This window comes from Silene latifolia, chromosome 5, assembly GCF_048544455.1.
Source record: "Silene latifolia isolate original U9 population chromosome 5, ASM4854445v1, whole genome shotgun sequence".
Classification (NCBI taxonomy): Eukaryota; Viridiplantae; Streptophyta; class Magnoliopsida; order Caryophyllales; family Caryophyllaceae; genus Silene; species Silene latifolia.
Window position 1 is genome coordinate 941631 of NC_133530.1, and position 142158 is coordinate 1083788.

General features: G+C 38.9%; 7 protein-coding genes, 1 long non-coding RNA gene, 1 other non-coding gene and 1 pseudogene across 16 annotated transcripts; 5 read left to right on the forward strand and 5 right to left on the reverse strand.

Moving 5' to 3' along the window:
- Nucleotides 1-1048: 1048 nt before the first annotated feature.
- Nucleotides 1049-4422, forward strand: LOC141655768 (cytochrome P450 CYP72A219-like). The gene is made up of 5 exons (XM_074462826.1): nucleotides 1049-1441; nucleotides 1688-1905; nucleotides 2308-2552; nucleotides 2650-3019; nucleotides 3797-4422. Exons 1-5 carry the CDS (start codon nucleotides 1162-1164, stop codon nucleotides 4226-4228), a joined length of 1545 nt encoding a protein of 514 aa, XP_074318927.1. The 5' UTR covers nucleotides 1049-1161; the 3' UTR covers nucleotides 4229-4422.
- A 2338-nt stretch (nucleotides 4423-6760) lies between these two features.
- Nucleotides 6761-16581, forward strand: LOC141657923 (cytochrome P450 CYP72A219-like; annotated as a pseudogene).
- LOC141656288 (mitochondrial ATP-independent inner membrane protease subunit 1a-like) lies at nucleotides 16438-28407 on the reverse strand. Of its 3 annotated transcripts, XR_012548457.1 has the most exons (6): nucleotides 28197-28378; nucleotides 27706-27921; nucleotides 25071-25181; nucleotides 24520-24599; nucleotides 19666-19709; nucleotides 19168-19461 (listed from the first exon to the last, which is right to left on the reverse strand). XR_012548457.1 is itself a non-coding variant. In XM_074463124.1 (5 exons), exons 1-4 carry the CDS (start codon nucleotides 28308-28310, stop codon nucleotides 24561-24563), a joined length of 480 nt encoding a protein of 159 aa, XP_074319225.1. In that variant the 5' UTR covers nucleotides 28311-28378; the 3' UTR covers nucleotides 16438-16559; nucleotides 24520-24560. The 3 variants fall into 3 exon arrangements, 2 of the variants coding, with proteins under 2 accessions (XP_074319225.1, XP_074319224.1); XM_074463124.1 differs by lacking the exons at nucleotides 19168-19461; nucleotides 19666-19709 and adding an exon at nucleotides 16438-16559; XM_074463123.1 differs by lacking the exons at nucleotides 19168-19461; nucleotides 19666-19709 and having other exon boundaries at nucleotides 24240-24599; nucleotides 28197-28407.
- Nucleotides 28408-30471: 2064 nt separating this feature from the next.
- LOC141656289 (solanesyl diphosphate synthase 1, chloroplastic-like) lies at nucleotides 30472-35022 on the forward strand. The gene is made up of 6 exons (XM_074463125.1): nucleotides 30472-31082; nucleotides 31259-31383; nucleotides 33050-33177; nucleotides 33268-33371; nucleotides 33937-34064; nucleotides 34275-35022. The coding sequence occupies exons 1-6, from the start codon at nucleotides 30884-30886 to the stop codon at nucleotides 34821-34823; spliced, it is 1233 nt and encodes a 410-aa protein (XP_074319226.1). The 5' UTR covers nucleotides 30472-30883; the 3' UTR covers nucleotides 34824-35022.
- A 97-nt stretch (nucleotides 35023-35119) lies between these two features.
- LOC141656290 (major pollen allergen Ole e 10) lies at nucleotides 35120-36637 on the reverse strand. Of its 2 annotated transcripts, none has more exons than XM_074463126.1 (4): nucleotides 36389-36637; nucleotides 35866-35894; nucleotides 35378-35615; nucleotides 35120-35295 (listed from the first exon to the last, which is right to left on the reverse strand). In XM_074463126.1, the coding sequence occupies exons 1-4, from the start codon at nucleotides 36441-36443 to the stop codon at nucleotides 35270-35272; spliced, it is 348 nt and encodes a 115-aa protein (XP_074319227.1). In that variant the 5' UTR covers nucleotides 36444-36637; the 3' UTR covers nucleotides 35120-35269. The 2 variants fall into 2 exon arrangements, with proteins under 2 accessions (XP_074319227.1, XP_074319228.1); XM_074463127.1 differs by having other exon boundaries at nucleotides 35126-35295; nucleotides 35378-35612; nucleotides 36389-36625.
- Nucleotides 36638-37276: 639 nt separating this feature from the next.
- On the reverse strand, nucleotides 37277-60083 carry LOC141656291 (uncharacterized). Of its 2 annotated transcripts, none has more exons than XM_074463128.1 (6): nucleotides 59954-60083; nucleotides 38522-38656; nucleotides 38300-38415; nucleotides 38090-38133; nucleotides 37904-37981; nucleotides 37277-37803 (listed from the first exon to the last, which is right to left on the reverse strand). In XM_074463128.1, the coding sequence occupies exons 1-6, from the start codon at nucleotides 59967-59969 to the stop codon at nucleotides 37734-37736; spliced, it is 459 nt and encodes a 152-aa protein (XP_074319229.1). In that variant the 5' UTR covers nucleotides 59970-60083; the 3' UTR covers nucleotides 37277-37733. The 2 variants fall into 2 exon arrangements, with proteins under 2 accessions (XP_074319229.1, XP_074319230.1); XM_074463129.1 differs by having other exon boundaries at nucleotides 59949-60083.
- Nucleotides 54377-56837, reverse strand: LOC141656293 (uncharacterized). Its single transcript, XR_012548460.1, has 3 exons — nucleotides 56676-56837; nucleotides 56471-56578; nucleotides 54377-54692 (listed from the first exon to the last, which is right to left on the reverse strand). It is a non-coding gene; the product is annotated as an uncharacterized LOC141656293 (long non-coding RNA).
- Nucleotides 58571-71935, forward strand: LOC141656292 (uncharacterized). 3 transcript variants are annotated; one of them, XR_012548459.1, is made up of 6 exons: nucleotides 58571-58683; nucleotides 61209-62233; nucleotides 62491-62696; nucleotides 69699-69830; nucleotides 70746-70902; nucleotides 71311-71935. XR_012548459.1 is itself a non-coding variant. In XM_074463130.1 (4 exons), the coding sequence occupies exons 1-4, from the start codon at nucleotides 58653-58655 to the stop codon at nucleotides 71355-71357; spliced, it is 441 nt and encodes a 146-aa protein (XP_074319231.1). In that variant the 5' UTR covers nucleotides 58571-58652; the 3' UTR covers nucleotides 71358-71933. The 3 variants fall into 3 exon arrangements, 1 of the variants encoding a protein (XP_074319231.1); XR_012548458.1 differs by lacking the exon at nucleotides 69699-69830; XM_074463130.1 differs by lacking the exons at nucleotides 61209-62233; nucleotides 69699-69830 and having other exon boundaries at nucleotides 71311-71933.
- A 51940-nt stretch (nucleotides 71936-123875) lies between these two features.
- On the forward strand, nucleotides 123876-131508 carry LOC141656306 (mitogen-activated protein kinase 18-like). Of its 2 annotated transcripts, none has more exons than XM_074463146.1 (10): nucleotides 123876-124498; nucleotides 126441-126849; nucleotides 127259-127386; nucleotides 127528-127587; nucleotides 128846-128995; nucleotides 129089-129244; nucleotides 129671-129882; nucleotides 129999-130100; nucleotides 130307-130455; nucleotides 130821-131508. In XM_074463146.1, the coding sequence occupies exons 1-10, from the start codon at nucleotides 124475-124477 to the stop codon at nucleotides 131213-131215; spliced, it is 1785 nt and encodes a 594-aa protein (XP_074319247.1). In that variant the 5' UTR covers nucleotides 123876-124474; the 3' UTR covers nucleotides 131216-131508. The 2 variants fall into 2 exon arrangements, with proteins under 2 accessions (XP_074319247.1, XP_074319249.1); XM_074463148.1 differs by having other exon boundaries at nucleotides 123906-125690; nucleotides 125735-126849.
- Nucleotides 131509-136693: 5185 nt separating this feature from the next.
- On the reverse strand, nucleotides 136694-136800 carry LOC141658104 (small nucleolar RNA R71). Its single transcript, XR_012549010.1, has one exon. It is a non-coding gene; the product is annotated as a small nucleolar RNA R71 (small nucleolar RNA).
- Nucleotides 136801-142158: the final 5358 nt, after the last annotated feature.

Sequence of the window (142158 nt, forward strand, 5' to 3'; positions counted from 1 at the left end):
CTCTATCATGTTCGAATTCCGCTCCCTTCTGTAGTTTCGTAGTGGTTTGTCTTCAAGAAACAGTATCCGGCCTTATGATTTCAGCACCTCGTATAGAAAACATACGAGTACGTACTACAACTCTACACCCTAGTACTCTACAAAATAGAAACATACATGCAATTCATCCAACTAATTCATTAACCTCCAAAATATACATACTGCCACGTTAGATTAAAACGTTATCCTTATGATTTAAAGGCATCTAGGCTAGTATTCTCGTATCTAAACTCGAAACTTTTAATTAGATTATTAAAGCGTGTCTGTGCTGACTCACCCAACTTATATATATAACGATGGGTAATCTTACAACTATATATGAAAGTTGGATTTATCGATCATAAAACGGTCTTACTGAAAAACGTAGGGATGATGGAACTTGTAAATTATTAGTAACGTGTAATAATGTATGACCTACTCGATCAATTGTTGTCCTTTGATTTTGACACAAATTAAAGACCAATGAAAAAGGAGAGAGCCAATAACTAAATCACAAGTAGAACAAATTGAATATAAATGATCAAATTACTCATCAAGTTCATTTCTTAAAATAAAAAGGATAACAATTGACTAAGATACTCCAAAATGGAAAGGACAACAAATAACCAGGACAGAAATAGTAAGTCAAAAGCACAAAAACACAAAAGACTTGACTTTTTGTTCAAGGAAATCTTCTTGAAAAGACGAATGTCAAATCGTCAATGTCGTAGCCCTACAGGAATGAACATACAGAAAAGGCTAAATATATATTATGAATTTTAATTTGTCTGTAGCTAGAGAAGAATTTCATTTTCTATTGTTCTTGTAAGACGACTTGGAGGTCAAGTATACGAAATTTAAACATCAAGGAATTGTAAGGTAAATCCTACTAAAAAATTACATGGAGGCTAAGTATAGTAAATTTAAACCATAATGGTGTACGTCACTCATGTTGTCACTTAACCAATTAAATGGAATAGTCACCCCAACCAATAGATGTATATAATACATCCCCTTCCATTCTACATTTACTTACATTCGCTCTATTAATTCCTTACATATCTTCCTAAACTACTATAAGCAAGCGAGCTACTCTACTTATTAGTATCATCGTCATAAGAATAAGAATAAGAATAATTAAGAATGGAAATAACGTTATCGTCAATTGTGATATCATTGGCTTGTGTTTTGGTGGTGACATTGACATGTAGTGTCTTAAAATGGGTATGGTTTAATCCCAAGAGATGGGAAAGGATTCTTAGACAACAAGGATTTCAAGGAAACCCTTACAGACTCTTGTATGGAGACTCTAACGATAAAGCTCGGATGACTATGGAAGCTAGATCTAAACCCATGTCTGATTTATCTAATGATCATCTTCCTCGTACCCAACCTTTCTACCACCATACCGTAAAAAACTATGGTATATTTGTTATAAACCCTAGTACTTTTTTTTTTCATATTCAAATTGTTTAGTTTAATTTATGCACATGCACAACTTATTAGTTCACGTTTGTTTTTCTACGTGTGACCTAAGGAAACACAATAAGAAGGTATAAAGAATGATTTACTACTCGTATATTTATTCATTAATTATGGTAATTGTACATCTGATGATATATTAATTTGTACATTAATTATGTGGAATATATGTCTTAATTAATTGCAGGTAAAAGATGTTTTATGTGGAATGGTCCAATACCAATGGTGAACATTTGGGAACCAGAAGCAATGAGGGAAGTATTTACTAAATTAAATGAATTTCAGAAGCCACAAGTAAACCCAATTCTGAAGGTGGTGGCCACTGGTTTAGTTCTATTAGAAGGTGATATGTGGGCTAAACATAGGAAGCTACTTAATCCAGCTTTTCACATGGAGAAGTTGAAGGTCTTTTTCATTCTTAATCCTTTAACTGATCACGCGTCTTAACTAAGATGACTCTCACGCCCGATTAAAATAGAGCTGAATATAAAATAAGGTTTTGAGATGTCTTAAGTTAAGACGGTCAGTATAGTTTCACATCGTAAGTGGGAGTGGAGCTAGAAGGGCAAGCAGGAGCACTCACCCCTTCTGGCGTAGGAAAATTTTGAAGTTTTTAGTTAAAATTTTTATTATCATAAAAATTATCGTATACTATTACCTTTTGCCGCTGATGACTTTCAATAATCCTAGCTATGCCGTATAGGGTTGAGGCCCAACTATTATCATGTTGATGAACCATCTCAACCAAAATCTTAAAATAATGATTGCTTAACGACTAAAATATGGGTAATGATTATGTTGATGCAGTTCATGCTTCCAGCGTTTAATGCAAGCACAAGTGAGATGATCAATACATGGGAGGAAATGGTGTCGGAGAGTGGTTCATGCGAGGTAGACGTATGGCCACATCTTCATAAGTTATCCGCGGATGTCATTTCTCGAGCTGCTTTCGGAAGTAGCTATGAAGAAGGCAGCAGAATTTTTGAACTTATCACTGAGCAGCTTAAATTGGCGGTACCAATTATTAATCATGTCTATATCCCTGGATGGAGGTTAGTGAATGTGAATATATCCATGCATTATTATTAGAATACGGATTCGTTTTTCTAATGTCTGCCCTAAGAAAAATCGTCATTGTATTATATGTAGGTATGTGCCAACAAAGGTAAATAAGAGAATAATGCAGCTTGATAAGGAAATCAAGTCTTTGTTGAAGGAGATAATTAAGAAGAGGGAGACGGCAATAAAAGCAGGAGCAAAGCCCAAGGACGACTTATTGGGCGTACTATTGGATTCGAATGCTAACAAAAACCATAAGCTTGCGATTAGTCTCGAAGAAGTGATCGATGAGTGCAAGGTCTTCTACTTAGCCGGTCAAGAGACCACTTCGACTTTGCTTGTTTGGACGTTGATTTTGTTGGGTAAGCATCAAGATTGGCAACACCGAGCTCGAGAAGAGGTCTTGAACGCGTTTGGGGACAAAGCTCCTGATTTTCATGGATTAAACCAACTTAAAACGGTATGTATGCCACATTACTAACTTTCTTGATCAATCCAAGTCGAGCTAACATGACTAGAATTGAGTTTTAAGTACCTAACTAAAAAAATCTTTCGCGTACCTCTCAACTTTTTCATTTTTTAAGATGTATCCCTCTTTTCGTGCAAAAAAAAAAACTTTGACCATCAATAACTCTTGGTTACAAGTTCAGAATACGATAAAGTTTTTTTTTCAAATTAAACGTCTTTAAGAGGTCTTCAGTTTGAAAAAATAATTCACCGACGTCTCAACTCGTAGTCGAGAATTATGGTCGGCCAAAGTTTATTTATTAAAAAAGTTTTGACCAACCATAACTACAGGCTACGAGTTCAAAAAGCAGTGATTTTTTTTTTTTCAAATTCAAGGCCTTGACGAGATAATTGGTTTGAAAAAAAAATACTCCCTCCGTCCCGGTTAATTGTTGTTCTTTCGTTTTGGCACAAAGACCAAAGAAGAGGAGATGACCAATAACTAAATGACAAGTGGAACAAATTGAATGAGAATGAACAAATTACTCATCAAGTTCATTCTTAAAATAGAAAAGATAACAAATGACTGAGATACCCAAATATGGAAAAGAACGACAAATGACCGGGACAGAGAAAGTATCATTTTCTGAACTCATAACATATAATTATTACCGGTCGAAGTTTTTTAGTGAAAAACGAGGCGTACGACATAGAAAACAAAAAAATTCAGAGTTACACAAAAGAATATACCAAATGTTAAATATGACATGAAAGTTATTTATGTTGATAGGTGAACATGATACTACAAGAGGTATTGAGGCTATATCCACCACCAACAGAGGCAAATCGGACAGTTTGCAAAGACATGAAAGTCGGAGACATGTTTTTACCAGCAGGTGTTCTAGTTCACATGTCACTGCTCCATGTTCAACAAGACGAATCCATATGGGGTTCCGATGCTAAAGAATTCAAACCAGATAGATTTAGCCAGGGCATGTCTAAGGCTACAAACGGAAAAATGTCATTTTTCGCATTTGGTTGGGGTCCTAGAATTTGCATAGGATCAAATTTCGCCATGACAGAAGCAAGATTGGCCTTAGTCCTGATTCTACAGCGTTTCTCTTTCGAGATTTCGCCGTCTTATGCTCATGCCCCTGCTGCCATTTCCACACTTAAGCCTCAATTTGGTGCTCCTATTATCTTGAAACGATTGAGTCATTAAGTTTGAGATTTATTATCTCGTACGTATTTAATAAAATTAATTAAACTGATTTTGTTATCAAAGTCCTAATAAACATTGTATTATGTACGATCTGTATTAAACAAATAAGCACAAATGCGCATGATGTTTGCAAATTAGTGGGAATAAATACCAGAATAATCTTTATTCTATGTTAAAATAAATTTATTTCGGTTAAATCAGGTTGATGACTCATTTGTTTACAAATTTTATTCTTTGTAGGGGATATCTTAATCAAAGAAAAATAAATGATTTAAAGGCATCTAGCCTTGTACTTTCGTATCTAAACTCAAAACCTTTAATTAGATTATTAAAGCGGGTCCGTGCTGACTCATCCAAGTTCCAACTTATATAGCGATGACTCATCCAACTTATATAGCGATGGCCGATGGGTATATCTTACAACTATATATGAAAGTTGGGTCTTACTCAAAAACGTATGGATGATGGTACTTATAAATTAAATTATTTGTGACGAAATGTATGACCTACTCGTGTCAATTTAGGAATTAGATTTTTCTTCTAGGAACACATAAAAGTCCGCATCAATAGTGATAATATATGACTCAAAATATAGTTTATGTTTGTTGCCCCACACGGGGCGTCTGGTAACAAACAGAGGATCAGGCACCGTAAAAAAATGAGACCCTAAATATAAATGTACAAGTGTATTATATTTCGATGTTTATACTGAAGTTTATCAATAAAAGTTATAAATTCAGCGTTCAAAATCAAAGGCCCAGTTCTTCCGCCCGTGATTACAGGAGAAAAAGGATTATACATCGGATGTATTACATCAGACCCCATATAAATTTGAGTTTCTGTGTATTTTTTTCGAGCTTTATAAAGTTTAAAAGTTACATGTTAGTTTTTGGGACATGCTAAATCCCGCACACAGTTTTACTCAATCCCGCACATTTTTGCGTCCTATTCCGAATCTACCCTTCTCATTTCTCACCCCCACAAACAAAGAGAAACAAATCAAAACCCCCAACAAATAAAAAAATCCCTAATAAGTACCCCAATGGATCACCAGGCCGGGTGCCCCCGGAAACTGACTGGTGATGGAAAGAGGGAAACGGGAGTCGGTGACAGAAGGTATATCGACGGCCGTCTTCGGCGATCAACGGCCATGATATGCATTGATAATTAACGTGTTCATCAAACGTAGTGCCCATGATTTATTAAAACGTAGTGCTGAAACCTAAGCACCCTCCAATTGATCGACGATGGTCTTCAGCAAAGCAACGTAGTGCCGCTCGTTTAATTTTCTTTAGTTGATTATGGGCATTGATAATTAATGTGTTCATCGATAATTTGGTCAATTAATTTTTTTTTTACGACAATAATTAAACCCTAATTGTGATTTTTTTTAGAAACATTCAATCAATTAAAAGATGTATATTAACAAAATCGTTGATTAAACAACGAAATTACTTACATGTGCGTGAATTAAGGTCCATAATTATTGAACTATTAATGAATTGATTAAGTTTTGAGAGGGAGATGAGGTGAAAAACTTTTTTTAATATTTTTTAAGATGAAGGGTAGGATTGGAATAAAGTGGTAAAGTGTGCGGGATTTAGTAAAACTGTGTGCGGGATTTAGCAATTACGTAGTTTTTTGACGTCAAAACTCAATTTTTTCTGAGCTTATAGGTAATATTTTTGAGTTATATTGTAATTTTTTTAGTTTTATGTTTAGAAGAATGAACTCAAAAACTTTCTAATAAAACTCATAATTTTTAAAATAAAACTCAAAAACTTTATGTAAATACTGAAAAACTATACCATCTGATGTAATACATTAGATATAATCCACTTACTGTGATTACAGGGGGTCTTAGACACCCTGGCCCTACATGCATGATTTTTCTTCAAAATGCAATAATGCATGTGTAGTAGTAAGTAAGTCACAACTCACAAGCACAAAAACACAAAGACTTGACTTTTTGTTCAAGGAAATCTTCATCAAAAGATGAATGTCAATATCATATATCTAGCCCTACATAAATGAACATACAGAAATGCTAAATTATGTATTTGTGAATTATCGGTTCGTCTGTCATAAGCTTGTGACCTTTTATAGTCCCCCTTCCACTTGTCCTCCCACTTATTTTCCCACTTATTCTTTGTGTATTGTGAGAGGTCACAAGTTTATGACGGAATAGTGCTTCACATAGGGTGTCGCCGGGTGGCGCCGAGATTGGGTGCCACCCTCTCACATGTTTTTATTATTATTGGGGTCCCCACTTATTGTGAGGGACGCCAAAATTGGATGTCACCCGGTGACGCCAACTCATTTTCCTAAATGGAATAGTCACCCGATACATGTATGCATGGTAATTGTCTAGACTTGAAAATAATGGTTCGCCACTTGTCATCAAATGTTATATATAAATACATATATATACTTACATTATTCACTCTATTAATTCTTTATGTATTTTCCTAAACTATAATAAGCTACTCTACTTAGTATCATTGTCATACGAATAAGAATATAAGAATAATAATGGAAGCGTTATCGCCAGCATTAATATCGCCAATTGTGATATCATTGGCTTGTATTTTGGTGGTGACATTATCATGGAGTGTGTTGAAATGGGTATGGTTTAATCCCAAGAGATTCGAGAGAATTCTTAGAGAACAAGGATTTCAAGGAAACCCTTACAGATTCTTGTATGGAGACTCCAAAGATAAAGCTCGGATGACTATGGAAGCTAGATCTAAACCCATGTCTGATTTATCGAATGATCATCTTCCTCGTACCCAATCTTTCTACCACCACATCGTGAACAATTATGGTATCTATATATGTTATTACTACTTATTTCTTCATATCCAAAATGTCTAATTTAATTTAATTATTATGTCAACATGTATGCAGGTATGCACAAGGTTTTTTTTTTTTTTTTTTTTTTTTTTTTTTTTTTGATGACGAGGGGGTTGAATCCCCCGGGCCCATGCATTCCCGCACCACCACATGGACCATGTAAGCCACCCCCTTCGGGGGCTGCAGTGGCCAAGTGATCATCGCCCCAGCTGGTAGTCGAACCCGGGACCTCTCAACTCCTGCATTTCTGCAAGCTTTAAGGTTTAACCCGGCTACTACTGAACTAACACCACTTGATTCAGGGGCGGATTTAGGCCCGATTTACTAGGGCTATAGCCCTAGATGTTTCTGAAAAAAAGAATAATTAGGTATTCATGTAATAGAGTTTCAGAAAAACTCATTTGGTCTGGTGGCTTAGCTATTACTTTCCACACAATTCACCTGTGTTCAATTCTCTCCCATTATACAATTTTTGGTATACCATTTATTCTCCATTTAGTTTCTCTTTTCTTTTGGCCCATGTGTGAGGCAAGGAATGTCTCAAATGTTCATCCTTAGTTCACGTAATAGATTAATAGATGAATCTGGGACATTACATGCATTCTCAAATCGTCATGAAATTTTTAATCGTCATGCATTTTCATCTATTCACCTTCTCGGCCTCGAACAATGAGTCCGAATACGAGGCGGTGATAACCGGAGTCGAGCTAGCTAGGGCTGCCGGAGCAGAACACATTGTGTTAAAAACTGACTCGCTATTGGTCACCAACCAAATCAGAGGAGAGTATGAGGCTCGGGACGACGGAATGGTAAGGTACCTAGAGAGGGTAAAAGCCGACGTAGCAAAATTAAAATCTTTCCAGATCCAGTGTGTCCCCAGATCCGAGAACAACCGGGCCGACGCGCTCTCCAAACTGGCCAGCTCAACTATCAAGAATGTCAGCCGAACCGTGCTGGTAGACATCAGGAACGCGAAAAGCATCACTGAGACCGTCGGCATGGTGGGTAACATAGAGACCGAGACAACGTGGATGACTCCGATAATGAGATACAAACTTACGGGTGAGTTGTTGGGAGGGCCGCAATCCCTCGGCCAAAATAAAAAGGATCGCCGCCAGGTACCTGTTGTTCGAAGGAGAACGTACGGAAGATCCGTAATAAGACCACTCTTGAAGTGTGTCGGTCCGCCGACGCAGAGCCGAGCATCTTGTAAATCCACGAAGGCATCGTGGACATCACATGGGGGCAAGAACACTAGCCCACAAAGCTCTCCGAGCTGGCTACTCGGCCCACCATGCTTCAAGATTCCGAACGAAGACCAAGAAGTGCACGAATCGTCAAATGCACGCCCGGTGATACACGCTCCCTCCCGGGGACCTACAACCGGTGCTTAGTCCCCTTCCCTTCGCACAATGGGGGATGGACATGCTAGGGCCATTCCCAACGGCCTCCGGGGGAAGGAAGTTCTTAATCGTCGCCGTTGACTACTTCACCAAATGGGTTGAGGCCGTAGCAGTACCAGCGAAGACCACAGCCGCCGTCGAAAGGTAATGGGAAAACGTTATAACCCGCTTCGGATTACCCCAAGTTATGGTATTCGACCACGGCCGCGAGTTTTGGAGCGACCTGATAATGAACTGGTTAGAGGAGCTTGGCATCAAGTTTGCGTATTCCTCCGTCTGCCACCCGCAGAGTAACGGGCAGGCGGAGGCGCCAACAAAACCATCCTCAACGGTTTGAAAAAGACGGTTGAAGATCTTAAGGGAAGGTGGGCCGATGAGCTACCGGCGTCCGTGGTCCCTTCGAACCACGAGAGAAAGAAGCAACAGGATACACCCCCTTCCATCTAGTCTACGGCTCCGAAGCGGTCTTACCGATCGAAGCGACGGTGCCGACCTTCCGAACGGCCACTTTTGACCCAGCTGAAAACGAGGAAGGCCTTAGAGCTTCCCTCGACCTGGTCGAAGAAAGCCGAGACACGGCACGCCTCAACTTGGCCGTATATCGAGCCAGGATGAAGAGAGCCTACAACCGAAGAGTCCACAAAAGGGACTTAAAAGTAGGAGACCTAGTCCTAAGGAAGTCGGCCGCCACCAACAAAGGAAATATTCATGGCAAACGACGGCCAACCGGGAAGGTCCCTACAAAGTGATCGAAGAAATAAGGCCGGGTACATACCGGCCGAGACATGGGAGGTGTGCCTCGATGAGCCATTGGAACACCGATAACTTGAGAAAATACTTTGTATAGCGGCGGAGGTGTCCGAACACATTGTGGACACCCCAACGCACGATCATGACAAGCAAATGAATCACCAAAGTTCTCCATCAAAGTGTCTGTCCCCTCAACGATTTGCCATTAGACGGAAACTCGAAGGGAAGAAACGCTATCGATGCCGCAACCCCGATTACCTCGGCCAAAACCGAGAGCGACGGGGAACACGTCGGCCGATACGCTAAAAAGAAACGTATACTCAGTGCAATTGAGACGCCAATCTAGCGGTCAATATGCCTACACGATTGCGATTGCTATCGGCCGCAACCCCGATTACCTCGGCCAAAACCGAGAGCGACGGGGAACACGTCGGCCGATACGCTAAAAAGAAACGTATACTCAGTGCAATTGAGACGCCAATCTAGCGGTCAATATGCCACACGATTGCGATTGCTATCGGCCGCAACCCCGATTACCTCGGCCGAAACCGAGAGCGACGGGGAACACGTCGGCCGATACGCTAAAAAAGAAACGTATACTCGGTGCAATTGAGACGCCAATCTAGCGGTCAATATGCCTACACATTCGCGATTGCTATCGGCCGCAACCCCGATTACCTCGGCCGAAACCGAGAGCGACGGGGAACACGTCGGCCGATACGCTAAAAAGAAACGTATACTCAGTGCAATTGAGACGCCAATCTAGCGGTCAATATGCCTACACGATTGCGATTGCTATCGAAGCCGCAACCCCGATTACCTCGGCCAAAACCGAGAGCGACGGGGAACACGTCGGCCGATACGCTAAAAAGAAACGTATACTCAGTGCAATTGAGACGCCAATCTAGCGGTCAATATGCCTACACAGTTGCGATTGCTATCGAAGCCGCAACCCCGATTACCTCGGCCGAAACCGAGAGCGACGGGGAACACGTCGGCCGATACGCTAAAAAGAAACGTATACACAGTGCAATTGAGACGCCAATCTAGCGGTCAACATGTCTACACGGTTAAGACATACATTCAAATCGCCTCAGTCAATGACACAAGAAGGCAAATAAAGGATCGTAATCAGAGTCCCGGCCAAGCCGAGGACCAAAAAGATAAAACCTTGTTAAAATGACTGCAAGAAGAGTACAAACGACGGCCGTCCCCATAAGGATTGCCTAAACTCTACCTACCAGAGCTTTACAAAAAGCAAGGAAACAGGAAAACAAAAGGTACAGACTTGGAAATTGAAGCGCCAAAAGGATGGCAGGGAGAGAAGGCTCAATAATTGGCCCCCGAACAGCTAAAGCTATCCGAGATGCCGGGTGAGTCCGGTGACGACCGCCCGTCTCCCTATGCTCGATGCTCCCCTGCGTCGCAAGAGCCACAAAGCATCATCGGTGGCGGCTTTGTTGAAGGCCGAGCACCTTCAAGCGACTTGACCTCTCATCCTCCTTCACTTTCGCATCATAAGCCGCCTTGGCCTCGGCCTATCCGAGCCGCCTTCGCCGCCTCAGCCTTCTCCGTAGCCGCGGTCTCCTCAGCCTCAGCCATTTCATCCAAAAGAGTATCAAATTTATCCCATGGAAAGGAGCCCTCGGGGACGAGTCTTCTTATCGCCTCCCTGGTCGCCTCCTCGGCCCGGTCCCGGAACTGGACGCACATTTTAGGAAGGACCTCATCCTGAAGCATCTCAATATCCTTCTCCTTCTGAGCAAGGATAGCCTGCGTGCCCCCGAGCACCCTCGCTTGCTTTCGAAACCGATCCTCCCACTCGTCCCTCTTGGCAACCACGAGTCGTAGGCGCCCTTGTACTGTCCCGTTCCTCCATCATCTTGGCCGTGGCGCCATCAAGATCCTCAACTTTGGCCCTCTCGGCCCTCGGCAGCTTCTCGCCTTCCTCCGCACGCCCCTCGGAAAGACGGAGATCCAGCTTAGCCTTCCGGCTTCCCCCCTCGCAGCAAGAAGATCAAACTTGAGCTTTGCAATCAGCGGCCCAGATTGGGCCGTGGCCTTTTCTTGCTCCATGATGAGGGAAGCGGCTTGACGGTTCCATCTCCCCAACTTCTTGTATATTTCCTCACCCTCCGCCACGAGTTCGGTAGGGGTAAGCTTCTGGGGTGAGGAGTCCACGGTGACATTTCGGTCACCCACCTTCTCAGACGCCTTCTCAGGCTGCTTCCCTGCTTGCCGTTCAGTGAGGACGGCGGCCTCCGACGATGGAACTGCAAAAAAATCACAGAGGGCATCCATGTCACCGTGCATTGCCACGTCAGAAAGCCTATCGTCAGGAACGCCCAACGAGCCGGCTAAATCCGAACCACAAGTTAAATCCGTACCAGTTCGAACCCTCTTAGCTGAAGGGCTGGTGGAAGCAGGCCCTTCCACGGCAACGGCGGAAGCAGACGGTGGATCTTTCCTCTTCTTCGGAGAAGGGGCCTTAGCAACGGTCACCTCTCCCTCAGAAATGTTGATCACCTCCACACGGTCCTTCGCGACCACGGGGGTCGGAGAGGGAGTTGCCACTGATGCAGCCGCCGACTTGGACGCCGCCTTCTTTGATCTTTCTCAAAGACGTTGCCAAGAACCCGTGCTTGAGCCGTCTCCGGATCCAACGCCTTTGTCTGTCTTTCCATGACTTCGTTAGGAGACAGTCGGCGATCACGTGCTTCAGCCGTAGGATGGCGGATGAGAACCTTTCCGTCCTTATCAAGCCCAAGCCTCTCCAAGTCCTTCTCTGACAGGTCCTGACCAAATCGATCTGCAAAGAACCAAACAAGAGTTATATGAAAGAAGTAATAAAGCTCCAAACAGGAGCATAACAAGTAAAGGTGGGCCTCACACCGACCCTACTCACCACGGCCGAGGGCCGCATGATGAGGCCGACGCGGCAGAGCATCTCGTCTGAAGAAAAACTGAGTCGGGGGCAGCCATCCCTCCTCAGCATCAAATAGCTGCATTGCCCGCTTCTCATCCGCCGTAAGGGGGACAAAAGAAGCGTCCATCTTAACCTTGCTACCCCGGGAGACGTGTTTCTCATACTCTTCCCGGGTCTCACACCGCAAATGAACGGGGCCCTGGAAAGACCTCGGCAACGGGTAGTCCTCCGGCACCTGGACGTACACCCATCGCCCGACCAATCTTTGCGGGAAGTAAGTTTGTTTACGGAGACATATCCAGGCTCCGTCCCGGACGCCGTACCACCCCACCTTTCGGGAGATCGACGGCCGAAGACTATGAAGTCGGCGGAATAGGTTGACCGTAGGGACCTCCCCTTTAAAAAGGCAGAGCCACACAAAGCCGATTATCGTCCTCATGGCCAACGGATGTAGTTGGGCCACGGCAAGGTTCATAGCTTTGATGATGGCCACAACATGCTCGTTTAAAGGAAACCGGAGCCCGTACTCCAAATGCTTAAGGTACACGCCGATATGGCCCGGGGGAGGGCAACAGACCACTCGACCCTCCTCCGGGATAACAATTTTATATCCCTCACCGAAGAAGAAATGATCTCCGAACAGGGTCCCTCCGGAACTACTAGCGAATTTATTCGTCCAAACACGGTCGAGGCGGTCGTGTGCAGGCCTCGCCATGACTCGAAGCAGTCATCCTCCCACCATCGACGGAGCCCCATCACCGTGATCAACATCAACATCATCCTCATCCTCCAACTCCCCCAGGAGGGGCAGGTCATCTACGGGAGAAGGAGGCCTAGGACCCCCTAACCTTAGCGGGATGGCCTCTAAAATCTCCTCCTCGTCAAGACGCGACGGGGAACCCCCCGGCGCGGAAGTGCTAGCCCCGGCATCGATGCGGATACATGTTCACAACAAATTACTAGCAAAGAAAAGAAAAATTCGTTTGTTTACCTTCAAAGGAAAAAGTGCTAGCCGGATCAAAAACTCTGAAGATTGGAAGAAAAAAGAAGCCCTTCAGTTTAGCAAGACGAAAATTTTGAAGAAAATTTGAGAAAATGAAATTAGTGACCAAAATCACGAAAAAACTGCCCTATTTATAGGGAAAAAGCCCACAACGAAGGGCCAATCAGAGCACAGCCCATGAAGCAACAGCCAATCAACGAGCAAACACGTGTCGAGCATGCAACCACGGAATGTCAATCATCGCAACAGTTAAACGTCAATCAATGCAACAGTGACCAAGCGTCTTCAACACGCCCGTTCACATCCCTTCAACTATTCATTTTCCTCAACAAATTCCTAGGTATCTGGTCTCCGCCGGCCACCTGATCAACCAAGCTAGGAAGCACGGCCGGGGCAATCAAAATCAACCCAAGCACTCTCGGCCTTGGTCACGGCCAGCGTCATTTTCTTTTCCACATCGAGTGCCCTTTACGCATCCATGTGGAGGGGGGATATGGTATACGACACGGCCTAGCAAGAGCCACGCCGATGCACAAGAAGAAGCCGATGCAGAAAATTTCTAAAAATTACTTGTGCAGAATACATGCTCAACGTACATCGGAGCCCATACCACGGCATAGACTACGCTGGGGGCAAATTGATGGGGCATATTCTGCACCGCTGACCAAGTCAACACACTGAGCAAGGTCAAAGATATCCACAAAGAAGTCAACGACTTAGATAGCCTAGCCGATGCATCCCATCTACCGCCACCGGGTCTCGGCGTGACAACCTGCCGGTAGGGACACACATCCGCGTACTCATATCCAAGACCCCTCGGCGGCGAGTCAACATTGTCCGCCGGCCTGCCATAGGTCCCTCGGCCGAGGGGTAGATCAGTCTTTCCACCTGCTAGCCACTTGGCCACTTGGCCACTACGTGACAAAAGGTGAAAGTCTATAAATACTCCTCAACCTTCATTGAGGAAAGGATCAAACTATTATAACCTAAATACACTATTCATCTGGTAATATCTCCCTTATCTCTCTACAATATATACCTAGCCAAGTTACACAGCTTGATCCTTTAAGTTTACTGACTTGAGCGTCGGAGTGAGTACGCTTGGCACACAGCCAAGCCCTCAGTTCGTTCATTGTTGCAGGGGAGGCCGCGAGGGACGATAGAAGCAAGAAGGATCCAACTCAAGACATTATTCAACAAGCCACGGGTGGTAACTAATCACTGCTCTGGAATTACACCCGGAACAGATGGATTTGGGTCTTACTTTTTTTTTTTTATAAAACCGTATGTCTATTTCATGGTCTTTTATAGGTAGGAAGTTTAATAAAGTTGCTCATGGACTCGCCCATGACGTCGTGATGCCGGCTAGGAAGTAGAAAGTGGTTATCGAGTCTTAACAACTTCTTATATATGGAGTGTCTGAAATGAGGAATAAAGAAAATTTGCTACTCATAAAAAACACCGGCTTAAATTTTTTTAAATTTAGCCCTAGGTAATTGTAATTCCTGGTTTCGCCCCTGACTTGATTTGTATGCACGAGTTAGATCAATTTAATCTTAGTGATTTAATTCATAGTACAATGTTACGCTCTCAATGTTATTATCAATAGTTTACATTTATTTTCAGACGATATTTCACATATTTCTACTCGCGAAATTCTCCTTAAAAAATATATATATATATATATATATATATATATATATATATATATATATATATATATATATAGGTAAAAGATGTTTTATGTGGAATGGTCCAATACCAATGGTGAACATTTCGGAACCAGAAGCAATTCGGGAAATATTTACTAAAATAAATGAATTTCAGAAGCCACAAATAAACCCAATTCTGAAGGTGGTGGGTACTGGTTTAGTTCTATTAGAAGGTGATATGTGGGCTAAACATAGGAAGCTACTTAATCCAGCTTTTCACATGGAGAAGTTAAAGGTCCTTTTCATTCTTAATCTGTTTTTGCAAATTCTCATTTAAGACAGTGTTAGTTTATTTATTTATTTATTTATTTTTGGCAGCAGACGGTGTTAATTTAAAATGAGTAAAATGTCGCCATTTTATAACAAAGGTTGATCAGTTAATAATAAAATATTATAATTAAAACCGTCACTTAATAACAATAAACTGGTGGTAATTTTATATCAGGAAATGTTCACATTTTACCTGTTTTAATTTCAAACGATTATGTTGATGCAGTTCATGCTTCCTGCGTTTAGTGCTAGCACAAGTGAGATGATCAATACATGGGAGGAAATGGTGTCGGAGAATGGTTCATGCGAGGTAGAGGCATGGTCACATCTCCACAAGTTATCTGCGGATGTTATTTCTCGAGCTGCTTTCGGAAGTAGCTATGAAGAAGGCAGAAGAATTTTTGAACTTATCACTGAGCAACTTAAAGTGGCTATTCCAATTCTTAATCATGTCTATATTCCTGGATGGAGGTTAGTAAATACATCGATTATTAGAACACTGGTTTTTATAACGTGTGCCCAAAGAAAACCGTTATTGTATGTAGGTATGTACCAACAAAGACAAATAGGAGAATAATCCAACTTCATAGGGAAATCAAGTCTTTGTTGAAGGAGATAATTAAGAAGAGGGAGACGGCATTAAAAGCAGGAGGAAAGCCTAGGGACGACTTATTGGGCGTACTATTGGATCGAATGCTAACAAAAACCATAAGCTTGCGATTAGCCTCGAAGAAGTGATCGATGAGTGCAAGCTCTTCTACTTAGCCGGTCAAGAGACCACTTCTTCTTTGCTTGTTTGGACGCTTATTTTGTTGGGTAAGCATCAAGATTGGCAACAACGAGCTCGTGATGAAGTCTTGAACACGTTTGGTGACAAGATTCCTGATTTCAAGGATTAAACCAGCTTAAAACGGTATGTATGGCACATTACTAACTTTCTAGATTCGACTTGTAAATGCGCAACTAAAAAAATCCAAAATATGAGATAAAACTTATGTTGGTAGGTAAACATGATACTACAAGAGGTATTGAGGCTATACCCACCACCAACAGAGACAAATCGGACAGTTTGCAAAGACATCAAAGTCGGAGACATATTTTTACCAGCAGGAGTTCTAGTTCACATGTCACTGCTCCGTGTACAACACGACAAATCCATATGGGGTTCCGATGCTAAGGAATTCAAACCAGATAGATTTAGTCAGGGCATGTCAAAGGCTACAAACGGAAAGATGTCATTTTTCGCATTTGGTTGGGGTCCTAGAATTTGCATAGGATCAAATTTCGCCATGACTGAAGCAAGATTGGCCTTAGTCCTGATTCTACAGCGTTTCTCTTTCGAGATTTCGCCGTCTTATGTTCATGCCCCTGCTACCTTGGTTACCCTCCGGCCTCAGTTTGGTGCTCCTATTATCTTGAAACGATTGAGTCATTAAGTTTGAGATTTAGTATCTCGTAATATTTAATAAGATTAATTAAAATGATTTTGTTATCAAAGTCCTAATAAACATAACATTGTATTATGTACTCCGTATTCAACAAATAAGTGCAACTCTTTTTTCTGTAAAAACTCGAATAAACAATCACAAATAAATAACGAAATAATCTTTATTCTATCTTTAAATAGACTTATTTCGGTTAAACCGGGTTGACTCATTTGTTTACAAACTAGTTGGTTGCCCTCGACCTAACGGTCGCGGTATCCGATTACGTTAATTTGATCTTTATCTCCGAGATTAAAGTTGTAATTGTCTAATATTTAGATTGACTTATGTTGACTTTAGCATATTGCCTATTTAAAAGAAATAAAATTATTTTAAGTTAATATTGAATTTTAGCTTAATTTAATTATATTTGTCCCGTTTAATAGAATCCGGATCGATCCATATTGCAAATTGGGTTATTTAGGCTCTAAAGCAAATAATATGATTAATTGGGCCCAAAAAATTCACTTGACAAGAGAACAGAAATTACCTGAAAGGAAAGACAGAGGAGATAAACAAAGAATGCAGAACAGAAATAGAGCAACAATATGCAGCCTGCATAAATTATTGCAGCTTCTTCTAACTAAAACCATATTTACTTACAGTACTGTAGCATACATTTATGGCTAATTGTTGAATACTAAATATAGACAACAATTACCGGAAACTCCGGGCATGGTTATCAAGGTGAGTGAAGTTTTTATACGGATTTAGAGTGAACGATCGAAACAATTTGGGGCAATGAATGACTTTGGCGATTGAGAAGAGGGAATGATGGAAGTGTAGAGGGAAAGGGAAAGTGTGAGCAGGAGGAAAAGAGAAAGGAAGAAATGTGAAGGATGTGTGTTGTGGGCGGCTGAGATTAGAGGAAGTAAAGGATGGACGGCTAGGATAAATCACTATTGCTAAGCACTGTTCATTGGAGATACTATTCCTAAGCTACAGTAATCGAACTTCTTACATTTTAAAGGAGAAGGATTGTAGGGAATATCTTAATCAAAGAAAAATAAATGATATACGGCAAATAATGTAGGGCAGTATTATCTGGACTTGATCATAAAAAGGATCAACCATGAACAAAAGTTGAGACTGCCCCCTAATGTAACATTAATTAAATATAGGCCGGGTGAAATAGAGCACTCGTATGATAAATTTATCGAGAACCCATTGGATCGGCCAATTAATTAAACGGAACGATAATCTTACATAAATAAAACTCAATAATAAGAAAACACAAAATCCTACTGCTACTCGAGACAGCAGCGGGAAAAAAAACACAAAAACTCAAATAAGAAGGTTGTGTGAGAAATGTCCAAGGTCAATCGACTCTGGAAATAAAGAAGGTTAAAAACAGAGAAAAGGGAGACGAGAGGAAGGGAATGATATATGCCGGCAACGGAACAGAAGCGCCATGATTCATGAAAGAGAGGCAGCTCTGTTCTCTCAAAGGCAATCTGTTTAAACCTAGTTTCCTTGGAATACTTATATAGAACTCATCATCTGCTAAATATGGGCTTTCTCCTCCAATTTATAGCCCAATTGCAGCTCAACTAGCTTTCTTGTTAGATTTTGAGTTCAGGTCATTTTCAGTCACGGGTTATTCTTCGATAACCCATATCAAATTCAAATTTAATGAATGTTGACAAGTAAAAGAAAAACTAGTTTTGAAACCCGTGAAAAATCACGGGTCCTATACAATTTCCTTTTTTTATTAATACTACTTGTATAAAATATATTTTGATTTGAAAACATTACAAACGATAAAATAGGATGTAAATAATGAGATTGAACATACTAACACGGTAATATAAACAATAATAATAATAATAATATCAGATTAGTGGGGAATAGAGGCATTGTATTTGTCGTTAAAATGTGGGTCTTTGTAAAAGATACAAAAAAAAATCTAATCATGAGTAACTCTTCTTCTCCTCTATTAACAACCTAGTAAATTAATGGGATTTAGGCATTTAATAGAGAGTTTTTTTTAATGTATATGTTGAACGGATGACGCTGCTCATTGCTCTGATGATTCATGATTTATGTTAACTCGTAAATTCAGTAATGATTTGCATTCTCAATTCATCATACTCTAATTAAATAGTCTAATTACATGTATATAGACATAAGTTGTTTATATAGAAATCAATGATTAATACTTACTTATACATGGAGAATTTATGTATTATGTAACTTCAAAATATTGGTGCTCCGGAGATTGAGGAGTTTCTTAACCGTCAATTTACCAACGGCGGTCAAGTTTTTCTCCTTCAATAGCTAAAAAAAAATAGCCTAACAAAGTGAATGAAGTAAGACTAATATAGTAATTGAATACGTGTGTCTCTATTTCAAATTTAATTATCATTTGATGGTTTTTTTTTCTCTTGTAAGAATTATTCGTCAATGTTGTGTCGATACTATCACTACAACTAAAAGGCCAAGAATAACTAATAGGCTAAAACCTTAGCATAATTATTGGAACAAAAATAGATAGCTAATATCAATTAAAATGAACGACATAAAAATACATCCTCAACATGGTGATTACTCCATTCAAGAGCTTCATATTTGATCATCCATATGAACACATCCTCCAACATCAACTATCGTGTTAACTAATATTGAACTAATATCTGAAATAAAAAAAATTGATAATTCTTAAATTGTGTTCTGTACTCACCGATTGTCATGTATTAATAATTAAAATAGGAAAATCTCCCAAAAAAAGAAATTCCAAGAAAAAAAAATGAGAAACATCATGCTACTTCTTAAAAAATCCACATATTTGTCGACTGTCATTTGCACGTATTGATCTCTAAGTATGTCATGCTCCTGAAAATTCAATCAATTGTACAAATTAGTATTATGCCAAAATCAATTGTACATGAAATACAAAATTGTATAAGATATACCGAGTATATGTAAAATATTATCAAATGAGTTTTGTATTAATAATTAAAATAGGAAAATCTCCCAAAAAAAATTCCAAGGAAAAAAAATGAGAAACATCATCCTCTTAAAAAAAAATCCACATACTTGTCGATTGTCATTTGCACGTATTGATCTCCAAGTATGTCATGCTGCTGAAAATTCAATCAATTGTACAAATTAGTATTATGCTAAAATCAACTGTACACGAAATACAAAATTGCATAAGATATACCGAGTATATTTAAAATATTATCAAATGAGTTTGACCAATATAGTAAAATCTTATCATGGAAAAGAGAACATGAGAAAAAACGAATTAGTTGTAGGTTGATAAAAAATTATAATAAAAATGCATGTCTATTGTTGTGCTCATGGAATAAACATTATCATCTCAAGAAAAAAAAGTATTATAGTAATTGAGAAGTCATAATATCATCAAAAGTTTAAGGTAAACTAAAAATATGAATCATTATAAAGAAACTTGGGAAATGAGTTATGGAGAAAGAAGATGAAAAGTATGGTTAAATGCTTGTGGTGAATTGAATAAAGTATTGAAGTGGAAGAAGATAAAAAGTTGATGTCTTCTTTAATTTTTTCTAATATTGTAATTGTAAGAATAAATATTAGGGGACATAAAAGAAAATAATTATGATGATGAGACTTGTAATATGACTTCTTGAAATCATGTTGTTATATCACATGTCATTTAAAAATGTACTCAACGTTAGTCTTTTTGTAACACCCCGCACTTTCTTAATATTTTTAAATAAACTTTTAAGTAATTTTTATTAAATAATTATTATTTAAAGCTTATTTTCATAAAATATCGTCTTAGCCGTGTAACGGTAATAATAGTGTAGATTTTTAATAATATTATTCTCCGTCTCGAGTTATAGTAGACTTGGGACGAAAATTCTAGTGGATACCGACTCATTTTGAGTTATTGGGCTTAACTTGACTCATGGGTCTTTTCTCTCCTCTTTCCTCTACACTAACCCCCAACTAAACCCTCACAACTTCATCTCCCTCATTCTAATTTCTGAAATTTCCCCAACAACCACTCCACCATTGTTAAACCCTTTGCTCTCAACCCTAGAATCACCATAATTCACTCAATTCTTCACCAATCTCGTTCCTTTTCGCGCCATTCTCTTCCTTTTCTCATTTCCCTTCTTTCTAAGGGAGAATTTGGACAACCCGGAGGAGGATAGCTACATCATTGACGAGTCTTTAGAAGATTGAAGTGCAAAAAGGTAACGGTGATGGGTTACTCGACTTTTATGTTAAAATTGTGTGGTTTTATGTAGTTATAATCTCATATGAATGTTAAAAGTTGTATCTTTCGTGATTGGTGCTAATTTGGATGTTGAATATCATGCTTGATTGCAATTCTCACATGTTTGGATGAAAATCTCATGCTACATCTCTTGAATCCGAAATTACCCATTCACATGCTCAAATATGTTGTTTTTCCGAGTTAGAATCATGCTAGGATACGTAAACAATTGATGGGAAACGATTTTTGTTGGTTTCAAATGGTTTGGAAGTGTTTTGCATGGAATCCGCGTGTTTGTAGTCCCAGCCGGGTGACCGGCAAGATGGGTGATGGCAGATCTCTGGTCTCTGCCCATCGACCTACTGGGAGATCCTCGTAAATTTTGAGCACATTTTAGAAAGCATGTAGTCCCAGTAGGGTGGCAGTGGCCTACTAACCTACTGGGAGTACATCTGAAGGTTTTAGGTGATTTTGAGTTTTGGCGTATTCAGTAGGGTGTGACCACTGGGAGCGCATCAAGGTTTTATGTGTTTTTGAAATTTGGCCGTATTCCGTAGGGGGGATCGGCAATGGTCCATGTGACCCGGTGGGAGTGCATTGTAAGTTTTATTTAAATTTTGATTTTGGCATGTTGTCCCGATCGGGCCGGCCGGTACACCACCCTACCGGGAGTCCCCTGTTTGTTCTATTTCACTTGCGACTTCTAATAATGATTGAGCTATGCATGCATCTTCTTTCCTATCGATAATTGGTTACTTTAAGACTCATTAATGTTATGATCATGCATAATGGTTATGGTTCTTGTTCGGACCCGAGTGTGACGTTTTACATTGTGAGACTACTCGACATTCCCTATTTATTGCCCTCGGACATTGGGTCACGGTTAGGTGCCATTGTTTCCGAGTTGGGCTATTTTTCCTTCCGCCTTTTTCGGACCGGGGGTCACGGTTAGGTGACAAGGTTCCGCTTGAGGTTACTCGACTTTCGGGCACGGTTAGGTGTACCATATTTCGAGTCTTGGATACGATTTGGTATCGTTTATCGAATCGGGTGTCGTCCATCCCGAGAGTCTGGCCAGGTTTAGACTAGGACCGTATTATGATCGTCGTCCTACCAAGAGGTTGGAGTCTAGAGGGTTGTCTTGTTTGAGTCTATACTTTGTAATTGTCTTACATTTGAGTCGGGTTGATATGTGACAGTGTGACCTAATAATTCTTCTCTCATTTGTGCTTTACCATTCCTATTTTCTTATGCCCACTAATCATGATTTTCGTAATGCCGTAAGTATTTACTCTCATGCTTGTTTATTTAATTAAATTCCTAATTACTTGTATTTTGACATATTGTGGCTGGGAGAACCCTGAGTTACTCCCCACTGACTGTGGCTTTCATATTTATTATGAATGACAAGTTTGTGATGAAGCTTAAGTGGGGAAGACCGTGTGAGCTAGCGAGTTCTTACCTCGGACCTTATTTAGTTATCACATAATAGACTCACCTACTTTTCGAATCTATGTTAATTCGTGGGATATCTTTTCCCCAATAAATAGACTTGTATTGTAAACTTAAAGCTAACTATCTAAACTTATTTATCGTGTTGGTGATACCTCGCGTTGGACTTCATTAGAAGTCTTAAAAGTTTTAAAAATCTCGTGTTTCCGCCACGATTTACTAGTTATATTTAGTTGCCTCAACGAGGGGTGTCACACTTTTTATACTATTTATTATATAGATTTTAAAGAAATAAATAAATGTATACTTTAATTTTATGAGCTGTGTTAATATGAAAAAATTTAACCGATTCACTAACATCTATGTTCTCTTCCAAAATTTTCAATTAAAATGTGAAATATAATTGTAAATTATGAAACTTTTATGTGAATTTTGGTAAGTTACATCTTTTTTTGGTTTTTTTAGCTTATCAAATCATAAATATATACATTTAATTTAAGAATATTAATGATGTCTTTTGATTTTCTTTATTTTTATGTTATACAATATGTAAAGACATTTTTTTAAGGACTTTAAGTAATCATTTATTTTTTTTATAAGAATTATATCAAATAACCAATAATCTAATAATAATTAATAAATAATTAAATAATCAATAAAAATTAATAGAAATTAATGGGGTATAAAATACTAAATGTTAATGCCATGTGAAATTAAATTAAATGCTTTAATCTAACATGTTAACTATATTGTATAGATATACTTAAGTATTTACAGAATTTGTTTGTAAATTACTTAAATTATATAAATATTTTCTTATCCATGTATTTTATATTTTCCAAAACCTTACCCTTTACGTGAAATAATTTTATGAACTAAATACACGGTATTATTACCCTTTTAAAATTCTATTATTAGTGTTTAATTTCACTTAAGTATTTACAGAATTTGTTTATAAATTACTTAAATTAAATAAATATTTTATTTTCCATATATTTTATATTTTCCTAAGAAAATATTTTATATGATCTTTAATACTCAATTGTCGATTAAGTAGTTCCGTAAAACATCTTCTATATACAAAAAAGTTATAGTAACAACAATAGTGAATTAATGTCTTTAAAAAAAAAAGTAATGAATTAGTGATAATACAATTTTTTTTTTCAACTTCATTTATTCATCTTCGTTCTTAATTTCTTATGTATTCAGTTTTTTTTTTTTTTATTTCGAATACATATAATACTACTCCATATGAAATATTTTGAAATTATCAACTTATAATTAATGCGTATTTTTTTATTGTAGTTTTTTTTTTTAGTTATTAAATTTAAAGCTAATGGAATATGGATGGATTTTTAAAGGAAATAAGTATTTTAAATTAATGCAATATAATAATTAATTGGATAATCCATGTCATATTAGTTTGCCAAGTCACATTGTTACGTGGCTTTTTTTCATCCCATGTGGCATTGTCTACGTGGCATTTTTAGGCTAGCCTTTTAATAGTATTGTATAGATTAGTGTTTTATCTATTAGTCTTCATAGTTAACTTACATATAAAATGTTCATATAAATGTATGAAGAAATTTCTTTTGTAAAGTTTACGCAGTATTAAGGCTCCACAATTTCTTTTTGAGATCACCAACTCTAGTAGCTTACAGAAGTGCATATCGACCAAGCTAGTCTTTTTTAAGACGGTTTTACAAAACTGGTGTGTATATTCTTGATCTATTTAAGTGAGAAAGTATATCTGGTTATTTCGGTTGTAGAATATACTTGTGTAAGGCCGCCTCACACAAGTATTTGTTGAAATATAGCATTGTATGGGTAAATTAAAATAGCGTTGTATTAGTGACAATTGAAGCGAAGATTTACGCTCATGGCTATTAAAGTAAGGTTGAAAAATTATTCAACAGTTTGTAAACTTCACTATACCCATCATAGAAAAATCTGACCACAAAACTGATTAACAGGATTGAATAAAATTACTTTCAGGGTTAAACAGATGCAAATAAGTTCATATCAACATCACACTCGTTTTCTGAGGCGTTCCATCCTTCGGTAATAGTCAATCAAAAATGTTTCAGGTATGTAAATTAGAGCAAGGAATTCAGATGATTAGCAGTTGTTGAAGTGTGAAGAACACGTCGCAAAAGGTATCGTGGTTCACAGTTTCACACGGCCATGGTTGCTCCAAAAAAATGCTAACAATTACGAGAGCATTGTTTTACCTCAAGTTAGAACCTGACCTTCACTGTCCGGCATCCACGCATCATGGCCCTAATGTACCAAACTCCGCAAGCGGCCATATCTGTCGAGATCAGACTAGTTAAAGCCTTAAAGGTATTGTCTTTGGTATTAAAGACTTTAGTCAAACACAGAAAGTACGAGCCATCATGAATGGAATAGCAGTAAAACAGCAAGACAAATATAGCTGGTTGACGCTCTCATCACCCAATGGATATAACCACATCCAATCAAATTAACAGGTGCAGTAAAGGCTTGCAATATACGGAGTATTTTGTCAAAATCTACGAGTATTTTATTTATTTTTGGTTCAAATGAGCGCACTATGTCGCCGATGAGAATCGAACCCCCAACTTCATGGTTGGGGTAAGAGAGCTCTTACCACTTGAGCTACTCTTGTACTCTTGCCAAAATCTACTATGGCATCACAGACCATCATTAAGTGATGAGGCAGCTGCAAATACATACTGTAAAGTACGGAGTACATAACAAGGGGACTCGCAGCATCAACAAGGCGCCACATGAACAAACATACCCGGCACAATGCTTTGCCTAGGATAAGACCATAAGGAACTGCACCGAAGTGTCGTGAATCGTTTGATGCATATATGTTGTCTCCTTGTATCCAAACATGCCCTTTAGGTACCTGTTCAAAGTAAAATTTGAACCAGTCTAACATGAACCTAATATAATTGCACATCAAGAAAGCAAATAACAAATTTTTTGAAATGATTCACTCATCAAACTTACAATCGGAGGCCCCCTCCTCAAACCTTCAGTAATTTTGCATGATGAATATATCACCCATGACCACAAATAAGTTTTAAAAGGCAAAAAGTTGGTATAGGGAAAGTTAAGCTTTTTCTAAATAAATTACAGAGTATTTAACTTTCAAGAGTTTCAACCAAGATTGCATTGAAGTTTACATGTTTCAAGTCCTCCCTTTCCCTACATTCCCTCTTGTCAAACATTACGCCCGTACGAGCATTAATTGGTTGAGATTTGTATCATCCTCGACAGATCTACGTATGCACAGCTCATATCTAATAATGTTAAAGTCACGCTAGTTTGGCCTGAATATTCATCTTTATATCATCTTACTTATTACCATCTCACTAATTAATTGGCCCTCTCTTATAAGCATGATTCCCGACCATTGACTATACCCAGTTTGACACTTCATTTGTGTCAACCACCTATCTATGAGACTGACTATGCTAATGTTGAACTCCATACTGTTCTTTAAAACTATTACACACCATTATTTCCAATCACAATTCACAGATCCAACTATGATAGTGGTGGTTTTAAATGAAGAGCATAGACCAAAAAATGCACATCTCACAAGTGAAAGAGAGGGAAACTTAGGCCTACGACTCATAAAGTCTGTTAGCTATGTAAGTACAAAGTAATTAAACATCAGTTGCATAGTAATCGACTAATTGCAGATTTTTCATTCACCTACCAATGTGACACACTAAGAAAACTCCATTTTCAAGCATTATCAGAAATTCATACAACTAAACATCCCAACCAAGTTTTTTTTTTTAATCCTTATTGGTTTACTGGTGCAAAACGTCCTCACCCAATCATCAATCCCCTTTTACATGAAGACCCCTTGTTAAAATACCCCAAGAGCACCTCACCACCTTCAGACATATCTCTGCTATGTCTCCCAAAGTCCTTATGCATATGGGTTGTAGCCTCCTTAAGGTCCAAGATGCCCAAAGGCCATAGATATCATTATTTAGTGGTTAAGAAGGAATTATTGTCGACATTAGGCCCCAGGTTCGAATTCCCTTCCCCCTTATAGTTTAATGGCCTTGTATCTCTCTCCCTTAACGCCAAAAAAAGGTCCTAGATCTAATTCCCCAAGACCAGGTTATTTTATCTTCAAGAGACTCTATCATTGGATTAAGGCATAATCACTCCAATAATTGGGAACAACCACCCCTTTATAGAAGACAGATCCCACAATTCTACAAAATATTTATTCAAGCATAGAGTCATACATGCATTTCCATAGTAACTAATCAAACTAAAAGTATTTCTCTTAATGATGCATGAGACTAACCCTTTGTTATATAATAGGGGACAGAGGGGATGCAAAGGAGATCATTTTCCTTCCAAATCATTCCAATGTCGAAGGTGGTTACAATTGGGGTTGGCTGCAGCAAAAGGAAACCCTCTATTTCTCTACTTTTCCCTCCATTTCCCTACAAGACGGGTTGCTAAAAAAGCAAATAAAATCCCCCACTCCCTCTTTTTCCCTCCCTTCTCTTCCCAACAAATCCTTCCATCCAAAATAGGCCTAAAGTGTGAGTCTTTCAACAAACAGACTACAAAATCATCTTTTTATGGTAAACTCACGTAGCCTAACAGCTAGGTCATTCCATCAAAGGCTCAAAAACGGTCAAACAATGATTACCATAACAACCACCTGAGTAATAACATGTTGTTTACTGCATCCATTCCCAGAGGCACATCCATTTGAATCATAGCCTTCAAATAAACTATGGCAAAGCAAATAATTCATCCAACTAATTCATTACCTGCCAAAACATGCTGCCGCTTTAAGTAGTTTCGTCCATTCAAGAGTCAACTAAATAAATAACAGCGACATCATCTCACCAAAAGTTCGTTTACTCAAATCTATTAGATCAAACCACAACCCAAACAAAACATAGATTCCCCTTCACTACTACAATCCTACAATACTGACCATCCACCATCCATATCCCTCATTCGATTTACATCAAAACCTTCACTAAGACATACGTTTCCTACTAAAACAAATCACTATCCAAAGTATCCACCTACATGCATTCACTCCTCAAGCTAACTCCATCCATGTATCCAACATTCCAACTAAAACGCAAATTACAACAATGATATTATCATTAACCAAGATGTTATTCACACTACTCCGCAAACTCAATTCACCTATTCCGAATTCACATTCACTACCAATGAAAGATATGAATTTTTCCATAAAGTTCCGATCTTTATTTTCTAAGTTATCTATCCAATTTCATTACTAGTTCGCCACTTCGCCCCCTCCAACTTTGAATCCCGACTCCATCACTATTCACTAATAAATAATCCTACCAACAATCAAAAGATGGAAACTTTGGAAGCAAAACATAAAACAAAACACAAAAGAAGCTCACCACCAACGACTCAGGAATCCCGTAGCGGGAATCATAGGAAACAACATCACCCTCCAACCCCAACACACGTTTGGTCAAAACCCTAGAAGGGTTTTGTGGAGATTTAACAAACACAACATCTCCAGCTTCAACTTTCCCAAATCTATGAGACAATTTATCCATCAATATAACATCCCCTCTCATATTCAACGTTGGTAGCATGCTTGGCCCATGTACCTGCAATTTTTCACAATTTTTCCACAATCACATACAGAATACAGTATAATGAACTACTGCTAAGTGCTAACTGCATAATTTCAACATTAGAAGCTACAGTTTGATGCTTTTACAACAATTGTGATAAACAATCAGCTGAACAATGAAAAAATCGAAACTTTATTACATTAGTGGTTCGCCCCGCTAAAGTTATTGATCCCTAACGTCAAATCCTGGCTCCGTCACTATAAAGAATATAAACAATGAAGAAAATTAGAAGGAAAGAAAGTGCTTACAATGGAGGTAGAGAGGAGGTAGGTGTCGGTGACATGGAGAAGAGCCAGAAATTTGGTAACAAGGAATGCTCGACTAGCTGCTTCTTTGGCTATGTTGCACCATTGTCCCCACATCTTTTATTGTCTATACTTTTGTGTTTGTGTTCTTTAAATCCAAGGTATGGATGGGACTTTGGGGTCTGTACTTTGTACTTTGTACTTTGCATTTGTCAATTTAATTATGATTGGGTATTTTTAGATATTGGGTTTTAGAGAGAAAAAAAATTGAATGATTAAGTAATTGAGGATTTAGAAATTACTTAATACTAGTTTTAAACCCGTGCAAAATTGCACGGGTATATATTTAGGCCAGAATGAATGTTTTTTTATGTATATTTGTTTTTGTATTTCTATTATACCTATCTAATTGGTGTAAATCAACGATGTACATAATTAATGTTTAAATTTGTTACAAACATGTGTTCACATGCACTGGTTTATAAGGAAATAACGTAATCTACTCTTGTAAAAATTAAAAATAGCTTTAAATGCTTGTTGAAAACTATATTAACTCGGTTTCTTATCATTGTCACCTACCAATTTCGGTGTTGTGGTGATAGTTAAGATGTCGAGTTTTATATTCCAAGTACATATGCCGTCATTATTGTTTTTTGAAAAAAAAAAATTGTACCCTGTAGTTTTAAAAAATTATGTTGTGAATTTGTGGTACAATAATATTAACAAAAATACATGTAATTCATTTTCGTTGTATGTTCGATCCTGTATCTAACTGTAATTCTTCTGTAATTTTATTGTGTAATTTTGTTTTTAAAATTATGTAATTTTGTTTTAAAAATTATGTAATTTAATCACATTTACTCGCATTTGTAATTAATTATGCGTAAATGTTATGCATTTTCTTTACACGGAATGTATAAAATTTTATCATAATATTAATTCGAAGAAGTATTCCATAAGATTATTTTATATAATTTGTTGCAACACGGAATTTAGCGCATGTTCGAAAAGACGGATATCTGAATAATTAAATACGTTGCACACTCATGGGTCCCACCATAACCTGAATTTTTCAAAAAAAAAAAAAAAAAAATGTATTTACGACGTGGCGCGCTGTACAATGAGTATTGTCTTCTCAATTTATATAGATAAGATTGCGATTATGGAATTTTGGAGGTATTATTTAGTTGGTAAATGCACATCAAGGATTTGGGGTTGTCATCAGCAACATGTAAATCACTTTTAAGATGTGAAGATGAGGTGCTTACGGCTTAAAAATGGTCTTGAAGTTGAAGACGGATATTTCTTGGACGAGAAGACGTTAGATATTAGCAAAAAAAATAAGGAATAACATAGAATAAGGTGGGACGGTGAGTAGAAGTATAACAAACACAAAATCTCATTGAAGACGGCACGTATCCGTCACTTTGGAGTGACGGATACCATTTTCTCTCACAAATGACCCAAATAGAGGAGAGAGGGAAGCACATGGGGGTGCCCCCACCTTGTCCCCCTATCCATTTTGTGAGTGACATTACCCGTCACTTGCTCTGACCCGTCTTCAGCAAGACTAGCTGATAATAAAGGGTAAAGATGGTATTTAGCTAGTTATTTTTGTTTAATTGGAGGAAATACTTGAGATAACCATTGACCGAAGATAAATAAAGTGTTTATACGTTACATAATACTTTCAACGGATTTAAGTCCATGTTTCTAATGCGGTGGAACAAAGAGCGGTTGAATTGCCTCCTCTATTCAATAAAAACCCGACTTAATTTAATTCTTATTAAAGTAATCAATTACGGTGTACATTGTTAATTAATTTGTCTTAAATTTTCAATCTATAACCCCTCAAATTTTAAATTTCGTTTGTATAAGTATATAGTCTCTATAACTAAAACATGTCACATTTTTTATATTATACTCGTACGGAATACTTTATTAGATCAACTAAAACACGAATTAATAACGTGAATATTTTCCTAACTACAATAATGATGTACCTAAATTGAAAACTACCTACAATAATGACACTTACACTAATTTCATGACAATTAACCCAAACAATTTGGTAAAGAAATATAGATTATCTATTCTTTTATTTTTGTGTATATCATCTGATTTAATCCGAATTCAAACTTGATAAAAATTTTAAAATGATTGTCTTCCCGCACGAATTTTAATTCACTATTAGTCAACCGTAATTCAAGGGAAGACCTCCAATAAAGTTAGAACAAAGATTCTAGCTTTCAAATGTATGAAGTCCACAATTCCCCAATCAAATTCGTGAAAAACCAAGCGATAATATACAGAAATTGAGTCACATTTATGTGGGTAGCTTTGCGCCACTTAATCTCCTCTTCTCCCTCTCCTTCATTTCTTCATACTCTTACCACCAACACTCATTTCTTCTTCTTTGTGTTAAACTCTATACCATATAAATCATTTTATGTGTATTTTATATGCAATTAAAAACACTAACAAACACTTAGGCAAACTACCCTTTTACTTCCATACCATTTAATTACCAATTTTATAACTAATTTTTGCATTTTTTTTAAGGCATTTTCTCACTTGGGCACTTTTTGAATGATAACCCAACACATTTTTAGTGGTGGGATTTTCATAAACAATAAAAAAAATTGAACTTTGATTAATTTTTTAGTATTTTTGGTGTATTATTGCTTAAAATGATGTCTATGACATGTGGTGGAAAGGTTGTGTTTGATTTGATTGGTTGTTGTTGTTCTTGTAATGCTTCTTCTGAACTTTCCTTTGTTAGAAGGAGTTTTAGAAATGGTTTTGGTGGCAATAAGTTGTTTTGTTTTCGACCCGGTACCGTAAAACGCAGGGTGTTGTCTACCAAAGCTCCTGAAAGCTTAGTTAATGGTAATGAAAGTTTTGATTTTGATTGGTTATTCTTGTTTACATCTCAATCATTTGTTTACCATTAGTTAAAATACCCCTCCCGAAATTAAAAAAGGTAAACAAATGAATGAGACGATTATCTGTATAGTATGAAAGTGTAATTGATTGGTTTTGTATGTGTGGATGTTTATGTGCAGGAGTTAGTGATGGTCCATTGTCTGTTTTAGAGGTGAAAGAAGAGGCAAGGAATTCGATTTCATTGTCAAGTCTTTTTGAAGTGGTTGCTGATGATCTCCTGACCCTTAACAAGAATTTGCAAACTGTGAGTGAACTATTTTGTCACACTCAATTTTGTAGCTAGCTTTGTTGTATTGATTAATTAATTAATTAAGGGGTGAAATATTGTGCCTAAGATAAGTTTATTGATGGTAATGTTACTATGTCTTCGTCGATCAGCTTGTTATTCTGACCTAAATGATGACGGTCTGAGCGAGGAGGTTTTGGATGAGAATGTTGGTAGAATAAGTGTAAAGTGAAAGTAGCATCATATCAGACAAGTAGTTTACTTTTAATGCCTGCAAGGTAGATATGGTTGCTGTCACATGTCAAATGCTTCTGCCCTCTCAGAACATTCTTATATGGGGATTGTCCATTGTCGAATGAACGAGTTTTGAATGAAGTAGGCATTGTTAGAGAGGTACAAAGATGGTAAAGTGGAATCTCATGGGGCAGGAATAGAGGAAAACCTTGCTCCAGCATTATTTGTATGTCCATTCGGGTAGCGGGATTTGGGATCAGAAATCATAATGCACCTAAGCAGATAGATTGTAGAGTTGTAGTCTACTTTGATTGACCATTTCTTTTGTGATGTATAGGCTGAGGGGAGTCTCAATCTTTTCTGTTTGTCATGTTACGGAGTAGTTTATCTGTACTACATTTGTTTTGTCCTGGAATTTGCCCTGTGTTTGCTATTAGTGATCGGAAATCAAGAACCTCATTTTTTTTGTTTATAAACTACAAGCCTCAATCAAGTTTCAAAGGGAGGCCACAGAAAGTGGTGGCCATTGTTAAATTTAGCCCGTAGTCAGATTGTGCAGTTGTCGTCCTATGATGATAGGATCCATTATCCAACCAGTAATGTGGAGTGTGGACTCAACAACATGACTTAAAGTTGTTGCAGCTTAGTGTACCAAAGAGTGTTGATATATTGTTAATTTCATCCCGTTAATCTTTAGTTGTTCCCCAAACAAGCTACTCAACTGCAACTTAGTAATCTCCTTCATCTTTGTAGAAATAAAAGGCCTCCTCTTCTATGTGGCTGATTGTGCTCAGTATGGCTATATCTAGTTCCTACCGTCTTCTCATTTTCTTTTTGTTTGTTTCGAGCCTTTGAATTGATTATGGTGAGCCTGATGGTCATTGATATTTTGGTCCTCAAAAGTTTTTAAACATCAAGGTTATTCCCAATGAAGCCAAATACACACTATACTTTGGTGATGGCCCATAAATTTTGGATGGACCAACGCAAAATGGCTCACTAAATTGGCAGCCTTTATTTTTTTTTTTGGGGGGGGGGGGAGGAAGAAGCCATCTGACGCAACCCCAACCACTTTGTACTGTTAGTGGAATAAAGCAAAGTGGCTCACTAAATTGGCATCCTTCATTATGGATCTGGTGGAGTGACGTCTTTTTACTGTTAATACTGGTGCAAAGCTAGTAGATCCAACCCCCCTTTTTCCTGCCGTTTGCATGAGCCATTGAGAAACTAGGGTAAATTGAGTAATGCTGTTGTTGCTGATGTCAAAGCTTGTAAACATCTGTACCCTGACATGTAAATGTACTCAAAATAGTTGGACCCACCGTCTTTGCAAAGACCTGACTTGTATTTTCATTATGTTTCAACTATCTTATGGGACATGTTCTGCTCATATTGCAAGTTAAGTATTTATATGCTTTCACTGCTACATCTAACAGTGCTTAATCTGTAGATTGTTGGTGCAGAAAATCCAGTGTTGATGTCTGCTGCAGAGCAAATATTTGGTGCAGGAGGGAAGCGGATGAGACCAGCTTTAGTGTTTCTAGTCTCAAGAGCCACAGCGCAACTTGCAGGATTAAAGTAACATTCTTTCTGTTATACTTTTTGCCATTTATCAGTCTATAATTTTCGTACGTTTTAATTTTTAACCTGAGGGTGTTTCTATTGCAGGGAACTTACGAAAGAACATCGACGTTTGGCAGAAATCATTGAGATGATACATACAGCAAGTCTGATTCATGACGATGTGATAGATGATAGTGACATGAGGAGAGGTAGGATCTGTGTTTGCTTGCTGACAGATGTATCTGTGTCCTACTTTAGATCAACGGATGCATTAACTCTTGTATTGGTGCATAGTAAGAGTCTGATTCAGGACGATGCAAAATGTCATGGTTTTCTGATATTAACTTCTATATTTGGATTCAACTGCCTCCTTATTTGAATAGTCACTATTTTATCATAAGAGTTTTTCATGAGACTTACTGTGATGGTCGTTGCTCTGAGCGCCAGAAACCAAGATTACTCAGTGTTCCACTGTTCTATTTATTCGTTTGATTTTCGTTCGCCTTAGTGCTTGTTCATCTAACTTAGTGCTTGTTCATCTAACTTATCAAGTTATAGCAGCATTTACAAGTGTCTGGAGTCTGGACTACATGGTTCAATCAATTTAATTTGGTTTCTTTATTTTACTTTTCTCAACAGTCAACATGCTGCTTTCTTCTGTTCTCTTTAAAAATCAAATTGCAACTATGTATTGGCACAAAAAACGTCACTGTAATTACGCATTTATCGTTGTTTTTTATGACAGATTATATGTGGCTAATCATCTATTTTCAGGGAAGGAAACTGTTCATGAACGGTACGGTACAAGGGTGGCTGTTCTGGCAGGAGACTTTATGTTTGCACAGTCATCATGGTACCTTGCAAACCTTGAAAACTTGGAAGTCATAAAGCTTATCAGTCAGGTAAATCTTATCATTTACCTGTATGCACCTCTGTAAGTGTGAAGTAACAGTCGGTTTTTGCAATTCGTGACGCAATTTTGAGTCCAGATCATTCGAAAACAATTTTGGACTCCAGATCAACTGATTTGTGTTTTCAGCACGAGATATCGATGTATATCTCTCAACCATGTCCATAATTTATGTTTATAATTCTTCTTAGCGTCATGACAGGTGATCAAAGATTTTGCGAGTGGGGAAATAAAGCAAGCCTCGAGTCTATTTGACTGCGACATTACACTAGAGGACTACTTGATCAAGAGCTACTACAAAACCGCCTCCTTGCTAGCCGCCAGTACAAAAGGTGCAGCCATTTTCAGCGAGGTTGACCGCTATGTAACCGACCAAATGTTCGAATACGGGAAGAATCTAGGCCTCTCCTTCCAGATTGTAGATGACATATTGGATTTCACACAGTCGTCCGAGCAGCTCGGGAAGCCCGCTGGCGTTGACTTAGAGAAAGGTAATCTGACAGCTCCTGTAATCTATGCTCTCGAGAAAGAGCCGTCATTGAGAGACATCATCGACTCTGAGTTTTCAGAAAACGGTTCCCTAGATGAAGCCATCAGTTTAGTAAAAAGCTCAGGAGGTATCGACAGGGCTCGGGAATTAGCAGTGGAGAAAGCTGATCGCGCCCTGAAGAACCTCGAGTGCCTTCCTGAGAGTTCGTTTCGAGTTGCCCTTGAGAGAATGGTTATGTATAACCTTGAGAGGATTGATTAAACTTCATGATTTTCCAGATAGCTTTAATTGATACCCACCTAAAGGAGTTGAATTTGGTGGGTTGTATATTCATATAGAAAGGATTTTACGAAGGTTTTTCGACATATTAATATTTGATTCTTGTATTCTTACTACGAAACAATAATTGAAATAATTGGAGGCTGTATATTTCCGCGGTTCTATATATTACTTTGTTTTATGATTGTTGGTTCACTTGGCTGATTTTAACCTATGATGAACCTGACTGCAAAATGACTGAAACTATGAAATTTGTTACGTGTGGGGCTGAGTCGTACCCGGAGCAACTCGTAAATGTTGTGTAAACACATTTTCCTTATTATTGCAAAACCATTATATAGGGTATTAGCATTTGTTTCGAATAGTACCAACCTAGTTACAAAAATAACTTCATGTATTGAAACTTGAAAGCTAAATTGATCTTCTGATCAGTCATACAGGCAGTTCTCGTAACCTGCAAATTTTGAGAATATCGTTTAGAAGACTGCAAATGCGCGTTTTTGTGAAATAAAAAGTTCCGAAAAAAAGGGACTTACTAGGATTAGTAATAACAATAAGACCAGAACCCCTGAAATCACAATTCCATTGATTGGCACCTTTAGCTGAGTAATACAGATTCATGGCAATTGAAGCATGATTCATGAGATTATCTGGTGAGAAGCATGGACATCCTTTGTGTAACACACTGCAGTCTACTTGAGAACATGCATAATCTATGTTCTGCAATAATGTTGCTTGATCTGATGATGGTTTTGCTATGCACCATGTTTTCTGCTTCATTCATCATAATTACAATTAGTTTTCAATTCATCAATTAATTATATTAGAGCTCTACTGGTGGTACCAAGTCTCGCTACCAGCCTTTTATACATTTTTATGTAAGGATTATAATTCTAATGCATCCTGCATATTATATGTGAGAGGCTGGTATTGAGTCTTGACATTCACATTTTTTATTAAACTAAACGTCTTAAAATGAAAAAAAAAAACAAAGTAGATAGTGAAGTTTCTATATGTAATTTACCTGTCCATTAGCCACGGAGATAATTCCAGCTGTGCATGGTAAAAAAAATGATGAATGTCAGTAGAAAACCTTAGAAATGGGAAGTAATTGATGAATACTTGTTGTATTTACAATTACAAATCTTGTGTAAGGTCATGATACCTAAACCATTTTATAAAATTATTTTTAATCAAATATAAATTAACCCTTTATATACCATTTTATCTTCCGCGACAATTTAGTTAGTACCCTTTAAATGATGTGGTTTAAGGGTAAAATGAGTTTAAAATGGGTCGACTCTTTACTTATCTAAATTTACCAATGTAGTTATGTAACTTTACAAATTCTTATCTAAGACGGCATTATCTGTCTCAAACTTAAGACGGTTAAAAATTATAGATGAGATAAAAGACTGATGTTGATGTAACTTATGTAAGCATTAGATCTGTACCGGAAAAAAAAAGTAGTGTAATAGAATGAAAAAAAAAAAGCTGCTGAAAAATGATTTAGTAATAATTACTGACCGAAGATGAAGTAAAAATACCTGAAATAAAGGACAGCAGGAAAAGAAAAATGATTGAAAAAGATGATGCAGTCATTTGTGCAGAAGAAATAGAATATTTTGTACTAGTAAATCTATGAGTTAATAACCTTAAAACTAGACAGACTATGTATGTAGTTATCTATTTGTAGGTGCTAACCAAATAATGAGATGAAATGTTTTTGTTTTTGTGAAATGTTTATAAAGGGAAATGTGTGTAAGATAAAGAGGTGTGGCGTTATTATAAATGCAAGGAAAGTGCAAGTGTGCTTAACGGCTACATTTACATACACTTATTGCTATGCGCCTATGATCTTTCTCGTGGGAGTTGATCCGTTTTCTATGCCTTAAAAGCTGTCTTTTTAATGTGGGGAAAGATATACAAAAAGGTGCTTTTAAGTTCACATTTGACGTCATATTGACTGTGTAGGGAATTATTTAATCCGATAGCTTCAAAACGATAGAACGTTATCTGGTGATAACGGTGAGTCGGTGATTAAGTTGTATTGCTCGGTTTTGTGAATTATGATTCAAGTGTATATCATTGTTAGAGTGTAGGGTCAATTTGTTATATTACTCAGTTTTTTTACTATGCGGTCTCAAAGAGAAATTCAAAAGAAAACAAATTTAATTAACAATATGTAGCTACGTCACAGTGTTGTAACACGGCTAATTATTACTGCATCAGACTGCGTTTGCGATACATGTTAATTATTATTGTTATTCTGTTGAAGCAAGTACGTTTATTTAATTTTAACCTATAAATTAAGTGATTGCATGATACGGATTACGGAGTATGAACTTGCATAACTCATTATTTGTCTTGGGTTGATAGTGTCACTAATTTTGCATTAGTATAATGGTAAAACGGTGTTACTAATATATTACTCGTTTATTTGTTCAGAAGCACGGATCTCGATTGTTAATTTCAAGATCCAATTCCTCGATCGAAAAACTTTATGTGTTGATGTACAAGAGAAGTTTGCCGATGCTTACATAATTTGGGCAATTGTAGTAGGCAAAAGCCTAAGCTTAGAAAAACGTACGGAAATAACGAGCAGTGATCATTTTATGATAAAAATAACCGCTTTTCATTTTGTAATAATTTAATGTGGTGAATTTTAATACTATAAAATGGTCACTTTTCTTCATAAAAAGTGTCACTCTGTCCGGTTTGCTCATATGGCGAGGTTCTGCAACCTTAGTTGATCAACTTGTGAAGATGGAGAAACATCTAGCATCAGCTCCTCTGTATTACCATGGCCGTAGTCTTCCACTCCACCTACATCTTGTTTTGCTTGTGTCGACGTCTCTGCCAAAGTCACATCCTCAGTCTCCTTATCCTCCATCATATCTCTCCTTTTATATTCCTCAAACTTTCCTTCTCCTTCAGTCTCTTTATTATAAGTTCATTCAACCTTCACAACACAACAACAAAAACAAATTTATTTATTTAGGCAGCAATAAAAATATAAAAAAAATGGGAGTCTCAAATAGAGCGAGCATGAGTATCCTTACATTTGTTGACGGCGAAACCAACCAAAGTGATCATATCTGAGGGAACAGTCTGGATCATAACGTTTTACTTCGACATGACTAGACAGCAAATTCATTCGAATAATGTTGAACAAAGCGTTAGACAATAATAAAGACAATGGAGCGATGAGTGGTAAATGAAACAAGGAAGATAGATAGCAGCATTACAAGCCTGGTTTCACAGACGGGAAGCATGAGATAGACCGCTTCGGCTGTAATCCATCCATCCATCGGGTTCATTGCAACGAATAGAACAAAACATACTATTAGGCTTATTTACTTATGATTGCTCCATCATATTAAAATTAAAGAAAAAACAATTGGATTGGTCATGGAACTGAACACAAGTATTGTTGTTAGATTTGCAGATTAAATTACCTGTTTCTGAGAATTCATGTATTTAATCCAGTCAGACATCCTCTTTACCTCTGGTTCCTTCATAATACTCCTCACTCTTTTGAAATTGGCTATCCTCTTCTTCTTCTTCTTCATTTCTGCAAATCAAATCAAATCCCACCAAACAAAATTAGAGTTATTTTTTACGTGGGGCAAGCGGGTCGGACCCCAGAATTGAAGTCGAAAGCCAATAACGTTTTTTACCTTGAGCCCTTTTTTTAGCTCTTTCCTTTCGATCAGTAGCTTCAACATTAGCTACATCCGTCTCATTAGATGAAGGGAGCGATCCGTCATTTGAAACGTTAACACTAGCGGTACTAGTAGAGGACGCCATATAACCTTGTAACAAAATAATATCAAAAATAAAGATTTGAACACAAAATAAAATAAATACAATCTTTTGCTTAAAAAGAAACATAATACATACATACATTCAAAAAGTGATTCATGCACACAATATGACCAGGGGCGGATTTGGGGGGGGGGGGAAAGTGAGGGCACGTGCCCTCACGTGACAAAAAAAAAAAAAAAAAAAAATTTTTTTTTTTTTTTTTAAAAAAAAAAGACGATATTTGAATTTTAATGTATAAATGTTATCCGCGAATTTTTTTTTTCTTACTGTGCCCCCCTTTACTCAAATCCTGGATACGCCACTGAATATGACTAACACACCTTATCAAATTTCAACCCAAACAAACATGCAGAAGCCCGAAAATCACCCAAACAAGTGCTTCTTTTTATTAATAATAATCTAAGACACAAAATCATCCAAATATGGACGAGTATTAATGTATTATCTAAGTATTTTGTGTAATAAAAATCAAATACGAGGTTTAAAACTAGGAATTATTATACCTGTATTAGGCGAGATATGCTCCATATATTACGGAATAATTAGCTGTTAGCAATATATTCAATCGTATCAATTACGATATACTTATCCTTGTTTATAGGATTTGGTTGTAACTATATAAAGACACTTTGCTAATGAGAATAATCATCAGTTCATTCCTCTAAACCTCTTACGCGTCTACATTCCAACATGGTATCGAGCCAAGTTCTTTTTTCTTCCTAAAAAAAAAAAAAAAAAACAACAAAACCAAAACCCTAAAATTTTTCCTTCGTCTTCTTGCCATGACTGGTGAAGACGCAGCCATGACTGGTGCACAGTCACAAAAAATTGATCCTCTTTCTCCTTTTTTTCTTGGTTCCGGTGATATTCCGGGCATTAAAATTTCGAATGTTGTTTTAACTAGCAAGAACTATGATGATTGGAGTCGTTCTGTTCGAATGTCTCTCAAATCCCGTCGCAAATTTGGTTTTTGTGACGGAACTATCAAAAAACCGACTGATGAATTTATGCTTTCCCAATGGGAAGTCGTGAATTGTACGATTGTTCAGTGGCTGCGGCATACCATTGATTCCTCGGTCCTGGAAAGTGTGCCGTATGTTGATGATGCTGCCGTGATGTGGGGTGATCTAAGGGATCGTTTTGCTGTTGTTGATGGTACTTCAATTCATGCCATTAAAACCGAGATCGGTGAATGCAAACAATTAAAAGGTATGTCCGTTACCCAATATTATGGCAAGTTAAAATCTCTCTGGGAAGCACTTAGTATACATGAACCTCCGTTCGCTTGTGAATGCGGAAAGTGTACCTGTGACATCGCTTCTAAAGCTATTACCCGTCTTGATAATGAACGCCTACACCAGTTCTTTATGGGTCTCGACCGTAGTCTTTATGGCAATTTACGTAATCAGCAGTTCCAACTAGACCCATTACCCACCCTCAACCGCGGTTATCACGCCGCATTACAGGCCGAACGTTTACTGCTAGACGGTTCCTCTCCGGCTGAGGTACCTGATGTGGTTGCTTTTGCTGTTCCGGGTGTGTCTCGTACACCCACTGATTGGAAGGCTATTCGTGAAAAGGAGAAACAGGAACGCCGTAAACTCTCCTGCACTCATTGCTCTATTCCTGGGAATCCAGTCCATGGACATGACATTCACTCTTGCTTCATTAAGAAAAATAAATTCCCGGATTGGTGGGGAAGCCGGCCCCGTTCTCTCGCTGAGTTGCACCGTAATAAGGGTGGCGGTAGTGCTGGTGCAGGCGGTTCCAGTGGGTCCTCGGGTCTGACGGGGCAGGGGCAGGGGCAGAGCAGTGATAGCTCGCTTGTTCACGCAAACGTGCTGACCACGTCATCGAGCACTTCGACATTTGCTGCTTCTGATCGGTTATCTGGTACGTATACCCATTGGATTATCGATACAGGTGCTTCTAATCATGTTACAGGTAACTTATCTCTCTTTGTGGAGCAATTCAACATTGAGCCGCGGCCTGTTGGTCTCCCTAATGGCGAGAAGGTTATGGCTACAATAATGGGGACGGTGTGTATTGATACAAATATTACTCTACAGCGGGTGTTATTTGTGCCAAGTCTGATGTGCAATTTACTATCAGTTTCTCAATTAACTTGTGACAATAATTACACTTTACAATTTGCTAAAAATTCTTGCTATATACAGGACCTTTCTTCGAGGACGATGATTGGACTCGGTGAGTTACGGGATGGACTTTACTTGCTGCGTTTGGTGGACAACGTCTCTACAGTTAATGCCGTGGGCACGGTACAGTCCTACGATATTTGGCATCAAAGGCTTGGTCATCCGGGCGAAAAAGCGGTCAAGTCAATTCCTTTAGCTCGTAATATTATTTTTAATAAAGACTCGGTGTGCGATGTGTGCCATCTTGCCAAACAAACTCGTCACAGTTTTGATTTGAGCGAGAATAATGCCTCTAATATTTTTGATTTGATACATTGTGACCTTTGGGGTCCGTATCGTATTCCTTCTTCTTGCGGTGCTAAATATTTTTTGACAATTGTTGATGATCGCTCACGGTCGGTTTGGGTTTATTTGCTGCTTGATAAAACAGAGGTTACCGACGCATTCATGAATTTTTTCTCTATGGTTCATACACAGTTTTCTAGACAGGTGAAAATCGTACGCAGCGACAATGGCACTGAATTTAATCATATGGCAGAATATTTTTTGCAGCATGGCATTCAGTTTCAAACTTCTTGCATTGGCACGCCTCAACAAAATGGGCGTGTCGAACGCAAACATCGCCATATTCTCAATGTTGCCCGGGCACTGCGTTTTCAAGGGAACCTTCCTAAGAAATTATGGGGTGAGTGTATACTTACTGCTGTTTATTTGATTAATCGTACCCCTTCCGCGCTTCTTGACAATAAAACTCCCTATGAGACTCTATTGGGTGTCGCTCCCATATATTCCAATTTACGGGTATTTGGGTGTCTTTGTTTTGTGCATAATCAAAAAACACGGGGGGATAAGTTTGAGCCGCGGAGTCGTAAGTGTTTATTTCTCGGATATCCCCATAATAAAAAAGGGTGGAAGGTATTTGACTTGGAAACGGAAGCAATTTTTGTGTCGCGAGACGTTGTATTCCATGAAAATATATTTCCTTTCGCCTCGTCTATTTCTTCGACTCCAACGTCCCATGTCCCTTCTAATGAGCCCATTAACAATGATGTTATGACACCCAATGAGACTAGTGCACCACACATTGAGCAACCCACTACTGAAAATCAAATTCCTGAGCAGCCCACTATTGAGCCTAATATTGAGCAGCCCATTGTCGACCAGCCCAATGTCGATCAGCCTGATGTTGTGCCCAATGTTGAACAGCCCATTGTTGAGTCTAATAACGAACAGACTGAGCAACCAGTGACTGACATGGGCCGTGGTCATAGATTAAAAATTCCGAATTCTCAATTACGCGGCTATGTTCTTGGTTCTACTCAAAGTCCATCCCCGCCAGACTCACCGAATTCGCCTTCATCGCCCTCAGGTACCTCTTATACTTTAGCAAATTATATTAATTGTGACAAGTTTTCTAGTCGGCATCGAAATTTTCTTGCAGCTATTACTGCAGGGGTTGAACCTCCTTCTTATAAGGCGGCTATTATTGATGATGGGTGGTGCCGTGCAATGCAAGACGAGATTACTGCCCTTGAAAATAATGACACTTGGGAATTATCTGACCTACCTCCGGATAAGAAAGCCCTCGGTTGTCGTTGGGTTTACAAAATCAAATATAAGTCGGATGGTTCGGTTGAGCGACTTAAAGCTCGTCTCGTTGTTTTCGGTAATCACCAAGTCGAAGGCCTTGATTATAGTGAAACATTTGCGCCTGTCGTCAAAATGGTTACTATTCGGACCTTTCTTGCTGTTGCGGCTATTCAAAAATGGGAATTGCATCAAATGGACGTTCATAATGCATTTTTACATGGAGACTTAGCTGAGGAGGTCTATATGAAACTCCCACCTGGCTTTAGTCGTGGTCATGAAGGAAAGGTTTGTCGATTGAAGAAGTCTTTATATGGTCTTCGTCAGGCCCCTCGGTGTTGGTTTGCTAAGCTTGCTGGAGCACTTCGTGACTATGGTTTTTGTCAGTTGATGCGTGTCATTTATATGATGTTTTACATCTCTTTTTACACGCATTTCAGAGCTCAATTGTGCTATATATGCCCATATTTCTCTATTTTCCTCTACTTTCGTGCTTTTGTACTTTATTGCAGAAATGTGGAGAATTTAGCGGGAAATCAAGCCAAATCTGTTTCCGAGTAAGCTGCATTGCAAATGACGTAAAGGAGTTGCTTAAGGAACGAGCTTGGTGCGCAATCCAAGGCCCGAAAGACGAGTCCACGAGTTAAAAGAAGTCAAGTAGCAGCTTAGCCAGTCGACCGACCAACCTAGTCAGTCGATCGACCAAGGCTCGGTTCCCAGAAGCTACTGTTTGCTGATATTCAGTCGATCGACCAGCCTCTTCAGTCGATCGACCAGACTTCGATTCCAGACGAGATTTAGAAAGCCCGTGAAGTTTTAGGTTTTGGAATAAGTTGTTGCGTTAGTTCCTATATAACGTAATAGCAGCATTTCGAATAGAGATCGGATTTTTATCAGAGAACACATTAAGTTTCACAGTACAATACATTAAGTTTTAATTTTAGAATAATTAGGGTTTGAATTATTATTGAGCATCGGATCTTTCAGTTCTAATTCTTAATCTTCCTTTGAATCTTGGTAATTGTTCTGCCCTAATTTCAGTTTCTTTATTTTACTTCCATTGTTAGTATAGAATTGATAGTTAGCATTCCCAAGCCAATTATCGCTTCATCATTGTTGTTATTTATCCTAAGTATGAATTCCGTAATTGTCATTAGACTTATTGTTGTTTTTACATTCACCATGAGTAGCTAAATAGCTTGTGCTAGGATGTAGGCGATTTATGGCTAGGCGGCAATAGGTTAGACACGGATGAACCAGCGTGTCGATCGATCGATCGACATAGTTGGTCGATCGACCGACCTTGTAAGGTTACTTTCGTTTTAATTGTTTTTAATCTTGTATCTGACGAGTTGAATGCATGCTACCAGTTAGACACCTCTTTTGTGGTGACCCATTAGACCGAGAGGTAGGGTAGTTATTTGACCATCAATTAATTCGACTAAACTGTGCTAAAGATCGAAAGATAGGTATAGTTTAGACCATTAGTCACTTTTCGGGACGAAAGTTAGTATTAGTGACATTAGGGACCTATAGCGAGATCGAGAGATGCTATTTGATAGGAGTGGACCGAGAGGACCTCTTATCTCCCGCCTTACCTGTGCTTATTTCAGGACATCGACTTAGTTTTTGCCGCCGAAAAGCCGTAATGACCCGACCATCCTAGTACCTTTCTTTTATCTGTTTAATCCACATCTTTAGTTTATTTTCTTCTTATTGTTATTAGTTATAGACCAATTCAACCAACCCCCACAATAGTTACCTTAGATCGATCATAGAACAACCAAAGTTTACAAATCGCCTCCTTGTGGATCGACCCTGTTACCACTAGCCTAGGTTAGTCTTAATAGGAGTTTATAAATATTATCTTTGGTACTCACAGCGACGGGTATCAAATTTTGGCGCCGTTGCCGGGGAGGCAATAGTCCTAACTTTAGTTGTTTTTGTTTTCGGTCTTTCTCGTTTAAGGGACTTTGGTTCCTTAAACTTTTCTTATATTCTTGTTGTAGTTTCATCTTATGCGCAGTCACGGGGTGGAGAATTACTACCATTTGACTCGAGATAGAGAAATCTTTGCGCGGGTTGAGACGAGCACGAAGGATATTGTCGACAGAGGAAGAGCTGAGTACTCTGTCAAGCTATCTCGAGCACGATCTGTTTGAAGAAGACCAACAGTCTTCACCCACCTCTTCGGCTGAAACAGTTACCTCTCCAGAAATCTCAGTCATGGCCGAGGAAGCAAGTATAGCTAGTTTTTCGGAGCCAACAGCCGCCGACTTGTACAAAGGGTTCGAATTACACGGAGAAGCCAGGAAATTCGAACCAAAGCCTGCCTACATTACTATGGTCGAGAGAAACCAGTTTGGGGGAGCTGCAAATGAAGATGCAGCTAAGCACATGGAGACTTTCATTGACTACTGCAGCGCCATTCCCCCACCAGCTGGCGTGACCCAGGATCAAATCAAGGAGACCATGTTCATCTTTTCCCTTCGTGATGCCGCAAGGGAATGGTATAGGGATTTGGATAAGACCGTTCGGAGATCACCGATTGGAATACACTGGCATTGGCGTTCTACAAGAAGTACTTCTACGCTTCAAGGACGATCGCCATTAGAGCTCAAATTACGGGCTTTAAACAAGGGCCAGATGAGAATTTCCACGAGGCATGGGTCCGATTCAAGAAATTGGTGCGGACCATACCGCACCATGGGATTGCAAAATGGAGTTTGTGCAATCATTTCTACAATGGGTTGTACGACGATCAGAGGGCCATTTTGGATCACGCCAATGGGAGATTTCTTTGAAAATTTAGGAGCAACCAAGGGGTGGAAGATCATTGACGATCTAGCTACCCACAAGGCCGAGTATGGGAATTCGAGAGGGAACCAGAGGAGAGAGCGTTGAATCCTCCTTTGTTGCTTTGCACTTGAGGCTCTTACCGCGAGATTCGACAAATATGAGCTAGGGGGAGCATCTAAAGGTGGGATCTACCAAGTCAATCTTTGTGCGGGACGGTCCCTTCGTCTCGTGAAAGGTGTGGAGTTGAGGGCCATGTCTCGAAAAACGCCCTAGCCCTTTTGAATCATGTTTCGCCTTTCAACACTATAGGCAGAACAACTCTTACTACGAGCCACCGCATCCGAACTTGAGTTGGAGAAGCCAGAATGTCCAAAACCCAACTCAACCTCCGCCACAGCAGCAGCCGTATGTTCCGCCTCATCAAAAGCAACAGCAGTACCAGAAGCCTCCTTATGTGCCGCGAAAGAACAATCACAAAATTCTCGAGTTTTCCGAGCTCAAGAGTCTGCCGCTAAAGGAGTCCCAAGCAAGAGAGGCCGGGATGAAGCTACTTGAGAGCCAAATTGCTCAACTAGCTAGCAAAAGCAACACTCGAACTCCCGGACACTTACCCACTCAACCCGAACAAAAGGAGACCCTAAATGCTATCACCTTGAGGAGCGGGTCTACCCTTGACGGTCCTGCCATGGTTGAGAATCTTTGTTGAGAAAGATGAGCGGAAACAAGCCAAGAGAAAGCTTCAACGAACAATTCAAAGAAAAAGACGTCTGCCAGGAAAATCAGTCGATCGACTGATATACCTAGTCGATCGACTGAGGTGCGGGTTACAGGAGCTTCTGGAACTGTGCATTCCAGTCGATCGACTGAGGAGGTTGGTCGATCGACCAATATCGCTGCTGATACTGAAGAATCTCGTCCTTTAATGCCAAATAATTTACGAGATCACTTGTTCCGGGGTACCACAGTCCCGAAGATTTTAGGGGCAGGCCCGAATGCTGATGGGTCGGTCCCGGCTCCGAAGTTCGATCCAATGACGGTCAATGGGTCTCATTTGAGACGGTCTGAGGAAGGGTCTAGCTTCAACAAGGAGAAGGTGACGGACTTTCAGCCAAAGTCCAAGGACGCCGGCGCACGCGAATTAGAAGAGAGGGCTAAGGTGCTCCTTACAGCCCCATATCCGGAGAGACTCGTGCCGACCAAAGAACAGGTATCTTTCAATAAGTTTGAGAAAGTTATCCGTAGTCTTAATGTGCAAGTCCCCTTCCTTGAGTTAGTTAACCAAGTACCCGCTTACACCAAATTTATGAAACAACTGTTGTCAAAAAAGCGGTCACTTGAAACAGTGCACACTGTCGCACTCACAAAGGAGTCTTGTTCTTATCTGTCTCACACCGCGCCCCTCAAGTTAGAGGACCCGGGCAGCTTTTCTGTCCCTTGCAAAGTAGGTACCTTCTCAATTGAGAAGGCATTGTGTGACTTAGGGGCCAGTATAAGTGTCATGCCCTTGAGTTTAGCTAGGAGACTCAAGTTGACCCGGTTTGCTATCACGAAATGACAGATTCGGATGGTCGACCGATCTGCGGTCGAGCCTATAGGAGTCCTAGAGGACATACCCGTCCAGATAGGGAAGTTTTTCTTCCCTGTCGACTTTGTAGTCCTAGATATGCCTGAGGATGAACATATACCGATCATCTTAGGAAGGCCGTTTCTGCACACTGCCGGTGCAGTTATTGACGTCGGTTTAGGAACCTTGACCTTCAAGGTTGGGAAACATTCTATCGTTTTTGCCCAACCTACTAAAAAGAAGGATGCCATGTGGCCTGTTACTTGTAATACGGTCTCTGAAAAGAGATCGTACTTTGTGCTTCCTGAATTGCCTATCCCTATTACTACTGCTGTGCTAACCCCTCCGCCCCGAACTGGGAGCAAGAAGGAGGAAAAACTTGTTGTTTTAGACATCACAGGAGCTGGTTTGGGGAAGGAAGAGCCGCTGGATGCTCCAAATGCGACAGCGGATCGTTTCAAGAGGAGGTCTTGGTTGTCTAAGCTATGGGACTGATGAAGAAGTAGAAGATGAGCCGACCCAAGGTGAGATGGGCTGATGTGGACTCGATGGTTCGAGGGAGTCCTTGATTGGGAAGATGACGACGCCGATCACAATTTGAATTCTCCGTCTGTCGAAGCCGGGAAGGGTGCAACCGATAAGATGAGCACCATTGAGGCTACCTCTAGTAGCCAGAAGCCGACGAAGTGGGCCATACCATGGTCCTTTTTGATCAACTACTAGTTGATCAAATTCGTTATAAACTTCATTTTATTGCTTTCGAACCATTTTTTATTGCTTTTGTGTGCGCGAAAACTTCGCTTTTATTTTCGTTTGCTTAGGATTTTTAAGTACTATAGACTTCGTTACGGGTTTTGCGCAATTTTGGCGCGTACTATTGTGCATTTGCAGGTATTTAGAGCTTATAAGCTCAAATCATTGAGCAATTACGAAGAAATAAGACACTGCGGCGATGTGTTTTGATCGATCGATTTGGTATCTTTGGTCGATCGATGAGCTGCAGACTTACAGAGCTCTTGTTCTCGCCATTTAGTCGATCGATCGCCTCGTAGGTCGATCGATCTGCTCTTCTTTGCTATGTTCATTCACGACCTCTCCCCTGCTGTGTTTGGTCGATATGCGGACCTAAGGGAGTTTTCTACTCCGCTTTATTTCCGTTAAATTGTCTATTTCTTCTATTGCCTCATTTTTGCACAATATTTACGTTCCAAAATTGTTTCTCTCAGTCTTATGCGTGGTTTTAATTGTCTTTTCAGGTCTCTTATTGGTAGCACTGCTGGCTACTGAAACCTCATAGCTCACGCTGGTTTGGGGAGGTTTCCTTTGCTGCGCTTAAAGTCTTGTGAGTTCCCAAGTCTTTCCTTTATGTCATTGTGTTTTATTTCCCATTTCTCGCAAATTCCCGTTTCTCCATTTTTCTTCATTACATGATTTTGCACAATGGGGACATTGTGCGATTTGGTTTGGGGAAGGGTTTTGCGTCGCATATCATATGTTTGCATTCACGTTTACTTTTTGTTTTGCATTGTTTATTTCATTTCACATATATATATACAAAAATCAAAAAAATTGAAAAATTTCAAAAATTTCCATAAAATGCACGTTTATTTTAGCATATAGGTCGAGTCGGAACGGTAGTATTTCAAGGATGATTTAGCATTTGCATCTGTTTTGCCTGAGCCTTGCTTGAATTACATGTTATTAGTAGAATCATAAGTGCATATCTACGAGTTTTCGTTATATTTTGCTGAACTTTAGACTTGACTTTGATAATTGGCAAGCTACATCATATATTCTGAGTTTTTAGAGCCCATAACTGGTGTCATTCATGACCAGTTTATTTAGGAATGTGAGTAGTACTCCTTATGAGGCATGTTTCCTTAATTTGCATAATTATGAATTTGATCTACTTAATACCTGTATGCATTCGGTTTGTGGTTAGTTGACACATGTGGTAGAGGTTTCCTTTTCTCATTTTACCCATAAGCTCCACATCTGCCAAAAATATCCCTTTTTGTCCCATTTTCTACATCCTACATTTAGCCTGTCCTTTGTCAAGCTAGTAGTCTGTGTTTTTGGGGTTGTTACTCATTTTTGGTGGTATTTGCTCTGTTGAGATGAAGTTTGGAAAATGAAAAAGGAAAGAAAGAAAAAAAAAGAAAAAAAAAATAGAAATAAGAATGAAAAAAAAAAAAAGAAGAAAGTTTCTATACTGTTCAAAGCATTCGATCGACTGCTCATTCAGGTTGATCGACTGACGTGCGTGAAACAAAAGAAAAAGAAAATCAATTCGCATACTTTATCCTTATCTTTTGGCGATTTTTGCTCCCATGATTCATTTATATCCTATGGGGAGTTTTATTGATTTGATAGTTGGAGATTGTGAGTTTTGTGCTCGTTATAGCACCGTTTCGTTCGTTAATGAGCAAGAAGTTGGATTTTGTCACTTGGTTCCGTTTTGGTACTAGCTTGATCACCTGTACCTCCACTTTACCATAAAATGTTTTGCCTCTTCTTACCCATACCTCACATTTCCATAATTATACCTCGGCATGTGTCAATGGTCATCTGTTTGGTTGGAATGCATATGCACGGTCATAGAGGTCATCTTCATAATTTATTGCTGGCATGTCTTCATAGGTCGTAGTTAGGTGAGAGTCACTACAAAATTAATTCTTTCTATCTTACGAATATATCACCTGTTCTTAATTGAGTGATTTGAGCGACCCGCGAGAGTCCGATTTGATAAGTCTCTATAGTCAACGGTTCGTGAGCTTTTTTTTTGACGACTTTATAATTCGTTTGCATGATTCATATTACTAGTTGATTGTTGGTTATGCATTAAATTGGTTTAGGCCTTACAGTTTGCATTTCGCTCTGAGTTTGAACTCGTTCCATTAGGTCATTAGATCGAGTCTAGTTCTTGCTTGGGGACAAGCAAGGTTTGGTTTGGGGAGATTTGATGCGTGTCATTTATATGATGTTTTACATCTCTTTTTACACGCATTTCAGAGCTCAATTGTGCTATATATGCCCATATTTCTCTATTTTCCTCTACTTTCGTGCTTTTGTACTTTATTGCAGAAATGTGGAGAATTTAGCGGGAAATCAAGCCAAATCTGTTTCCGAGTAAGCTGCATTGCAAGTGACGTAAAGGAGTTGCTTAAGGAACGAGCTTGGTGCGCAATCCAAGGCCCGAAAGACGAGTCCACGAGTTAAAAGAAGTCAAGTAGCGACTTAGCGGTCGACCGACCAACCTAGTCGTCGATCGACCAAGGCTCGGTTCCCGAAGCTCTTGTTTCTTTCGATATTGATCGATCGACCAAGCATCTTTGATCGATCGACGGACTTCGATTCCAGACGAGATTTAGAAAGCCCGTGAAGTTTTAGGTTTTGGAATAAGTTGTTGCGTTAGTTCCTATATAACGTAATAGCAGCATTTCGAATAGAGATCGGATTTTTATCAGAGAACACATTAAGTTTCACAGTACAATACATTAAGTTTTAATTTTAGAATAATTAGGGTTTGAATTATTATTGAGCATCGGATCTTTCAGTTCTAATTCTTAATCTTCCTTTGAATCTTGGTAATTGTTCTGCCCTAATTTCAGTTTCTTTATTTTACTTCCATTGTTAGTATAGAATTGATAGTTAGCATTCCCAAGCCAATTATCGCTTCATCATTGTTGTTATTTATCCTAAGTATGAATTCCGTAATTGTCATTAGACTTATTGTTGTTTTTACATTCACCATGAGTAGCTAAATAGCTTGTGCTAGGATGTAGGCGATTTATGGCTAGGCGGCAATAGGTTAGACACGGACTGAACCCGCGTGTCGGTCGATCGATTGACATAGTTGGTCGATCGATGACCTTGTAAGGTTACTTTCGTTTTAATTGTTTTTAATCTTGTATCTGACGAGTTGAATGCATGCGACCAGTTAGACACCTCTTTTGTGACTGACCCATTAGACCGAGAGGTAGGGTAGTTATTTGACCATCAATTAATTCGACTAAACTGTGCTAAAGATCGAAAGATAGGTATAGTTTAGACCATTAGTCACTTTTCAGGACGAAAGTTAGTATTAGTGACATTAGGGACCTATAGCGAGATCGAGAGATGCTATTTGATAGGAGTGGACCGAGAGGACCTCTTATCTCCCGCCTTACCTGTGCTTATTTCAGACCGACTTAGTTTGTTTGCCCTTGGAAAGTCGTAATGACCCGACCATCCTAGTACCTTTCTTTTATCTGTTTAATCCACATCTTTAGTTTATTTTCTTCTTATTGTTATTAGTTATAGACCAATTCAACCAACCCCCACAATAGTTACCTTAGACTGATCATAGAACAACCAAAGTTTACAACTGCCTCCTTGTGGATCGACCCTGTTACCACTAGCCTAGGTTAGTCTTAATAGGAGTTTATAAATATTATCTTTGGTACTCACAGCGACGGGTATCATCAGTCCTATTCTGACTACTCTTTGTTCTCCTATTATAAAGACAAGGTGCGTTTGCATGTTCTTATTTACGTTGATGATCTGGTTATAGCTGGCAATAATGGGTCTGCAATTTCCGTTTTCAAAAATTATTTAAATCAGTGCTTCCATATGAAGGACTTGGGTCCTTTAAAATATTTTCTCGGGCTTGAGGTTGCTCGTAGTGCCGAAGGTATTTTCCTTAACCAGCGCAAATATATCCTCGACATAATTACCGAAGTTGGCCTTTTGGGCGCTAAGAAGCCTCCACCCCCATGGAGTCCAACGTTAACTTGGCCGAGGATCAAAGTGACCTGCTCGGGGATCCCGCACGCTATCGGAGGTTAGTTGGTCGCTTGGTATATTTAGCCGTCACTCGACCTGACTTGTCCTCTGCCATTAATATTTTGTCACAATTTCTCCATCAACCCCGTATTTCCCATATGGACGCTGCAATGCGCGTTGTTCGTTACCTCAAAGGGAGCCCGGGACAGGGTATCCTTCTCCGTTGTGATAGTGACTTTCGCCTTTCGAGTTGGTGTGACTCCGATTGGGGTACATGCTCTTTGTCTCGTCGAAGTGTCACAGGTTGGTTTGTGTTTCTAGGGAACTCTCCTATTTCTTGGAAGACTAAGAAGCAACGCACCGTCTCTCTTTCTTCTACTGAGGCCGAGTATCGCTCCATGGCAAACACTCTTTGTGAGCTCAAATGGCTCAAGGGGTTGCTTGCGAGTTTGGGAGTCTCCTTACCCTCTCCTATACGTTTGTTCTGTGATAATAAATCCGCCTTACACCTTGCGCAAAATCCCGTCTTCCACGAGCGAACAAAGAACATTGAAATTGATTGTCACTTTGTTCGCGATGCTATTACAGACGGTCTTATTCAACCATCACATGTGTCTACAACCGATCAATTGGCTGATATCTTCACAAAACCTTTAGGTGTCACTCAATTCCATTTCTTACTCCGCAAGTTGGGCATTCTTGATCTCCATGCTCCAACTTGAGGGGGGGGTATTAGGCGAGATATGCTCCATATATTACGGAATAATTAGCTGTTAGCAATATATTCAATCGTATCAATTACGATATACTTATCCTTGTTTATAGGATTTGGTTGTAACTATATAAAGACACTTTGCTAATGAGAATAATCATCAGTTCATTCCTCTAAACCTCTTACGCGTCTACATTCCAACAACCTGCTTTAAAGTAGCTCAAGGAGAAGAGGCAAATCAAGTGAGAGCATCATAAATTAGGGTTTTGATTTATATACAAAGGGGAAAATATCAAAACCCAAAATAATAAGGGCTTTGGTTTAGTAAATTGGATTGATACCCATTTGAAATTAGTTTTTGGATATCGGATCAGATATAGGTATTAGGTTCAAAAAATAAGGTTTTGGTTAAATAAATACTCCGTAAATAAAATAAGGGATCGGCTATCCGAATGTTTTGAACCTAATTTTTGTATCTGCTCCGATATCCGAATGTTTCGGATCGGTTATCCACAATTATGTGGGTTAGTGGGCTTTAGTGAGTCTAGTGAATGAATTGGTGCAACAGCCAACAAGGTTGTTTTCTCATACACAATTGTAAAGAATGATGACTCTGACTCTTGTCCATTGAATACCAGGCCTTATTTTAAGTCTAAAATAACTCATTCTTTTGGGCTTTATTCTCTCTTCTTTTTTTTTTTTTTTTTTTTGGTGCGAAAGAGGGGCAAAGCCCCGAAAATTAACTATTAGCTATTACACGGGGGATAGCTACCCCAAAAATGTCCTCCCGAAGGATGGGACGCAGCTCATTTAAAGGTACATCTAAATGCAAAGGAATAGTACTAGTATTAACTCCTCTATTAGCTAGTAAATCTGCTGCTCTGTTCGCCTCTCTATAAGTATGCTCTAGCTTGACTTTCCAATGGCTTTCTTTGATCAGATCTTTGCATCTCTTGACTAGGAATTTCAAATTGTTGCTAACCAATTGGTCTTCATTAATAAGATTGACGCAGGGTGAGTTATCCATATGCACTATTAATTTCCTCAGACGGAGTGACTTTGCTCTCTCTAATCCAGCTAATAAAGCAAGTAGTTCGGCCTTCATAGATGTGCAAATCCCACAAGAAAAATAATAAGCAGTAATGAAATTACCAGTCTCGTCCCGGAATATACCTCCGCCACCTGCTAGTCTTGGATTGCCTTTAGATGCACTGTATTAACTGTACCCAACCATGAGGGGGTGGAAGCCATCGAACACAGATCTCCTGGGCTTTATTCTCTCTAAGTACATGTCATTAAGCCTTTAACCACTCTTGACATATTTGGAATCTATGCATTGTTTAACTGCTCATTTTCGTTGTTTCTACTTCTCTACGTTGTAGTATTTTTTAGCTATAGGCGGTGGTGGATTTAGGAGAGTTAGCATGGACGCTCGTTTCCGCTGACAGTCTGAAATTTTTAAGTTTTTAGTAAAAAAATTTCAACTTTTATTGTGTTTCCCTTAAACCCGTACCTCAATTCCTTACTACACCACTGGCTATAGGAAAATCAGATTAAAGACGGATGATTCTTCGAGTTTATTTGTATGTCCTTTAGATTGGGGTAACTTTTCCTTGTTCAAGTAAGAAGTGTTACCCTAAGAAAGCAATCTTTTTCACTCTGACAAAAAAAAAAAAAAGTAATGCTTGATTGTCCAAACAACGGTTTATCTTATAAACCGTATGCCCACATCGACTTTTCAACATCAAGCTCTTTATTTACTTCTTTTCAATTCCTCACCCAACTACGACAACTTCCACAACTTTGAGTGTTTATGTTTCCCATGGCTTAGACCTTATATTCGACATAAATTGGACTCTTGTTCCATTACTTGTGTCTTAATTTATCGATTACTCACCCACCCAACACGCCTACCTTTGTGTAACAGCCCAAGGTAACCTGCTAACGTGATATTGTCCGCTCTGGGAGACACAACCCCCTCACGGCTTTAAAACGCGTCACATTAGGAAGAGGTAGCCACATGATTATAAACCATGCTTCGTTCCCCTCTTCTACCGATGTGGGAAGATCACCTTCCACCCTTAATTCTAGCCTTAATTATATACGTAAATTCTACAGAAAAACTGGTAGGATATGTTTGTAAATAGTTCAACTAGTCCAAAAACCTGCAATTTCAAAAATTTTTCTAACTAAACCATTCACAACCAATTCCAACTCAAGAAGAGTGTCATAACCCTGCAACAGCTGATAAACTAACTTACACATATAACTAAAGACGCGGAAATATATGGATACAAACCAAAAATAGAAAGGGAGACATATGTCCCTTCAAATTATATACAAACCAAAAGTATAAAAGGTGTACTAATAGAATAGCCAAAACTAGGTCCAAGGTTCCTTGCTCACTAGCCGTCTGTGACCCCAAACAAAGCATCAACAACCTGTCAATCGCATTTTATACAAACACGAAAGCCACAATTCAGTGGGGAGTAACTTCGAGTCCTCCCAGCCACGAATCGTCAAAATTAATGTAACATGTCTTTGTAACATGTAAACAATTTGATAAACCATTTACTTTTCATGTATTCTAACAAATGACCCCTAAACTGACCAAACTAAACTATCATGTGAATCAGATAACAAATAGTAATCCAAACTTTATCAATCAGAACCGGCTTACATCTCACCTATTACAGTTCATAAAATCACCATACAAGAAAGGGCAATATATCAAAGAGAGGCATAAGTTCTTAGTACGGTCAATAGTCACTTTGTAACTCAAGTCTATACCACGAGGTAGGGAAGGTAATCGAACCGGTATCTTGGCTCAGCGGTTACTATTAAGAAAACATGGCCAAGAGACAACACAACCCTAGCCTAAAATCTGCGCAGACCTAGACATGCGGATACACACCACCGCACCCAAGACTCACAACTTTTTTTAAAACAAAGTGAAGTGAGTACCCTAAGGACACCACCGAAGGGTCGGCTAGTACTTAAGTCGACCCCATACTATCAAAATTAGTACCGAGGTCATGCCCCAACTTGGATAAACATCCACTAGTCAAGAACACAAAGGCTATCAAGCAGTGAACATATACTCGTCAGAGACTATAAAGACCTATCTATGATGAAGGCCGAAATACTCACCTAGGACCTAGTCACAGCTAGTCCCAGCTTGAATATTTTAGCCCACACCACCCAAAACTCACCACATAAGTCAAGTAAGACACCCACTTAACCTTAAGAGGGCAAAAAGTCCTACTTACCAACATAAATTCTAACATTCTATCATGTGAAAGCTATATAAATGTCTATTTACAAAGATACAATCCCAACAGTTCCTCAATAAGAATTCAATACTAATTTCCAATCCTAGCAATTATAACAATATAAAAGGCTTTAGGGGAAACTAGGGCCATTACTACAAAATAAGAAGCTATTTAAATTCAACTAACTAAATAAGAAACTATTTAAATTCAACTAATTACACATGTGAAATAGAGATATAATAAATGGCCTAAAACAAGAAAAAGGCCGATTATCTAATTCATTCAACCGAATTTTTACCCGCAACCCCACCTGCGGACAGTGCGGGTCAAATTGCGGTGACCAATCACTCAATTAATCGACATCGCATCGGTCAAAGGGACTAAGGCTCGGTTTTCGGACAATCAACAAAACATTACAATTATCACTATAAAATTCATTTTGAGCCTATTAATTACCATTTCATTTTGTAAATTATCCTAACATGTGATAATTGTCAATATAACATAATTTTTCTACCATTAGCATAACTTTTAGCTACTTTTATGATTCTCTTAACAAATTTAACCATGTAAACTCATACTAATTATATCCATGATGAACCTAAAATGACGGACAAAGCATGGAAAACCGCGAAACAAGCAACGGACCGACCCGGGCCAACCCCAAGACCGGCCGGGGCTGCCGTGGCCTGCCGGTCTGCTGCGGGACCCCATTTGCCGCACCATTTCTTTCTTTTTTTTTCATTTTTATACATTATAAGACCGTCGAAAATTAATTAATCGTCCCCAATTCAACTTTGATAATTTAAACTACCAAAAGGCACAAATTAAGCTTGCATGCAACTAAATTTAACATGTGAAAATTACTACCCAAACTAAAATTCACCAAACATATAAAAATCAAAAACATGTGACGATAATTCGTCGAGTAGCTCGAAATATGTTACCTTAAGCTAGAAAATGAGCAATTAGTCCTCAAAATCGAAACCCTAACCACAACTAACCGCTATCCTCTACAATATACGAGTCCCCGAACTCGTCTTCCAATCCTTCACCTAATTAAACAATAAAAACACAAAAATTAAGCACAAAACCGAAATCACCGAAATTTGGTCTTAAAAGAACTTAATGAAAATTGAAATTAGAACATACTAAGTCGTAGATCGTGGCGAGGGGATTCCGAAAAGGTAAATTTCGCGAAAAACGGACAAGAAACGAAGGAGTTGTGACGATTTCTAGCTTTAAATGATGAAAATGGTGTTTCTTAAGAAAGTAGGAGATAAAGATGGAGGAAAACCAGAAAAAAAGAAAAGAGAAGGGCTGGTCACGCGGGGGAAGGGAAGAGGAAAGGAGAAAAGTACGTACGGGATTTTCAGTCGGGATTTTTAACGAGTCGGTTTTGACTCGTTTCAATAATAATTAAATCCGTAAGTCAAACGCAAATTCCGTCAAGTCCAAAGTCTTTAAACGCGAGATTACAATAAAATTGAGTATTCACACGACCCATTTCCAATTTCGTTTACCCAACGTTCAAACGAATTGTCATTTTCCCCCCGATACGCCCTTAATTCGAAATAAAAGATTTTACACGGTTTAAACTATTTTTAAACATTTCAAAACTATCAAAATAAATACTTTTCTTCAAAATATAATAAAATTATATTTCTTTGAATTATTTTTACTTTAAATACTTAATTATCACTTTTATTTTGATTAATAAATTATTTCTGAAATATATTAACGGTCCGAAATTTACGGGGCGTTACACTTTGCCTCAACCCTGACACCAGCTATGTTTATAGTTCACGTTATGTCCGCTTTTTTGACACTACATATCTCTTCGCTTCACTTCCGTTGTCCTCATCGACCACTTGAATGCGGAACTTCAGCTTTTCGAGCCGTGTCAGCGTTTGCTCGGCTTGACTCGTTAAGCTCTCGAGCCGAGTTCGCACAAGCCAAACTTTGACCGAACCAATCTCGAGATGTTCACAAGTTATCTCGTCTCATTATCACCCCTAGTGAAGTCATTCTCAAATAATATAATCAATAAAATATTTAGCAATTTATAGTTTTATACGGAGTATAATTTATAGTTTTATATTTTAACTAAGATATTATAGTTTAGAGTCTAGTGAAAATAATTTAATTTGATGAAAATATTAATTAACGAAAAAATAATAATTTATTAAAATAAAATATAAATATTAATTTTTCTTTTTATTTAGTGAATATAGTCAATTGTAATTAACTTATTTATTTATGAAGATGTTTTTTTAAGAAAAAATTGGGAAAACCGCTCTTCTTTTAATAGATAGGATTTTGTACCGAGATATTATGTAACCCTACACCTTGGATAACAAGCTAGCTATCTTATTTTATAGGAGTAATATAATAATATATGAAAATTACAATTATGCACAATAACTCAAAGATATGGAAAATATTTACAAAAATATTTAGGTAATATGATGATTTTATAATATACTATGCCATCCTCCAAATATTGATATATATATATATATATGTATATAAATTCATATATATTTTTATTTTTATTGGTAAAAGAAGCAAAATTAATCCAAACTACAAAAGCGGATGTGTAAAGCCGTTTACATTGACATTATTTATAAAACGGATTCAAATATTGTTATTTTTTTTTTTATCTATATTAAGTTTTACAATTGGTCTCCCTTGTGACGGGTCACCATTTGTTGCGGATATTTTGTGAGTAGAAATGGTAACATAATGGGTTAATGGAGAAAGGGGACCACATGAATAGTGTTGCAGAGAGAGAAAAAGTGGATACTTTATGAGGTAAAATGGTATCCGTCACTCAAGAGTGACGGATATGTCATGTCTTCAATAAGAATTTGTGTAAGTTTTATTAACCCTTATACGTTTTGCCTACCTTTCTCTTTTCCAAACTTACCCTTAGGTCTGCATGGTTCTCGTTCCCACCACATTGACAAGTGTAATCTAGACAGTTAATTTAATATCGCCAAGTGGCCTTTCACCTACGCCAAAGGCTCATAATTATATTGCTACCTTTTATTTTGCACATTCACTATTCACCGTTCTTTCCAGTTTCCAGATCTAAACTTTGAGAGCTTGAGTTGTTTTATAATAATAATGGAACACAAGAGATGGAAGATTAATCAAGGTAATTTATCTCTAATACTATGTATTTATTTTTTCACTTAATTAGCATTTTATAGAGTATTTGTAAATGTTTACAATCAATTTATGTCTGACTTAAGTAATTTTTTCTTCTTTTAGATCTCATATATACTACAGGTTTAGGTTTAATGGGTAAGGACTATATTTATCAATACCCTATGGACAATGATAAATACAATTTTAGGGTTGTACCTAAGGATTTTATAGGTTCCCTAAAATGGAAATAAATTAAAAAATTGTGATAAATTCACTTATATATCTTAATTAATGTCTGATTTAAGCAAGTTCTTTTTAGATCTTATATGCAGAGTCTTTAAGGCTGTATTTAGGGTTACCCTAATTTTATTTAGTCTATGGATTTCAGTGATCTATTTTCCTTTTAATGTTGCAAATGATAGAAGATGGACATGAAGAGAGAATGAATTTAAATCTTGAACCAAATCATGTATGCATGCATGTTCATTAAACTTTTATAGCTGCTTTATTTCTTTATTACCAACTTTAATCTTTGGCTTTGTTCTTTGCTTGAATTATATTCGCGGACTAATGTTGTTGTGGTTGTGTTTTTCTGGGGGAAAGGAGAAAATATCATACGTCTCGTACTCTTAAGACCGTCTTGTACTCTAAGACGGTCTTTATCCAATAAAAACAAGTCATAATACTACTACTAATAATAATAAATGATTTAATTGTATGAAAATTTTCCATCTCACAATATGAGACCGACTCACATTAGCGACGGGTTTTTTAGCTGTCATGTAGGATCGGATGCTGGTTCAAAATTTTAGTTTTGTTTGTTTAAATGTAGCGTTAAAATCATTCATTTTTTTGGTACTCATCCTTAGTTGGGTTGTCAATTGTCACGTGAATTATATTATGTCTTCAATAGTTAAATGTGACAAATGAAAGGCTACCTTTCGATATTTGTAGAGCCAGTGTTGGCGTTGTTTTGTTTGTTTCCGTAACTATACTTCTGATGTTCTATGAATAATAGTCGTAACAATAGGCGGAGTTTCTAGTTTAGGTCGATTAATTTTTCTATGGAGAACCAATGCATTTTGACAGAGCATGCTAGAATAATAAACTCCTTAAAACGGAGTATCTCGTATTAAGTACGTGTTCAAAAGTTTGATTTAATTCCTGCTACATCTTAGGGATAAGTAATTTCTAAGCATTTTCACAAATTTCTGTGGGTCCGTGTATCTAAACAAAAACAAATGGTTTAGAATAAGTCTTTATTGTGGTTACCTTACCATGTAAAGTGGCCATGATATAATGGCTCCTTGTTGACCGGCTCGCTTCAAAGTTCAATTCAACTTTATTCTGTCCAACTCTAGCTCCATTCAATGAAGTTCAACTTCATTCAACCGAGTTTAGTTCAACTCAGCTTTTCTCTTCTCAACCAAGAGTGGGCACGGCCTCATTAGGCATTAAATCGAACTTCCATTTGTGGGGATTCTTAGTAGATGACAAGTGGTCCTTAAGAGCATCCGCAAAGGTGGAAATCAAGCTCCTCATATACACTATCTTTCCTCATATGGGGCTCCTCATTGTTGCACCAACCTTCCCAATATTTGGGGCTCCACTGTTTTTAGGGAAGGTCCCCAAAAGAAAAGTAAGACAATTTGTGTTACTTTTGGAGAGGTTTCCAAATTTTTGTGTGTTGATTGGGGAACCTCATTGTTGCATAGATGCATAGATGTAGTTATGAAATGGGGAGGGCAAATGGAAAAGTTAGTGGAAAATGAGGTGGACGAATAAGAAAAGGAAAGAGAAAATATGGGGAGTCTCACCTTTGCGGATGCTCTAATGCATTTTTTATGATCAAACTACCTCTAAAAAAAATTTCCAAATATAAAAAGGTAAACAAATGAATCACACCCTAAATCTAAATTAAAATAGGTGAACAAATGGTTTAAAATAAGTATATATTATTATATATTTTTTTTTTGCAAAGATTATTTCATCATTAACATAAGTATATATTATTGACAGTAAATGAATTGTATAAGAGCATCTCTAATGGTTTGGCTTAGGGACTTGCTTTGCTCAACCATTGGAGTTGACCATGTAGACTAACTTTGCCCAAAAAAAATTAATAGCTCCATGGAGCTACTGGTTTAAATGGACATACAAGTGTAGTTTAACCAATAAGAAAATAGTGATCCTATTAATAATAGTTTTTTTTTTTTTGAAATTTGGAAATTGAATAAATAAATAGAAGAGTATATTAGGTGGGTCTAATCAAGCTAGTAATAAGTTGGCTAAACCATTGGAGTAAATTCTAGCTTAAAATGGATGTAGCTTAAAAATATAATGTGGTAAAGGTAAGTTAGTGGCATTACCATTGTAGATGCTCTAATGTTGCAATACAATATATAGTACATGTATTTGTACTAATACAATTGTTACAAAATGAGTGGTTGTCTCTTTAATAAAGGGTCGTGCCTCTTCATTTATCCCTTGCATGTAATTGGTGAAATGTCTGATTTATTATATGTTTTTTAGGTTTGGGAACTTGAACTCGGTGAGGTCAACAACTTTTTGAGGAGCCGTTATATCCTGGACTATTTATAGAACAGTCCTTGTTCTTTTTGGCCGAAAAGAGTTAAATTGAACCAAGCTCATGGAGTTGGAGTTGAACTTGACTCAATGAAACTCAGACACCGTCTAAGCTTCGCATATGTCTAAGCTACGCGTATGCGTATGAGTCAGAGCCTACGCGTAGGATGTGCCCTCCCTGATGAGGCCGTGTCCACTCTTGGAAGAGGAGAGGAGAGGAGAGGAGCGAGGTTAACAAGGAGCCATTATAGCATGGCCACTTACAAGGTAAGATAACCACAATTTAGACAACCCTTGTTCTTTTTGGCTGAAAAGAATTAAATTGAACCAAACTCGTGGAGTTGGAGTTGGAGGTGAACTTAACTGAATGAAGAGAGCTTAGCCGAGAATTGATTGAAGGTCGAGCAATTTTAGAGCAGAATTGAACCGAATTGAATTGGAGCGGAGTGGGAGCTTGAAATGTGCCGAAAAAAGAAAAAAAAATAACTGAAAGAAGTAGCTAAAAGAAGTTGAGCTGCTCTAAATGGAGAGCTTAAATGGAGCTTAAGTAAGTTAATTTGAATGGAGTTGAAATGAGCCCAATTGAATGAAGGTGAGCTAGCGGCCTTACTTTCCATTTCATGTTATTCAAAGAGGAACTCTAAGAGTAAGCATGCAAAGATTTCAGTAAGCAAGGAAGGTTCCACATCAATTTTAAATTTTTGACCCCCAACAATCTCGCTCGTATTGGTTGTGGCCTTCTTCCCATTGTTTTTCTACATTCCCGTTGGAAGTTGTAAGTTATAGCTTGTGTTCTCCGCACCCTAAAGGTTCTTTCTACTTCGTATAGTCTTACAGTTTCGTATTGGCTATATCTCCTCCTCGGGGTGTTTGGCCGAGGTGAACTAATTGAGGATCCTTCCACCATAACGAAGAGATAGTTCTTCTGATACTTCTTTGTTGACGCTCTAGCTGTGCTGCCCTTCCCTCAGGTATTTTGAATGTCACTCCTTAAGTTCGATTGTCGAGTCTATGAAGTAACTTAGCTGCAATTCTGATTTCAGAATAATTATCAATTAACAATTACTCCCTTTTACATACCAGGGAGTAATTGTTAAGAGGTGATTTTTGTTGTCCTCCTAAACTACACTTTTTTCTTTTGGAATGGGCATAGGTTTAGCAATTTCGGTTTTCAGTCATACTTTATATGAGCATGGGTTAATGAGTTAGCTGATTTTTCTTCTTTTAGATTCACAGATGCCCTTTTTTATAACAAGGATGGTTGGCGGTCATGTGACTTACAAGGGCCTTCCGAAGGTATTTTCAGATAATCTGCACGGTGGTTGTTTCGAGTTTATACTTCATACGAGGAAGAGGAGGATATTTGGCAGATTCACTGGAACGGCCTGGGCTGGAGATGCTTTAAATCTCGTGGTTTGCATGCTTTTTTGCCATGTAAGTTCAGTTTACTGTTCTCGTTAGGGTTCTCTAAGCAAAAATTTCACTTTGTTATAATCTAAACTAAATAACAATTTACGAGTAAAAAATAGGTAATAATAATAATAATAAGATGCAAGCGTCACAGTGGTGCATTTCAACCAAGAGGTTAGGTGGTGGAAGTGTTGGGCTTGGTGAACACTGAAAATGGTGGTACTTAGGTGGTGTCAATGGTGGTGGATGCTAATTTTTGGTGGTGATACTTGATAGTAATGGTGTAGGTGGTGGTGAGTGAGCGTGTAAAGATGGGCAAAATGGGTAGACCACATTAATTTTTGATTTTTTAATGATTTTACCTTAATTAAATTATGACCTTTAGCTTATTAGGTAATTTGGGAAGAGTTAGTAACTATGTAGGTGGTACCGTGCATAAAAAAGTATAAGATATAGTAGTATTTTGAAAAATCTTGATTATGATAGGGGTAGTAATTTGCAATTTTTCCTAACAAAATTGATAGATTGACATGTCCTAATTAGAAACCTTCAGCTTGCCAAGATCCACTAGTAGTAGAACACCTGTTAGCGGGTATTTTCTTCATTAGTTATGTTTGGTGATAATTTGTTTGCCACTATTCGAAGGAAACTCGCTATTTAGCGTATTATTCTATAACATGAAATATAATTCTTTGTTTTGAATACCAGTTATCTTTCTTTTGCCTGCTCGTTTCGTCTCCTAGCCTTATGCACATGATGATGTATCTGTCCTAAATTGTTCAATAAATAAAATAGAGGAATGTCTTGAGTCAGAGAACAAGTGATACGTATACGAGTTGGGCTACGGGTTAATGAAGGAACGAGTTCATGGAAAGTCGGAAATCAGTTTAATTGTTCTCGAGAATGATTAAATGTATTTCGAGCTTTCATCGAACGAGGGAGCTTCATTGGATGAATCGAAAGCTACTCGGATTATGGACCCAAGTTAATATGGCTACTCGTAAAATATAAACAATCTTCAAAACGGTGTTCGATAATAAAAAATTTCGCTCGGTTCGTAAGTTTGGTCGCATGCTTTGGATTCGTCTGAGTGCAAGGCTTCTACAAAGCAATTAAGTTCCATTTTAATTTGTAAGTAAAGGGTGATGATTGCCCTGCTTAGTGAGTCGGTTATTACCATTTAACAGCGTTGTTTTATTACTATTTTTATTAGGCCTTAATTTGCTAAGTTTAATGGCCTTAATTAGCTAGTTTATGATCACCATTAGCTGTCTTTTGGGATGCCTCAAACGGCTCTTCTTCTAGTCTATTTATAGTCATTAGTAGCTTGTAATTTGGGGACGAAATATATGAAAAGAAAAGCCTGATGTTTTACAAGTTTGTAATTCATGATTGATGCGTTCGATCCAAAAATCGTTATTGTTTGGCGCGTTTTCAAACTTTAACCCGATTCGTATTCAATAGGTCTTGAATACAATCACCCATTATCAAGCTATAGGTCTAGTTTGATAAATATCCGGTTACTCTTTATTATTTCCGCTGTCAATCGCATCATTTGGCGCGTCAGGTAGCTTCTCAATTTCCTTAAATTGAGACGATTCTATGTTGGCAAAACAGATGGGGCACTACGAGAAGAATTCGTGTTTTTCTGAAGAACTTTTAGTGGAGATCGATTCTGCCTTAAACTTCGATTTGCCACCTATATTTGATGAATATAATGAGCAGGTCTTGAGCAATGGAGAGCGAGTTTATGCTCTAATCGCTACTGGTAAGCATGTGAAGAGTACTGCCCGAAATAAGAACGCCTTGGTTCAACCCTTATTGCGTGGATTGGCTGATATTTTTCCGCGTGATTTGTCACGAGGTGTATCTACTTTTCGTGGAATAGGGTACCAAGTAGACTTGATACCAGGTGCTCCATTGCCAAGCGAGGAATTACTTCGAAGCAATCCTGCAGATGATGAATTCAAGGATACTTCATCACCTTGTTCGAATTCATCTTCGTTCATCATTGACGAATATGCATCTAAGTTTCTGATATTTGTATTCGATCCTGGTGGAATTGGATGGTCTAAGAATCGGGACGATTCTTTTTGAAGAAAGGGAGTATGATACGTATACGAGTTGGGCTACGGGTTAATGAAGGAACGAGTTCATGGAAAGTCGGAAATCAGTTTAATTGTTCTCGAGAATGATTAAATGTATTTCGAGCTTTCATCGAACGAGGGAGCTTCATTGGATGAATCGAAAGCTACTCGGATTATGGACCCAAGTTAATATGGCTACTCGTAAAATATAAACAATCTTCAAAACGGTGTTCGATAATAAAGGCTGCTCGGTTCGTAAGTTTGGTCGCATGCTTTGGATTCGTCTAAGTGCAAGGCTTCTACAAAGCAATTAAGTTCCATTTTAATTTGTAAGTAAAGGGTGATGATTGCCCTGCTTAGTGAGTCGGTTATTACCATTTAACAGCGTTGTTTTATTACTATTTTTATTAGGCCTTAATTTGCTAAGTTTAATGGCCTTAATTAGCTAGTTTATGATCACCATTAGCTGTCTTTTGGGATGCCTAAAACGGCTCTTCTTCTAGTCTATTTATAGTCATTAGTAGCTTGTAATTTGGGGACGAAATATATGAAAAGAAAAGCCTGATGTTTTACAAGTTTGTAATTCATGATTGATGCGTTCGATCCAAAAATCGTTATTGTTTGACGCGTTTTCAAACTTTAACCCAATTCGTATTCAATAGGTCTTGAATACAATCACCCATTATCAAGCTATAGGTCTAGTTTGATAAATATCCGGTTACTCTTTATTATTTCCGCTGTCAATCGCATCATTTGGCGCGTCAGGTAGCTTCTCAATTTCCTTAAATTGAGACGATTCTATGTTGGCAAAACAGATGGGGCACTACGAGAAGAATTCGTGTTTTTCTGAAGAACTTTCAGTGGAGATCGATTCTGCCTTAAACTTCGATTTGCCACCTATATTCGATGAATATAATGAGCAGGTCTTGAGCAATGGAGAGCGAGTTTATGCTCTAATCGCTCTTGGTAAGCATGTGAAGAAATCTTGCCCGAAATAAGAACGCCTTGGTTCAACCCTTATTGCGTGGATTGGCTGATATTTTTCCGCGTGATTTGTCACGAGGTGTATCTACTTTTCGTGGAATAGGGTACCAAGTAGACTTGATACCAGGTGCTCCATTGCCAAGCGAGGAATTACTTCGAAGCAATCCTGCAGATGATGAATTCAAGGATACTTCATCACCTTGTTCGAATTCATCTTCGTTCATCATTGACGAATATGCATCTAAGTTTCTGATATTTGTATTCGATCCTGGTGGAATTGGATGGTCTAAGAATCGGGACGACTCTTTTTGAAGAAAGGGAGTATGATACGTATACGAGTTGGGCTACGGGTTAATGAAGGAACGAGTTCATGGAAAGTCGGAAATCAGTTTAATTGTTCTCGAGAATGATTAAATGTATTTCGAGCTTTCATCGAACGAGGGAGCTTCATTGGATGAATCGAAAGCTACTCGGATTATGGACCCAAGTTAATATGGCTACTTGTAAAATATAAACAATCTTCAAAACGGTGTTCGATAATAAAGGCTGCTCGGTTCGTCGGTTCGTAAGTTTGGTCGCATGCTTTGGATTCGTCTAAGTGCAAGGCTTCTACAAAGCAATTAAGTTCCATTTTAATTTGTAAGTAAAGGGTGATGATTGCCCTGCTTAGTGAGTCGGTTATTACCATTTAACAGCGTTGTTTTATTACTATTTTTATTAGGCCTTAATTTGCTAAGTTTAATGGCCTTAATTAGCTAGTTTATGATCACCATTAGCTGTCTTTTGGGATGCCTAAAACGGCTCTTCTTCTAGTCTATTTATAGTCATTAGTAGCTTGTAATTTGGGGACGAAATATATGAAAAGAAAAGCCTGATGTTTTACAAGTTTGTAATTCATGATTGATGCGTTCGATCCAAAAATCGTTATTGTTTGACGCGTTTTCAAACTTTAACCCGATTCGTATTCAATAGGTCTTGAATACAATCACCCATTATCAAGCTATAGGTCTAGTTTGATAAATATCCGGTTACTCTTTATTATTTCCGCTGTCAATCGCATCAACAAGGGCCTTTGATTGCCCCTTTTACCGCGGGGACTATCTTGATATTTCATCCTGCTGCTTGAAGCTTCATATTGGCAGATTGGGACGAACGGATAAGTCCCTTTCTTGGGCTTCGTCTTCACTTGGGCACTTGAGTCTTGACTTCAACCGACGTAATCCTGCTAAATCCACTTCAACAATTCAGCTCCAGCTTATAACCTCGGCCATCCTCTTGCTATCTTGATCCTAAAATATTGCCAAAAGTAACTGAAATCAACTCAAGACAACTCAAAACCTCAGTAATCCTAATATTGATCACCACAAGACAAGCAAATATGCAATTATTGCCAAGCACCCCTTATAACACTCCTAATTAGAGCAAATAGACTAATTTAAGTGCTAAAAATAGCACTTGACGAATTTCCTTTATGCCAAGTCTTTTCTCGTCCTTCAGTAAAACTCGAGTTTTATGGCATGAACCTCCAAAAGCATATGTAGTAGTATGGTGAACTAGACATTATAAAACACCGTCTACTTCTCTATATCAACACAATTCGGCCCCTTGACAACTCCTGGTTTCTTGTACTTAAATCAACACCAGCACACTTCAACAATCAAGTAAGAAATTACACAAGTTTGGGAGTACTCATGGTAGCCGATGGCTCCCTATGCTATCTCTAAAAACATCAGCATACTTGACTATTGACGACTAACCTATCCTACCTTATACGTAGCTGCCCTTTTGCCTTCTACCTAGGCCCCCCTTTCGGGTTTCCAACATCTTTCCTTTCTTTTTCCCCAATTTGTATCTTTCAGCTCACTTTTGGATTTTCAATCTAGCGCGAGGGCTCTCTTTACTGCCTAGGCGGCTCTCCTGGGTTTTCAACCAAGCAATATTCTTTTCTTTTGCTTATCTTTCAGTTGAAGCAAAATTAAGAATATGTAGCATACAAAGATGAGAATCATCCCCTCCCCGTGCCAGATCCAAACAAACATTATGCTTACAGTAGCAATGAGAAATGGACAAAGGAAGGCGTCATAGGGGGGAAGTGGTACGTACTGATCACATCATGAATCAGAAGACCCTCCATTATCGTGCGTCCTCTAAGCAAGTCGTCCCTCCCGTCTAGTCTCTGGAGCACTCTCATGAGCAGTGAGCTGCAGATAATACTCCTGCGATAGCGTTTGGCAAGTATTGGGGTACAAAGACGAAAGAAGTTTGTCAAGTCCCCGACACAACTGTCGTGTCTCATCCATGCCATCATAAAGCTCCTCTAACCTGTCCTCCCACCTCTTCCCTCCAATCACTATACCTCCCTCATGGACAACCTGCTCGGACAGGAATTCTTCACCATTATCTACAGAGGCTGAGGCTGACAAATATGGAGCAACGTCAAAATCGGGAGCTAGCAAGAAGTCCGCAGCAGTTGGACCATCAGGAAGCCCCTCCTGACGGGGCGGCTTCAAGTACGAAGCACGGGAAGCGCCATAAATACACCAATTATAATGGCAAGTTTTATGATTGAGTTGGATCATATCTAGACTCTCAAGGGCGGGAATGTCCTATAAATGACCAGTTGAAGGGAATGCCACATTGAAATATCGGCCAGTTAGCGTAACCATACCTCCTATGCTTATTTTCCTGGATGTGCTTTTCTGAATTCCCAAACATCTTTCCACAAAAATATCCGCCCAATCAGGTAATGTGGTCCCTTCTGGTGTTTAGCTTCGAGGGCTCCCCATGGCCAAGAAAAGTCATAGCTAGGAAGCGCTGAACCAAACGGAGCCCAGAGTGAGGAATTGTAGAGCTCTGATCTCCTTTAGGTTTCACAATTTGGCCTGTTATAGCATGCCAAAAGTTTGGGCGTGCTGCGTGCATACCTGTCCAACAGCTACCACTCTGCCTCCGTCCTACTTTCCCAACCGAATGCGGCCCTAAGGTCTGTATATGTCATGGTATATTCCAAAGTGTAATGCTTAGAAGCCGGGGCCTCCTTTGTCATAAACCCTTACAATCCCACCTTTCTTAACAAACTGAGGACTACACCTAACATCCCTAAGGTTTTCAAAGCTGGTATGTCTAGGAATTTGGTGATATGATTTGATTTGGCTTTATCGAGCCTTAGCTAGACTGATGGGGTTCGTTGGGGGTCGCAATAGGGGTTTCGAAGGTGGTCATTGTAAAAATGTATTTACCCCGAGTCTCATTTGGGTAATATGGTAAGAAGAAAATTAGGAGGTAAAAATGTATTTACCCCGACCTCATTTTTTCGTTGGGTGTCAATAGGAAATTAGGAGGTAGAAATGTATTTATCCCGAGTCTCATTTAGGTAATATGGTAAGTTGTCATTTAACGAGTTAGAAAAGAAGAAAAATGAGACTCGGGGTAAATATAAGATGGGGTAGCTATTCGTTGGAGAATATACGAGTAAGGCTAAGTGTTACTTGTAAAATAAAATAAAAAATAAAAATAGGGAAGAAAACAATGAATAAGAGGGAGTAGTTAAATTCAAAATTATGATTTTTTCATCAAAATAAAATAATAATGATGTTAAACTACTATAAACTATAAGTTGGTAAATTTTTCATTAAATGCTATATAATTTTCACTTTAAAAAATAACTTCACACATACGTACCATTAACTTTAGAGAAAATTTAATAAAATGAAATACTTAATTTTATGTTAAAAAAGTATATAGATTTCATAAAAATACACATTTCATAACTTTAGTTTTCAGTATAATCTACTCCGTATACTAGTAGTAGTAGTAATAATAATAATAATAATCTAATACACCGACTAACACACTTTTTATTTACAATTTAAAACGGTCTTATGTTCATGGCCTTAACTCTTGAGCCAAGTATCCGCAACTAGCGTTTTTGAGTGCGTCCTTGTGTTGAACGTAGCATCGTGGTTACAACCCAGTATAAAAGGAAGGAAAAATATAGAGGCAACCAAATTAGAGACCTACAAAACCCTAGGTGAAAACCTCTCAAATCCTTACGCCGCTGCAAGAATGATCTAGACCATTTGTGAAGGTTAGTATCTCATTACTCTCATCATTTCTATCTCTTGCTTTGTGATTTTACCTTAGTTTGTGGTTTTACATATGTCTCATAGCTTGTGGTTTTACATATGTTGATTTAATTTCAAAATTAGCGAAAATCTTTTGATTTAATTAGAGGAATAACGGTGAACAACACTTACTTGCGAGAATAGATCGGAGAATAGATCGTTTATGCGAATAAGACATTGTCTTGTTGTATTGTGAAGAGATTTGGTTGTGGTTTTACTGAATCGATACATTTGTTGATTTAATTTCAAAATAAGCGAAAATCTTATGATTTAATTAGAGGAATAACGGAGAACAACACTTACTTGTGAGAGTATATCGGAGAATAGATCGTTTATGCGACTAAGGCATGGTCTTGTTGTATTGTGAATAGATTTGGTTGTGGTTTTACTGAATCGATACATTTGTTGATTTAATTTCAAAATAAGCGAAAAACTTATGATTTAATTAGAGGAATAACGGAGAACAACACTTACTTGCGAGAGTATATCGGAGAATAGATCGTTTATGCGACTAAGGCATGGTCTTGTTGTATTGTGAATAGATTTGGTTGTGGTTTTACTGAATCGATACATTTGTTGATTTAATTTCAAAATAAGCGAAAATCTTATGATTTAATTAGAGGAATAACGGAGAACAACACTTACTTGCGAGAGTATATCGGAGAATAGATCGTTTATGCGACTAAGGCATGGTCTTGTTGTATTGTGAATAGATTTGGTTGTGGTTTTACTGAATCGATACGTTTGTTGATTTAATTTCAAAATAAGCGAAAATCTTATGATTTAATTAGAGGAATAACGGAGAGGCATTGTCTTGTTGTATTGTGAATAGATTTGGTTGATCTAGTTTTTGTTCTATATTGATTGATTATGTTCAGGTCAAGTCATGGGGGATTCACCTAAGACGAAGAAACAAAAGCTTGATATTTTTGAAAATCTCAGTATTCAAAATTCAGCCGATGGATTTAAATACTACATTGCTAGAAACGGCCTCCCCGAAAACACCGGTACTGTTAGCTTGGTTGTCAGAGCAGGGTAATTCATCTCATTTTTATATTACTTATATTTTTGTTTGAATTTCTGTTGTAAGGGTGTAGAGGGATTTGAGGGCGAGGGTAAAGGGAATGGTTTAAGGGTAAAGGGAATGATCGATTGGTTGAACAAACAGTGAAAAAGAACTCAGCAGGCAGATCATACTTTATAGCATGAACGACCTCCCCAATGACACTTGGTACTGTTAGCTTGGTAGTTAGAGTTTGGCTATTCATATCATTTTTAAATTACCTTGGATCTTTGAATTTCTATTGTAAGGGTGCAGTGGGATTTGAAGGTGAGGGTAAAGGGAATGATTGATTTGGTTAAACAAACACTAAAAAAAGGAAATACGATAATAGGTAGGTAGAATATACTTTATAGCATGATTTTAATAAACTTCATGTATAGGTTTCTTCTTGAAGATGATCGAGAAGCAGGGTTTGCTCATCTCTTAGAGCATGTACTTCTTAGAAGTGTTATGGAGTCTAGAGTGTCGCGATTGGCACAGACAGTCCGTTTATTCACATGAACTCCACGAGACTTCCCAAAGATACACAATCTACTCCTTTCGGGTTCATGAGAAGTCAGAGTTTTTAGATGCGATCGAGATGCTCAAATTGATTGCTCAACAGAAGGTAGTATTTTATTTGTTTTTCAAGTCTTAAATTATTATTTTTATGCGTTTTTTCTCCCTCATCTAATCAAGTTGATTTTCCACTTATCTAAAAGGTTATCATAACAGAAAATCAAGTTGAACTTGAAAAAAAGCTTGTAACAATCGAGTATTTAACTAAACTCGATGCAGACGGTGCTGCTAATTCTTTCCGATCCTAGTTATTTCAGGTATCAATAGTTATTTTTTTGGGAGCGGCTTTACGTTTAACTTTGGACATATATTAACTAGTTCTATTACCCGTGAAATTCACGGGGTTAGCTGTATTGTCACGTTGGTGGTGTTATAAAATCCCGGATTTGTGGTAGCACTGAGCCCGATTGACAAAAAGGACTCCTAAGAATTTTTTTTATCAATCTATACTTATACTACCATAATATATTATCAATATATTATCAATATATATTTTCTACAATTTACTAAACGTTTGCCGTGGATTATTAATATTTTGCTACGAATATTGTTACGTTCATTAGTGTTTTTTCACAATTATTGTTATTATTGTTATTGTCTTCAATTTTGTTTAGCTATGTAATTAATTCAACCTACAAAAATTCAAAATAGATTTTTTTATATTTTTATTTGTGAACAATAATTCATGGTAGATTGAATGGTTAACATTATTTTGAAAGATTATGGTGAGAATTATATTTGTGTTTAATATGAGATATATTGGCTTTAATTTTAAGTTTAATTTTTCTTAACAAATAAAAAACAAATACTAATATTTATTGTGATTTAATTAGTGTTTAATGTTATGATTTTTTCAATTTTTTTTAATAATAATGATGTGTTATGCTCTAATAGTCTTAAATGTGAATGTTGAAAGCTAATATTTAGGCTTGCCTTTTTATATTATACTAGTTTTGTACCCGCGAAAATCGCGGACTTGTTCTATTTGTTCCATTTATTTGATTTTGTTGACGTCCATCTTTAACTAAAATATAACATATTTTTTTAATCGCGAATAAGCTATAAACCAAACATGTATAAATATTTACTTCTTTTACATTATTTTTCATAATCATAGTAATATAGATAGAAGTTTTAATTTGAATTTTATTTCCATATATTTTAATACATGTTAATATTATTCATGAATATTTTGTAGTCAACAATTTAATGTAACTAATTTTATAATCATAAATGTTTGTTTAAATTTTTTACATATTTGTTATTTTTATATATTTATGATGTACATCATAAATAATTAAGCTAAAAACGGTTACGTCGTTAGATCGATAAACAAAGAACTCCAAGATCGCGGTTACATATCTAATAGGTTTTTTTTAAGAAAGTAAAATAGATACTATTAATTTAACTTTTCCTCAAAATCTATACTTTTTTATCAAAAATATACATGTAAAATAGAGAATCTCGCCGATGTATGGTGATACTTTGTAAGCCAACTAAAAGAGTAAAAAAATATGTTTTCGTTTTTCACATTTAGATCCAAACATGTAATCTCCACTTTTTAATAGCCTCCTCAAAATCAATAATCTGCAAATTGAGATAGTTAAAATATGAGAAATTGTGAAGCTTTATAATCCAAGATATATTGGATTTTTCATTTACCACATATAAGACCTTTTAGCTACTATCTTTATTACTAATGAGGAATTATATGGATAAATTTTACGATTTAAATTTTAATAATTAGAGTAAATTCTTAATTTATTTTTGTAATTTAGTACATGATCTTATGGTTTCCACTAAAAAATATTATTAGTAACTTTATAATCCAAATTATTAGGCTTTTTATTTACTACATATAAGACCTTTTAACTACTATCTCTATGGTTAATGAAGAGTTAGATGGATAAATTGTTAATTTATTTTTATAATTTAAATCATGATCGGTATTATGATTTCCATCAAAAAATATTAGTAAATTTTATGAAGAATTTTAATAAATAAGTCTGATGTAGCCTTAATATTAACCAATACTATAAAAATGACACGTGAATTAAAATTAGATGTTTTAAGTAGCCTTTTAACTATATTGTATATTTTTTTTTACAAAAACAGAGTTATAAAAAAAAACAATTTACTAATTCTCTAAATTCGAATTAAAAACTAAAAATGTTTGGTTTTTATATCAAGTGAGACAATTACGTACCAAATAAGTTTTAATATCATTAGAACATGGTTCAAGGACGGATATCAAGTTTTTTTTCTACTAAATTCTTCTGTTGTCTACACATTTCCCATGTAGTTTTTTAACACACTATGTTAATATTATGAGAAGACAAATGAAGCATCACCTACAAAAATGGAATAAGAAACAAACATACATTTAACGATAATTCAATTAATCTTGTAAGAGGGTTTACATAAAGATAGTATAAAATAAATCTATCACAAAGCGATATTAGTGGATAAATTACAAAAAACTGTGCATTTTGCAATAAGCTTATATAAATTACACAAACAAAACTCGTAGAACATACCTTATGTATAACGTAATTAACTGCACAATCCAACTTTGCAATAATAAGAAAATTGTACCATTTCATCTGCAAAAATAAATCAAGGTGAGAAATACAAATTGACATCAATAAAAGTTATTTAAACAATACTAAATAAAACACAAATCTTATGTATGATATAACTTTATTTTTTTCACAAATGCAAATGATTAATAAAAATTATATGTAATGGAAAGTTTCAATAACATATGAATATGCCAAAAGCTTAGAAAAAGAGGGTAAAAAATAAAAGTGCTTATTTTAAAGACTTTACTTATATTAACTTAGCATCAAATAAGGAGTTAGATTTTAGGGGGAGAAAAGAATCATTAAAAAGGAAAAAGAAGAGCTAAAGAGAAAATGAAGAGTTATAGATGAATAAGGGGTCATAAATGTGATAATAAGTATTCTATCTCAATTCAATGAATGAATATTATTAGTCACACATTATCAAATGAAATTTTCTTAGTGATTCTACGCTATCGCATGTCTTATACATATGCTCAAGGTAGCCTATTTATATTATTGTATAGATATGACATGTAGATTATGATAGGTAATTTAGCATGCCTTTAAGTTAGATATATAGATTTTGTATTTAGATTATAGAGTTATTGATTTTACATACATAAATATGGAGCAAGGAGAAATGTAATTGTTCCGGGTGTAATTCCAGAGCAAGTTTTGTCACCACTTGAGCTTGTGGAACGATGTCTTTGTTTGTCTCTTCCTTTCGCTCTCTCATGAACAAACTGAGGGCTCGGCTTGGGGCCGAACGTACTCACTCCGACGCTCAAGTTAGTGAACTTAGAGAGATAAGTTGTATGTTAACTTGGCAAAGTATATTGTAGAGAGATAAGGGAGTTTATACCAGATTATGAGTTTGGATGTATTTTGACCTAGTTTTCTCAATGAGAGAAGTGGAGTATTTATATACTTTCACCTTTTGTCACGTAGTGGCCAAGTGGCGCAGCAGGTGGAAAGACTATCTTACTCTCGGCCGAGGGACCCATGACAGGCCGGCAGGCCTGGTTAACTATCTTACACTCCTCTCCAATATCTTTCTAGATATCCAACATAGTGCAATTCTTAATATTGCACTTTAGGCACTTCACCAAATGTGAATGATATCTTTGGTAATGAATACACAAACAAAATGGCAATGTGTATTCATTACCAAAGATATCATTCACATTTGGTGAAGTGCCTAAAGTGCAATATTAAGAATTGCACTATGTTGGATATCTAGAAAGATATTGGATCGACCAAAAGGTTATGACGATCGACAAGGTGAGATCTATAGTGAGTATTATACATTTCCACCTTTAATGGTGATCTTATTTTAAGTCTATTGAGAAGATTATTATAACCTTGTCTATTGTATAAGCATATTATATTGCTCTTAATCTTGCAGGGTGATTGTGAAGCTATTATTAGCTACTACTTAATTTTGGAGTCATTAAGTTTTGCCTAATGTTTATCTTTAGCATAATGCTAACATCAACTTAATAATGCTGAAATATCAACTTAATAATGCTAAAATAATGTGTATACTGACATGCAGATTTACACATTTTATGCAGCTTTGAGATTTGAGAAAGTTGATTGAGAATAATACGCTCACAAATTATTATCTTTGTGAAATTTGAGTGAAGCATATTTAAGCTAATGGACTAAGAAAGAAAGAAGTCCTAGAATTGTCGAGGGGAATGGGGCAAAAGCGTATTAGTTGAGAAATTTGTGGTGGATACCGGAACTTGTTATGCAAGGGTGGTCTAACGAAGCCATAGATAACTCATACTTGTGTACACGTCCTATTCCTAGTACACTATTTTGGAAGGTTGAGCATATAGGACGTGATGGATTCACCGCTATGTTGTACACATCCCATTCCTTGTGAGACGGACTTGATGAGATCACCGTATTAAAGGAGGTTGAGATATTTCTCTTAATGAATCTATAACCCTTTATTTGGGTGGTCCTATTGAGAAGGACTTGATGGATTCACCGCTATGTTGAAAGGTTGAGCCTTAGAGCTTTTAATGAATCTATATCCTTTTATTTGGGTGGTCTTATTGAGAAGGGCTTGATGGATTCACCGCTATGTTGAAAGGTTGAGCCTTAGACCTCTTAATGATTCTATAGCTCATGCGTGAGTGGTTTATATGGAGATAGATTTGTTGGAATCACCTACGTGAATGTGAAGGATTGGCCTTCTTCTATGAGAGATTAGGCTCTCTCTAGAGCACTCGTGAGAATCCGAAGGTTCATTTGGCCATAAATTTGTTGAATTGTATCGCGGAACTCGTTTGAAACTTAAGGTGAGATATGTGTTTGGAATTTACCCCGGAGTCTAGGAGTTCAAGATTCGTTCACTCTCTAGGTGATGAAAGAATTGTTCCATTTCACTATGTGTTAATTCAAATCGAAAGATATTAATGCTTAACTATCAATCCTTATTAATATGCTCAGAATTTTGTCTATCATTTGCATTAGTGGGGGATTGTTGGAAGTAATGCAAAGGCTAGCAATGTCGTCTAGATACATTAAATTCTAGAGAAGCCTTCTATTACCTCGTAAGAGAATTTCTCTACTCTCTCCACTAAATGCATGTTTATAACCCCATTAACTCCATGTTTATGATAGTAGTTATGCCTCTTTATAGTGCTAATTAATCACTATAAATATGAGAAGTATGTAGTCATTTGAGACACACATCTTCCATATATCTATACTACTTCTCTATGATAATTTTGAGCATACCATATGAGTTTCAACTCCTGATGGTTGAGTACACAACTTTTAGGAGTGTTGTGTGACCTTGGGGGACGACGCCTATATCGATTTGTACCATAGTCGGGGCGATTTCGTTTCTCTTTCAGTGGCCTCCATACCACGACACAACAACAAATATTCTCTAATTATATGTTCGCCCCTATAATGATACTATATTTCCAACACTTCCCTCACCTGAAGTCGCGCGCCAGCCACTACCACAACCTCCACAAACAACAGCTCAACCCACAACACCACCACCCCTATGTCGACAACGGCATGAACCCTGTGAGATCTGAAAATATATCGAACCATCGTCCTCATCAGCCTTTCACCGACGAGATCCAATGCATTAGCATGTTACCGGACCAACACCGTCGGAGCAAAACAGAATTAATGTATCTAGTTTGTTAATTGATGTATCTCAAACTAATTTTAATGTACCTAATAATCAATTTTGTGCATCTATGTTAGATACATTAAAATAGTGGCTAGATACATCAAATATTAGAGTAGATACATTGAAATCAAATCAAATTACAATCAAATGTAACATCTACATACATACTAATAACAATGCAGCGATAATCGGTCGAATTTAGGGATTCAAATTTCTTACAATTCCATCTTTCTAAAACAAAATCTGATAGACTTTGAAGATTCGAGTATAAATCAGTGGTGGAAACTGAGAATCGATCGAAGAAAAAAACGAGCAAGAAGAGAGCGATAATGTTGAGACGATAGACGACGAGTGTTCACTGAAATAGTCACGGCAGAGCAAAGGCGATAACCGTGACAGAAAACATGGTGAGCGAGAAAAGACATTGATGAGAGTTGAAATTGAGGATGTGGTGTTCGTCGGCGTCCGGTGGTGACGGTGTTCGGCGCCGTCGGATGGTGCTGGTGACTTGGGAGTGATTATTGTGGTGGATGATGTTAGGGGAGAGGAATGACAGGGACGTTGGTTTGGGTAATTCATGTTTGTGTTAATGTGACTTGCGAGATAAAGAGTGGGTCGTTGATTTCTGTTATAATCCTATGGTTAATAAGCGTTCTCACCGAATGGTCGTTCTCTCTCTCTCTCTCTCTCTCTCTATATATATATATATATATATATATATATATATAGAGTCGTGATCCGGTGAAAACTCCTAAATATTTGAGGATTGAGGATTAGTGAATACAATATCACGGGTTCTTCAATACAATATCACGAAAAAAATTAGACTTGCCCAAAATTTTTTTTTTTATTTATTTTTTTTGCTCAGCTGTTTTTTTCGTGTGATATTGTTTCGAATAACCTGTGATATTGTATTGAACAACCTATGATATTGTAATGAAATCCTCAATCCTCAAAAAGATAGTGTATACTCACATGATCCCATTCCTATATATATATATATATATATATATATATATATATATATATATATATATATATATATATAGGGGGGGCGGGTTCGGGTACGAACTACCTAAACGTACGAACCGTACGAACTAGCTTCAAACCAGATTTTTTTTTTTTTTTTTTTTTTTTCAGATACACTTTTTTTCTAGATGCACTTTTACACTTTTTTAACAATATTTTTTTTGCGGATACACATGTAATTGAAGCCAGATACATATCTTATATTTCGCGGATACGTTTTATATTATTTGCGGATACATTTTATACTATTTGCGGATACACACATCACTATTGTTAGATACACATGTGACATGTCAATACTCCGAGATACGCATACTGCCAGATACACATGTCAATACTACCGGATACACATATTAATTGTACTTCGTATGTTATAATATGTGTATTCATATACGTATCTAGTACTATTCATACACGTATCCACCCCAAACACTAATTCCACCACCACACACCACCACCACGCACCACCACCACCACGCACCACCCCACCGCCGCCACAACTCCACCGGCAACAACTAATCCAGACCCAACATCGGTCACACCGCCGACAACATTTTCACCACAAACACCGTAACCACCATTACTCACCGGTACACTCAGAAGACGCCGGCTACACCACCGGCCATCCAACATTCCGGCAACGTTACCGGCAACTCCACGCAGCGAAAACAGCCTCATCTCGCCCTCTTGTCTTTGCGATTAATCACCCGGAACCCGCATACGAAAGCGACTTAAACAGTTGCGGTTGGTTAAATAGAAACTTGGGTTGCAGTTGCGGTTGATTAGGTCGATGATGGAGGAGTTGCGGTTGTGCGTCGGCGATTTTAAAAAAAAGGACAGAAGATCTGGAATATGAACGGTGGCCGGATTAATTAGATCATTGAAGGGGGAGTTATCGGAGTTTCTGTCTGGTTGGAGTGATGGTTGTATGGAGGCGAGGTGATGCCGCCTTAGGATCCACCACATATGACACCGCGCGCATCATTTCTGACCGGCGATAACATTTTGTGATTTGAAATATTCCGACATGAACCCCGGCATAATCGATTTTTTGAAAATAGTCTTCATTTGTTCTGGATCCACAATCTAATCATAAACCTTTATAGCCTCATCTAACCATATGAGCATCTGGCTTCAACCCGACCCCTTCCATTTCCATAATCAACCCCATCACCGCCAGCCCAAAACACTCCAACGATGGTGTTTACAAAAACTAGCCATCCCCCGTCACTTCTCCGAAAACCCTCCTCTATCACGTTTCAATTTCATTAGCGATCCACCACTATGTTCTACTCCGGCCTGTTTTACTCCATCGCATTTCCAAACCCCAGCCACCCTCTTCAACCAAACTCCGGCGATCCACCGCGGACCACCCTCCCTTCCATACTGCACAAACGAACCGAAATTGACATTTCCTGACTCGAAATCCCTCGATTATGCCATTGTTGCGATTAGTTTTTTGAAATTTGATTCCGTTTTTTCTAGATCTGGAATTTAAATTACAAAATGAATTTTAAAAGAAGCTTGAGTGGCGAATTTAAATTAATTTTAAAGAAATAATCACACAAATGGAGAAAGAGACCAGCCGCCTTGATTAACGACGTTGTCGGAATATTCTGAGTGTGGATGGCTGCGCAGCGGCGATATTAGGCGAAGATTAGAGAAAGAGACAAAGTGAATATGAGGTTGCAAACTGTAGAGACAAGATCTCTGACAGTGGGGTTGAGGTGACACGCCGGTGAAGTCAATGTCGGAGCTCCGGCTGCCATAAAGTTGCTTGTCTTTGATGGTTGGTATGGGATGAGGAGAGTAAAGGTTTGGAATAAGTGTGTGACAGTGATTCCATTTGATATGGCAGGGGTTAATTGTGACGGTACAAAGTTTACTCTGACAATTTATATTGAGTTCGTACGGTTCGTATCCTAATTTTGTTCGTACAGATCTCGATTCTATATATATATATATATATATATATATATATATATATATATATATATATATATATATATATATATATATATAACCAACTATGCTTTGCCATAACTACATGTCGCTTGTATGTAGGAACGAGAACGGTACCTATCCACGTTCATTACAAAAAAAAAGGCTCTTTGCGAGAGCATTATGCGACGGAAACAAAAAACTGTCGCAAAAAATGACATTTGCGATGGAAATTGCGAGGGAACTTGTATTTGCGATGGAACTTGCGACAAAGTAGTTTGGCGGGTGTTTGGCGCCAAACCATTGCGACGGAATTTGCGATAAAATTTATTTTGCGATGGAATTCGCGATGGCTTATATTTTTTGTGATGGAATTTGCGACAGACTTTAATTTTGTGACGGAATTTGCGATGGCCTTTATTTTTGTGACGGACTTTGCGACGGATTATATTTTTGCGATGGAATTTGCGACGGATTTTATTTTTTGCGACAGAATTTGCGACGGACCTTGGTTATTTTTCGTCCCACATCGGAAGAATTACACTCATTTCATATGTTTATAAGTGTTCTTTCATTTTGATGTATAAGAAAGAACTTGATACAAAGAGGGATTATAAGGGTCTATTTGCAAATGTGTTTGTAAAAATTGAACTTGATAGTTAAAAAAAAAATAAAAAAAAAAAAATTGTTATTTTAAAATTCCGTCGCAAAAGAAAAATGGTTTTTTGAAATTAAATTCTGTCGCAAATTCCGTCGCAGTAATAAACTCTGTCGCAAATTCCGTAGCTAAAAACTTTGTGACTACCTACTCCGTCGCAAATAACTCCATTTGCTACTAAATTGTGCGACAAACGGCATTCATCGCAAATTCCGTCACAAATGACCCTTTAGCGACGGATTTCCACTTGTTTGCGACGGATTATTGTTGTAGCTAAAGACACATTTTTTTGTTGTGGTTGAGGACAAACTAGGGATTGCTAAACTCTACATTCAGGTCGTGTCGGATAGGCTTCTGTACCGAACTCAGGAACTCAAGTGGGTGCTCAAACAAGTCTCACTAAACTAGACAAAAAAATGGACATGACCGCTATGGTAACTTTTGGGAACATTTTGTACCGGATGCGCGCTTGAAAATCTTAGAAGGATGGCGTTATGAGGCAGGTAGACCTAGACCCTATGCACGGGAGATCTATTAGAAATAGCACAGCAAGCAGCTATCAACTGGACTTGCTTATCGTTTTTAGAATGTGACTACAAAAAAAACCTACCTTCTATGTAAAAATATCTATCTTTATTGAGTATATACAAAGTCAACAGAATAACAGTTGACTATTAGTAGTCTTGTATTATCTTAAAGATCACTTTTGTAATTACACAATTTAATCAGATTAATAATACATCAAAGTTTATACTCTCTTATTTCTTCTTCTCTAATCTACTTTCTCTATATGATATTCATACTAAGTTCTTATATGGTATCCGTATAAGGTTCGATTCTGATTCAATTGGTGATCTTTCTCAATCAACAGAATTGAGAAGTTCTTCATTTCTGGGTATATTTGGTATTTCTTGTTCATCAGAATTGGGAACTTTGTATTTCTGGGTTTCTCAATCACCAGAATTAGGTATATTTCGCTTCCGCATAATTACTAACTTTTCTTTCCAAGATTTGGTATTTTTCTTTTATATCTACTTTACTTTCATCTAGATCCTATTATAATCATGGTTTTTGCTGAGAATGTTGCTACTACCATTGAATCTGAGTATAGATCAATGTCTTACACAAGCTTCCTGTAGAGACTCCTTCTGAGGGTCTTCATGCTAAGATTATTCAAGATTTAACTGACTTTGGTAGTGAGTATGTAGCATCCTTAGCCACAGCAATTCAAGAGTATGAACCCTATAATTACTTAGAAGCAAAAAATAATTACTTTGGTAGTGAGTATGTAGCATCCTAAGATTATTCAAGATTTAACTGACTTTGGCAGCGTCCTGAGCAGCCTTCGCCGCCTTCACCTCATCCGCAGCCTTGGCCTCCGCAGCAAGCGCCTTCTCATCAAGAAGCCGGTCAAAATCTGCCCATGGAAAGCCCTCAGGAAGGAGCTCCTTGATCACCTCCCTTGTGGCGTCTTCGGCCTGGTCCCGGTACTGGGCACACTTGTTGGGGATGATGACGGTCATAAGCACCTCAATGTCCTTCTCCTTCTGGGCAAGGATAGCCTTTGTACTCTTGTGCTCCTTCGCCTCGGTGCCGTGAAGGTCCTTCCATCTATCCCTCTGCTCGGCCATGGTATTGTAAGCGCCCTGATATCTGGCCTTCTCCTCCCGCTGTTTAACGGCGTCGGCCGACGCAGCCTCAACTTTGGCCCTCTTGGCCAGGACCAGCTTGTCAGCTTCCTCCCTAAGCTTTCGCTCGGCGAGAAAGTCATTCTTGGCAGCCTGGAAGTCCTTCTTTGTCTTCTCGGCCTCCATCTTAGCAGCGGCAAGCTCAAGTCTAAGCCGTTCAAGCGCAGGGGCAGCTTGAGCCACGACCTTTTCTTGCTTCATGATATGATTGCCGACCAGTTCAGTCCACTTCCCCAGCATCTTGAGCAGCCTTATGCCTTCCGCCCTAATCTGGGCGGGGGAGGGGAAAACCTTCTGGGATGAAACATCGGCGGAGACATCTTGATCACCCGTCTGAACAGGCCGCTTCTCCAATTGCCTTTCGGTAAGAACAGAAGCTGGCACCGGCGGATCTGGAAAAAACTCAGACAAAGCATCCATGTCAACATTCATTGACATGTCAGAGAGCCTATCATCAGGTATGCCTAAAGAACCGGCTAAATCCGAGCCGTGGGTTAGATCTGTACCATTCTTGGCCTTCTTGAGCGGAGGGTCGGCTGGTCCCTTTCCTTTCCCCGCCTCGGTAACAGCGGCAACAGGCGTCGCCTCTTTTCTCTTATTTACAGAAGGAGGAGCCCCCGCAACGGTGACCTCCTCTTCCACATCGATGACCACCTGCTCCTTTTGGATTATGGGGATGGAAGCAGCTGGAGTTGACGTCGTAGCCGCCGAAGGCTTTGATTATAGTTTTCGGCGCGGCATGAGACCGCCAATCTCCGCCTGAGTCGCACCCACATTCATTGCCTTCACCGCCTGCTCCATTAGCTCGGTAGGGTTCGGTCTGCGATCGCGTGGATGTGCCTTGCGGTGCAGCTCAACGACTTTCCTTTCCTCGTCGAGTCCAAGCCTTTTCAGGAAGGAGGCAGACAGATCCTGGCCAAACCGATCTGCAAAAGAAACAGAGCAGGAATTAGCCAAAGAAGTAAAACAAAGCTCAGATACAGAAACATAAAAAAAAAAGCAAAGATGGGCCTCATACTGACCCCACTCACCCTGGCTGAGGGCCGGTATGAGGCCGGCGTGGCAAAGCGGCTCATCCTGAAGAACGATCTGCATCGGGGGCATCCATCCCTTCGGCGTGCCATCCTTCTCAGCCTCAAACAGCCTCATCGCCCGCTTTTCGTCCTCATTAAGATAGACCTTCAAGGCGTCCATCTTAAGCTTACTCCGGGAGACATACTTCTCATGCTCCCCCTTACTCTCGCACCGCAAATTGACGCGGCTCTGGAAGGACCGGGGCAGCGGATAATCCTCCGGAACCTCAACGTATACCCACCGGGCCTTCCAGTCTTTGCAAGAGGTCAACTTTGAAACGGTAACGTAACCCGGCTCGTTCTGTATGCTATACCACCCCGGGCCGCCTAGGGTGGTCTGCCGTAGATGGTGGAGCCGGCGGAAGAGGTTAACCGTTGGGGCCTCCCCCTTAAAGTGGCAGAGCCACACGAAGCCGATAATTGTCCTGATGGCCAACGGATGCAGTTGAGCCACGGCGACGTTCATGGCCTTAATGATGGCGACAACGTGTTCATTCAGAGGAAACCGGAGCCCATACTCCAGGTGTCTGATGTACACGCCGATATGCCCCTCGGGAGGGCAACAGACCGCCTGACCCTCCTCAGGGATAACAATTTTGTACCCCCTTCCGAAGGAGTAATGATCTTCAAAATGATCGGAACCGGAGCAACTAGCGAACTTATTCGTCCAAGCACGATCAGAACTAATCGTGCAGGCGTCGCCGTGATCCAAGAGATGCGGCCTCTCCCCATCAGAATGAGTCCTCTCCTCCTCATCATCAATTCCCTCCAGAAATTCCTCATCAATTTCAGGAGAAGGCGACCTCGGACCCCCAAACCCTACCGGGGTAACAACCAGTGGCTCCTCCTCAACAGGACGCGACGGTTCGCCCCCCGGCACAGAGGTACTGGGTCCGGCTTCAGCAGAAGACATGGTGACAACAATTACTTAACAAATGAAAGATTGAGAAAAATTTGTTTGTTTACCTTGAAGAAAAAGTGCTACGCCGAGTAATGATTCTGAAGATTAGAGAGAGAGAGAAACCCTTGGAAATCTAGAAAGAAGAAATTTTTTTAGAGTGAAATTTGTGCGGAAAAAAGGGGGCACACTGCTCTATTTAAATAGAGCAAAGCCCATGAAGAAGGACCAATCAGGGCACAGCCCATGAAACGTCAACCAATCAGCGCCAAGCCACGTGTCAGACATGTTGGGGCTGGTGTCCTCCACAGTTAGTGCAATGACATATAAATCTCTAAAAGGATCAAAGGGTATACTTTTGTATTATTATCAGTTGGTCCACGTTTATCAATAACGGTTGGCTTGCTAGATAAGTTTGACGTTATTGTCATACTGATGGCGGTTATCAACTGGTCCCTAAAAGTCACACCTATAGGATACGTTTGAGAGATGTGACGGTATGAAAATACAGTCATGTTGATGCCTAATTTGACTAAGCAGTTAGTCGGAGTCATTGACTAATAATTAGTCAAACGCGATGTTGAGATAATTATTTAATACGGATTAAATAATAATGGCTAAGGCGAATTAAGCGGTTAATTCGTAAATTGAATATAAACGATTATATTTAATTGATGTATATTGAATTAATTATACAATATTGTCTTTGTCGGACAAGTATTGATATATCGACTGAGTCATGTTACTAGTTGATATTTTAATAACCGATAACCGATGACGATTTATAATAAAATTCCGTCATATACATTTTAGCATTTTGAGTCGGACCACGAGTTTAATAAGGAGGAAGTGGAAAGCCCACTCCCTCCCTAAGCAAACCCACGGCCAAACCGAGAGGAACAAAAGGAGAACTTCTCTCCTTTTGACCTAATGCATTTTCATTTGCACACAAATTAGGGTTTCGGGGCAATTTTCTCTGAAATTCTAGATCTCTCATCGAAAACCTCACAAAAACTCTCTTAATATTGCAAGGCAATTAGAGAGTAATTTCTAGCACAAGGGGCATAGTCTCAGACGGTCTTGGGTGCAACGATTAGGAGGAAATCTATATTGATTTCTGTTCTTAGGCCGTATTCACAAAGGACCCGAGGTTGATTCTTGTTCATTTATCGTTTTCTCTTGTTTTTCGTTTATGACAATAATCACATGTTAAAGTTACGTTATAGTTCTAAAATTTAAGGGAATTTTACGGATATTTCCCTACAAGTGGTATCAGAGCCAGGTTACGTAAATTTTTCATAGTGATTTTCATAAAACGATTTGAATCGATATTGTTTTTGCCTTGAAAACCGTGTCATGTTATACACGGCTGTATTTTTTGTGTGCTTTGAAAACCGTGACATGCATGTTCATGTCTGATCTTGTTTTCGTTTTGTTTTTGCATATTGCTATTTTACACGATCATCATAGCAATATGTTAAAGTTTTGTCAATTGTTGATTTAATTTTATACGAATTAGGTCAAAATTGCTATTGGTTTTGTTTTGACAAATCGTTTTAACGAGGGTTTTAATTTTCAGAATCGTTTTGCTCTCGATCGAGTGTATTTCTACTCGATCGAGAGCTTTTCTGTGTTGTTTTTACTCGATCGAGTACTCGCAGTACTCGATCGACCAATTTTAAAACCCAAACTGTTCGATCGAGATGCCCTCGTACTCGATCGAACAGCGTTGCTAATAATAGTCCTCGATCGACCACGAGTTCAGTCGATCGAGCACTATCTGTTTGGCAAACCTCTCGATCGAATGGCAGCATCAGTCGATCGAGCCCTTTTTGTTTGGCCAGCGCTGAAATTTTATTCTTTTTGTTTAATTTTTCTTTTTGGCCATAAAATGTACATTATACGGATTTTGTACACTCGCTTACTTGTGAAACGGTTCACTCACGTACCATTTAGTTATTTTAAAACGATTTAAAGTAACGGATTATCATGAATTAAAATTAAGTTGATAGAAGCGGTTTTGTAACATAATTTTAATCGTTAAAAGGTGGTTTGGATAAATTTAACATAATTACGGAATTATGTCACGAATAAATTTTGTTTTAGTTGATGCATCTTTTATTTATCGTTACTTTTGAATGCCATGAATGTTTTTATTACGTATTTAATTTTACAAACGGTTGTAACTTAGTGTGGCCTTAGTAGAACGTGTTACCGTAATGATGGAACACGGTCTTGAATGTATTTTGAGATCTCGCATCTCCGTTTTGGATTTTTCTTTGTAATTACAGTTTTTATTTAGAATGTAAATAGGTTTATATTTTGTAAATTTTAAATTGTAATTTTGAGAAGACCAAAGATGGAGAATCGGATGCTCACTCCCGCTACATGAATCAAGATGGAACATCAAGACAAGCTTCTCGGGTCCAACGGTGGATTCCAAAGTTGTATTCTGTTCTTTTTGCTAGGATAGGCCACACTAGGACTTTTATTTATGTTTTGCATTTATTTTTATCGTAACGATAGTTTGCATCATATTCCGCCTAAAACCAAACCACCTAATAATTGCATGAAAACTGACTCATATAGAGGTCACGCGTTAGTTTTCTATGATATACAGATATCACACGTTTTTACTTAAGCCATCACTTAAGTTAATTCATTCACGTAATGCTAGTTTTTCGTTCACTAAAAATGAATTAAAACTAAGTAGATGGGATCTTCCTCGTATAACCAAAAATTGAGAATGGTCTTTATAGGTCAAACTCCAATGAATCCCTTCTTCGTCGGTAGGCATAATATGACCCCTTCTACGTCGGGTAAGTTGGAACTGATTGACCTATTTTATCTCAACACTATGGTCACTCGTACGATCCTGTGATTATGGTGGATTATAGATAGGATTTACGGAAATCTATCGACCAAGAGTTCTAACGATAGAACTGGCCAAACAGTAGGCTTATCAATTTACGGAAATTGAGCCTTGGGATCATTTGTATAATTCTTGAGGTAGATCGATTATACAAGTGCAATGAGTCTACACGTTAAAATGAATTTTAAATAGACTTAAATCACCTCGATGAGTTGCTTATTTCGTTTTGTTTTTCTTTTTTTTTTTCAGTGTAGAACACGATCATTTAAACTGCTAATAACAAAATGGCTGGTCTTATGGACGACCCAATGCCAAGTGCCACATTGGACCGTGAGTCCTGGCTTCGGATCTTCATGAATCAGATGAATCAGTCTACTCGACTGAAGAATGATGGATCAAACTTCGCGGAATGGGAGGCGGCATTACGGAATGTTGTCATTGCTGACGGGAAGCTCAAATATCTGGTTGAGCCCATCCCGTCAAACCCAGGCCCCACGGCTGGAGCTAACGAGATCGCCAAGTATAACGATTTCGTCATGGAAGCGGGTGCGATAAAGAACGTACTCATTTTTGCAATGAAATCCAATTTGCAGAAACACTTCATAGCCCAAGGTGCAAACAAGATTTTCACCACGCTCACTAAGGAATTCTCGAAATCACCGAGAATCGTGACCTATGAGCATACCTGTCGCTTCTTTGATGCGAAACTCCAGAAGGGCCAACCGGTTAGCCCACACATTCTCAGCATGATTGAGAATGTCGAGAAACTGGAGGCACTTGATTGCAAGATCAGTGAGAACATCGTGATTGACCGCATGCTTCATTCACTCCACGATGGTTTTGCGCTCTTTAGAGCCAATTACTATATGAATGATTTGAAGAAAAGTCCTCATGCACTACACTCCCTTCTCGTACAGACCGAGAAGGACATGAAGTTTAGTGGGAGCATGAAATAGGATGTTCTCGTTGTTACAAACAAGGGCAAGGGTAAGGGCAAAGCTCAGGCAGACATAGCAGTAGGTAAACCGAAGTTTAAGAAGTCGGGATCAGGTAAGAGTGGGCCTGGTGAGTCGAGCACCTCATCAGGCGCGACAAAGAGCAAGACTGGTAACATGGAATGCCACCATTGCCACAAGACTGGGCATTGGAGGCGTACATGTCCTGTAAACCATGAGGACATAAAAGCAGGTCGCGTTACTCCTGTTGGTATGTCTTCTTCTTCTTATACTTTTATTCATATGATTGAGATTAACCACGCAAGTTACGGAACTTGGGTACTAGATACTGGTTGTGGTTCTCATCTGTGTAATCATGTGCAGGGGCTCCGAAACATCGAACCCCTCGTAAAGGGTGAGGTGGACCTGCGTGTCGGGAATGGAGCACGAGTGGCTGCCGTCTCGAGGGGAACATACGTGATCCAGCTTCCTAGCGAATTTGAGTTATTTTTATATAACTGCTATTATGTACCCAGTCTTTCTAAAAACATTATTTCAGTTTCTGCACTTGACAAACTTGGTTTTTCATTTGTAATAGAGAATAATAGCTGCATTTTCTCATTACACGATATGATTTATGGCAAGGCAGTCTCCATGAATGGAATTTATGTTTTAGATCAGACCACCGAAATATTGCACGTAATGAATAAAAAGTTAAAGGTTGGTGACAAAGATCAAACGTATCTATGACACTGCCGTATGGGACACATTAATGAGAAACGCGTTAAACAGCTCATACAGAATGGAGCTATCTCGGCCTTTGATTTTCAATCATTTGGCACGTGTGAATTATGTCTCATTGGTAAGATGACTCAGATTTCCTTCAAAGGTGTTGGAATGCGCGCTGCTGACCTATTAGGACTCATACACACGGATGTATGTGGACCTATGTCAATCACCGCACGAGAAGGCTATAGGTATTTCATCACTTTCACGAACGATTTAAGTAGATATGGCTATGTCTACTTAATGAAGCATAAAAGTGAGTCCTTTGAGAAATTCAAAGAATACCGAGAATCGGGTACTGCAGTAACCAACGGGTAGAAAGATTAAAACACTACGTTCAGATCGTGGTGGCGAGTATCTTTCACACGAGTTTGATCAACACCTTAAGGACTGTGGGATTGCCTTACAGTTAACTCCACCTAGAACACCTCAGTTGAATGGTGTGTCCGAACGGAGAAATCGAACACTACTTGATATGGTTCGATCCATGATGAGTCACACCGTATTGCCCGATTCATTGTGGGGTTATGCTCTTTCTCGTCACCTGCTCTAATACTTAACCAAGTCCGTCTAAAGTCTGTTGACAAGACTCCATATGAACTATGGAAGGGAACGGTCCCTAACTTGTCCTTTATACGGGTTTGGGGCTGCGAGGCTTATGTCAAGTGGAGACACGAGGATAAGCTCGGCCCGCGATCGGTCAAGACATACTTTATAGGTTATCCTAAAGGAACATTTGGTCATTACTTCTATTCGCCAACCGAACAACGTGTATTTGTTGCGGCTAGTGCGACATTCTTAGAGAAGGAATTTCTCGAGAACGCGAGGAGTAATAGAACCTTCGACCTATCGGAGATTCCAGAACCAAATGTCGAGCAACCATTGGAGGAACCAGTTCCTTCAATCCCGGCAGCGGCTAGTATTCCTGAGGAACCTAGGAGGTCGGGAAGAGTCTCTATTCCTCCGGACAGATACATTGGTATGGTCGAGGAACATGACATAGATGACATTCTACTCTTAACGAGTAGTGAACCCGCAACCTATAAAGGTGTCATGACTAGTTCCGACTCAAAGCTATGGCTTGAGGCCATGCAATCCGAGATGGACTCCATGTATGAGAACAACGTATGGGATCTTGTTGACTTACCTGCTAAGGTTCGTCCCCTTCAATGCAAATGGCTTTACAAGATAAAGCATTCTGTGGAAGGTCAACAAGACATCTATAAAGCACGATTAGTTGCTAAAGGTTTCACCCAAGTGCCAGGTTTGCACTACGATGAAATTTTTGCACCCGTAGTCATGCTGCGTTCCATTCGGATTATCTTAGCGATTGCCGCTTTTCATGACTATGAAATTTGGCAGATGGATGTGAAAACCGCCTTCTTAAACGGTTATTTGGAGGAAGAGTTGTACATGGTACAACCCGAAGGTTTCATCGATCCCGAACATCCTAAGAAAGTGTGCAAGCTTAAGCGTTCCATTTATGGACTTAAGCAAGCTTCTCGGAGTTGGAATCATCGTTTCGACCAAGTGATAAAAGAAAATGGATTTACTCGATTGGTCGAGGAACCATGTCTATATATCAAGTCGAGTGGGAGCAAGATTGTCTTCCTAATATTGTATGTTGATTACATACTCCTGATTGGGAATGACATACCTCTATTAACTTCGGTAAAAGTATGGTTGAAGAACCATTTCCAGATGAAAGATCTGAGTGAGGCACAAAGAATTTTGGGCATCCGTATCTATCGAGATAGATCACGTCGGATGTTATCTCTCAGTCAGGAGTCTTATATAGACAAGATTCTAGAGAGATTCAGCATGACTAACTCCAAAAAGGGGTTTCTTCCTATGGCTCCAGGGGTGCATTTGAGCAAGTCTCAGGCACCAGAGACACCGGAAGATTAAGAGAGCATGACCCGGATTCCTTATGCTTCGGCTATAGGATCAATCATGTATGCCATGATATGCACACGTCCAGACGTGGCATATGCATTGAGTATGACGAGTCGATTCCAACAGCATCCAGGTGAATCACATTGGATGGCTGTCAAGAACATTCTTAAGTACCTACGAAGGACTAAAGATTGGGCATTGACTTATGGAGGCGAACAAAAGCTATGCGCAACCGGTTACGCAGATGCTAGATTCCAAACGGATCGAGATGACTCGAAATCTCAGTCTGGATTCGTTTTTACTCTTAATGGCGCTGCAGTCGGCTGGAAGAGTTCCAAACAAAGTGTTACAGCAGATTCTACGACTGAGTCCGAGTACTATGCCGCGTCTGAAGCTGCAAAGGAAGCGATATGGATGAGTCAATTCTTACAAGGACTATCTGTAGTGCCTAGTTCGAATGACCCGATCACCATCTATTGCGACAATAGAGGTGCCATCTTCCAGGCTAAGGAGCCTAAGTCTAGCAACAAGTCTAGACATGTACAACGGAAAGCTCATCTAATCCGAGATTACGTGGAGCAAAAGGAGGTAATGATAGAAAAGATTGCTACAGATGATAATATAGCAGATCCTCTCACTAAACCATTACGACAAGATAAGCATGAAGGGCATGTTAATTCCATGGGAATTAAACGTGTTCCTGAGTTGTAGTACTCTTTTATGGATTAGATTCATTTTTTTGTGTACTCTATACGACATCATCGTTTTGATATTTATATATTTTGTTTTTCATGTGGAGTTGTACGACAATTTTGAACACCATAAAGTGAACTGAATAAACATTATATTTTTAGTCCTTAATTGCCCACGTGAGCTGATAACTCTGGCAATTATTTTGTGACGTTGGTTGATGGTGGGTTCAACGAGCCATAAGTCAAACGGTTGACTGACCAATCACAGAGGCGAGTTATACGGATATCTCGTAGAAAACAATTGTGACAACGACGTGGAGTCCTAAATGTTTTATAACATTCGATGCCAGGTCGTGGATAGGACATTCATGGTGATCGTAAGAGTCGATTCTTTTGACTATCGACTGTCTCTTGAGATTAAGGCAGATTTTGGGTGACTTTGGTTTCTTTCTCACGGTCATCCGTAACAGGGGGCCAAGTAGATTTTTTCTGGGTCATTTCATGTTGTGCTTAGATCGGCAGAAGTCGAGTTGAAGGAAATATTCAGCCTTTATCAGGTACTCGATATTTCTCGGGGCCACTCGAGGAGTCAGAATCGAAATGCATGGCCATGCTCGAATACGAATTCGTTTTATCAGTTAAGTTACTCTCTAGTCGGGGAAACCACTCTTGATATAGATCGATTGTAAAATACGACCTTTGCGGATCCGGATCTGCAAATAGTTTTACATTGAGTGGGAGAAATTTTAAATGGATATGAGAATCGGTTATCGCACATACACTTATACAGACAAGTGGGAGTTTGTTGGAGCCGGTGTCCTCCAGTTAGTGCGGATAACGTTATTGCACGTACACTTGTACGGACAAGTGGGAGTTTGTTGGGGCTGGTGTCCTCCACAGTTAGTGCAATGACATATTAATCTCTAAAAGGATCAAAGGGTATACTTTTGTATTATTATCAGTTGGTCCACGTTTATCAATAACGGTTGGCTTGCTAGATAAGTTTGACGTTATTGTCATACTGATGGCGGTGATCAACTGGTCCCTAAAAGTCACACCTATAAGATACGTTTGAGAGATGTGACGGTATGAAAATACAGTCATGTTGATGCCTAATTTGACTAAGCAGTTAGTCGGAGTCATTGACTAATAATTAGTCAAACGCGATGTTGAGATAATTATTTAATACGGATTAAATAATAATGGCTAAGGCGAATTAAGCGGTTAATTCGTAAATTGAATATAAACGATTATATTTAATTGATGTATATTGAATTAATTATACAATATTGTCTTTGTCGGACAAGTATTAATATATCGACTGAGTCATGTTACTAGTTGATATTTTAATAACCGATAACCGATGACGATTTATAATAAAATCCCGTCATATACATTTTAGCATTTTAAGTCGGACCACGAGTTTAATAAGGAGGAAGTGGAAAGCCCACTCCCTCCCTAAGCAAACCCACGGCCAAACCGAGAGGAACAAAAGGAGAACTTCTCTCCTTTTGACCTAATGCATTTTCATTTGCACACAAATTAGGGTTTCGGGGCAATTTTCTCTGAAATTCTAGATCTCTCATCGAAAACCTCACAAAAACTCTCTCAATATTGCAAGGCAATTAGAGAGTAATTTCTAGCACAAGGGGCATAGTCTCAGACGGTCTTGGGTGCAACGATTAGGAGGAAATCTATATTGATTTCTGTTCTTAGGCCGTATTCACAAAGGACCCGAGGTTGATTCTTGTTCATTTATCGTTTTCTCTTGTTTTTCGTTTATGACAATAATCACATGTTAAAGTTACGTTATAGTCCTAAAATTTAAGGGAATTTTACGGATATTTACCTACAAGACATGCAGCCACGGAATGTCAAACGACGTAACAGTTGAATGTCAATCGACGCAACAGTAACCAATCGTCTTCAACACGCCCCTTGGTATCCAATTGCCAGCGGCCAGCCGATCAACCAAGCTTGACAGCACCGGCCTGGGGCCAATCAGAAGCACACGGCACTCCCAACCTTGCTCTCGGCCAGCGCCTGTTTTCTTTTCCACATTGGATGTCCATTACACAACCATGTGGAGGGGGGATATGGTACGGCCTGAACATGATCAAGCCGAGGAAGAAGCTCGCCGATGAAGAAGTTCAACATGCGCAGAATACGCTAAACACTCATCGAAGGTCCATACCACGGCATAGACTATGCTGGGGGCAAATTGATGGGGCATGTTCTGCACCCGCTGACCGAGTCAACATCTTGACCAAGGTCAAAGCTAAAAGACAACAAGTCAAACAGAAGAACAGCCCTAGCCGACAGAGCCTGTCGGCATGTCACTTGGGTCTCGGTCTCGGCAACTAGCCGGCCGAGAGGCATATCAGCATACTCACATCCGGCCCCCTCGGCATGAAGCCAACCAGGCCTCCCGGCCTGCCACGGGTCCCTCGGCCGAGGGCAAGACAGTCTTTCCACCTGCTAGCCACTTGGTCACTTGGCCACTACGTGACAAAAGGTGAAAGTCTATAAATACTCCACTTCTCTCAACGAGAAAAGGATCCACAATTCATCCAAATATCACACATAAACTGGTATCAAACTCCCTTATCTCTCTACTATATACTTCGACAAGTAACACACAACTTATCTCTATAAGTTTACTGACTTGAGCGTTGGAGTGAGTACGCTCGGCCAAAGCCGAGCCCTCAGTTTGTTCATTGTTTCAGGAGAGAGCGAAAAGGAAGAGGCAATCAAGACATCATTCTACAAGCACGAGTGGTCACAAATATATGCTCTGGAATTACACCCGGAACAATAGCTTTAACAAGTGTATTTATCTTTATTCTTGTAATAGCCTTGTATTTTCCAGATGGGAAATACGGCGGTGACGCCCTATTATTCCGCTGCTGTCTATATTAAAAAAAAGAGCTATTTTGAGCTGCATGTCTGCTTTTCGGGGGCGTTACATTCTCCCACCATATTTTTTCTTTACTAGTAGTGTTTCTAGCTGACTCGTCTTTTTCGGAATTGTTGAGATCTTTATGTCTAGTCTCATTCCAAATCTTAATTTTATTACTGCATAAGAGAATAAGTTTACTGATATCTAAATGAACATTATTAAAAATAATATCATTTCTACAAAAGCATGCATTCCTATTCCACCAAATAAAAATAATCTTAGTAAAACCGGCTTTTGGAATTAAGTCATTGAGATAGTTTAGTTTTATTATAAAACTTTGACTTGCAATACTATCATGTATTTCAAAAATTTCTTAAAACTAATAATGTTCATGTTTTGTGTAACTGAAATAATTATTAGGCATTTGAAAAAGAAATAATATTTGTCTTTAAAAGAAGTATTGCACAAAATAAAATGAGCTGTGAAATTAATATGACTTTTAAGTCTTGAGCCTTGTCCATCGAATACGAGGCCTCATTTTCTAACTCATAATTTTGGGCTTTATACTCTATAAGTACATGTCATTAAGCCTTTAACCACCTGACATATTTGAAATCTATGCATTGTTTAACTGCTAATTTTCACGTTTGTAAAAAAAAAAAAATTGCTCATTTTCGATGTTTCTACTCTTCTACGTTGTATTTTCGATGTTGAAGAGGAGGTCACCGTTGTGGAGGGTCCTCCTCCTTCAAATAAGAGAAAAGAGGCAACGCCTGCTGCTGTTGTTACCGAGGCAGGGAAAGAAAAGGGGTCAGCCGGCCCTCTGTCCAAGAAGGCCAGGACTGGTACGGATCTAACCCATGGCTCGGATTTAGCAGGCTCCTTAGGCATTCCTGATGACAGGCTTTCTGACATGTCGATGAATGTTGACATGGAAGCTTTGTCTGGATTTTTTGTAGATCAGCCGTTGCCAGCTGCTGTTCTCACCGACCGGCGATTGGAGAAGCAGCCTGTGCAGACGGGCGATAAAAATGTCACCGCCGACTCCTCATCCCAGAAGGCTTCCTGTGTTCAGCTCAGGGAGGACGGCGTAAAGTTGGCCAAAAGGCTGGTGAGGTGGGCTGAACTAGCCGGCACTCAGCTTATCGAGCAAGAAAAGCTTGTGGCTCAATCTGCCCCTGCGCTCGAACGGCTTAGGTTTGAGCTAGCCGCTGCTAAGAGGGAGGCCGAGAGGACGAAGAAGGACTTCCAGGCCGCCATGAAGGACTTCCTCGCTGAGCGAAAGCTTAAGGAGGAAGCTGAGAAGCTGGTCCTGGCCGAGAGAGCCAAGGTTGAGTCGGCGTTGGCTGATGTCGCCAAGCTGCGGGAGGAGAAAACCAGATTTGAAGGCGGCTATAACACCATGGTTGAGCAGAGGGATAGATGGAAGTCCCTGCATTCGACTGAGGCAAAGGAGCACAAGAGTACAAAGGCTATCCTTGCTGAGAGGGATAAGGATATTTCGACGTTGAAAACCGTCATCATCCCTAACATGTGTGCCCAGTACCGGGACCAGGCTAAAGATGCCACAAGGGAGGTGATCAAGGAGCTCCTTCCTGAAGGCACCTTTCCGTGGCAAGATTTTGACCGGCTTCTTGATGAGAAGGCGGCTGCTGCGGAGGACAAGGCTGCGGATGAGGCGAAGGCTGCTCAGGAAGTTGAGGCCAAGGCGGCCCATGCTGCAAAGGTGAAGGAGGCTAGGGAGGAGGCTGAGAGAGCAAAGGCAGGTGAAGCTGCCATGTCGGCTTCTGGGCCGCCCATCGTTGGTGATGCTGCTACTGCTGCCGGTGGCGAGCAAAAACAGGCATAGGGAGACGGGCGGTTGTCACCAGATTCACCCGGCCCTTCGGACAGCTTCAGCTGTTCGGGGGCCAACTTTTGAGCCTTTCCTCCCCGCCATCCTTTTGGCGCTTCAAGACTTAATGTTGCCATTTTTGTTCTCTTTTTTTTGTCAAACTTTGGTAGGTTGAGATTAGGCTTATCCCTATGGGGATGGCCGTCGACCTTGTATTTGTCTTGTAAATATTTTCAATGAAGTTTGTTTATTTGCCTCCGGCTTGGCCGAGGCTTTGATCCTCCATTCAGTTGTCTTCTTACGTTTTTAACATATTGAGCGCTTTTTTTTTTTTACCTTCGGCTTGGCCGAGGCAGTTAGATTTGCGTATCTCAACTGTACTTTAAACGTTTTTTAACATGTTGGCATGTCAGTCGCTTCCTCCTCCACTCCCGGTCTTAGCCGAGGCGGTCAGATTTGCGCTTCCCAACCGCGGTTGTGAACATGTTAGCATATCGGTCGTTGTGTCCCCGTCGCTCCCGGCTTTGGCCGAGGTAATCGGGGTTACGGCTCGACAGCGTTCGTATCTGTAAACATATTGATCGCTTCCTCTGCCAGGCCTTCGGTTGGACGAGGCGACTAGAATTGCGTCTCAACTGTACTTATACGCTCCTAAGAATGTTGGTCGCTTTCGCGAGTATCAACTGCATTTGTAGTGACTGCCGTGGCGTCTACTAAGCATGTTGGTCGCTTTTTCGCAGTATCAATCGCCATTGCGGTGATCGCCGGCTTTGGCCGTGGCGTCTACCTTGGTACGGCTACGGAGGGGACAAGCATTTCGATGGAAAACTTTGATCATTCTTCATAAGATATAATCACGCGTTGGGGTGCCCACAACGGTCTCGGACACCTCCACCGCTATACGAAGTACTTCCTAAGGTTGTCCGTGTTCCAATGGCTCATTAGAGGAACACCCTCCATGTCTGTCAGCCGGTATGCACCCGGCCTCATTTCTTCAACCACTTTGTAGGGTCCCTCCCAGTTGGTCGTTATCTTTCCATGGATGTTTCCTTTGTTAGTTGCGGCCGACTTTCTTAGGACTAGATCTCCTACTCTTAAGTCCCTTTTGTGGACTCTACGGTTGTAGGCTCTTCTCATTCGGTTTTGGTATACTGCCAAGTTGAGGCGTGCCGTATCTCGACTTTCTTCGACCAGGTCTAGGGAGGCTCTCAGGCCTTCCTCATTTTCAACCGGGTTAAAGGTTTGCGTTCTGAATGTCGGCACCGCTGCTTCAATTGGCAGGACGGCCTCAGACCCATAGACTAAGTGGAATGGACTGTACCCCGTTGCTTCTTTCTCCGTGGTTCGAAGGGACCACAGGACGCCGGGTAGTTCATCAGCCCATCTTCCCTTTAGGTCTTCAACCTTCTTCTTCAAATCGTTCAGTATGGTTTTATTAGCTGCCTCCGCCTGCCCGTTGCTCTGACGGTGGCAGACGGAGGAGTATGCAAATTTGATACCGAGCTCTTCCAACCAATTCATTACCATGTCGCTCCAAAATTCTCGGCCGTGGTCAAATACCATGACTTGGGGTAACCCAAAACGAGTTATGACGTTCTCCCAAATCACCTTTCTTATGGCCGCCGTGGTCTTCGCAGGCACCGCGACAGCTTCGACCCATTTGGTGAAGTAGTCAACGGCGACAATCAAGTACTTCCTTCCTCCTGAGGCCGTCGGAAATGGTCCCAATAAATCCATCCCCCATTGTGCAAATGGTAGGGGGCTAAGTACTGGTTGCAGGTCTCGGGAAGGTGCATGTATTACCGGAGCATGCATCTGACAATTCTTGCACTTTTTGGTTTTTGCTCTGGAATCTTTCAGCATGGTGGGCCAGAAGTAGCCGGCTCGGAGAGCTTTGTGGTCTAGCGTTATTGCCCCCATGTGGTGTCCACAGATGCCTTCGTGAATCTCTGTCAGTATAAGCTCCGCGTCGGCTGGGCCGACACATTTCAAGAGTGGTCTTATTACGGACCTTCTGTACAATTCTCCCTCGAACACTAGGTACCTTGCCGCGATCCTTCTTATCTTCTGAGACAGACTGCGGTCCTCCGGCAACTCTTTTGTTAGCTTGTATTTCTTTATCGGAGTCATCCACGTCGTCTCGGCTTCGATGTCGCCCACCATGCCGACGGTCTCAGCGATGCTTTTAGCGTTTCTGATATCCACCAGCACGGTTCAACTGACAATCTTGATGCTTGAACTGGAAAGTTTCGAGAGAGCGTCGGCTCGGTTGTTCTCAGACCTGGGGATGCACTGTATTTGGAAAGATTTCAATTTTGAGGTGTCAGCTTTTACCCTTTCCAGGTACCTTACCATCCCGTCGTCTCGAGCCTCATACTCTCCTCGGATTTGGTTAGTCACTAAGAGAGAGTCTGTTTTCAACACAATGTGCTCCGCCCCGGCAGCTCTAGCTAACTCGACTCCGGTTATCACCGCCTCATATTCGGATTCGTTATTTGAGGCCGAGAAGTTAAACTTCAAGGCGTACTCAAACTCGTCCCCGTTAGGGCTGATGATAAGGATGCCGGCTCCTGAGCTGTTCGCCGTGGAGGACCCGTCGGTATACACTTCCCACATGCCGGGACGTGATTCTTCGTGATATGCGCACTCGGCCAGGAATTTTGCAAGCGCTTGCCCCTTTATCGAAGACCTCGGCTTGTACTGAATGCCAAAGCCGGAGAGTTCCACTGCCCATTTGATAAGCCTGCCGGATTTTTCGAATTTTTCTAGTGCTTTCTCCAATGGCTGGTCGGTTAAGACCGTCACGGGATGTGTGTCGAAGTAGGGTTTTAGCTTCCTTGCGGCAACAACGACGGCGAGGGCTGCTTTTTCAATCAGTGGGTAGTTTCTTTCGGCGGCCAGCAATGTATGGCTGATAAAGTAAATTGGGAATTGCTGCTTGTTTTTTTCCGTGACGATTACGGCACTGACCGTGGCCGAGGTAACTGCTAAGTATAGATATAGCGTCTCCCCCAGCGTCGGCCTGGACAGGGTCGGCGGTGTCAGAAGGTGAGCTTTCAGTTGCCTGAAAGCTGTGCTCTGTTGCTCCCCCCAGCTAAAGTCTTTATTCCCCTTCAGCACTGTAAAGAACGGAGTGCTCTTGTCGGCCGACCGAGAGATAAAGCGGGCAAGAGCCGCCATCCTCCCGGTCAGCGTCATAACCTCTTTTTGATTCCTCGGCTCCGGCAGGTCTAGTATTGCTTGGACTTTCTCTGGATTGGCATCAATTCCCCTGGCGCTGACAAGCACGCCGAGGAACTTGCCGGCCCGGACACCGAAGTTGCATTTATTTGGGTTAAGCTTCATCTTATATTTCCTTAGTGAACAAAATGTCTCGTCTAAATCGGCTAAGTGCTCGCTGTCAGACTTGCTTTTTACAATAGCATCGTCGACGTAAGCCTCGATGTTTCGCCCTTTTTTCTTTTGGAACACTTTGTCCACCAGCCTAGTGTAAGTTGCGCCAGCGTTCTTCAAACCGAACGGCATCATTTTATACATGAATGTGCCGTCTCTGGTGATGAATGCGCACTTAGGCATGTCTTCCTCGGCCATGAATACCTGATGATACCCTGAGAAGGCGTCGAGCAGGCTCAGCATAGTGTAGCCTGCGGTGGCGTCAATTAAACTATCTATTCGAGGCAAGGGATAGCAATCTTTAGGGCACGCTTTATTAAGATTGGTAAAATCAACACACATCCTCCATGTAACACCCCCATACTCTATGTGCCTTACCAGGACCACTCAGGTATAAGGATGCTACCATCTCGGTTACCCGAGGCATGATAATCATAAGACAATGAAGAAACATACTTTATTAAACAAGTTAAGTGATTACATAACAAAACCAACTGTAAGCACAATACAACTGCTCTCAAACTATAAACCAGCTGAAAGGAACTGTCTTAACAAACACAGCGGAAGACTAAAGACTCTGATATGTGACGACTCCATCCCCAGCTAGATTCCACGCGTATCCAAGATATACCTGCCAAGCAACTGCTCACCACCCCCGAATGGATCACCACAGTTTTTAAAACATTTAAACGGGGTCAGTACTAATCACACAATTCACTATATATATATACAACAAGATAAACACACAGCCTAACTGTCACACATACACAACCAACCAACTCCAATCATCTCAATCACTGACTCTCCACTGGACCAGCCCTGCCAGTGGGGGACCGCAGCCGTACCCACCAAATCCCCGCTCCACATAGTGAGCGATAACCCTGTCCATTAATGTGCACATCCCCTTCCGTGGCGGGTTCCACGAAGGGCGAAACTAGGGCGTGAAGCTACTCCCGCAAGTGACTCCACTCAGCCGAGAACGCATCTCGAGAACCATAGGCAACCAATCACAATCACAATATCAACAACCGTCTGAATCTATCAACAGTGTACAATCACAATCACAGCCGTCACGATACAATTACTATATCAAACAATCAATCTCAACACATCAACAATCATCCCATAATGGGACTAATACTGAGTAGGAAATCCTACCTGGAAAGCACACAATCAGACGGTCTCTACTGCTGAATCAAAAAGCTTCCTCTATGAACCCTCCTCCTATCATCCAACACATAAAGGCTACCAAATCACATACTACACATAAACCCCAAAATCTCTAAATTAGGGTTTAATCAAATCAAAGGAAAGACAATAAAAAGGGTATATAGATCTTACCCTCGACGCAAGGAACTCAACGGTATAATCAACGCTAAGAACTGACCTTCCAAACTCCGGGTATTGCTAATAATGCGATTAGGATGAAGAACTTGCTTGCTTTCTCTCTTAAACGGTAATTTAGGTTTTGCAAAAGTGATTTAGAATAATGACGACAAAGCTTATATACCTTAATCGCATAATTAACAAAACCCGAGAAAACTCCCCGTAAAACCGGCTACTCGATCGAGTACCCAAGGATACTCGATCGAGTACCCCCCTACTCGATCGAGTACCCCAGCTACTCGATCGAGTACCCAACAGGTCAGAAACTTTTCTAAAACGCAACTTACCCTTACTCGACAGAGTAAGGCCTACTCGATAGAGTACCCCAAGACTTATAAATACGGAGTATTACAGTCTTCCCTCCTTAAAAGGAACTTCGTCCCCGAAGTTCAACCCATCCTCTAAAAACAAACATACTAACTCGATCAAGACACAACAACGTGACTAAGAACTCAAAACGAAACTCCAACCCAAACATGAACTCGTAACACCAACTCCACTAACTATTCCTACCTCCATAACATGGCTCACGATATCGTATCAACTCCATTATATCTCTCTCAACACTAACTCCATACACTACCAACTAGCTCCGTAATATATTATCCAGAGCAAATCCAATATCAAAATACCCATAACATCAAACGGAATGTTACATTCTACCACCCTTAAAAGGAACTTCGTCCTCGAAGTTTACTCAGACTCATAACATCATCCTACAACTGTCAACACTATATAAAATATTCTCATACTCCGAAGCATCAAACTACTACAAGCACGACCATGGCCTTTTTAACAACATCAACCACAAAACAAATCCCTCATTTACGCTATGCTAACACTCTACTTCCAATTATTTTACAACATGCACAACCATGAAACCCACTTTTATCGCATCCTACTCCTCTTAAGACAAATGTTACGTCCTCGTAACTCACTAATACTAAATCCTTAGTTAAATCATCTCATCATCCTCATCACCACCACATGTCAAAGACAACCACTTATAATCTGAACACTCGCCATGCATATATCCAAGGCTCTCTTACTTAAACATTCCTCATACCTCAACTCATTCGGCACACCACCTAACCTATACCATAAAACTCGTAGCAAAAACACCAAACTAACTCTCCATTATTACCGCAAAACAACATACCTCTCTATGTAAAGCACCTATATCCCAAACGCATAACTCACGATCCACACTCGTTACGTACACTCACACTAGATCCTCCAGTTCTTTCCTTCATTACCGCAAGATTCATACATAACTTAACACGACACTTATTATTCAACACCCTACACTCACTGTCTCAACAAAGGATTATGAACCACCTGCATATATCAGATCATTACCACACATGTTCTACGAATCACTTGCCATTACCATGTCTCATCTGAAAACAAGATCAAAATTACTGTAACAACCTCTCACAACCGTGTCCCATCAACAGAATGTCACTATACCATGACAACAACGAAAACATATACAACTCTCTTTCATATCATACTCTACCCTCATACCAAAACTTAACTGATAAGAAACATCAATAAGCAAGACAACTGTCTATCTGCACAAACTGAAACTCGCAGGAAACAACAACAAATAAAACAACAATTTATGTATAACTGGTATATACTTTCGAAACTCGAATCATAATCATCCTGCCTACTCCACCACAACCGGTGACGACATCGCAACACCACCACCAACAGCCACACTGCAGTGCGAAAATACCCGTATCACAACACTAGGTACCGTGCCCGGATCATCACCCGAGGCACCACAACTACACCGATAGACATCACAACAGACACAATTCCCATAGACACTGACTCAGCATAACTTCTCAGACAAGAAAAAAAAACTTACTCAAATCCACTTTATTAAGTCACCACGCAACATATTAAATGGATAAACAGATAAGCATCTCATGAACATCATCTCTACCATTTCACGGAATACACATGTGTTATTAATACACACAAAATTATAACTAGCCATGTCAAATTAATCAAATCATTACCTTTTTGGATATCATTCAATTAGTATACCGTACCCAACATAAATTACAAAACAATCATATAACAACTTTATAATTATCACGCCATACCACTTCTTGTGAGGTCAGAACCTCACACAAACATTTACACGTATCATAGACCCGTAATCACATCCACCTAGTCAATCCTGATCACGTAAGTTACCAATCAACAAAGGTTACCTGACGCCCGAGTTTAACTCATATGCCCCTCATAACATATTCCCCCATTCACACAATCATCACTTCCTTCCAAGTATAACCATACCATTACTATTCAACTATTAGCATCCGCCTCATCTAACCACATCTTATACCCTCTCACAATCATACACAACAATCAGGTCCCTACCAAATCAACCTCTCTAGAATTGCTACCTTTCTAATATACCATCACTCTTAACCACTAGTGATAACACCACAATGCCACCACAGCTCGTATATCAAACCTCTTACACTCATATCAAAATAACATGGTTTTTCTCCTATTTTTGGTTAACATTCCAAATAACGAACATCAAACCCATCCACAAAATTACCTCAACATTATTCCCCAATACTATCTTATTTGTATTGTCATCCAACTCTCCACCAAATATCCCGTATCGTGCCAATAATCCACCAACTTCTTACTCCCTTAATTCCTCGAAACTCATTATCAATCATGTTGTCCTGAAACTCCTATATAACCTTTAGCTAACATCCTCGTGATACTATCACACATTTCGATGATTCCTTACCTTTATATCACATAAATCCGGTGAACATTTTCCTCAGCTTACTTTAATCCTTCTTTTCTCTTTACCCTCAATATACCAATTAATAGTTCAACTCATTATTCCTTCTAGCTAACTCTTTAGAAATCCAGTTACCCCTTCGTTGCTCCAAAACTCAAATTCCATTATTTTCTACCGACATCATCTCACTCTTTCTTACCATGGATCTTCTCTTATTATGCTATCACTCACACTTGCCACTAATCTATCCATAGAATCAACGTTTAATGTTCAAACAATTGCATCTCCCTTTTTACATCTCTAGAAATCAGGATTCATTTAATACCGTTAATTACCTAAGGAAATCACACAGTAGTTTCATCTTTTAATAAACCAAACCTCCCAAACTCACTCACTGTCTACAAATACAGCTCGCGACATGTCTCCACAAATTTCACTATATACTACTCTTCTCAACCCCTTTAAATGAACTTTCACTACATATCCATAACCCACACGACTCCTAACCATTTCCCTCCATAATTCTTTACACATCTCAAGCTGCCACTATCCGCATCCTTACTTTCAATATTTTTATTCTCACGTTCATTATACTCACATCATCCCTTGCCCATATTCTCTTACTTTTACATTACTCAACACACAATCATATCACTCATCCCGTCTCGCAAAACGTGCGCCATGCCTCAATAAACTATACCAATCTTCCTTTTCTTTTTCCACCATTTATCTTAATCACATATAACTCATGTCCTCCCCACCGAACTCGTATTCATCATAAGTGCCACTCTTTACATCATAAGATTGGGTAACTTACGCTTCAGGACCAACACATACGTAAAACAATGCATAAAGAAGTAATACAACACCTTTGGATTAAACATAATATGCAACGAATGTCAAAAGATAAACATATGATCCGAAACACGCATATGACCTGCACAGACCCCACTCGATCGAGTACCAGAACCTACTCGATCGAGTTGAGGCTACTCGATCGAGTGCCCAACATGCTCGATCGAGTGCCCCGACTCCAGAACCCAACCAGACCTTTTGATCTCTGACTTACTCGACCGAGTAGCCAGGCTACTCGATCGAGTGACCCCATACTCGATCGAGTGCCCGAAGTACTCGATCGAGTGCCCAAAAACACGATTCTGGTCAAAATAACGACAAATACCCACTCGATCGAATCAAACCCACTCGATCGAGTCATGTTTCGTGAATACTACCCGCATGTTATCTCACATACCCCAACGTACTATGCATTCATTATTATTTCAACATTATGATTACAACTACGCATTCAAATCTGCGCGACTCCTCATATAATCAACAAAATAATCTACTTCGTGTTATCAAGTGCCACGTTATAAACAACCATCATGCTTTTCATCCAATTCGTTATACAAAACACATATCATTGAACCTCTATTCTTCATGTTACTACTTACCAAAAGCCCAAACATTACCATCTATCATGCTCATATAACATTCAACTTTCAATCATGCATTACCCGCATGTTTTAAATTTTCATAACTTTTCATAACACAAACCACACTCATACACTACAAATCCTATTTCCCATGTTGCTAATACAACAACATTACAAATCCACTTCATCACATAAACACTTCCATAATCAAGAAATTCATATCCTTACGAAATTGCCACTTCATCTTTTCCAATCAATTCATCTAGTTCAATCACATACTTCATCTAACAAGCGCATATGATACGATAGTAGACAATTATACGAACTTAATATATAGCTTTACGCAAACAAAACTATGAAAACAAATCTTATCACACCCCCTAACCACATGTTATTAGGATTGCCTCATTATAAATCATTCGTCCTGCAACATCATTATTCATCACACATCATCATATACGAACTGCTTTCTTTTTCTACCATATCATTCATCATTCTCATATACTTTTCCAACGATTCCAACCAACATGTAAACCAACTATTGTGCAACATGCTTTCAACAAACCATATACAAAATCACATCGTCACCATCTTTATCTACACATTCCCCATTCTCCACAATCATACATTCACTGGTTCATACCACACATTACTATATAGATACACAATATACAAGGTAAACACATAGCGATCCCGACTCATATCCCATGTGACCGGTTCAAAATTGTAGGGCGAGTTCGCGACTTTAGGACGTCTCCCAAGCCTTTGCATTAGCTCCTACAACCTTTACCCCGGGTTCATTTTAATTGACTCCCTAGATTCATTGGATTTATTGGTTACAGGTTTCAGGATCGTCGCTTTGATACCATTTGTAACACCCCCATACTCTAAGTGCCTTACCAGGACCACTCAGGTATAAGGATGCTACCATCTCGGTTACCCGAGGCATGATAATCATAAGACAATGAAGAAACATACTTTATTAAACAAGTTAAGTGATTACATAACAAAACCAACTGTAAGCACAATACAACTGCTCTCAAACTATAAACCAACTGAAAGGAACTGTCTTAACAAACACAGCGGAAGACTAAAGACTCTGATATGTGACGACTCCATCCCCAGCTAGATCCCACGCGTATCCAAGATATACCGCAAGCAATCGCTCACCACCCCCAAATGGATCACCACAGTTTTTAAAACATTTAAACGGGTCAAGACTAACCACACAATTCACTATATATATATACAACAAGATAAACACACAAACTTAATCACAAACATACACAACCAACCAACTCCAATAATCTCAATCATCGATCGTCCATTTGGACCAGCCCGCCAAATGGGGGACCGCAGCCGTACCCACCAAATCCCCGCTCCACATAGTGAGCGATAACCCCGTCCATTAATGTGCACATCCCCTTCCGTGGCGGGTTCCACGAAGGGCGAAACTAGGGCGTGAAGCCACTCCCGCAAGTGACTCCACTCACCCGAGAACGCATCTCGAGAACCATAGACAAACAATCACAATCACAATATCAACAACCGTCTGAATCTATCAACAATGTACAATCACAATCACGGTAGTCACGATACAATTACTATATCAAACAATCAATCTCAACACATCAACAATCATCCCATTATGGGACTAATACCGAGTAGGAAATCCTACCTGGAAAGCACACAATCGACGGTCTCTCTTCTTTGAATCAAAAAGCTTCCTCTATGAACCCTCCTCCTATCATCCAACACATAAAGGCTACCAAATCACATACTACACATAAACCCCCAAATCTCTAAATTAGGGTTTAATCAAATCAAAGGAAAGACAATAAAAAGGGTATATAGATCTTACCCTCGACGCAAGGAACTCAACGGTATAATCAACGCTAAGAACTGACCTTCCAAACTCCGGGTATTGCTAATAATGCGATTAGGATGAAGAACTTGCTTGCTTTCTCTCTTAAACGGTAATTTAGGTTTTGCAAAAGTGATTTAGAATAATGACGACAAAGCTTATATACCTTAATCGCATAATTAACAAAACCCGAGAAAACTCCCCGTAAAACCGGCTACTCGATCGAGTACCCAAGGATACTCGATCGAGTACCCCCCTACTCGATCGAGTACCCCAGCTACTCGATCGAGTACCCAACAGGTCAAAAACTTTTCTAAAACGCAACTTACCCTTACTCGACAGAGTAAGGCCTACTCGATAGAGTACCCCAAGACTTATAAATACGGAGTATTACACTCCACGCCCCGATGATTTCCTCACCATTACAACATTTGCTAGCCACTCAGGGTAAGTACAAGGCATGACAAAGCCCGCCTCTAATAATTTGTCTACTTCGGCTTTGATGGCCTCATCCTTCTCGGCCGAGTAGTTCCTCATCTTCTGCTTGACAGGGCGAGCGGTGGAGAGTACGTTCAGCTTGTGAACGATCACCTCCCGGCTCCCGCCTGACATCTCGGCTGCTGAGTATACGAAGACATCTTTGTTCTTCCTCAGCAGGTCTAGGAGGTCGGCTCTGAATTTTGGCTCCAGGTCGGCACCGATAGTTACGGTGCGCTCTGGGTCAATTTCCACTTCCTCGGTCTGGGCTCCTTCGACCATGCCGACATGAGTATCCATGAGTTCGCCCTCCTGCTGCAAGGATGGGCTCTTGCCTTTCTTCGACTTCTTCGCCACTTTGAGGGATTGCATGTTGCACCCCCTGGCAGATACTTGGACATTGACTATTTCGTCTTTCTCGTTCTTTGAGACGAGCTTATGTGCTTCCCCCCGGTCCGAGACATACATCAATGTCAGGACCCGAATGGACATTACCGCATCGGCCTCGCTCAAAGTGACCCGGCCTATGAGAACATTGTAGGCAGACGAACCGTCAATAACCACGAACTCAGATAGAACATTCTTAGCCGCATTCCCTTCGCCGAACATCACCGGCAGTCTGATTGACCCCAGGGGTACCAGGCCGGCCTCATAGAAGCTGTATAACGGGTTGGTGCAGGAGCTCAGGTCTCCAATCTTCAGACCGAGATTGAGAAAGCATTCCCTGAACATGATGTTCGTGTAGGCGCCTGTGTCAATCAGGCACTTCTTGACCAAGTGGTTGGCTATGTCCAGGTGGACTACAAGCGGGTCGCTGTGCGGGGCGATGACTCCCTCGTAGTCCTTCCTTCCAATGGTTATATCGGGGATGGTGGAAGCGGGGATCGTTGTTTTGGGCACAAAGTTGATGGCTTGGTATAACTCATTCAGGTGCCGTTTGTGCCCATGAGCTGACCCACCGTTCTCGTTGCCCCCGATGACAACCTGGATTACTCCTATCCGTTCAAAAACTGATTTTTTATTCGCCCATCGGTGCTCGTTCCTGGGCCTCCAGCTACATACCTGCTGAGGCTCCCCTTCCGGATCAGCTCTTCGATGGCATTCCTCAAATGCCGGCAGTTGTCAGTTTTATGACCGGTGTGGCCGTGGTACTCGCAGTACTGGCTCGCGTCACCGTCCCCCCTCGCCTTGGGGGGCCTTGCCCACTTCTGTCCATCGTTCTTGCTTAGGGTGAACACCTCGGCTGGAGAGGCGACCAAGGGGGTGAGACTACTGTACCGCTTTTGGTAGTATGGTCCCGAACTCCCCCCGGCGCCCGCCGAGTGCTGTTTCCTAAGAGGTCTCTCCGGCCGTGACCTATTCACGTCACGGCGACCTTCATCCATGTTGTCCCGGCGGCTCTTCCTTTCTGGGTGCCCAGCTTCACTGTAGCCTACCCAGGTCTTGTGATAGCCCTCCACCTTTATGGCTCGGTCGGCCATCTTTCTGGCGAAGTCTAAGTTGAGGTCCTCGCACTTGATCAGCTCGTTTTTGAAATCCCCTTTCGGGAGGCCTTTCATCAGCGCGAAGGCCGCCAGTTCGGTGTTCAGCTCACGGATTTGCTGAACCTTGGCGTCGAACCTCTTCACGTAGCTTCGGAGAGACTCGTCCTCCCCCTGTCGGATAGTTAGGAGATCCGATGTCTCCACGGCCCGCCTCTTATTGCAAGCATACTGGGCTATGAAGTTGTCCCTCAGGTCGGCATAACAGTATACCGAGCCATTAGGTAGCCCCTTGTACCAACTCTGAGCCATCCCATGCAGGGTCGTTGGGAAGACTCGGCACCACACCTCATCAGGCTGCTCCCATACCGACATGTACGACTCGAAAGCCTCGGCATGGTCGGTCGGGTCGCTATCCCCTTTGTATGATAAAGGGCGGCAACTTCAGCTTAGTTGGCACGACGACTTCGAGGACATAGGCACTGGGGGGCTGTCTGACCACGTGTCGAATGACACGCGGCGATCGACTCCTCGCAACCTTAGTCCGGCTTCTCTCCCCGTGACGGGAAGGGCTTCTTGTCCGACTCTGGTGAGTCGGACTTCTTTCATTCCTCCGGGGCAGGCCTCGTTGATGCCGCGGCGATGCTGTCCTTCCGCGAGTGTGGGAAGGACTCAGGTCTGCCACTGGCACCACGGTCTCTGCCGGCGTTCTAGCATGTCCAGCTCCTTGTATTACTCCGGTCAAGTTGTTCGGAGTCACTTTATGGGCCCCGGTCACCTGTGGAGGCGCTGCCGCCCCTGTCGCCGTGACAGGGGTAACCGGCGTACCACCCATTAGGTCCAGGAATAGCTTCAATTTGGCCGCATCGACCACATGTCCCATGACAGTGATTTGGCCGGTCGGCAGCGGTGTTTCTGGTAGTGTCGGCATCCCGTACTTCACTGGCTCAGTGACTCGGCCGGTGGGGGACTGCCCGATCTCAGAATTAGGGAACGTGTCATCCTGGTAGAATGCAGTTTCTTCACTCACAATTTCTCGTTGTTTTGACATCTTAGCTCGCTGAATGGTTTTTTTTTGTTTTTTTTTTGTTTGGGAATGTAGGTAACTAGCTTTTAGTACGCGTGATCCCCACAGACGGCGCCAATTGTTCCGGGTGTAATTCCGAAGCAGGTTTTGTGACCACTTGAGCTTGTGGAACGATGTCTTTGATTGTCTCTTCCTTTCGCTCTCTCCTGTAAAAATGAACAAACTGAGGGCTCGGCTTGGGGCCGAACGTACTCACTCCGACGCTCAAGTCAGTGAACTTAGAGGGATAAGTTGTATGTTAACTTGGCAAAGTATATTGTAGAGAGATAAGGGAGTTTATACCAGATTATCGTGTTTATGAGATGTTGTGAGATTATTAGCTGATATTCGGATCCTTTTCTCAATGAGAGAAGTGGAGTATTTATAGACTTTCACCTTTTGTCACGTAGTGGCCAAGTGGCGTAGCAGGTGGAAAGACCATCTTACCCTCGGCCGAGGGACCCATGGCAGGCCGGCAGGCCTGGTTGACTCCATGCCGAGGGGACTGGATGTGAGTACGCGGATATGTCTCTCGGCCGGCTAGTTGCCGAGCCGAGACCCAAGTGACAGGCCGACAGGCTCTGTCGGTTAGCCCGTTCTTCTGTTGACTTGTTGTCTTTTAGCTTTGACCTTGGTCAAGATGTTGACTCGGTCAGCGGGTGCAGAATATGCCCCATCACATGTACCTCAATTCCTTGCTCTGCCACTCGCTATAGGAAAACCTGATTAAAGACGAATGACTCTTTGAGTTTATTTGTCTCTCCTTTAGATTGGAGTAACTTTTCCCTGGGGTTGAGTCCACCCGATTCCATGCATTCCCGCACCACCACATGGACCATGTAAGCCACCCCCTTCGAGGGCTACAGTGGCCAAGTGATTATCGCCCCAACTGGTAATCGAACCTGGGACTTCTCAACTCCTGCATTTCTGCAAGTTTTAAAGTTTAACCCGGTTAATACTGGACTAACACCACTTAATAGGAGTAACTTTTCCTTGTTCAAGTAAGAAGCATCACCCTAAGTAATGCTTGATAGTCATTATATTTTGAATTAATCTCGCTTGTCATTCTAAGCATAATTAATCTCGCTTGTCATTCTGACAAGATAATTAACTTAATTACCAGTAAAATTAGTCACTATCTTGTTTAATTTGAACTAACTAGACATAATCTCATGTACTAATATAAATATTAACTTGCTGTCAAAAAAAAAAAAAAAATATATATATATATATATATATATATATATATATATATAGAGAGAGAGAGAGAGAGAGAGAAGGGTTCTTATAAGGCCTTGATACCATATAAGGCCCTAAGTCCTTATAAGAACCCTTGGATGGAAGAGATGGAGGGATGAGATTGCATCTAAATGAAAGGTCACAAATTAATCTCCTCTAATTACCTCCCTTAATCATTCCAACTCCTTAAACTTTACTTTCTCCTAATCTCTCCTCTCATTATCCCACCCTTCCACCCTCTCACTAAATCCCATTTTCTCTGAAATTCCCAACAAAAAAACCCAAAACAAAAAACCCATTTTCCCTAAAATTCCCAACAAATAAAAAAACCACCCTCATCCCGACACCATCCCGTCACTGCATCCCTTTCCCTCCTTCCTTCTCGGCCGCCGTACACCACCATGCCGCTACCTCCACCTCACCAGACCCACCAGCACCACCGAGAACCAACACCACCCAACACCACCAGGTCCTTCGTCTCCCTCCATTGAACCGCCACCACCAGCGAACCAACAACAACAACGCCAACAACCAGCAACAACAACACCACGACAACAACAACAACAACAACTCCACGACTCCATCCTCCCTCTACCACCGCAACAACTCCACGACAACAACAACAACAACAACAACAACAACCCTCCTTACCACCACCACACCCGCCCACACCTGCCAACAACAACACCGCAACAACCCTCTGCCAACTTCGTCCTTTTTTTTCTTCTTCAGATCTAAACAAAAAAGCGCCCGCGTAGTTTCAAAATTCAAAATTTGAAAATCCCGCCATTCCTCCATTGCTCGTCGGCCGTTGTTGTTGCTCGTGGTGGTGGTGGTTGTTGCGGTTTGGGGAGAAAGGTGAGGTGAGTGGGTCAGTCATGGTGGTTATGGTGGGGGTGGCGGTGGTTGTGCGAGAAAGGAAAAAGGAAGAAGGTGGTGTGGTGGTGTCGTTGTTGCTGTCTTTGTTTTCTCACTTTTTTTGTCTTTTTTTTTTGTTTTTTAGATTTACTTTGGTTTTTTAATTTGGTTTTTTCCTTTCTCCTTTTTCCTTTCTCCCTTCTGCTCTTCCTTTCTCCTTTTTTTCGTTCTTTTTTTTCATTTTTTTTTTTAATTTTCGTTTGGTTTTATGTTATTTTTCTGTGGGTGTTGTTTTTTTTATTGTTATTTGGTTTTTTGTTTTGTTATTGTTATTATTGTTATTGTTATTTGGTTTTTTTTGTTATTGTTATTTGGTTTTTAAATTTTTGTTGGTTATTAATTTTTTGTTGGTTATTTGTTTGGTTGGGTTATACAAATTTGGACTAAAGTTATACAAAAAACGACTAAAGTTATACAAATTTGGACTACAATTATACAAAAAATGATTGAAGTTATACAAATAAGGACAAAAGTTATTCAAATAAGGACTAAAGTTATACAAAAATGGACTAAAGTTATACAAAAAAAGGACTGAAGTTATACAAAAATAGACCAAAGTTATACAAAAAACGACTAAAATTATACAAAAATTGGACTAAAGTCATACAACAATGGACTAAAGTTATACAAAAATGAACCACAGTTATACAAAAATGAACCAAAGTTATACAAAAAATTGGACTAAAGTTATACAAAAATGAACCAAAGTTATACAAAAATGAACCAAAGTTATACAAAAATAGACTGAGTTATAAAAAAATGCAAAGTTATACAAAAAATGGACTAAAGTTATACAAAAAATTGGACTAAAGTTATACAAAAATTGGACTAAAGTTATACAAAAATGAACCAAAGTTATACAAAAATGAACCAAAGTTATACAAAAATGGACTAAAGTTAGTCCATATTTGTATAACTTTAATCCATATTTGTATAACTTTAGTCCATTTTTGTATAACTTTGGTTCATTTTTGTATAACTTTGGTTCATTTTTGTATAACTTTAGTCCAATTTTTTGTATAACTTTAGTCCAATTTTTGTATAACTTTGGTTCATTTTTGTATAACTTTAGTCCAATTTTTTGTATAACTTTAGTCCAATTTTTGTATAACTTTAGTCTATTTTTGTATAACTTTGGTCTATTTTTGTATAACTTTGGTTCATGTTTGTATAACTTTAGTCCATTTTTGTATAACTTTGGTTCATTTTTGTATAACTTTGGTCCATTTTTGTATAACTTTAGTCCTTATTTGTATAACTTTCATCCATATTTGTATAACTTTAGTCCATTTCTGTATAACTTTGGTCCATTTCTGTATAACTTTGGTTCATTTTTGTATAACTTTGGTTCATTTTTGTATAACTTTGGTTTATTTTTGTATAACTTTAGTTCTTATTTGTAGAACTTTAGCCCATATTTGTATAACTTTAATCCATATTTGTATAACTTTAGTCCATATTTGTATAACTTTGGTCCATTTTTGTATAACTTTGGTTCATTTTTGTATAACTTTGGTTCATTTTTGTATAACTTTAGTCCAATTTTTTGTATAACTTTAGTCCAATTTTTGTATAACTTTAGTCTTTTTTTGTATAACTTTGGTCTATTTTTGTATAACTTTGGTTCATTTTTGTATAACTTTAGTCCATTTTTGTCTTAGATGAAAAAAAAGTATCTCACAAAAAAAAACGAGATTTAAAATACGAAATCTTAAAAAAAACGTATAACAAGAAGAGATTTAAGAAAATGAATAAAAAATGAGAACTAAAAAAATAAAAGACAACTAAAATAAAATAAAAGACAAAAAAAATAATGAATGGAAAAAACAACTCAAAACATACAAATTAACACAAAACGAAAAAAAAAAAAAAAAAGTCAGCGGCGGTGAGGTGGCGGCGACGGGGGTGGTGGGTGGTTAGTTGGTGTCGGGTGGGGTGGTGGTGAATGAGGAAGAGAGGAATGAATGATTTATTTGAGTTTTTTGATTTATTTGGATTTTTTGGGTTTTTTATTTATTTGGATTTTTGGGTTTTTTTATTTATTTGGGTTTTTTTTTAGAGTTTGAGAGAAGAGAGAAATGAAATGTGTAAAATGAAAGAGAAATGGATGAGTGGAAAACAAATATATAGTAAATTAGTGATTAATTATAGTGGATTAGTGAAGGAGGAGAGAGATGGTAAGATTAGCTTATAAACACACTTTTTTGGGGTTGATCTCATCCCTCCATCTCCTCCATCCAATCAAATGGCCATAATAGAAACATGGACTCAATATATATGTTGGCCTCTCTCTCTCTCTCTCTCTCTCTCTCTCTCTCTCTCTCTCTCTCTCTCTCTCTCTCTCTCTCTCTCTCTCTCTCTCTCTCTCTCTCTCTCTCTCTCTCTCTCTCTCTCTATATATATATATATATATATATATATATATATATATATATATATATATATATATATTAACAAAAAAATTAGACAATCCACAAATTGATAGTAAGTTAACAACAACTAACCTTTTAACTTTTCACATCACCCTTTGAAATTTATAACACTTTTAAGCTACAAACTCCTCTAATGGTTAAGTTATAAGAGTTGTTGCTTAAATGAACTCAAATACATTTATTTAATTGATAAAATATCACTTTGTGGGTCCATTTGAGCTACTAGCTCCACGGAGCTAGTTGCTCAAATTAAGCTAGTTCATCACAAATTCTCATTATAGACGGACACTATCCGTCTATACGTATAGACGGATACCATTTTCCCTCACAAAATACCCATTTGGCATAAAGTGGGAAGCACATGGGGTTGCCCCACCTTGTCCCCCCTACCCATTTTATTAGAGGTCTTTACCCGTCTGTTCGCCCCACCCATCTATACCAAGACCTATTGCTAGTTCATGTGTAGCTCTCCAATAGTTGAGCAATTAGCTTGAAACTTTAAGAATTTGCAAGCAAGTCCGTTTGCTCAACCATTATAAGAATATATTTCATTCTTCAATGCATGTTTTTTTCTCTCTCTTCTACATTTGCTCATTGCTTGTTGGTCATCACTCAGATATTGGGTATTAATCCGGTTAACATAGATACTAAAGTTACTATAAGCAATATTATAAGTATAGGTTATTATTTTCATTATCTTTCGTTTAATTATGTTCCTTAAATTTGTAAGAAGATGGCTCATAATGACATAAACTAGCTAAAAGATGAGCCATTAATATGTAATCTCGTTCCTTCTCTACATTTGTTGTTTCGTTTTTCATCGATGATTTTGATAACAATTTAGATTAGTCGGCTTCAAAATATTCTGGTTTATCATGTTGTCGAAGTAACATCATATTGTTTGTTTCCCAATTCCTACATATATTGAACTTATTAACCTCATTTCTTATGCCAATTGTTAAAGTATATTTCAATACTTTGTCCTAGTCACCCATAGGCCATACCACATATAAACTCTTTATCATTTGAAGTTGAATAGGTGCACTTCACATAAAATATCCCATTTTTGGATGTTTTCTTATGAAGTCGTCAATATATTTTCGCTAATTTCTCTACTTAATAAAGAACGATCACATCAAATTAAATAATTCTTTAATTTTAGTGTAATAGAAATACATCACTATTTTTTTATTGATTATTATGAAGTAATCAAATTTTTCGTTGAACGAAACATAGACAGCACATAATCGAATGTTTAATTGTTAATTACTAATAGTTTGCACAAGCTTAGTGAGGTAAGCAACTATAGACCTCTTCATTTGTTTTAAATTAATCATCTTTTACTTACTTGTACATATATGATATACTATTACAATTTGTGAAGCAAATTATACACCAACTATTTCAGTTGCAAATGAAACAGAATTAGCTAGATAGGGACCCATTAAGAAATATCGTCAATTCTCACTTTAAACAGTCGTAACTTAAAACGAGAAAAATATTACCATTTTCTAATAAAAAAAAAATAATTTTATGATAAAAAGTTATAACTAAAACTCTCACTTTCTAGCAATAAATTAATGGTAACTTCTATAACAGAAAATGTTCGAATTTAATCGGGTAATGCTAACATTTTATCCGTTTTAACTTAAAATGAATAATACCCGTTTCACATGTCACATCACAAAAATCAATAATATGAAGCTTATTAGTCCATAACTTTTATTTAGTTGCAACTTGTGGACTTAACCAAAGGACAAAATTTTAATAGTGATGCTTTCTTTTAACACAAATTCTTATTTGTGACGGAGAGTATCCGTCACAAATAAGAGACGGGTACCATATCGTTTCACAAAAAACCCATAGGGGGTGAGAGAAGGAGCACATGGGGTGGGTGCCTACCTTGTCCCCTCTACCCATTTCCACTCAAAAAATATCCGTCGTAAGATCTGACCCGTCACAAGCAAGACTTATTGTTCTTTTAATTGGAGGTGTGGCTTATATAAATCGCAAATTCTTATTTGCGACGGAGGTATCCGTCGCAAATAAGAGACGGGTACCATATTCACTCACATAATACCCATAAAGGTGAGAGACAAAGCACATGGGGTGGGTGCCCATCTTGTCCCCTCTACCCATTTCCACTCACATAATACCCGTCGCAAGATCCAACCCGTCACAAGCAAGACTTATTGTATATAAATTTACGTCTCTCGTCTCTTCATTGTTTGGAGGCTTGAAGCACATTGACAAAGGACCACCATCACGCATGGAAAAGGGCCTAAGAAATAATAATTCTCAACTTTTTCTTATTGTATTATTATTTCCTTCACCGTTTTTTATTGTTCTCAATGAACTCAACTCAACTTAATTCACAGGTAGGTATTAGGATATTAGGTCCATTAGCGCTAGCTATCATCTAGAGTTTAGTAGTGATGGCAACGTCACGATGGCTGTCTCTAAGGTTTTAGTAATGACCGGTATTATAATACTGATTAAGAAAGCATTACTAAAACCTAGAGATAGCCATCGTGACGTTATCGTCACTACTAAACTCTAGATGATAGCCGGCCGTAATGTGCCTAATAATGTCCTAATAGTAGGGTTAAGGGAGCTTGTAGGGCCCCTCGTTTTCGCTGAAAAATGAGAACTTTGAAGTATTTAGTTAAAACATTTGTAACTTTTTCCAATTGTTTCTTATACAATTATTGGTTCACCCCGCTATAAAATTGTTTGCCCTTTTTTAAATGTAAATCCTTTGTTATTTTTTTTTTTAAAAAAAAAAAGTGATCTGATGGTTTGCTTAGTGTAGTCTAGACGCACTAACACAAGTGATACAATTATTTAACTTTTTATGAATCTCCATTTCAATAATGCAAAAACCAAGTGTATGTCCTTTTAGAAGTGGGGTTTTAATAATCCATGGCTATTAATAATTTCCACAATATTACTCAATTTTTTATTTATTTTTTTCATCTTCAACTCTATTCTTCTTTTATTTCAGCGATCATCTCTTATACAGAGTAATATAGCCTAATTGAATTGAGCTAAAATTGAATACAAGAGTATCTGTATTTTTCTATTGTATATACTTCACATAGTTGGTCCTTTTCGAAGTGGTTTTACTCTATTCAACTCAAATGTGAAATGTCCGATGACTACTATTTTATCCGTTAATCTCATTTTTATACGTTTGTTCAAAATATAAGACGGAAGTTATAGTTGAGACTGTTTGAAGAGTGCACCCTCGATTCAGAAAGATAGGCTAATTGATGATTTGATCCCCCGCGATACTAGCTGCCATATACATACAAGTGCCTATGCCCAAATGGAGCCACTTGAAGACCAACTCTTGTGGACCAATTCACTATATTAATCCATCAAATAAATTTAAAGATCCTACTATTAAGTTTCACAAATTCTCATTGAAGACATGACATATCCGTCACAAGCTGAAGACGGATACCATTTTACCTCACAATGTACCCACTTTTTCTCTCTCTGCAACACTATTCATGTGGTCCCCTTTCTCCACTAACCCATTTTGTTACCATTTTATCTCACAAAATATCCGTCACAAATGGTAACCCGTCACAAGGGAGACCAATGCATTAAGTTTTGGATATGGTGCCCGTCCTTTAACTATTACGAAGTGCTAATTTTTTAAGGGAATATGCCCTTTAACTTACTATTGTATCAGGTTGTAAGAAAATCAATTCAAAATTTGTAGTTCCTCACAAACCCCACATGTTAAGCAATCATTTTGTATAAGAATATAATTTATTTATTGATATTAATTAATATATGAGTGTTTTTAATATAAAAATAACTGTTACACCGTGTGAGACACTTACACGATAATTACTGTTTATTCCTTGGCGTTAATTAATTAAAGTATATTTTGTCAATTAGCGATCATTAACATACAAGCAACTTATTATTGATCCATAGATTTTCAGAATATTAATCTTAATAATATGTCGGGAAATTACCTATATATACAATATATATATACCACCTTAGTAAATGAAACTATCCTTCAAGACAGTAAATTTACTTTGCATGATATTATTCGTCTTTTTATTTCAAAAATCTCATAAAATATACACACGAAACTTCTTTCATTAGGCTTTATAGATAGAAGAATTGATCGATTCATTTTTTAATAAAATTAAAGTCATAAAATAGAATGAGATTTCAACGTATTCGTTAGGTAGTATTTTTCTCGAGTTAACTATGGATGGATACTCTTAATTGATACCAACAAGCTAACGCATTTGTAGTGACATATGACTTGTCCTAATCCCAAACCTACAACATTGTAATTTCAAATTATCTGTTTAACTTTGTATGTTAATTGTTAGCTGATAAAACCCAAAACTTGGTATTACCATGGACAATTTTTTTACGTGAGACGTCCTTATATTGTTTTATATTACAAGACCACTTATCTCGACAATCTCGTGATCTTATAATATCTTTTGTAACCTTTGTCACGGTATCGGTGACTATATATACATGGTACTATACATATATTGATAATGTTTTATTGTTGTATAACCATGTTAGTATTGAACTACCCGTAGTGTTAAATTTTTTCGTTATATAGTAACTTTAAGGTAATTAGTACTCGTATTTTATCACTCTTTTCATCAACACGAAATTATACAAAAGGTTAGTCATTGGACGTGCCATACTAATTACGAGTATTGATTATATAATTTAAAATGGAATCAAAATCAACAGTTTTATAAAATGTATATGTATATTCACAGATTTTCATTTGTAACGGTGCTATTCCGTCAAAAATTTGTGACCTTTTACAAAAAATAAGTGTGAGAGTAAGTCGGGAGGGAATTGTGAGAGATCACAAGCTTATAATCGTCACAAGCAAGACGGTCTGATGTATATTATGATTTGACTTGTAGTTTTCTTATTTATAAATAATACCCTACACTAACATACGCGCTATAATCAATGACGTCCCTCGTTTTACACGTTGCATGGTTGCATAACTAATAATTAATCGTATTCAACGGCCTAAAACCATTTGACTTTCTGTTATTTCTTGACAATGTCAATTAACTAAATTAAACCCAACACTTCATCAAATATGTTTTTTTTTGGCTTGGTATATGAACAACCCTTTATTCCGCAGGATAACATGGAAAAATGAACTAATATATACACGTTATTTTGGCTTCAATTTTAGAAAACTAAGTAAACACGTTATTTTTCACATTTTCTAAACGTGTAAATCTCTAAAAAGACGGTTTTAAAATAATTTTATTGAGATATCAATATACAAGTATAAGGTAAAAATGGTACTACCACAAGCTAAGTAATAATATAGATACAAATCCCTATTAAGGATTAAAGAGGCACATTGAAGTACGACCAACAATAAAAAATAAAAGTTATGAAAAACACATAAAATGATAGGAAAGAATGATCTCTCAATAATTTTTAGAAGAATTCGAATAATAGTTGAGAACGATGATAAATGCTATAGAAAGTTGTTCTTAAAAGTGAATTTTTCGCACAAGTCATGGTACGATTGGTACCTAATTGATAAGAAAATTTAACAGTTATCAAGAATAAGTTGAAGAGAATAAAGTGCAAGTCTTTAAAGCTTAACAATTGATGTTCGAAGCAGATTGTAGTTAAATAGAAGTAGTATATGTAGTACTTTAATTATTCTTTCTTATGTAGAATCAAATTGCAATCTTATGTTACGTAGATTTAAAAATGCATGTATTGAATTTTTTTCATTATTGTGTTTCAGTTGAAAAGAGCTGAATTGAACTTAATGGAGCTGAACTAAACTTAATGGAGCTGAATTAGTGAGTAAAAGTTAGTTTGTAAAGATATGAGCTGAACTGATAGAACTGAACTAAATAGATCTGAATTGAACTGAAATGAACTTGAATTAAGTCCAAAAAAACAAGGTATTTGACCAATAACATTATTGCTTATTATCAATTGTTTTTAGATTCCGCTTTTTGTGTGTAATTAAGGTATACGATAATATAAGTATATATTGATTGATTATATGTACATATTTTATATTCCATTTCAGCTTTACTTAATCATATTATTCATATAGGTCAACTAATGAAGGAAAACGTAGACTAATTAGTAATGCATGCCGTCCATGCAGTTCAAAGTACCAAGATTTGTCAGTTAATGTATTATACAACTGGTTGTATATACAACTTATTTAAAGTAATTGAGTTTTTTTATAAAGTTATCGAGCTCTACTAACAAAATTATCGAGTTATGATACAAAATTATTGAGCTTAACAAAATAATTATTAAGCCCAATAACTCCATAAAATAGCTCAATAACTTGTAAAATAACTCAACAACTTTGTGTAAGAGCTCAACAACTTTGAGACAGTTGTACAATGCTATTATACAACGGTTGTAGGATAGTATTTGTGAAGATTTGTTGCCGTTGTTGTAGTTGTATAAACTACACTAGCCGACAACTTCAAGCTAAGTCTTCAACCTCGCAGCTCACAGGTTCAACATACATATATCTTCATTTGTTGATTCAAAATAAGTCTAATTATTGAAGTATTTAAGTTTATGTTTGTTAGTCTTTCTGTTTTTCTCATACTCTGTGTTCCAAGATTTTCACTTAAAATCTTTAATATTTGTCATAAGACGGATTATATATTAATATATCTCATTAAACGACAGAGTACTCAGTACTCGCTTACAAACTTTACAACCTGAGATACGAGAATAAGCCAATATTAAGTCAAGAGTCCTCCATGCGTAACTGAGCCAAGATTTACACATATTTAGGGCAACCACTCCCCTCGATATAAAACTTAAATATGGTTCAACTTTGTATTTTCTTAAATTGAGTAAAAAAAAAAAAGTAAAAATGAAGAGAACCGAAAGAAACAAAAATAAGGCAAGGACTAAGGAGTCGTACCTAAGCTACGTACCCACCGTACATCCAAAGCAAAGCTTTTGCGCCCATCCATGTGGATAATATATCCCTTTACATCTCTCCTTCGCCGACAATTATATTTCACCCACAATTTCACACATTTAAAAATCATCGTCAAATAGTACCACATACAAATAGTTGGTCTTCCAAATCGTTCAAAAATAAATAAATATCCAATTACTAAAAACATCTCGTACTAAATATCCAAATAAAGGTGTCCTGGAATTTATTATTATAAAACATTTTTAAATACCGAGTTTAACCTAATTTACTCAATGTTTTTTACTTTTACACTTTATAATTTGAGAATGGTTCGACAGTTTTGTATTCTCTGTTCTTTTGGACTTATTTAGCCTTATTTAGTTCAGTTTAGTTCAGTTCAACTCAACTTATCTTCTTACAAATTAGGTTTTTCTTTAGTTCAGTTTAGTACCATTAAGTTCAGTTTAGTTCAATTCAGCTCAGCTCTTTTTCAACCGAAAAGAACAAGGCCCCTATCGAATGATCACAAATATTTTTATGTCAGTGATAATTTTGTAATTTTGTGAGTAATATATGACATAAGGTTAGTGTAATATATCAATGTTCTATTAAGACGTTCTATTTTTCAAAATGTTATATACATATTTGAGCTAATTACAAAAGATATGTATGAAGAATAAGGAGTTAGGTTGTTAGTTAGTTACAAGATATTGTTAGGATACTAACTAACATGTATATAAGCCAATCTAATTTGTACAGCTCATTTTAAGTTAATGAAAAATCTCTCTTTTATTTACTCTTGCTGTTTTCTCTCACAAATAATATCTAGATATTTCTTCGAGCTTGTTCAACAATGGCGATCTCCTCATTCATTCATGGCGTCAACTCGATCTTCATCATTTCACAATATGAGAAAGTAATATATTTGTCCATCTTATCTTTTCGTCACAATAGTTTAAGAAACTTATTGAGATCGATCCAACCAATAATATATCGGATCTAAATGACAAATAGACTAACCTATAATAAACCGTATTTAGTATCTCCGAATTCTTTACCAACAAGATAAAATTATCTTTATGGTAATAAAAACATTAAAGATCTCACCCTATCTTTTATGATTCTACCGTCTAAAATTTAGTATCATCAATTTCTTTACCAATAAGATAAAGTTCTACTAGTATTTATTATGGCAATAAAAATGATAAAGATTTCTATACCTTATCCAAAATAAGTCTTTTAGGATTTATACCTTCTAAAATTTAGACATATCAATATCTTATCCTCAAAGTATCTAAAAAAAATCTAATCCGTAGAACTATAAATTTCAAGATAAAAAGTATTAATTTTTTTTTTCTAATGTGCATTTATGAATATACATTGACTCCAAATAAGAAAATATTAAAAGATTATTATTTATTACATTAAAATTAGCAACAATGACTTCACTTTCTAATTTTTAACAAGTAAATCACAAAAATATTTACTCATGGATTTTCTTACGAAATCCGATAAATAGCAGTAAGTCTTCTTTATTAGGCAGTATCCATCTTAAAATGAAAATATGTTAAATATCTTTCCGTCTTACAATCCGATAAATATTTTTCGTATCAGTTCCAAGTTCACAAATACTATCTTACAACCAGTTGTATATTAGCATTGTACAACCGCCTCAAAGTTGTTGAGTTCTTTACACAAAGTTGTCGAGCTATTTTATAAGTTATTGAGCTAATTTAAAAAGTTATTGAGTTTAATAATTATTCCTCTTAAGCTCGATAACTTTTGATTAACTGACAATTTTTTATTCTAAAGCTCGACAACTTTATAACAAAACTCAACAACATTGAAAAGGTTGTACATAAACTACATACAACCAGTTGTATAATCTACTAATTGTTCCAAGTTAAATTTCTTTTATTTCATTACCATATTTAATCGTCTTAAATTTAAGACAGATATTACCGTCTTACAAAAGAATTTATCCGATAAAAAAATACTTTTTACAATTAGACCAACCCACATGGAAAAAAAGATATAAAACGATGCTTCCAAGTTCTTACCCTCTTCTTCTTATCATCTCTCTTCTCTCTTTAAATTGAAATCTCAGACCATTCATTTCTCTCTCTTTTCTTCTCCTTCATCTTTTTTCCTTCCAGAATCTCTCTTCAACAATTAAACCCCATATATTTTTATTATTTTCTCCCTACTTTTCTTCCATTTTTGTCACATATTAATTAGGTTAACCATAAATATTGGGGGAGTTTAGTAATTAATTAATTAATTAAAAAGGTTTAAATTAGGAAGAAAAGATCTGGGAGTGTGAATTTATATGAGAAAGATTGAGAAAGGAAGATGGTTTAGTAGCTCTAACTTAGTTTTCTTTGATAAAAATTTAAAGTGTTTGGACTATTCTGCCCTTGTTATTCGCAGAGGTTCTCGTTGGGGTAAATGCGGCTAATTTGTTACACACTAATTATTGTTTAAGACGAGTATATCCGTTTTAAACAAAAGACGAATTAAATTTCTCAGTTCAAATTTGTGATTTTTTTCGAGTTTTGAGAGATACCCATTTCATATTTTGGATAATAATTTGTGGGTTTTTCTGGGTTTTTGAATTACTAGTGTTTACATCAAGATGCAGCAAGATCAACGGAAGAAGGTTCATATTCTTTTGCTTTTATCTTTTATCTTTTTTTTTTTTTTTTTTGTTATTTCTATTTCTCAAGTTGAAGTGTGTTTAAAGCAAGTTTAGATCTAAAGTTTTGAATTTTTCATTGCTTTGTTCAATTTAAAGTGAATTCTTCATGTTAAGATAGAACCTTTATGCGATTTCTACCAATTACAATTGTGATTTAGTTAGTTTAGTTATGTAGAAGAGGATTTGTTGTAGTTCAAGTAAATTTTGTGACATGACGACATGTTATGTGCAAAGTTGAGTTAATTTCCTAGTAAATTCATGTAAACAGACATTATTGAACTCAATTTTGGATCTTTATTAGTGTTTTTATATATAAAAATTAGAATTTTGTTCTAATAGCCTTCTGATTCTATGATATTTCTGAGATGTACTCTTTGTTGGTGGTTGGTGATGTACTCGAGAAAATCTTATGGCGACCGGGTGTACCACGTCACCGTACATTCCAGCTAATAAAAATATTGGAATCTACAATATTGATCATAAATAACTAAGTATGGTCTAAATAGAATGAAAAAGACGGATTCTTATTGGTTAAGGTGTACGGTGACACATACCCGTATGTACTGTCGGCAGAATGCTGACTTTACTAACAAGCTTGGTTGGTAGAGAGAGTTCATGCATATCAGGGTAAATAAGGCCCTTGCTGTCTGTTAGTATGAGTATGATATCTTTGTTTCACCTCTTTTGGTCCTCTTTTACTTTTGTAGCAAAATTAGCATTTTCCAATTTTAGAAATATGATCATTGTTTTAGGATTGTTATTCAGTTTGTACTGATCTAACTTTAACCTTCTTTCTCTCTTGGTGGATTCTTCATTGACTGTTACATTGTATGAGAATATATCATTGTATGAGAATATATTCTAAGGCCTTTTTTCTTTTGTGTTTGGTGATTGCATTGTAGTGTGATCATGTTTTTTGGTGGCTTTAGAGTGACAATGCCATTTGGCATATGATTTGTCTTTAGTTTGTGGTGTATTTGCTTCCTTGCACATGGGAAAATAACTCATTTAATTATCTGCAGCATTATTAGTTGCTTTCCCTTTCTAATTTTCTGTTCCGTTTTTCTCGTTTTTCGGTTCATTCAACATAGTTATTCCCCCTGAGGTCTTGCATGTTTTATTCATATGCCACTTGTCTTTTGATTTTATATAGGTGTCATCGCTAAAGCAAGAACAAATATGTTTGAAGGAAGAAAGTGTTAGTAGTTTGATATCTGCTTTCGAAAGCTTTTATTAGCTAGAAATTGAAATATAAGTTGATCTTTATAAAACTCTCTTTTGGTACTTGAGCTGCATAAAGAAAATAGGAGATGTTACATGTACGTTTTGACAGACACTTGAGGATTCGGTGTTGGGTTGTAGTACTCTTCTAATGAAAATGGGAGATGTTACATAATTGATTCTAGACACCACCTTTCATAATTTTTTGGAATTTTTAGCTGTTGTATTGATTCTAGAGCCAATGTGGATTCATGTTTGGGATTAAATGACGATTTCTCACAGTAGTTCATTTTAGGGCTTTCTTGTTTTAGCATACAATGTATGGAATATGATGATTTCCACTTACCTGTGGACTTTAAAGATTTGTTATTCTTTGGCTTTAGAATATGATGAAATAATAGTATCGGGAGTGTTAAGCTGCTTGCGCTTCTTGGTTTGTAAAGTAGTGGTAAGCTGTTGCAATGTGCAACACAATTTTCATTATTTGTTGTTCGGAAACTGTCTCTGTGTTTGACAAGGGTGAGGTTGTGTACATACGATCCTTCCTTAAATTGCTATGGGAGGGCGCCTTGTTAAGGCATTAGAGATTTAGAGTAATGTTCTTGTTGGTGTATGGAATAATAGGCTCCCTTTCTTAGAGAACTGGCATTGTTTGCCTGACCTTATTTTTTCATTCCTGTAGGGTCAGAAAGACACCGAATTCTTCACAGATTATGGTGATGCAAACCGTTACAAGATTATTGAAGTCATTGGGAAAGGTAGCTATGGAGTTGTTTGCGCAGCCATTGATACTCACACAGGAGAAAAAGTTGCCATAAAGAAGATAACTAATATATTTGATCATATATCTGATGCAATCCGCATTCTGCGAGAAGTTAAGTTGCTGAGGCTTTTGCGACATCCCGATATTGTCGAGATCAAACGCATTATGTTGCCACCATCTAAAAGAGACTTCAGAGACATTTATGTGGTCTTTGAGCTAATGGAGTCTGATCTTCACCAAGTCATCAAAGCTAATGATGACTTGACTCGTGAACATCATCAGTTTTTTCTTTATCAAATGTTGCGTGCTTTAAAATATATGCATACAGGTTTGTCAGCTTCCCTTTCTTTTCGGATTGACACGTGAAAGTAGTTTTTTTTTTTTTTTTTTTTTTTTTTTTCATAGTCGCTTAAATCTCTATTTATTGCCGCATGCATTTGCGGACTATAGGGTAATCAGTTTCGGAGGGGATGCTGGCTCTTTAGGTTCATATAGGCTTTGAACCCCTGGGCTAATGGTTGATTGGTGAATATTCAACCTAGTGGTATAAATAGATCATTCAATTTGCTTCTAAGCTTTTCGCCCCTTTTTTTTTTTGTAAGATTCATTGTTTTAAAACTTTTTCTACTTTGTTCGTAGTACGTACATCTCCACCTTGTATATTCCCTATTTCTTAAGTTAGGCTTACATTTTGTTTATCTCTTTGGTTAGTTCTAACAAATGAATGGTTGCTGCAGCAAATGTTTACCATCGAGATCTCAAGCCAAAGAATATCCTTGCTAATGCCAACTGCAAGCTTAAAATTTGTGACTTTGGGCTGGCTAGAGTAGCGTTTAATGATGCTCCTACAACCATATTTTGGACGGTATACTTTCAGTGATATAGATTCAAAATGCTTTGTCTCTATGTTTTCTTAGTCTACCTTAGTTAATTACCATTGTTTATTCTCTTTTTGACCAGAGCATCATTTGGTAATGACCTGTTTGTTAAACTGTACAACTTGCAGGATTATGTCGCTACAAGATGGTATAGAGCTCCCGAACTTTGTGGTTCTTTTTTCTCCAAGGTAGGCATCTGCATATGAATTCTCCATATTTAAAGTACTTATGTGAGTACCTCTTTTTTCTGTCATGAGTTTTATTTTGTTAATAGTGCTCTAGATTCTTGATATGTACGCCGTTGTCTTTGTGAAAGTTGTTAGTCTTCCAAGGCTTGTGTTGACTTTATGACAAAATCAAGGGGAAAAAATGCTATCTATAGTAAAACAATAAACAGAACCTATGTTACTCAGACTCATTTAGAAATATCCGAGACGAGTGCGTGTCCAAGTGTCTGACTTGGCTATTTTTTTTTATTTGAAAAATTTGCATATTTTGGTATAAAATGAGGCGTTCAAGTGTCATACCCTTGTCCGAGTGTCGAGCCTCGAGTGTCGGACACGGGTATGCGGGGAAATTAGAAGAGTCGGAGTAACATAGAACAGAGCATCTGGTCAATTGAGAAATGGAGCATTGGGACTCATTATAGGGACCAAATAAATAGTCACAGCGGCTATAAGTCTATAACGCTCTACGGATGGAGTATTTGGGTTGTGCATTCATTTATTTTCTAGTCATTATCCGGGGACTCAATTGTACTGTTGGTTGACATTCCTGTGTTTGAGTTCCGTGATATATGCTTTTGGATGTTGTACATGAAATTACGGATGGTCTTTGAAGGCCTTTTATATTCCACATAAATTCTATGTACCATCATCACTAGAGCTTAACTTTGATTTGTTCGTCAGCTATCTGTTTCTGTTCAAGAGTTCAGCTTTCTCTTTAGTTAGGAATTTTTGCCTGTGTGATTATCAGATACCTCAATTTAGTAGGCTATAACACCACATTACTCTCTCCTAGTTGCTCATTTCTTCCCTCTTTCCTTTTTCATTGTAGTCGGATTTTCTTCCCTCTTTCCTTTTTTGGAAAGGTTTGTGTGGTCCAAATTCATTTGCATGTGGAGTAGAGTGTCTTGTGCAAAATGGAAGGGGAAGAAATGAGCGACTAGGAGGGAGTATTTATTAAACTACAGTATATGAGTATCAAACTATCAATGTGTTTTCATGTGATGCATCTTAGTAGTATTATGTTTTTAGTGCTTGAAAGTAATAGTAATGCATAGATGAAAACAATTCTTGTTCAGGAGGATTGAACTCTCCTGGAAGTTGATGTTTCTTGTCCTTCAGGTAATAGTGTCTGGTATTATGACCGTTGGAGACGGTTCGATTGAAAAGAGTTCTTCACTTCTGTCAGTTAATCTGATTGTGTGCCTTTTGTCATCTGCAGTATACTCCTGCCATAGATATTTGGGGTATTGGCTGCATCTTCGCTGAGGTGCTAACTGGTAAACCATTATTTCCGGGAAAAAGCGTGGTTCATCAGTTAGACTTGATTACAGACCTTCTTGGTACACCTCCAGTTGATGTCGTAGCTGGGGTATGACTTCAATTTTCCATTTTGATCAATTTGCATGCGATTATGCGAACCTTTATGGATTATGGTATTGAACATCTCTTATGTGGAAACCAGGTGCGTAATGACAAAGCACGCAAATACCTAACAGATATGCGGAAGAAGCAACCTGTTTCATTTTCTCAGAAGTTTCCAAATGCAGATCCCCTGGCGCTACGTTTATTAAAGAGATTGTTAGCTTTTGATCCAAAGGATAGACCGACTGCCGAAGAGGTTGGTGCTTATTTTTATGTCCTGTTGAGCTTTTCATGTCCCGACCCTTGTTGACTGGATCCAAACCCGAAAAGTACGTGCAAGAGATCTTAACCTGAATTGGTCGGAAACTCATATTTACCCAAAAATGTAAAGTTAAAAACAATATCGATAAAAAGCTAGTATCTGAAATAACCTTAAAAATGACTCGATAAGCCAACTAATCACTTGCTTTAAAGCGATCCTACCCGGAAATGAGCCGACAACAACGCACTTGAATTGTCCTGAACTTGTAAATGCGACGATTCAATCTGTATGACCCATTTGCCAAGCCTGTGTGTGATAGTTAATTGAATCATAGCTTATTGTATAATGCGGTCCAGTGGTTATTCTGTTAAGTGCTTCAAGGCGACACTAGCTAACTAGTGTAGTAAACTACGTCTCCAGGCACTCACTGATCCCTACTTTAAGGGCCTGTCTAAAGTGGAGAGAGAACCTGCCTGCCAGCCTATTTCAAAATTGGAGTTCGAGTTTGAGAGGCGAAAGGTGACTAAAGATGATGTCAAGGAACTCATATACCGTGAAATACTTGAATACCATCCTCAGTTACTCAAAGATTACATGAACGGGAATGAAGGGATGAATTTCATTTATCCGAGGTAGGATGGGCCCGAATAATTTGTTGACTTCTTTCAAATCCTTGTTGGTTCCCATGTGATAAAGTAAATGACTCATTTTTTTTACAATTACTAATACACTTGTTTTCCTTGTGCAGTGCAATTGGTCAGTTTAAGCAGCAGTTTGCACATCTCGAAGAAAATTCTGGTCGAAGTGGTCCTGTCATTCCATTAGAGAGAAAGCATGTTTCTCTACCGAGGTTTATATTCTATGCTTACTCAGTTTAAAAAGTTTCAGCACATTTTTGCTATCCTCCATTGACTTCACAAATTTGACATTATCCCTCGACATATAACTACTGAGATTAAAGGTCAATGTACCATCAAGTCAACAAGGAAATTAATTGAGACGTACTTTACAAATTGTACAAGCCAGTTAACTTGCGTCTCCTTTTCATCGTTTCAGGTCGACAGTACACTCTAGCACCATACCTCCTAAGCCACAGCCTACAGGATCTTTATTCAGGGATCCTCACGTAAAAGAGGAGATGAGAGCTGCTGAAAGCTATGGAATTGTATCTACTTCTGTTAGACAGCCGCCACGAGCCCCTGCAGGTATCTTTCCGTTTGTTTGTTTGTTTGTTTGTTTGTCAAGTCAGATAGCTTTATAAGACGGCATTTTAAACATGATGTCCCATGTTTTATTGTTTGGATTGAAAATGTTCTTCAACGGTTTCATCTCTTGATTGATTAACCAATGCTACAAATAAAAAACGTAGATTATTGCTTCAGGTTACCAGTAAGTCTCCTAAGTGGCTCCTAAGTGGTCTCGTGTTAATGTTACGTGAGACCAAACCCGTTAACCAAATAACCTGTCTAACTGAACTAAGCAATGTAATCTCTTGATTGTCTTAGCTTGAGATTGTCACAGCGGGAATTTGTTTGTGTAACATTTCCATTCCGTGCATTTTGGTTTTCAGCCGCTAGACCAGGAAGAGTCATGGGACCCGTGGTTCCATTCGAGACAGGCAAGAGCACAAAGGACGGTTACGATCCTAGGATCACGATGAGAAATCCCGTTCTTACGCCGCCTCATACCACGTCACCACAATATTATTACCGGCAAAACGTGACACCATCTCAAGCCAAGCCCATGGCTCAAGCAAAACAGCAACGACAACATGTACAGTCAACTCACGAGGTAGCAATCGACATGAATACTAACCCGTACTCGACTAACCCTAAACCAGAACACCGTAGCAGTAGAATCGCCCTCGATGCTAAGCTAATGCAAGCGCAGTCTCAGTTTGGAGCTTCAGCTGTTGCAATGGCAGCTCATCGGAATGTGGGTACAGTTCATTACAGAGTGTCATAATTGATTCTAACCGATTACCTAGGTATTGACGGACTATGAAGGCCCTACAACGGTTGAGGCATTTGTTACCTCCCTTGCTTTGGCTCTTGTTCGTTAATTATTGTGTGAGAATATGTAAGTCGTATCATTGCTCGGGTTGTGCTTCGTTGATTGGTAGATTTTTAGATAGTCGATTCTCTCTATCTTTATATTTGCGGTCTAATTGTAGTCCATTGATCGAGTAAATAAATAATGTTATCTGCAATGAGCCCCCGGCATTTGCGTCTAATTGTAGTGCATTGTAAGTCGGATCATTGTTCGTGTTGCACCATGCGATTCAACTATGCTCTCACTTCCGAAATGATGCAACCATTTTTCCAATTCGATGGCAACTCGGCGTTTTCATGTTTCCTAACAAAATCCACTTTTCTTTTCCATACAAGGCAACTTCTTGTTGAAGACATATACGTTTGTCTTAAACAAGAATTTGTGATTATAAATACATCTTTCTAGAAGTTAGTCACTGGTTCACACAGGTCAAGCTTGACGCCTTTAACTCGGTCAAAATCGAGCCACTATTGTAATAACATGTAGCTTATACAATCTCAACATACCTACCAATGACGTTCACATAACAACATTACAACACTTCAGAATTTATATAGTAAGATGAAACACTATAATATTTCTTGTGTTCTCTTATTATTTTCTTGTATTCTAGGAAACACATTAGCTGAGCGATGTGGAAGGCAAGCTAATAATGCTCTATGCCCAAATGGTTTATGCTGTAGCCAACTCGGGTTTTGTGGGACTACAAGCGCGTATTGTGTGATCGGGTGCCAAAGCTAGTGCGCTTCCGGTAGTGGGTCCATGCCGACTCCTTCAATTCCGACACCTAGTGGTGGAGGTGATGTAGCGTCAGTCAGTACCCCGGCTTTGTTTGAACAGATGCTTAGACGCGCCCCATATGAGAATTATAGCCCGGCCTATGGGCTTTACACCTATAATAGTGCTGCTGTTGCACATATACCCGACAAACAGCGTAGGTTGTGTCGGGTTCGTACATGAGTGTAACTTAAATAGTGTTTTATCCCCATTTTAACCCATTGTTGCTTGTAATTGGAAAATTGTTGGTAACAAGATCATTAATAATGACAAATATGTTTATACACAGATAATATGACGATAAAATACTATTTAAGTTGCAATAAACCAATCTCAGGCGTAAGTCTGGATACTCGTTAAAAATGGTTCAATACTCGTTATTTGGCGTTGAGATCGAATAGGGTAACTCCTGAAACAACCCTTTGATACATGGTAGGAAAATCAGGATAAAAAGAAGCACGACTTGGTACTGCCTCCCAAACGGGTCAAATTGAGGTGTAAAATACACGGTTTTCGAGATTGAAGGTTTCAGAACAAAAATGTCCGTAAATCACACGGGGGGTTTCTTGGGTCAGACAGAGCGACTTCATAAAGTATGAGGAGCAAAAGAGGAAATTTGAGGCTGTCGGTGCGTGATAAACCGATCTCGGGCGTAACTCGAATACTCGTTAAAAATGGTTCAATACTCGTTATTTGGAGCTGAGATCGAATAGGGTAACTCCTAAAACAACCCTGGATACATGGTAAAAAAATCAGGAGAAAAAGTGAATATATACATAAATTGTAGCAAGGTTTTGTGAATTTTGAGCATTCTTTTTCATTATTAGAGCATCTCCAACGGTCAGCTACAATGCATTGTAGCTTGGTTTGTCATATCGATTTTTAAAGCTACTCGACTTTCCGACAACGTACCGCTTTAATGGCAAACTACAATATATGTAGCTTGTACGAGTCCCACGTACTTGTTGTCATCCAATGAGAATTTTTTTTTTCTAAAGCAAGCATGTAACTTGGTAGAGCTATCATGCTTGCAAGCTACATCTCACTTTTTCATCTCCAATGGTAAGCTACATGCTTATTATTTTGCAAAAATTGCAAACAGGTCCTTGTAGAGAACCATTGGAGATGCTCATAGGAACTTTAATATAGACATAAATATAGAGTAAAGATAAATGAAATGTAAAAGGTTTTCTTTAATTAGTAGATAACAATAAGAGAGAGTTTCACATATGAATAGTTTAAACTTAAATTAGAGTGATGTAAATTTTTATTTGTGAAATAATATTGTCAGGTCTACTCCGTAGTATTTACAAATATTTACAAATTCTTTTTTTTTTTATAAATTGTTTAAAATTAGAGTTATGTGATATTTATTTGTTGCTTATAATATTCTAACAATAAACGTCGAAATTTAAAATTTAGTATGAATTTTGATTTTTAAGTGGTGTTTAATTTATCTAGAAATTAAAGAGGTCAAAATTTAATACTCCGTATTTGTTATGCTATTTACATTTCATGTTTTCAATTTTTTTTCTTTTTAAATTAAAAAATTGATAATCCATGTCACATTAATTCGCCATGTCACATTAAAATCCGCAATGTCACATTATTCTAGGTAACCTTTTAATAAGATTGTATAGATGTACCATTGCAAATGCCTACGTGGCTTTTTCTTATCATACGTGACATTGTCTGCGTGACATTTTGAGACTAGCCTTTTAATAAAGTTTTATAGATAATCATAATACATATGTTTAACTAATTAAATACATATCTTGCCTCTTGCAAATGATTGTGTTTGAAGATTAGTACTTTCAATAACAATTGAAAGTATCAAATGAAATTGATATACGATTAATTTACTTCTAATTCCCCTCTTTCTTTGATGCATACCGACTCGTATCGAGTCGGTTTCGGGTGTTTTTCCTTGCATTTTGTGCCCAATGCCCGTACTTGTTACCTTGTGTATCCTTTTGTAGGAAACAATCCAAGTATAGAGAAATTGGGGCAAGAAAGGCACCCCATTGCCTTTACATGAAGAAGAGGTGAAGAAATGGTAAACAGTGTGTTTTGCCGGCAAGCCGGCAGCCGGCCCACCGGCAGAACACACCCCAGACATACCAAAGAAGTTGAAAAAAGGCTGAGTGCTGTGTTTTGCCGGCAGGCCGGCAGCCGGCCCACCGGTAGAACACAGCTAAAGGAATTAAATGAAGAATTTGAGGAAAAACAAGCTTGACCTCGCTGCCGGTAGGAGCACCGGCAGCCGGTCAACCGGTATTACACACCCTTAAGAAGAAGAAGAAGTCCTGAAGAAGGTGCTGCGGCAGCCGGCAGCCTTGCCCACAAGCAAAACACGAATGCCAGATATTTTAATTCCTTGTGCGGTTTTGCCGGTAGGAGCACACGGCGTGCCGGTGCACCTAAGCAAAACACAAAGAAAGACGAGAATTTGGGCTTTTCTTTCTTTTCTTCCTCTTTTCTTCCTAATCTTGTACAAGCCTATAAATACCCCCTCTTAAACCCTTTTGTACACACAACCCTAGATCCAGAATATTTCCCCTTTCAAGTTTAAAACTTTGTTAATCTCTTTGTTAATCTTTCCTTAATTAAGAGAAGTTTTTCAATTAAATAGTGTTTGAGTTTGGGTTTGTAAGAAGATTGAAGGATTTCCTTCTTTATTATTTCTATCCAAATTGCTCTTTTGCTATTGAGTTGGTATTAATTCTCCCCTTATTTTCATTTGTTTACATTTTGTTCTTCCTTCAAGTTTGTTTGATTGTTTATGTTAAAATTGTTGTTGTTGTTTGTTTGTTGTTGTTGATTTCATCATTGTTCATCTCTTCCTTGTTTCTCTTTCCTTTGTTTCTCTTTCATTTGTTCATACTTGGATAGTTGTCCTCAAAGACTTAATCTTTGAGTTGATTTGGTTAAAGATTGTATCTTTTAGTTTAATCAACCTTGTTATTAGATTAAATCATCTTTCTTTACAACTATTGTTGGATTGTTGCATGTTTAGTACTAAGATTCATCTCCTCACCATGTTTGTGACCAAAGTTTCCATCTTCATTGTTTATTTTGCAATTAGAACCATGATTAGTGAGTAGTCTTCCACTAGGGCTCGGTTTGACCCAACATGAGTAATTTCACTAATTGGATTTCATAAAGGCTAATTATTTGGGGAATTTGGTGAGAGTAGTTTAGAGGAATGACATGGTTTATGGGTTGACTTTTGGGTAGTGTCGACTTACGACCCTTGACCACCAACGAGAGTTGGTTAGGTTGTGATTTGGATACCCGAGATTTGACCCTATTGTTGACCTTGGTTGAGACCGAAAGGGAGAACCGGGGTAGGACACCTCTAGTCTAGCGTTTGAAATCGACCCTCGAGAGAGGGAGTGGGATGACCCGGGAATTGATGGGGCTTAATGACCTTAGCAAATATTGGACTACCTTGGGAAAATGCATGTTTTTGGGGTAGTCGGGTATTGAGTTAGGGATTCCGACCTTCGAACCCGAGAGGGGGGTTGGTGGGTAGTACTAGTGTCCTATTTCGAACCCGAGGGGGGGGGGGGGAGGGGTCTTAGGCGAATTAGAGTCGTCACCTCCTCACCTTACTACCCTTGTGATTAGCCTAGAGATTTGATTGTGTGGAATTACGAATTGTTTGGGAAGAACCGAGTCTTAGGTTTTTAATATATTTGATTTACAACCATCTATTCTATCTTGCCTTCTTCTCCTATTTCTTACTTAGTTTGTTTAACCTTGTTGTTAGTAGTTCTAGCATAACCTTCTCCCTTTATTGTCGACTTAGCTAAACCATAGAGTTAAAACGATTAGTAGTCTTCCTAGCTCCTTGTGGGATCGACCCTTAATAGTGTACAACGATAAAATCGTGCACTTGCGAGGTATAGCTTGATACCATGAAGTTTTTGGCGCCGTTGCCGGGGAGTTCGGCTAGATATTAATTGTTTTCGTTCTTGTTTAGACTAAGTCTTTTGTTACTAATCCCTCTCTTAAGTGTGTAGGACTTTTTGCATGGTTAGGAGAGCTCGAAGAGGTCAACCAATTCGTCCGATTGACCACGAGATCGAAGCAACCGCGAGAAGACTAAATTCACTCCGTAGAAGAGGGCTTATAGAAACACCAATTCCTCAAGAAAATTTAGTGATTGAGGACCTTCAAGAAGAACCACGGGTCTTTGAAGCTTTCGAAAATCCTTTTGCAACACCGGAAACGGAAGTAACAATGGCCGCGGTTCCTATGAGAGACAACTTGGCTCCTAAAAAGGTGGTGAATCCGAGTATCGTCAAGCCACCCATTCAAGCCAACAATTTTGATGTGAAAGCCACCTTGCTTCAACTTGTCCAAGGGAACCAATTCGGAGGGGGAGCCACCGAAAACCCCAACGAGCATCTCAACGAGTTCTTGGATAGTTGTGACATGTTCAAGGCCAATGGAGTGACGGAGGATGCCGTACGCCTTAGGCTTTTCCCTTACTCCTTGAGGGGAAGTGCCAAGGAGTGGCTTAAAAGTTGTGAACCCGACTCTCTTCGGACTTGGGACGATGTCTCTAAGGCTTTTCTCAACAAGTATTTCCAACCCCAACGAACCGCAAGAATCAAGAGTGAGCTCCAAGGCTTCACCCAACAAGAAGATGAGACCCTTTATGAAGCATGTGAGAGGTACAAGGGCCTCCAAAGGCTATGTCCTCACCACGGTATTGGGGATGATGAGCTCATCAACAATTTCTATGAAGGGTTAAACAATGAGATGAAGATGAACCTTGATTCCGGCTCGGGGAAGGGAGCATTGGATAAGATAGATCACAAGACGGCGAAAGAGCTTATTGAAGAAATGGCTTCTCGTACCTTTCATTGGAACACTGATAGGCACAAGAGGAAAGGGAAGTGAACGGTCGAATCGGCCAACAATGTGGAAGTGAAAGAGATGATAGAAGAGCTTAAGCAACAAGTTGCCTTGATGAGCTCAAGCAAAACATCTAGCAATTCTTCTATGAGGAACCAAGTCTATAGTTGTGAGCTTTGTGGAGACCAAGGACACCCACCCAATGAGTGTCCTTTAGTGGTTGGATATGGAAGTTGTATGGAGCAAGTGAACGGGATATGGGAGTCTAGTCCGGCCAAGCAAGCATTTAACAACAACCAATATCATCCCGGATTGAGAGCCCACCCAAACTTCTCCTATGGCTCTCAAAATGTCCAAAACCCAACCTTCCAACAAAAGTCACAACAACCAAACTTCCAAACTCAAAAACAAAACACTACATTCAACCAAGGTCCACCGGGTTTCCAAGGGAGAACCTTCCAACCAAGGCAACAACAATTTCAACCACTCAACCCACCAACCAACCCGCCTTTCCAACAAACCACCCAACCTTTCCAACAAACCACCCAACCTTTCCAACAAACCACCCAACCAAAGTCAAGCTTGGAACTCATGATGGAACAATTGATGACTTCACAAAACCAACTTGTCAATACTCAAACACAATTCATCAACCATTCCACTCAAAAACATGACGAGACAACCTCATCCATCAACCAACTTAGGACCCAAATGCAAGCTTCTCAACGGATGACGGACAACCAAATCTCCCAATTGGCTACCCAAATGAGCCAACTACAAGCCTCCCAAGGGAAATTCCCGGGTAAAACCGAGGAAAATCCGAAAACCATGAATGCTATCCACTTGAGGAGTGGTAGAGATTTGGAAGACCGGGAATTTGTCAAGAAAAGGAAGAGTAGTAGACCGGGTAATGTCATTGAACCTCAAGTTGTGGTTGAACCTCCTAAGGTAATTGAAGAAAAGGAGGGAGAAGAGGAACTCGTGGAAGTTGTTGTGGAAACTCCAAGAGTGATTGATGAACCAACAAAGGTGGTTGAAGAGCCTCAACAACAAGTTGTAAGAACTTATGTGCCACCAATCCCTTTTCCACAAAGGTTGGCAAGAGCCAAACTTGAACAAAAGTATGGGAAGTTCATGGACATGATGAAGGGTATCAACATTACCATGCCTTTCATTGATGCCGTAAAGGAGATTCCAAGCTATGGAAAGTTCTTGAAGGAGCTCATCTCAAACAAAAACTCCTTGAGCCCGACAACTACGGTGAACTTATACAAGGAGTGTAGTGCAATTCTCATGAATGAGGCTCCTCAAAAGCTTGAAGACCCGGGGAGCTTTTCCATACCTTGTAAGATTGGGACCGTGCACATTGAGAGGGCTTTGTGTGATTTGGGGGCAAGCATTAGTCTTATGCCCCTAAAATTTTTCAAGAAGTTGAAAGGTTATGAGCTTTCAACGACAAGGGTTTCTCTCCAACTTGCGGATAGGTCGGTAAGATACCCAATTGGTCTCGTGGAGGATGTCCCACTCAAGGTGGGGAAACTTGCATTCCCATGTGACTTCTATGTTATGGACATCCCCGAGGACACAAATATCCCCATCATATTGGAACGCCCTTGCCTTGCTACGGGGGGTGCCATGATTGATGTGAAGAATGGGAAGCTTTCTTTACAAGTGGGTGAAGATAAGGTTGAATTCTCCTTGAACAAGGCTATGAAAGAGCCTTCGGAAGAAAAGTCTTGTTATATGATTGATGTGGTAGAAGAATGGGTTGATATGAAGAAGTTTGATGAAGACAAGGGTTTGCAAGGGTTCCTTGAGGGCAAGGTAAAAGATTGCAAGGAACACCGGGAGTATGCTTTACCTATGGAAGCAACAATTGAAGAAGACCCGGACAAAGAATTTGAAAGCTTGAGAGGAGATGGTAAAAAGGAGGAGAGATCCACGCCTCCTCAAGTGGAGTTGAAACCTCTTCCCTCTACTCTTAAACATGCTTTCCTTGGCCCTAATGACACTTACCCTATTATTGTCAATAGTGCACTCAATGACACCGAACTTCAAAAGCTACTTGATGTTGTGAAAAAATACAAGGATGTCATTGGGTACTCAATTGATGATATCAAGGGGATTAGTCCTTCTTTTTGCACCCATCGCATTCATTTGGAGGATGAGAGTGCATCCTACATTGAGCCTCAACGCCGCCTTAACCCCGCTATGAAAGAAGTGGTTAGGAAGGAGGTGTTGAAGCTCTACGATGCAAGCATAATTTACCCAATCTCCGATAGTGCATGGGTGAGCCCGGTGCATGTTGTGCCAAAGAAGGGCGGGGTCACGGTAGTCACCAATGATAAGAACGAACTCATTCCAACAAGAGTCACAACCGGGTGGAGAATGTGTATAGACTATAGACGCCTTAACAAGGCAACTAGGAAAGACCATTTCCCCCTCCCTTTCCTTGACCAAATGTTGGAAAGACTTGCCCAACACTCTCATTTTTGCTACCTTGATGGGTTTTCGGGATTTTTCCAAATCCCGATTCACCCTAATGACCAAGAAAAGACCACCTTCACGTGCCCGTTTGGCACCTTTGCCTATAGGCGCATGCCCTTTGGGCTTTGCAATGCGCCGGCCACATTTCAAAGATGCATGCTAGCTATATTCTCCGAATATGTTGAGAATATCATGGAGGTGTTTATGGACGATTTCTCCGTCGTAGGCACCTCATTTGATGGATGTCTAGCTAATTTGGGTAAGGTCTTGAAAAGATGTCAAGAGAGTGGTCTAGTCTTGAATTGGGAGAAATGTCACTTCATGGTGACATCCGGGGTTGTTTTGGGTCATGTAGTGTCAAGTAAAGGCTTGGAAGTTGATCAAGCCAAGATTGGAGTGATCAAAACTTTACCCCCTTCCACTAATGTGAAAGGAATTAGAAGTTTTCTTGGGCATGCCGGTTTTTACCGGAGATTTATCAAGGATTTTTCTTTGATTGCCCGACCTTTAACATTGTTGCTTGGAAAAGATGTGCCATTTGAATTTACTAATGAGTGTTTGGATGCTTTTAATAGGTTGAAAGAAGCTCTCATCACCGCTCCAATTATGCAACCTCCCACTTGGGGAGAACCTTTCGAGTTGATGTGCGATGCTAGTGATGTAGCGGTGGGAGCGGTGCTTGGACAAAAGAAGAATGGTAAACTCCATGCCATATATTATGCAAGCAAGACCTTGGATGAAGCTCAATCACACTACACCACCACCGAAAAGGAGCTTTTGGCGGTCATATATGCCATGAACAAGTTTCGTTCTTATTTGGTGGGCTCTAAGGTAATTGTGCACACCGATCACACGGCGTTGAGGCACTTGCTAATCAAGAAGGAGTCAAAACCACGCTTGATTCGGTGGATACTTTTGCTACAAGAGTTTGATATTGAAATTAGAGACAAGAAAGGTGAGGAAAATGTGGTAGCCGATCATCTTTCTCGGTTACTACATATGAAGGGTAAGGATGGATTGCCGATTGATGACTCCTTGCCGGATGATCAATTATTCGCACTTGCTTTGATGGATGTCCCTTGGTACGCGGATTATGTCAATTACTTGGTATCCGGGGTCATCCCACATGGTTATGACTCCCATAAAAGGAAGAAATTCTTTCACGATCTTAAGCAATATTTTTGGGAGGAACCATGCCTTTACAAGTCTTGTGCGGATGGGATAATTAGAAGATGCATCCCGAATGAAGAGGTAAAACCCATAATCTCTCATTGCCATGACATGCCAAGTGGAGGGCATGGTAGTTCACGAAAAACGGCCGCAAGGGTGCTTCAATGTGGTTTCTATTGGCCTTCTTTATTCCATGATGTGGCAAGCTATGTCAAGGGGTGTGACAAATGCCAAAGAAGTGGTAACATTTCAAAGAGGCATGAAATGCCGATGAACTACATACTTGAAGTGGAGGTATTCGATGTATGGGGTATTGACTATCAATGCAAGGCCCTTTTCCCTCATCAAATGGGAATGAGTATATCCTTGTTGCGGTGGACTACGTGAGCAAATGGGTTGAAGCAATCCCAACAAAGACTTGTGACGCAAAATCGGTGACCAAACTTATGGAGACGATCATATTCCCACGGTTTGGGGTTCCACGAGTTGTGATTAGTGATCGAGGAACTCATTTTCGGGAAAGGACTCTTGATGCTCTACTTAAGAAACATGGGGTGCAACATAGGCGGAGTCTTGCCTATCACCCACAAGCTAACGGCCAAGCCGAAATCTCTAACCGCGAGATCAAGATGATCCTTGAAAAGACCGTGAGCCGGTCAAGGAAAGATTGGTCAACCAAGCTCAATGATGCATTGTGGGCTTACCGGACCGCTTTCAAAACACCAATAGGAACTTCACCGTTCCGGTTGGTTTACGGGAAGCCTTGCCATTTGCCGGTTGAGTCGGAGCACAAAGCGCATTGGGCAATCCGCCTCCTTAACTTTGACTTGAAGAGCGCCGGAGAGAAGCGGCTACTTGACATCAATGAGCTTGAAGAATTTAGGCTAGAGGCTTATGAGAGCTCTAGATTGTATAAGGAGAGGACCAAAAGATTTCATGACAAGGCCATCATTCGGAGAAAGTTTAAGGAGGGAGAGTTGGTCCTCCTCTTTAACTCAAGGTTCAAGTTGTTTGCGGGGAAGCTCAAGTCTAAGTGGTCGGGACCCTTCACCGTGGTCCGAGTCTTTCCACATGGCGCGGTTGAAATATCCGATGGAGATCAATCCTTCAAGGTGAACGGGCAAAGGCTCAAGCACTACGTTGCCGGAACCCCTATTATCAAGAATGTGAGCTCCATCGCCACCTTTCTTCCAAATTATTGATTGTTATTCATAACTCCGTCGAGCCTACGACAATAAACAAGGGCGCTTCATGGGAGGCAACCCATGCATCTTTGTATATAACTTGCATTCTAGACTAGTAGTGAGAGATTTGGAGTCGTATTTTGTCTATTTGGATTGGTGACGGAGGTCACTTTTGAAGAACACAAGCATTATTTTCGTTGACCCGAAATCCCGACATCATGCGTCGGAGTAGTTGTGGAAAACATGAATCCCGGGGTCAATAAAAAAGCTCGATTCCCGAGTTGAAGAAAAATTGAGCAAATTGGAAGAATACAACGAAAAATAGCTGTGTGTTGTGTTTTACCGGTGGACCGGCAGCCGGTTGGTCCACCG

Bases quoted from the DNA above. Each gene is read 5' to 3' on its own strand.
- LOC141656306 (XM_074463146.1), top strand. From the start codon at position 124,475: ATGCAGCAAGATCAACGGAAGAAG. The intron at 129,245-129,670 runs GTTGGTGCTTAT...CTACGTCTCCAG, and splicing joins ATAGACCGACTGCCGAAGAG to GCACTCACTGATCCCTACTT. The intron at 130,456-130,820 runs GTATCTTTCCGT...TTTGGTTTTCAG, and splicing joins GCCGCCACGAGCCCCTGCAG to CCGCTAGACCAGGAAGAGTC.
- LOC141656291 (XM_074463128.1), bottom strand. The intron at 38,134-38,299 runs GTAATTTAATCT...GATGGATTACAG, and splicing joins ACATGAATTCTCAGAAACAG to CCGAAGCGGTCTATCTCATG. The intron at 37,804-37,903 runs GTAAGGATACTC...TGTGTTGTGAAG, and splicing joins TGGTTTCGCCGTCAACAAAT to GTTGAATGAACTTATAATAA.
- LOC141656292 (XM_074463130.1), top strand. From the start codon at position 58,653: ATGGAACACAAGAGATGGAAGATTAATCAAG. The intron at 58,684-62,490 runs GTAATTTATCTC...TTCTTCTTTTAG, and splicing joins GAGATGGAAGATTAATCAAG to ATTCACAGATGCCCTTTTTT. The intron at 62,697-70,745 runs GTAAGTTCAGTT...GATTATGTTCAG, and splicing joins TTTGCATGCTTTTTTGCCAT to GTCAAGTCATGGGGGATTCA.
- LOC141656290 (XM_074463126.1), bottom strand. From the start codon at position 36,443: ATGACTGCATCATCTTTTTCAATCATTTTTCTTTTCCTGCTGTCCTTT. The intron at 35,895-36,388 runs GTATTTTTACTT...TACCATGCACAG, and splicing joins CCTGCTGTCCTTTATTTCAG to CTGGAATTATCTCCGTGGCT. The intron at 35,296-35,377 runs GTAAGTCCCTTT...CAAAATTTGCAG, and splicing joins TATTGTTATTACTAATCCTA to GTTACGAGAACTGCCTGTAT.
- LOC141656289 (XM_074463125.1), top strand. From the start codon at position 30,884: ATGATGTCTATGACATGTGGTGGAAAGGTTGTGTTTGATTTGATTGGT. The intron at 33,372-33,936 runs GTAGGATCTGTG...ATCTATTTTCAG, and splicing joins TGATAGTGACATGAGGAGAG to GGAAGGAAACTGTTCATGAA. The intron at 34,065-34,274 runs GTAAATCTTATC...GCGTCATGACAG, and splicing joins TCATAAAGCTTATCAGTCAG to GTGATCAAAGATTTTGCGAG.
- LOC141656288 (XM_074463124.1), bottom strand. From the start codon at position 28,310: ATGTGGGGACAATGGTGCAACATAGCCAAAGAAGCAGCTAGTCGAGCA. The intron at 27,922-28,196 runs GTAAGCACTTTC...GAAAAATTGCAG, and splicing joins ACCTCCTCTCTACCTCCATT to GTACATGGGCCAAGCATGCT. The intron at 25,182-27,705 runs GTGAGCTTCTTT...TACTTTGAACAG, and splicing joins GGATTCCTGAGTCGTTGGTG to GTACCTAAAGGGCATGTTTG.
- LOC141655768 (XM_074462826.1), top strand. From the start codon at position 1,162: ATGGAAATAACGTTATCGTCAATTGTGATATCATTGGCTTGTGTTTTG. The intron at 1,442-1,687 runs GTATATTTGTTA...AATTAATTGCAG, and splicing joins CCATACCGTAAAAAACTATG to GTAAAAGATGTTTTATGTGG. The intron at 2,553-2,649 runs GTTAGTGAATGT...TATTATATGTAG, and splicing joins GTCTATATCCCTGGATGGAG to GTATGTGCCAACAAAGGTAA.